The sequence below is a fragment of the Ylistrum balloti genome, unplaced genomic scaffold, assembly GCF_031769215.1.
Source record: "Ylistrum balloti isolate Yb309-2 unplaced genomic scaffold, AGI_CSIRO_Ybal_v1 Utg370196, whole genome shotgun sequence".
NCBI lineage: Eukaryota > Metazoa > Mollusca > Bivalvia > Pectinida > Pectinidae > Ylistrum > Ylistrum balloti.
Genome location: NW_026782173.1, coordinates 2,029,583 through 2,166,955, shown reverse-complemented (window position 1 = coordinate 2,166,955; position 137,373 = coordinate 2,029,583). Strand labels below are relative to the sequence as shown.

Genomic DNA, 137,373 nt, shown 5'->3' with positions numbered 1-137,373 from the left:
TAGAAGGTGACTGTAATGGAATAACCGTTTAGTCCTAGTACTTACTGCGCTAGTGTGCGAGTGTTTTGCGTAATATTGATTGTTCATGTTTATTATGTTTAGCTAGGCAACTTCATATTAAATAAAATTTATTTTCTTAGAAAATTTAAGTTCTAGGTCCTAAATTCTATGGTGATGTCGCTCTTGCATTTACGCCTAATATCAAAGCAGTATCCCATGAAATATCAGCCGTCACAAAAATTAAATAAATATATGAATAAATTTCCTATCAAATAGAGCCAATGAGAGATTTCATTGTCCGTCCAGCCATCATTTGTTGATATATACAAATATGTCGGATCTAGACTTAAGTGAGTCCAAAGTACCTAGATATTAGGTAGACAGGTAATAAATTAAATATTTAACTTAATATACAGTCCCATATGTAGACCGCAATGCTTGTTTAAACCATATGATGAAATAGGTCAGAGGTGCTAATTGAAATGAAACTCTGCTTCGTTGTTATGTCATTTGAAAGGTCAAACTGATAGTAGGTACAAACCCGAAAGCACATTTTATTGTTCAATGTAAATTGACTGCTAATTCAAGGTAAATTATGACCTTTTTAGCTGAAACTAGAGCTCTCCATTTGCTTTTTTAAAAGCAGGCTTTTGTCATGTTATTTTCCATACTTTAGAAATTACAGAACACCGGGAAGGTTATTATTTTTTTCAAAGATACGAAAATATAAGTAGACAAAACTTAAGTGTTGTAAAACGCCTTCATCAAAGTCAAGTCATCCTAGAGTAGTTCAGAAATATAACTCATAGTCTTCAAATTATCCGTCATGATGTTAATGATACCCAATCATATACATGCCTATCTAAAATATAGGTGTGCGTTTGTCAACAATGTTAGGTATAACAAATGGTGTTTTCGTCATCATTCTGTTTACTATTTTGAACAGATAACCATTGTCGTAATCATTGCATTTTCACAATAAATATGTTTAGAAGTTTTGGGATTTCAAAATTGTTTGTTATCATATTGTTGCAAATGAAAATTCCACAAACATTGTCGAAGAAATCATGACACATTTCCTGCTATTATGTAAGAGAAACTCCCAGTAAAACTGTGTGTAAGGTGTTATTCAATGTGTTATACCTGTAAATAAGGTATATGTAGAAAAAATTCCGTATCTCCCAAACTTGTTATCAATAAAATTGCAAAGCAGCAGCAGTATCATTACAGTGTTATCAAATTTCTTACAAAAGTTGCCTACCTTTGATTAGCGTCGGAACCGATTTTAATTATAGTATAAGGATACACCTATAACAGACAATATACTATTTAGTTGTAACAGTTTCACTGCGAACACTTGTCAATGCGTGTCGTTCGGGGCGATGCGAGTAACATGGTCAACACTGATACTAACGGAGTCTCGTCCCATTCTTCGTCGTGTTAATGTATATATTACGCCGTGCTTAAGGCCTCATTTTGTTTCACCATTTCCTTAGGGTTTAACGAACGCCTCTTGTTCTTTTACCTTCACTTCATATTGTTTCTGAATTCCTGCTGTCATCTTTTTTTTATTTTTGATATCTCTCGAATTCTCGTCGTGTACTTGTTTTGTTTTTATGTCTCGCACTTTCCTTTTGTTATGTAATATTCATACTTACCTCTCTGTTCTTAGTTTTCAAGAATCACGAGCTCATGTTGTCTCTGTGTTGAAACCTTAAGCCCAAAATCTATTTCTTTTATATATCTTATCATACATACATTGTTATCAACAGCTGTTTATCTTGCACAAGCTGAATACAACATTTACTATTGTATTCAATATACGAAGTACTTTCCTGAAATGAACATTCATTCATTCATTCATTTTTTATTTGTAATAATTACAGTTCCGGAAATTAGTTTATGATATCTAAACTAAGTCAGACATTAGTTATTAACACATATACATTGCTTAGTGAACCAAAAGGTTATGTGTAACGTACTTCGACGTACCACCAAGGAAATACCCGAGCTTATGAACTCACAATGACAAATAAAAGCTTCTCCAGTACATAACGTTATCAATCGTCGGCACGTTGCATCCAGACATATAGTAGATTGATACCATTAATCAGGTCAAAAGGATTAAAAATCAAATCAAAATGAAGTAAATAACAAGGCCATAACATAAAATAAGTAAGTAAGCAATTCAATGTAATGTTGTGATCATATTAGTATTCGAAAAACACAGTGCCGAAGAAAAAACATTAACGGGAACACGAATGCATGCTCGATATGAGGTGTAGTGATGAAATTAGTAGACAAATACCGTCTGGATCCGACGACCACCCTTATGCTGTACATCTGAGGGAAACCACATACCACAGCGGTTATACCAATTACATTGTTAATGTGTAGAGTTTACTTGAGTTATTTTCCTTTCAGTAATTAATTACTGCAGTAATATAAAAATGGCAGTAGGCCTCTTGCGTCATAACTGGTAGTTTAACAAGATATTAACCTTGGATTATGTCAGAGACTTTAACTCTCTATCTTTAACCTCGTTTTAGGTACCCTTTATCACAGTAGAATAAGAAAGATTTTCTATCATACGTGCACCTGTTTGATGTCGGTATCAAAGGTACACCAGAAGTTACTGTAGGAAGCTGCCTTCGACGTTTCAAAATGTACCTGATTACGCATGCCGAATCTACGTAGGTAAACAGTATAGGATATTCAATAATCAATCATCTACACATGAAAAACGCAAGCAAAGGAATGAGATTCATTGAAGTCATATATCATTTACTAATATTAGTTTTATCATTTTGTATTTAAATTGTTTTTGTCAAGCTTTTGCCAATGAAATATTTATATTTATCAATTTGATAAAAGCTGCTGTGAGGATATAGGGAATCTTATATCACTACTATCGATGATATAATTTTCGTATTGACCAACTTTCTAGTCAATGCATTAAGATTAATCAAGTTTCCTGCTCGAACACAAAGGAAAGCAATGGTGAATAAATTAGTTTTCCATCAAATCTTTCCCGTGTAAATTTCTGGTTTTCCCTTACTTGGTATATCAAGATAGTACGCGATTCTTTCTAGCTTGGGATGGAATGCAATGTAAAGCAACCTAAAATAGCGTCGTCTTGTTGTCAAGCGTAACGTCAAACTATCTGAAGTCAAAGCACTTGCTTATATTTAACGTGTTTGAACAATTTACTTTTATTGATGGATTTTTTTCATTCATATTTTGAATGAAATAAAAAGAAAATTTATTGGTATCCCGTTAAATACTTGACATTTCTCTGATATGACAAAACATATTTACATCTTTCACTAGTGCTCTTCTCTCTTGAACAATATCATTATTCTGTAACATGAGTGAAATACATACAAGTAATAACAAAAAAAGATTGAATGATCATCAGAATTGGAAATCAAGGACATGACAGACTCGGATCAGGTGTGTTCTATATTCAATGTTTAAACCAATACGAATATACGAGGGATGATTGATAAGTTGGAGCCTCATATTTAAGGGTTTCACTTCTGGAGGAAATATTGCATTATTTTTCATCAGTATCTATACTTTTTTCCAGCGATGTTTAAGGACCTCAAGATAACTTTTAAAGCGGTCCTTGTCTTGACTGTCATCGTCTGACCGAAAGTGGGTACTCGAAAGGGTCTTTTTCAATTTTGGAAATGGATGAAAGTCTGCTGGATCGAGATCAGGTGAATTAGACATACGTTCAATCAATTAAAAGCCATAATTGTTTATGACATCCATGGCAATGACAGACTTGGGAGCAGGGACATTGTCCTGGTGGAACAACACATCTTTACTGGGTTTTCTGTGGCGCTTGAGTTTACTATTTACATTAAACTGCCTAAAATTTGATGCATAATACGTGCCATTGATTGTTTGTCCTTTTTGCAGATAATCTACCATCAGAATATCATCAGCATTCAAAGAAAAGCGAGACCATAGTCTTTCCAGCTGGAACAGTCTTTGTCTTCTTTGGCGGGGATGGACCAGGGTGATTCCATTGTTCAGACTGTTGTTTAGCCCCTGGGGTAAAATTATGGAACTACGTTTCATCCATAGCTACAAATCTCTGCAAAAATGTTAGCAGGATCTTCCTCAAAAAGGTTCAGATTTTCACACGACAAAGTCCGCATAGTGCGTTTCTAATCTATTGTCAGAAGTCTTCGTACCCAACGGACTGAGATCTTTCGCATTGAAAGATCTTCCGTTAGAAAGAAATGTACTCTTTCCTGTGAAATTCCAACTTCACAGGTCATATTATCTCTATATAACTCTCGTGTACACCACACTATACCTGGACTTTATTGGTCATTTCTGAGGCTGCAACCGTGTGAGGCCTTCTAGGATTGCGTCATCCCCAAGGCTCTCTCTTTCACGCTTAAATTCCACCATCTTCCTTGTCACTGTAGCTACTATATCAGTATAAATATTAGGTGCTAGATATTTCTTATGCAAATATTGAATCACTGCTTTTTCATTGTCCATTTTTACTTCTTCGACATAAACTGACCAAATGACACCAGTCTTCGGCTACACATCCTTAAATAAACAATGAAAGGTGAACTGAAAAATGACATCCCTGCATAACCTCTTCTTTACAGGGCTTACAACTTATCGATCAGTCTTCGTGCATATTGTAATTGTCATCGCAAATCTACCCATTTTGACGTCGCAATACAACAACAATAGACGTTTTCGACATGGAATATTGAACTGATAATGTTTTAATAACAATTTTTGTGCTCACCGCACCTCTCTCTCACATTTTTGTCAATCAAAACCTCTTAGGAAGCAACACATTTCCTTGAATGATAACTTTTCGATCTTCTTATTTTTTGATAGTATTTGATATAGGTACTCAAAATTCTTTCTTTTGTTTTACTTTTTCAACATACTGCAGCATAATTAAATCCAGGAGAAACATACCTCATCTGCTTTGCGAAGCTGACAGGTGTCTTTAATTATTCGTAACAATATTGTTTGAAGTGAATTCAGATTGCGATAAAGACGCCTATTTTTCATAATAATACATTTTGGACGTTCATGTTAATGAAAACAAACATGCAGACAGAAGAATATAAAACATGTACAAAATGCACAAAAATAGAGACAAGCATATAGTTTTCTGAACTGAACTCAGTGCGAAAGGTTAGTAAGCACGTAACCTATCGGCGCAGACTGATTGATGGAGGAAGAAATAGAGCATGGCATGAGTACAGCGATTTTCGTGGAACATCTCGCTCTTCCAAAGAATTAGACTTCACTGACGCGATGGGCATTCTAAGGAATCAACAAAAGAGAATGTAATTACATTTGGCATAACGGTTACGTATCGTATCACCTCAACAGGTCGCTCTGGATGTGTGGTATACCATCAAACGATTCGTTTTATCTATCTCATGAATATTACAAATGTGAAATATTTGTAGCCGAGTAAAATTAGAAACACACATTTCCATAAAACATGTCAAGCGTAGACTCTGATGAGGTGGGTTTATTCCGAACATACTCAGTTTTAGTACATATAAGTAAGGAGTACTCTAACGAAATCTATATCAAATATATCATTATAAGAATGAATAACCCTTACGCTATTTCCAGACAAATAGTAAATGTGTCTATCATTCAAGTGTATGACGTCTCTAATGATGTCATAGCTATGTTGTTGATATCGAACAGGTTATAAAAACAAAACTCCATCAATACTTTCTCCTCATTGCGGCTGTGTTCACGCCACAGGTGAACGGATGATATATATCGATATCACCAGAGTAGCGCGTTGCTGCACGAGAAGAAAACAATTTCTATAAATACAATGAGTGTATATGACGCTGGACGGACAGAGCAATTATCGGGAAACAGTTTCTTGTCAGTAACATGAGTATAGTCTATCGTAGTACTTAGCGCACAATGCTGTCAATAACAACACATTTTGTTCTTGGTGTAAAACAACGTAAACAGTTCCGCATTAAAGGGGTTCAATGCAGTTACAGGGTACTTTATGTGTTAATGTAATTAATGCATTGACAGTTGTTATAAATTGATTATTCAAATTTCGTTTTATAGTATAGTTCTGCAATTAAATTCTGTAAGGTATTTGCATGTAGTTTAGACAACAGGAACCATACGTTTTGGTTGATGTTTTGCCTTCACATATTAATCTGCTCATCAGCATGAACATGAATTATTATTAAGGCAACGAATGGAAGAAATCTTAGTTTCGACTTCAAGGTGATCCCTGTGTTAATGACAATAGTTGATAATTGACAGATGTTCAGGCAAGTCAAGTGTTATTTAATATAAAATGTATGATTATGATTGGATTATTAATCTTGTGACAGCTCATGCTATTTTAGGACGCTGTCCACGGATGACTGCATCAGTCATGGATGCTTTTTAAGTGATCTCAAAACGAAGTATCGTAAGCCGCACACAGCAATATGACATCAACGCATATTCTATTGAACATCTATTACCATTTTTATAGATTTTTATGAGTCGTGATTAGGGGACTGGGCCAATAACCTTCTTAGCAATGTGAAGTCTGAACACAAAATTCTAATGTGACGTGTTTTGACAGCCAATGATAACGATAAGAATGTGTTTTAAAAACCGACCATGAAGGAGACAAACTAAAGATGAAGGTCATTAATCCAATCGCCGCTAATGATTATGTAACTGAGACAACAAGAACCATTCTTCGTCATATCTGTATGATATGCCAGATGGATTTTGATATATACCACACTTCAAATAAACCAAATAAAGTTAATGATGCTCAGTGGTTTTAAATAGCATTATAATTATTTAAGAAATAAACACTGGTTTAGATTATCTAAACCTTTCACCAGCATTTTAGGCTATCATTTACTACACTTGATAAAGAACAAACCATTCCAATACGAATCTTGAGACAAATATAAATCAGGCTTCAACTCAATAATGGAACGACAAAAGACCGCTCTTCGATATCAATCGGGAGGTGATCCAGACGGTAGGAAATACCACGCCTCAAACCAACACAAAGGAAGGTAATGTTACAAATCTGGAACTTTACAATGTAGTTAATGACATATATTTGTTGGATTACATAATGTTGCACGATATCTCACTTTCTATATATATAGTACAGATAATTCTAGGAAAACCATTAGCATATCAAACATCATTACAAAGTCAAAATTAAATGGTTCTATTCAAATCTACTATCATATTTGGTTAGTATATCTAATCTTTTTTGTTTTTATTTTGTTTGGTTTTTTGGGGTTTTCTTTCAGTCACGCACGAATTCCATGAAAGTTTTGCATTTTCTCAGTTTTATAACCCTGGCCACATTGCATGTCTTCAGGATCAGTTTTTAGGGAGGACTACACCAGTAAGTTGTGATTACAAAGTTTTTGAAAAATATGAGGATATTACTTTTTTATATTATCACAACGATAAAACAATGATTATGATAATTATGACTTTTAATATTTCTATTTTTTTTTAAATTTTTGTCTTTTCTTTCTTTCTCTTTTTTTGTTAAACTTTTGTAAATTCAGAACATATATATAACTCGTTGTGATGACACTAGCATCACTGACGAAAACCCAGAATTATGAAATATCTATACGATGCAGCTTAATTGAACTAATTATGTTTGTGCTACTAGCCCTCTGTGTCTTTTGCACAATCCAATGAGTCCACCTGACGCATCACATGATCATCGTTTAAACACTAATTTAAGTTGTACACCCCCTGTCCATCACATGGTCACAGTTTAAACACTTCTTTGAGTTGTACAACCCCCTGTTGATTCACACGATCGTCGTTTAACATTACTTTCAGTTGCACAACCACCTGCCGCATCCGATGGTCATCGTTTAAATACTACCTTGAGTTGTACATCACCATAGCGCATAACATGGTAATCGTTTAAACACTTCCTTGAGTTGTACAACCCCGTGGCGCATAACATAGTAATCATTTAAACACTACCTTGAGTTGTACAACCCCGTGGCGCATAACATGGTAATCGTTAAACACTTCCTTGAGTTGTACAACCCCATGGCGCACCACATCAACATCGTTTAAACACAAATGACAAGATAATTTTACAATGACCAATACATTTCGTAAGGTAACAATGATCCTATTGCCTTTGCAATGAACAAATGAATGGTAGTCGTTTATTTTACCACCACGTTGTGGTATGTCTTCCTACTGTTCCTGACAAACATAACGCTTTTTTTTCAATAACACCATATTGCAATGCATTTCCTACTCTCTCCAGTGTACTTGTCTTCATAACACTTACACCAGATTTTGTTTCCTCTTAATTTGATATATCTTCATAAAAGATTCTCTGTTGCCACTGTTGAAAGGATTGAAATGATGTGAGCGTGACCATGACTCTTACTTCTGTGAAATACATTTATATGCAACGGCCTTGGAAATATATATTGCTATATTCCAGTCAGATGTAAAATCAGAGGAGCTACTGACAAAAACCGGTAAAATGCATCTTCTGATAGATAGCTTTACAGCAGCTTTGTCAAGGCCAAGAATAACGCATCGTAATTGTTATAAATGGAAAATCAGTAAACTGTAGATTAATATTTCACAATTGTAGGGTTTAACTGAACATTGATACATTAATCAAGAACCATACCACGTAGTTCTCCTTTTCATAATATTTGACTTTGAAATATCCTATTTGGATAAAGCTGTCATTGACAATATTTTAAAGCCAAATTATTCTAAGATTTTTTGCTTTTTGTGTGCTGAGTATTCTTTCAAACGTACTCTCAGTTTCATGAGGCATTGCTATATCTGAGGTGAAAGATACGGCATTAATGACCTATATTTGATGTGGGAGTTTATTGATGACCTATATTTGAAGTGGGAGATACGGCATTGATGACCTATATTTGATGTGGGAGTTAATTGATGACCTATATTTGAAATGGGAGATACGGCATTGATGAGCTATATTTAATATGGGAGTTAACTGATGACCTATATTTAATGTGGAAGATGAGGCATTGATGACCTATATTTGATGTGGAAGGTAATTGATGACCTAAATTTAATGTGGAGATGAGGCATTGATGACCTATATTTGATGTGGAAGATAAGGCATTGATGACCTATATTTGATTTGGGAGATATGAAAGCTAAGCTGATGAAAAATATCGTTATGTAACTCTTTATAATGGATTGTACAAAACACAAGTGATTTACATTTTTCAATTCAAATTTAGTATCTGAAAGAGTACTCGAAATCATGCTGCATTATACTGAAGTTCGTCGTTCAGAGATTCGTCAAGGAATGCTTCATAGCAGGAATCTTAAGTGTGGAAATCTAAAAGATAAGTTAGAAAGAACAAAATCAGTCGGAAACGATTTGGTCTGTACTTTAAACATTGTTTACAGTATTATTATATTAAGGGATAGTAGAGTTATTTGGAAACCAAAAAAGTTGTAGTCCAATATTCAAATTTGGACATATGAACAGATCCCTAGCAATGTACCGAAAAGATAAATCAAATAAGTATATTTACAACTATCAAAGCTTCTCCATTACACACGTGTAGGCGTTCGTCACCACTTAGATACAATAAAAAAGAGTGTCATAGTCCTTTTATACTGCGCAGTGAAACAAAGTTACTACCATACCAAAGCCGGAATTATGTGAAATGTTTTGTCGCTTGATGAAGATCTGGTATAACAGATAGCAATTCTTTCGGTGTATGATGGAAAGGAAAGACTGAGAATAGCTTGTAATGATGTTCGATGAGAAATTTCTGCTTAATGGCAACTTAAAGCCCTCTCAAAATACAGTCTTGACAATAGCTGTTAATGTAATGGGCTTATTCCCTTTATCAGCAAGGCCTATTTTCCCTGGCAGACATATTTCACACCTTGCAAAACGTAAAATGCCCGCATGACAGTTAAAGCATATCCATCCATCGAATAATGCATTCAAATCATTCGAAGAAATACAAAACAATCCGTGTAGAATATTTTAAAGTACAAATGATAGCTGATATGAAAATGATACGACGGTCATTTAAAAGATTCTGTCGCTACACTGCCCACATCCAAACAGCCAATAAAGTGCTGCATTGTCATACCGTACAAACATAGTGAAGAACTTGCAAGATTTTAACACAACACAGTAATAATTAAGCATTTTACGCGTTATCGCATGATATGCACTCCTGACTACTGACATAATCCAAAATGCGAAAATAAAGATTAAGTCTAAATTTGAAATGCATGCCTATGACAATATTAACTACTTGCAAAGTTGTCCTGTGCACAAAAAGTGATGTCACTTCTGTCATCTGTCTCTTTCAGAACTGTTTTGAACTGCTTTGAACAGATGGGTCACTAAGTTCAAGAATGGCAAAGTAAATATAAAAAGTAACACGGCCAGACAGGCCAGTGTTTTAGCATTAACATCAGAATTTGCTGTTCTCAAAGCAATAGTTAAAAGGGGATGGTAAAAACTTTGTTTTACAACAATGGCGAAACAAGTTTTTTCCAATTATACTAATCACTCTTGTTGACCCGGATGGAAGCGCATGAGGGGTCTTACTGTGGGAGGAAACCGGAGTACCCGGGTAAAAACCCACATTGTCAGACAGGTGACCCCATATCTTTTTCACACACATTCCGGGAATCGAACCGTGGACGGCTAGGTGAAAGGCGAGTGCGTTACCTCCGCACTACCTGACCACCAAGGATGGTCCTTAGACTGTTTCCGAGATAGCATTTCAGAGGACAGCACACACCTTATACAAACCAGGTGTTTGAAACTGAAAGAAGAGCCGTCCTTGTTGGCATTTGAACACAGGTTACTATAGCAACCGAAACCAATCGACGAAAAGCCTTGCCACAGGCCACTCGAGACACCTCATTAAACATTTTATTGTTCCAAAGCGGAAATGGTTTTTCATATCACTTGCGGTACACAACAATAATTATTGAAAAGTATCAATTAACATCCGGGTGGTTTGGATCTGAATTTCACTGTATAGCTAGCAATTTATTCCAACATTAATGGAATTGCTTGGCTATATAATAGCGTAATTTGATCCTCATCTTTGTAGTTCTGGGTATATTTTTTAGGATATCTCTGATTGGATAACATTAAGTACAGTTGATTACTGTACTCTTTCTGGAAATTGTAATTGTCATATTTTTTGTCGTCATTTGTTATTTTTAATATATGGCATATTTCTTAATTTCTATCAGAGTCTGGTTTTGTGCATTCAGAATAAGTATAACCCAGGTTACAAACAGAGCACATCCTTTGTTCGGTGCAGCGCTAAATGTTCATTATGTCATATTAGATTTTCCATACGAAACTAACCATAAAAATCATTAAGCATTGTACATTATTAAATACAGTACTTGGAGAAACTATCAGTTTACATAAACAACACCATATTGTTCCTGTTATCAGTTATCAAGATCCATACATAGGATTTTAAGCATAGATAATTTAAACTAAGTTTTCTTCTCTATTTTTTCCAAGGAAATGTGAGAATTGTGTGGGTCTTGGCTTTGTGAAATACATCACTACTGTATAAATGCTATAACATGGTACGATATTTTATTTTATCTCATTCATCACTTAGTGATTCAACACTTCAAGGCAGTTAAGCTCGCATAATATCGGATTATGTGACATAATCTGACACTTTGTCGTCATTGATGTACCTCCAATTAAAACGATAATTAGACGCCATTTGATCAGAAGCGACGTCACTGTATGATAATCTTACGTCTACAAATCAACGAAATCGGAATTTCGTGTTGCCCTCGTAAATATGAATTAATCTAGAAAACTACATGGATGTGCTCACGTGCTGTGTGGTATCAATGTTCCGTAATCTGAAGGTAAAGTTATCCCTAAAATGATCATCTGATTGGTTAATCCTAATGGCGAATCTTGTATCTAATTAATACACACTGTGTTTATATGTACACTTGTAATTTTGTTGATATTATAACGATAATTCTCTGCCGGAATCCAGATCTCTTGAGTGTTTGAAAAGAAACACAATTTTATAAGATTTTGATATACGATTCATCACGCACAGATGCATTTTACAAGTATTTTACCGAATACTACAGCTGTACACGGCGCTCTATCTTTCACATAAAAATACAATCTCAGCGAACAAGTCACTATCATTTGATAAGGAAATGTCAGTATTTATGCTCGGATTACAAAGAAATGGCTTATTGACAGGAAAGCTCATTTTGTCATTTCCTAGGTTTGATACAATAACAAGAATAATAACATCAATATCGATTTTATAGGCAGTAGATAAGAAAGAGGTCAAGTTTCGGAGGAATAAGAAAGAGGTTTAGAGTCGACACGTGAATAACCCGTTTCCTGTTGTAAAATTTAATCTGTTTTCTTCGCTCTTTGATTTACGTATACAGTGATTTCAAATTATTATTTGTACGCAATTTATTGATATCTTATGTTAGTTTTCCGATAAACAGTCATTGTAGTGCAACTTCATGCGTCATAGGTGAACTTTGGTAATATATGTGAAATATATTAAACTTGTTAGTCAAATATTGTTAGCTGAGAAAAAAGGATGATGTATGTTCCATAATTCCTTTGATCGGAAAATGCAGTAATGCAACTGCGTTTGCATGTGTTTTTAAATGTCTACTGATGTCTGTTAAAATAAGTGATCCTTGTTTTCCTGAAAACTGTTAGTAGCTATGAACAGTGGCATGGTATTGGCTTTTTATTCTATGTCTTTACTGTCCCTCTCGCGATCAGAATGGACATGCTGAAGGTCACAACCGCTATGTGACAATAAGTCACACATTTAGCGATAAATTGATATATCTACACAGACAAGAGGTGGTTATGCGTATGTTAGTTAATGTAGTATACATAGGATATTATCACCTCTTTATGCAAACCTGGGATTAAATGCGTCATACTGAGTCCTGAAAAGACGGAATACCTTTTTTTCTTTATATCTGGTGAAGGTTAATTATACAACTGCATCATACGGAAGGTTCGTCTATTCGGGACTTACCAATGATATTAGGTGTCAACTCTGTTGTAATCTTGGAAATAACTTAGAATAGAAAACACGGGCCGAAATCAATGTACACATCAGATGCCTAAATAAGTAACCGGTGTTTATAGTGAATGTGGGTTGTTTCACTAGGATTCTGTCGATCATTTTTACTTTAATCCTTCAATACATTCGAACAAACAATTTCTTCGGCACGTTTTCAAATCCCCGAAAACCACATTTAATCCAGCAATGTTCCTTTTTCACATAATTCACATCAACTTTTTTTTTCGATCGCAGAACGTTGCTTTCAGTTCAGAAAAAAAGAATTTCCGGGAGCATGTTAAGCTGAATGAAATCATCGATAAATCTGATTTGAAATCGCCTTTTTTTCTGGTAACCTTTGTCAAGAATAAGACATTGCAGTTTTTTCAGATTTAATATGGGATTCATCCATCCATCCTTTCTTCCTTCTCTCCATCCAACCATCCATCCGCATTGTGACACGACCTAATTTGTGATATACAAGGAGATGCCAATCATGTCATGGTTTCAAATGTATGTTACTTATAATTTGTGAATTGTGGTTCAGAGATGGTGTTTTAAAATTAATATTAGGCATATAAACGTTTCCAGTATACTATAAGATTATATCGCACACACAAAATTAATGTAGTCTTACAATTGTGGGATCACACAACGCTACCATGTGTCCGATGTGTGCACGATATCTACACGACGCAAGAGTATTCACGATGTGCACACAATCAGAAAACTGGACGAAATAGCTATCGCACAGCTGTTTGCACTTTGTGCAGTTTTTTCTCACAAATGTGTCATTCAATCGTGGTTTATATAAATTCAGAAATGGCTTATAGATAGGTGTGAGATAGGTTTTTTTTATTTTCTAACTATACAAGAATACAACTAAGTGTATTTCCTAATTAATCCATTAGTAGATCGGTTGGACACTTGTAGATATATCAGATACAGATTGAATTGCTATATACGTTCGTGATTTAAAGAGTTTCGTTTACAAAGTGCCACACGTGACAAGTCTTTGTGTATAGAACCTTATTATATATGCAAATATTAAATGGACGTCTCTTTTTGTCTCGTCAAAGGAAATGTTATTTTCCTTGCTGTTGTATTACTGTCATTTCTCAACAATTTTGCAAACAAAAAAATACATACTCTAAAATCGCAAGTGTTGTGTATGTTACACGTGAGACCTAGCCAGTACGGATGCGCACCTGACACGTACATATGTATGCCTATATACAGGTAATTTTTGTTGACCGAGGCACACCACCCGCCACTCTTTATGAAGTGTCTAACTATATGATAGAAAGATTAATAAACTGTCGAATTTAAAATGACTTTATAATACTCAAATCAGTTTTAATAAGCCTGTGAACGCTATATTATTATAACCACACGATTTTTGCGTTTGATTTTCAACCCGTAATATAAGCCAACAATTGTTACCAAATTACATCAAATGTGCGATCATAACACATAGCTGTGCGCTAGATATTGGATATGGTATAGTGCGTGTATGCGCACGATGCATGCACGATGTGCGTACGAAGATTTGGGTGCGTTGTGCGTTACCACAACGTGTATATAATCAAAATTCTGAACGGCGCGTAGATTCAAGTATTTCGTCAAGCAGACATCCTAACCTGTAAGTAGAAAATTTATCCGTACAGCAACTGAAATATGGTAACTGAGTATGAAACAGAAATTGGAAACTTACAAACAACGTCATATCGAATAAAACAGTTTGTCTTAGGAATATATATGTATATATCATCAACTGTACCCAACATATTTTGTTATAGCAAATATCATATTGTTATTGAATAAAGCGTTATTTAATCAGAAGCTGATTGGTGGGAGTAATTATAAAATAAGGTATCAATTCATTGTTTGACTGCAATGTATCTATCTGTAAAGTTGTATCAAAAGGTGCAATCCACTTTTGCGTCTTTTGTAAAATCTTCATATCCACCCCAACAGCTATGGAGTGTCATGAACTGCTGTATTAGAATGCCCCAGTTGATATATTTGAATTGTGTATGGTTCCTGACTTTGTAACATTTGCGGAACATCCGCTATGGCTAATGTCAGTTTTCTATGGCAGTTGTCTGTCTGGCATGGCACGCACAGCCTGTTATAATTGTTATGTAATTAGTTAAAGTACCTAATCTCCAGATGTGAGAAGTTTACAACATCCTTCATGTTATACTCTGTCGACTTTTTACTGTAACGAGTACACAAAGATATCATAAATTAAAACATTAATTAGTTTTACTTAATTTACTAAATTTGCTATTAATCATCTATTGCATTCTCTAAACAGTATACTATTTGATACAATTACATGACGAAAGTGTAAATAAAATTAGCTGTCAAATTTCCAAATAATAAAAAGATCTTTGTTTTCATTCAATTGACGGTTTTGACAATGGGATAGCTATTTACCTTGACAACCATTTGACGGAATGGAAAGGTGGCGCAGTGTTGACGAACTCACCTTTCTCCTGGCAGGCCAGGGTTCGATTCTTCGAACGAACGTAGAAAGGTAGGGAACACCAGCCCGACCACGTAGATTTTCCCCGGTTCCCCGGTTTCCTCCCCCAGCTAGACCATTTGCACTCTTACATCCGAGCCAACAATAGCAATTGATACAAGTTGAAATAACTAGTTTCGCAGTAGTTGTAAAATAGATGATAAATACAGCTGATATGGTAGTGTTGACTTTTGAATCCAAGACTAATAATCAATTGTTTTTTTTATAACATATTGGTAAATTATAAGTTTGATGGATTAAGTGGTGGAGAAAGATAAAATCGACTAATTGGAATATACATACTTTATCGCATTACATACTTAACAGTAAATCGTTTGTTTACTAACATGCTTCTTAACATATAGAACCTATTGAAAAGGGACTATAATTTTGATGACGATTTCATCGTTAAAATTCGCTACGAATTCTAGCAAGTGTTTTATATCAACTTAATTACATTTTTGTATTTAATAGTTATGCTGCATATCTAGGTATCGGAATTAACAGATAAAGATTTGTTTAAACATAATTCAGATTCGGTGAGACATGACGAACCTGCATGCCTTTTTGAGAATAGCGACACGGTTCTGAATACACATATGCACTTGACGTTCCTCTGAAATCGTCAGCCATTTAATCAAGATTTAAACACTACTTTCGATTTTGATATATCTCAGTCTCGAGTCATAGAAAGAAGAAACAGCTGAAAAATGCAGTTGAATTCATAATTTTGCTTTACTCTAACTTATTCTAAATTTGTTTTGAAAGGTGATATTCTCTTGTGTGTCTTTTGTACAATCTTCAGAAAACAAGAGCGTTATCGTTTCAGGAGGATTATAAGACAATGTCTGTCTTACTGTATTAGCTTATCTTATTATTCACTGACATGTCACTAATTACGTCGAGACACGTGCGCGCCGCAGAATATATGATAGTTTTCCAAAAATATCTCGTCCCTATCTAGAGAGTTATCAGGCAATAGCTCTTCAACAGTGTCCGTATGTAGAGAGTCTGGTCTGCGTCACTGTTCATTAGATTATCAGAGTGATGATAATGAAGCTGTCCTTTAAATGGTTATATAACGTGCGTGATAACCTGTATCATGTAAAGACTACACAATTATATATAGTCAACGTTTATATTAATACAAAGTTGTCTTTTATGTACTATAATATGTTTTGTGCTCTCTGGAGTGGTAATTTATTTGACCATGCTATACATAGGTCAGTGTAGTAAATATTAAGCTGACATATAACAAAACATTAAGGATAAGTAGTGAATAACATTGTATGGTCAGACATCAAATTTGACGATAAAGGTTTAGAGGGAAGTGAGATAATATATATAGACTTGTGAGTAAGTAAATGTTTCCAGAAAGATATCATACACATATTTGAATTATATTGAAATTTAGATTACCAGAAATATTGGCAAAATAAGGAACCATATGTGAAGTGAACGAATTGAATTGAATTTTACACAAGCTATAACCTTCAGCAACCGACGTAAACGTACATTATGATTTCGCTATGTTTAGAACAAATATTTGATATTAAGCCCGTTGAAAGGTATCGATATCCTGAAATGAACAGTTTGTAAAAACAATTCCTTTTTTACCTAGATTTGAATGTAAAGATGTAAATAAGGTTCTATATTACTTGATGTTAAAAGAAAACCGTTTCTCTAACATGGAATAAAAGCTTGGAAAGGTCGTTTTGCCAAACTTTGTTTTTTCCATTCCTAATGAAAGGTCTATAATGCTTGCAAGGTCTATGTGCATTAACACGACCTGTAAGATAGTCAGATGTCTGCTTGTTTAAAGGAAAATGGATTTTTTAATGGCGTTGTAAGACCGATACAAATCACAGTACTCTTTACCCGTAAACATGTCCAAGATGTACATAGATTTGGATAGCTGGAACATGATATGATAGCAAGGTGAAGCATCCTTGAAATTTTGCAGTGCGATATGTTATTGTAAGATAGCAAATGCAGCTAGGAACACCAAGCATTACATCGTGACATTTGCTGAATCTTTAAAATACTTACATATATCATTAATATTATCAAATAAAAAGTGTCAAGCTAGATTTAGCGTCGGTAATCTCCCTTATTACAAATATGGATCATATCTCCAAAGAGTCCTTTAGTATAAACTGTCAACATTTTGTTCTATAGTACAATATAAAAAGCAGAGATCAACGTGAACAAGGTCTGGAAACTCATTACATCACATGCTTCGTATCTCTATCAACTTCTCAACTACTGTAAAGCATCTAATTAATATAATTGAGTGACCGCATGTCAGAGCGTCACCGTTATATGAATATTATTAAGAAAACTATTGCTTCACATGAAAATAGAAAAATACACACCATTTATGTGGATGTGACAGGATCTGGTGACATGTATTCCTGAATATTGTAAAAATATTGTAAAAGTACTGTACTAAACACATGTACCGAGTCCTTAACTGTATCGGAGAGATTTTTGTCTCGCTTGGAAAGAAATTGAGTGAAATATTCCATGCGCCCCATGCAAATGCATACGTCTTAGTAACAAATGTATAGATTCTGTAAGTTACATTGTTCAGTCTTAAGTGATTCCCCTAGACAGATACTTTAGAAACGTTTGCCATGCATCGTCATGTTTCTTAGAGACTTTCTGTGTCAACTTAAAACAACAAGGAAATCAATTAATGGTATTTTCAACAGCGGGCAATCCTCTCGTGGGAATGACATTTACGGACATGTCCTAAGAACAATGACATCTTGCGAGTAAAATCCGTGTCTCCGGAAGTTTCTATGCTGAGATGGAAATGCTTGTTTCTCAGTCATAAAGCTTTCCTTTCAAAGACTTGAGAGAAATGCTCAAATCAGAAATTCGATATTGTTTTCTATAACATGTGCATAAATACACTTATTGTAATTGGATTTTAAATCTTAAATCCGGAACCTTTTCAATAGCGTTGTGGTGTTGCTTAGGCAACGAAATAAAAAAAATAAACATGGGCATCGATTAAATCTTTAGAATGATTAAGTCATGTCTTGATTATTATATCAATTAGAAATTTCAAAAGGGGAAAAAACTGTTGTTTGTTGTTTGCAAACGAAATTAATTAGATTGTCAATAAACATTTTTGCGAAGCGAAGTCGCAAAAGATGACTGATATACATTCGTTTGAAGTTCTGCCAGAAGAGGATACGTTAATATTTAAGTGCATGTTGTATTGTATGTGGAAGGCGTTACTTGCACGAGCCCCCTTTGATAATAGGTAGATAAAAAATTGTTTCAATTACGTTTAGTAGACAAACATTTTATTTGAATGACAATATTTGGACGATTTTTCCGAAATAAATGATAGTTCTTTAATATCGAGTTAAACAGTGTGAAATACTGCTTGCAGTTAGATACAACAATTTTGTAGGAAACATCCCCGAAACCATTCTTCTTATAAAAGCCAAATGCTTTTCTGTTCTTGTAGTAAAAAACATGCGGTAGTGATATTCACATGATAACATGCAACAAAGAACACTGAGCTATGACATAAATGTAAAATTGGCGTACAATAGTCTTTATTGTATTAAAGGAATGTACAAACGAGATTATGAGACAATTACTACACAGACATCTTTCTCAACATCTTACAGAATCCACTGATAAGTATCACAGTATAAACATGTTTGAACGGTTATTGGCCTTGCGCAAAAAGGTTGACATTTCAGCAAATTGACATAAACGTAGTATGACTTCAAGCAAAGCTGGCAATAAGACTACTGGGTATGATCAGGGATATTAATATTCACAGATGGCTCTATAGAAAAGGTAACCTGGGTTAATTGTCATTGATTGATCAGGAATGTGAATGTTCGACGTACTTTGATGTTTAGGGTGTGAAGCTAAACCATTGGACCATATCAGTTTCACCAGACGAAATAGACAGCTCAGGGACACTCATACGTCTTTACTGGTTTTCTTGATGCCATTAAAACTTCGCAGTTTAACTCGAGATCAGACCATTTCTTGGAAGTAAAACACAAACGTACTGACTAATTTTGCCTTGATAAAATGATTCCTATACATTGGCGCGGTGTCTGAGTTTATACATCAATGTCAGCCATACAAATAAGTCTCCATTCCCAGCCTCCTATATTACATCACAGATATTACAAATGTCAACTCCGTCTGCTTATACGCTATTTCAACCAATAATTACATACGAATTTCAGCGTCTTTAGTGTATAGTTGCCGGAAACGGTCAACAACAATCATCGTAATCTTCGGAATGAGAAGACATGAATAGAAATAAGAAACGACTTTGATACATCTGAGTTCATTTCTAAATCCAAAGAGCAGGACACACAAACATATCTCATGCATATGTATCAGCATTTCTTCATCACTCACTGCATTCTTCAAGAATAAAGTAATAACTTAAGGACTTGATTAGATAATATTTTTGTTTTTCAATAGATAGACAGATGAAGTAAAAAGTGCTTTCATCAGTTGATGTCAAAAACGAAAACAAGATCCTAAGATAGGCTTTTAAGAAAAAAGAAACAAGAAAATACCAACATGTCGATATAATCATAATCCAAACTCAAATTCTCAAATTCGAAGACTCCTAAAAAAGTACAAAGAGACCAGGAGTTCCGGAAGAGTAAGCGTCTTTTGCTTTCTCGCCGACACCCGAAATGCAAATGTTGATCAAGCCAAGTATGTGATGTTACGTTCTCGAATGAGAAGAGGTAACTTTTCCCACAACGAAACCAGCAGGGACAGTGTACCTTCAAGAGGTAAGATAACGTGATTTCCTATTGTGACTTTCTCGCCTCTTTCACAACGCTGCTTCTTCAACCTCAGATATTAACATGTAGCAACTAGTTTACTGTCGTCATGCTTTTTATTGAGTAACGTTCTATTGCTTCGTTCGGTATCAATTTGCTAAATATAATTGCAGCAGCGATACCTTAGTAAACATCTGTTTCATTGTCTGGTAAATGACATTTTGTCTAACTATATATTACTGAGTATCTAAGAAAGCCAGATATTCGTTTTTTTCAATTAAAGCGGATATTCAGTGATATTTGGTGGCGTCACATTTCAGTAACTCTGGTATCAGATGACTGCTAGCTGTATATGGGTTTACTAGATTATCAATTAACAATTTTGCGATTTATTTGTCTGGGATGCTAAAATTAATGTATCCAGAAATTACATACTCCACATGCATTGATGGAAAATAGTGTATCATAGTAATTATACAATCGTCATCAAATTATTCTACTGACGTCATAACTTTATAGATTTCCTATCAAAATGTCTACCGTTAACAAGGCGTGATATCAATGACGAACAGTATAGCTGAAAGTCTGCTTTTTATAAAGAAGTGTTTTTCAAAGCGTTGACAGTCGCTTTTTGCTCATTAAAACGATACGTTGATGTATTGAAATAATATAAAGAGGTTGGGTATATTAAATTTAATATTTTTAATCATTTATCGAAATAAAGCAATGTAATAACTTTCCGTCCTGTCTATAATCTAGTAGGAAAAGAGAGATTAGCCGGGATTAATGTATCTACTTTCAAACTCATTAACCACTAGGCAAATCGTAGCGCCCTGAAGTGTTTACACATTTTTAATTACCACTTTAACGACAACACCGATGGTATTTTTGGCTTTAAATCATAGATACGTATCACCTAAACTGTTGACGACGCTATTTCAGGCGACAATTCAAACAAACTGGAAGTAAAAGCTTGTGAACATCACGAAAATAGGACAAAAGCAATGACACATCAATGCTGCGAGAGCCAAGATGGCGGATATAACAAGGCGTGTACAGGATTCGAATAATATTTAAAACAGTTTCGCGGTATCATAACACGATAATACGAATGAGTGATTCATTAATATAAAAAATGATCTTAAACATCAAATTCATGAGTTATTTGTACAATGATGTTAAATGTTTGTATTTGCTACATCATACAATAAAGATTTTTTTTAAAAATCATGTCTTGCAGATCGTGCTTCTATATAAGTGGATGTTTTATGTTATTTTATGTTTCTGGATCGTGACTTAATTAATGATGCAGTGTTTTATTTCATTATACAATCACTGAATGGATTACTTTGTTCCCATCTATCTGTTATTCAATTAGCATAACTTGTTGCAGCCATTTGCATTAAATATATAATGATAAATGAATCATTGTGTCAGTATACAAGACATTACAGATAGCGACCGCACAAAATGAAATACTGTCTTAAGAACACATTCTTGAATAGTAAACGCAACATTCACTTAGCTATTTGTTATTTCAATTAAGTACGTTCACAATTAAGCCTGGACAATGGCCTATTTAATGGGAATGATATAATACAATACGTATTCTCTGTGATCTTATTTGTGTGCTAATGGCGCCTCTGTCAATGAAATAGGTCATTACTGCACAAATTGTATTTTGTGTTATATATACTGAAATGCTCCTACACATCTTAATTAGTAAAGATATAGCTGTGCGCTGACTTTTTATCGCACAAACGTTTCATATATGCATTTTACATGCCAAAACGCAGGCAAGTGAACGTGTAATTGAGAAAGAAATTGTGGCAGACATAATACACACACATAAAAAAATACGCTTTTGTTTATGTGTACTATATCTTTATTCAACCTCATGCTACATATTTCCATCTCCAGTTAACACTTTTCTGAATAATACTGATTAGCAGGCACTTTTCAATATTTACCCAAAATCAAATAAGGCATGTCATTAGACTTTTTCGCAGCACCTTTGTCTATCATATGATATATACTGACTTTAAATGCCAGGGACACAATCATATTTTGTGGAAGCGATGATAACGTGAGTTACTGGTAAAGTTGTACTAGAAATAAATCTAATATAAGTTTAATATTTTCACTGCATATCTGAAGGGATTTGAAAAAATCATAATGTTACATTGTATAACGTGTTTAAATCCTGGTGTAATGTTATAAAGATTTCTTGTTCGTACAAATGCTTACACAGGAGATTACAATGATACCCTCAAATGTATATCAGTGTTAAACCACAACCTATTGGCTCACAGGTGTTTCTCCTATATATTAACGCTCATGACATATGCTTGAACTCTTACCTCATACCATTACTGTCTACTCCGTAGCAAACGAGGAAGCAGAGTGTATAAGGGTTCACTAATGTATGTCATCTTGAATGTAAACCATCTCGTTAAGAATATTAGACATAATTGTCTCTTGCTGAAATCGATGTGTTGTCGGATGTTTATTTAAAAGTATTTTCAACCACGAGGAAATTAAATACATCAGACATACAAGTATATGTTGTATCATGTATTTTGAGTTGATAATTGTAGATCTAAGATAACAAAGAAATAACTAATACCTAATTAGTGCTTTGGGGCAACGCTTGAAAGGGACTTAGGAGGTCGTTAAACCTATAGCTAGCCAGGCGCACAGTACTGTGTTACCTGCAACTTCCGACTCAGTGATCTACTGGGACCTATCGACATCACTACACTAATTATGATCGTTATAATTCGTATAGGCGTACATTAAGACGCTTACTTTGGTAATATATGCTGTCAGAATAGCCCTTATGTCAGATACACATCCCAGAGATAAATATCATGGACAGATGAACTAGTGTATCGAGATTAAACCGACATGATATTGTCTGCGTTTTGTCACATTCTAAACTCATTAAAAAGCCACGACGTGGTTTCATGCTCCATATATTTCAAGGATGTCTATGGGATGCTGTTGATACATCTACCTGTGTAGTAACATGTATAAGTATCTAAAACATGCGGTGTGTGGTTTTCCACCTGATTAGGACTATCGATACAGTTCGTGGACCTGTGTGTGGTGTAGGGCTGGATACCTACCGCTATTGAGATAAACGCTCTGTATTGATGGAGATTTATATATATGTATATATAGCGGATTCTCGCTACAGATGGGTGAGTTTCTTTCCTAATTAACAGAGATAGTCGGTACCTCCTCCCCGCGTGATTCCGTTCAGGCCGGTACGTCGACACTCGTTAGGTTGATCGATGGATAGACGGAACGCTCACGTGAAGAGAGACTCCGCCTTACATTTGGCCGTTGTTACGAATCTATACCATTACATATATGTTGGTTTTTATCTTCGAAACATTACGGCAGTGATAACAAATCGGAACAAAAATGTTATACTATAAAAAACATGAAATGTAAGAAAACATGGGAAGTTTGGAAATCACTACTAGCACTACTATAACAAGTACTACCTCAGTGAACATTTCGTTGGAATTTCGTGAAAATATAAGCAACATGCATCAGCCTGCAGTATTACATCGTTATGAGGTCAATTCGTCTGTTGATTCTCTTAACTTACCTAATGTGTCCAGTGCTATGGAATCAGGAAATATCACCAACGTCACCGAGACCGAATTTTCCATGGGTTTGTCAGAAGAGTCCCTAATTGTCCTGATGGTGCTGTATTCTATAACTACCATTCTGTCCATCGGGGGTAATTCTCTTGTGGTTTTAGTCTTCGTAAAGGGCCGAAGGTCCAGAACGGATCTTAGATTATTCTTAATCAACCTAGCGGCTGCGGACCTAGTTATGGCCGTATTTTGCATGCCTTTCACGTTCGCAGATACCATTTTAGGACATTGGGTTTTTACTAAACCTATGTGTCCTATTGTCTTGTTCATGCAATTGTTTTCTGTAGCGGCCAGTGTGTTCACCAATATGGCGATCGGAGTTGATCGTTTTATGGCCGTAAGTTTTCCCTTAAAATCTAGAATTACTTATAGACGGGCAAAATATGTGATTGTGATAATATGGCTGTCGTCGATACTTTTGTCTACCGTCATGTTGGCGGTCGGGAGGGGTATTGACGATGGGTCCGGCAATGTAAAGTGTATGGAACTTTGGCCGATACCTGAACAACGGAAAACATTCACCATCTGTGTTCTCCTGTTTACCTACATAATGCCACTTTCTATCCTTTTAATTACTTATTCAATAGTTGGAATTTTACTCTGGAAAAGAACAACACCTGGGAATAAACATGCTCATCGTGACATGCATCAGCTCCGAACTAAAATAAAGGTAAGTAAATAAAATGTAAATAAAAGTTACGTTTTAATAAAGGCGAACAACGTGAAAAATAATACCTTTATTGTTGACCCCAACCCCCCCTCATTTTCCACCCCCCTTCCAACCCCCACCTCGGTGTTGCAGATAACTGTATTTCGGACGAAAATTATTTTGTATTGCGTTTTTTGTTTGTTTTTATTTTTTGTGTTTGTTTGTTTTTGATTTTCTGGCAGAAGAGTGTGGAACAAATTCTTTTTTGTTACTTCTCGCATGAAATCACAGTCCAAGGTCATCATTATGCTACAAAGTTCGCGAGAGTTATCAGCCAACAATGTTAAGTTGTGTGTGATGTAAGGTTGTTACATACCTACAGCATGTAGACAAACTCTCACCACTTTAACGTTACATTTAGCTCTGTGGTGATCAAAGAAGTTTTATAGACTTCTCAACCTTATTGTGTACATTGAGCTAAGTAAAGATACGTTCAGAGAAATTCCTCATATTCTACTAGGTTAATTTACACAAAAACAAAAGTTTCAGAATCATTTTCATCATTCAACAACCATTGTCTGTGTATGATACAAGTCTTTGGAAGCATAGGTAAATATATAAATATAAACTTTATTTATTTTACAACAATTGCGAAACAAGTTATGTCAACTTATACTAATCACTCTTGTTGGCCCGGATGTAAGCGCGCGAGGGGTCTTATTGTGGGAGGAAACCGGAGTACCCGGGGAAAACCCACGTGGTCGGGCAGGTGACCCCTTACCTTTTCACGTCCGTTCCGGGAATCGAACCCCGGTCGACGAGTGCGTTAACACTGCGCCACCCGGAAGCATAGGTTGTTTTAGTTACCGCTTTTTCCTTGTAAAACATGGGCTGAAACTAACTTTTATTCACAATTACCTCTAATTGTTCGGGACATCGATGAATGGTCGAAAAGCCGGCCATGTTGATCCTTAACTAGTTCATTGATAAGACACTTGGTTGACACTTTAAGATTGTCAATGAATCATTAAAAATGTCACATTTTCTAGACAGAATTGTTCCTATAACCAATTATATACTTAGTTAAAGATACTTCCCTTTGTGATTCGATCTATAACAACGATGTTACTGTCATTTTATACAAAGTTGATGTCGATCATGAGTAAATCAATCAATTTATCGGAGAAACAAACTCAAATGTGAGAGACAAAATTATTTTCGTCCTTTCTGTATCGAAATTTTCTCAATACAGATACAGATTTCCAAATTCTCCACCCAGCCATTTCGGAATATCTAGTTCCTGACCATTGTTCGGTGTACTTGCTGTCGTATTACAGGGTAACAGATTACGGATATATTATTTATTCGTTATTCCTAGACCAACCTTTGATGATTCGTGATACAAGCATTGACTTACCACTAGTTCGCTATATTTGCACTAATACATTTGACACTTTCTTGTTCAATAATCATGCTTAAGTCTTTTGTAATAACTTCCTAATTCGTATAATTATGATCGTATTTCGGAAGTCGTTAAAGAACGTTTCATGTCCGACATCAACTAACAACCGTTTACAAATGAGGCCAAGAAAGTAGGACAAATATGCATCCTGACATTTCCTGTTTACAACACCAGAACGTCGGGAAAGATACAAAGGAGGAAGATGTGCTATTAAAACTGTTAATTCCTCTGAACGGTACTTACGATTGGAGTTATATCTAGATTCAACAGAATTGGAAATAAATATATGCAGGACCACACGTCTAAAACGATACTCCAATGTAATAGAAATCATTTAGTATGCGTCTTTATGACAGTGCTTTCAATGATATGCATAAAGGATGAATGTCGAATTACATTAGCAATGGGTCAAAGAATAACATTTCAGATTATATTTTAACATATTTTGATCTATGTATCAATATCAGTATAAATGACACGTTCATGAGAATATTTAGAGATATCGTCACTTATGGATAGATTCGTTGCCGGAAAACTAGCTGTCGTTTTCTGATTTCGAGACAATACAATTTACCAGTAGTGTTACTGAATAAAAGATTGTACAATGCCACACAAGTGAATAACACCACTTAATGAAATTTATATTCAGATATAAGTAGAGCCAAGCAATTAATCTAACTACATTATACAGCTGATTCGTCCTTCTAGGACTCGTCAGTGATGCTAATGACCTAAATTTTGAAGCCTAAGAAACACTTAGGGAAAATCCAAAGTGATTCAAGAAAAGTCAAAATTTCGACGGGGAGGTGCAGCAGCCCATTAATTCAATAAATATCGTAATTTTCATATATTGGATAATTTTAGAACAACGTAACCTGCAGGCCACGTTTTGATTCATTCGAACAGTGGCACGGTTCAAAATAGACACATGGACTTGATATTGTTATACAATGATCTGATGTTTTAAAATCTAAAAAAATATTAAATAATCAAGATTTTGACATTTCGTTGGATTATCCTTAATTGTATCTCAGGCTTCAGGCCTCAGGTGCCTCATGAGCTTCAATATTCAGGCCCATAGCATCACTGACGAGACCTTGATGGTCTAAACAATTGTAAGATGTAGTTTAATTCATTATTTAGCTCTAATCCTAATTTGTATTAAATGGTGTTATTAACCTGTGTGTCTATTGTACAACCTTTGTAACTTTGCCAGGTGTTTTATTTCATTTATTTCACTACCTCTCCAAAACCTCTATGTCAATATGACAAAGCTACAATAGATGTAATTGAAATTGTTGCACAACTCTTTACAAACTACCTCTTGTCTAATTATGAGAGAAAACAATGGAAGCAATTTGATTTCAATACTTGTTTTATTATAATAGTTATGCTTACAACTAGTTGTAAATGACATATGTTTCACCAAACTCGTAAACGTACGAAGATAATTATATGGGTAATTCGGATATCGTAGTTGATACAATTCACAGTTAATTTCATAGATATGCAGATCATTTGTGCGGTAACGTTTCCCTTGGTTCCAATTTGGCTTGAATCACTTATCAAATGCTCTTGCTGTTGTCATGTGTTGTTACAAGCGACCATGAATATGGAAATCATCAGAGTTCTAAATGTTATATACTGACTAGAGAATCCGTCCATAAAAGGTAATACGTGATGATTTCCTACAACTTGGAGATGTCTGTAAGACTTCAGTGACCTGTCGGTGAGACTAGTTGGTAATACAGACGCCATTACTTCATTCTTTTATGATTATACTATGTAATACATGGGCGATATGTCTGGAATTCTCTAGATTTATTTAGATTGCACCTAATCTGATGACCAGTGATTCGGTCCACATGTTAGGTGGAACATTATGGTATCTTAAGTCTTTCGTTCTCTAGCTTATTCTTCCAGGTATATGGAATGTTTGGACAATTATGGTAGTATTTTGTTAATTGTTATTTCATATATATATTTTAAGGAAGAATCTTCTTTCTCAATAAAAAAGAAGATTTCATTATTCATTACGTGTCTCTGTTTCATGTCTATTACAGTGATATTTCTTTATATCTAGCTTATAGAGATATAATAAATCTCATCCAGTATTGATTCTAAACATAAACAGATTCAAACACGAATATTCTTCTTAACAACACACGTGATCAGCATCATATAATCTAACTACGGAAAACACATCGTTCTTCGCGGGCTGTACAGTGGTAATGTAGTGCTATCTTGGAATAAGAGCAGTCAATTGTGCACAAATGACCAACAAATTATAAAGCCGATTATTATGGCCTGATCAGATACCGAGTCCACTGAGGCGTGCTTCGCATAGTATTGGCAATACAGAACGAGTTAACTTTATTTACTGACATGTTATAATATAATAAGAGAAACCGTAATACGATATCTTGTATCCGACATACCTAATGATTTCACAGAAACATATTTACAACACTTGTAAATTAGTTGGCGATACCTCATTAATTTGTCTGTCCGTATATAGATTGTACATGTCACTTGAGGGAGATGGAGGTTGTTTATAGATTGATAAGTCTCGTGGGCTTTTAACTATATATGTTATGTGTGCTGTACTCTACCGAGGCATCCAGCATCAGTATTCATGATGTCAAATAGTTGTAACATAGAAACCGCCCGCCTTCAATATACATTTACATCTTCAACATTGAAAATTGAATCAGATTTACATATCAGCGATATTTTGTATGATAAGTATAATAAATACTCGTTTTGTCAAACGATCAGCTTTCCTCAAGTTTGTTTTCAAACATTCATTTAAAATGCATGGTTGCCTTATGCATTTGTTCGCGTCATAGCTTTGCCATGTAACTTGCAATGAGCTGCTATTTAAATTTCACTCACGGAATCTATTTCCCTATAGGATTGTTGTTGAGTGATAACATTTGTTTTGTTACGACATTTTCACAAGAATACATATTACATCTACCACAGAAATCATTTCCCTAGTGTACGAACTCGGGTCAACTCGCACACGCCACTTAACATGAGATGTCCGTTAATATCCCTTACACATGTAAACATATCGCTGGATTCAAGCTGTATACACAAACATGTTTACCTATCGATGGAAGTGTCCTCGCTGATCTACAACGACACAAATCCCCCTGGATGTATATGCGATGAGCGTGTCGGATTGATGCCTTTCCTAATCTGAATACGCTGAGGGATATGATGTCAGGCTCTTTTGAGCTCTCCACCGTCAGGATATTTACTGTAAAAAGAACAAAAAATGTACAAGAAAATTGGAATGTAACGTAATTTATCGGTAACAACGCCGTAGTCTTTGATATACACCGAGGTAATTGTTCCAATCGTATGTTGAAATGATATCTGCATGAAATCTATGACGTGCAACAAGCCTGGTCCTCATCCTGCTGTATTTGAACAAACACTGATATCAATTCTGAATTAATTCAACAGCATACCAAAATCTCAAACCACACGCAATGTTTTCCATGGCAATTGTAGGTGTCAAATATGTAACAATACTCGAAATACTCAATGATTTCACAAAAGACACACAAGAGAATAACACCTTTCATTGCAAAAATTGCTAAACTGCACCATAGAGCTATTTCGTCCCCTAGACAGGCCAGTGGTGTTAAGGGTCAAGATTTTGAAAAGGAAGAGACTCAGGTAATCAAAAGATTCAAATAAAAAAATGCAAATCACTTTAAAATACGGTTTGATAACGGTTAAACAATGCAGCAGCGAGTATAGCGTAACTGATGACAAAAAATATTAATAACAACAAAAAAAATCGAGCGAAAGCGCCATTACAGATTTAGGATATCTGACTGAAGATCTTATGGTCGAAGGTCAACAAAACATAAAACTTATCTCTAAGGAGCGCTTTAGTAAATACCTGGTTTCTTGCGCTGCACATCAGCAGGAAAGAGATCAACCGCACATCAATCATATATACCATGGAGCCCTTCAGCATATAGATAATGTATTATAAGCGATAATCACTACAGCGATATTTTACCAGCAGGCGGTCAATGGCTATGTCTTAGTTACAGTACCAGACTGAAAAACTGACATTTCTAACAAACGGTACAAGTCGTTACTACAGTGTCAGGTCTGGAAATGCCTAATCAGCAGATACTTAGTGAATTTAGTACTGTATTACGAAAGAGAAGATCATTCCAAGAGAGACAATTAAGTTATGATATAATTAGACCACAGTTTAGTGAATAAACCTTAATATGAGCATTAACTAGAAATGTTGATGTTAGCAACTAGCAGTGCGATAAATCTATCTCAGTTACAATATTACATCATGTAGTAACAAGGAAAATTTGTATGTGAAACTTAAAGTGAATAAATATTGGATGCAGTGGTAGGCTTTTTTTACCTATTGTTAGCAGGCAGTTAGGTATAATCGATGGATATTTTCACTAACAGGCATGTCGGTGAACACACCTTAGTTGCAGTGACAGAGTTTGATAGATAATTTCATCAACATGCAGTTCGGTAGATCCACCTTAGTTACAGTGTGACTGAGGAAGATAATGGCCTCAGCAATCAGCTGAATCATTCCTAGACGAAGAACTAAACTAGACAGGGCCTACATGGTATATGGAATGTTGTTAATAACATAGTCAATAAAGTCAAACACATCGTGAAGCACGTTGTATGGCTATAATAGTATGATCTGGGCTTTCTTAAATTGTATAACATAACTTTTAATGTCATATTATATGTGATATCTATTACTGTATTATCTGTCTATTATTTTTAGTGGGAGTAAGTTGTGGGGGTACACTTAAGAGTTTACACCGACGACCCCGCACCTGTAACCCCGTCTAACCATTACGTACACATTTTTTGTACCACTGGGAAACGCATGCGATAAGGATTTATTAGATATCCAGATATGAAATATTTACCATCTTCTGTACTTAAAGTTTGACGTCAGCGCGCTTTGACTACATTATTCCCGCGTGTAAACGGGTTTAATTAAAATCTGATCATTTTATACACAAACAAATCTAGCATTAGTATAGACCCTGTACCTGTATGCCTAATAACGGAAATCTGTTTCAAACAGTATATATTTTAACTTCGGTCAGTCAGACGTAATGTATCTGGCTAGGATTTATTAAAGGATTTGTGCTAGACTATTTGCCTGTGTTTTAATCACATAGATCCTGTAATTTTTTAGCTAAAGTGAAAAATGTTGGTATGCAAATGTGTGTGTCGGTATTCTGGTTGTAACATTAATAAGGAATAGTCAGTAATGCATTCGTGATTTTGCAATTGGTTATTAAATGTTTGTATGATATGTATAGAATAAAATGTTTTCTGTAGTGCTTACATCATGACATACTCAATGTAGAATAAGTAAATTAAGAGGCATAAATGTTACCCATCGAACCTATTGTTAGAGAACATAAACATGACTGATGTTTATGCTTCAGAAGACGAAGAATGTTCTTCAGACTGAAATGCTAGTGTAACTGAATCAAAATTGTATGGCAGCTGATGATTTCACAAACAAATAGCAGTCAGCTCTGTAAAGGATATTTCAAGCAGGAGAAATAGATAAAAACACGACCGTCGTAAATTTACTGGCAACACCACTACTAGCTATTTGATATTCCAGTTATAGCACGTATAATACCATTATCTTTAAACATACAAATGTAGAGGTATCCACGTGTTAAATGCAAAAGGTTGAAAACCTTCAATTTAACTAATTGCAACCGATTACATCGGTTTGTCCTCAAACACTGTTTATTCCCTAACTTGTTTGTGATATTTCTTCCGATCACTTTAGATTTTCGACAGTTGCCTCCTCCGCTTCTGAATTCAAGCCCTTATAATTACTGACGAGGCTTAGAAGTACGAAACAGCTGTATTATGCAGTTTAATTCCTTATTTGGCTCTATTGTGTCTAATTCTAATTTGTATTAAATGGTGCTATTCACTTATGTGTCTATTGTACAACCTTTGTACCTTTGCCAGGTGTTTTATTTTCATCAATTACACTACCTCTCCAAAACGTCTTTGTCAGTAAGACAGAGCTGCAATAAATGTAGATGAAGTTGTTGCACAACTCCTTACAAACTACCTCTTGTCCAATAATGAGAGAAAACAATTGAAGCAATTTGATTTCAATACTTGTTTTATTATAATAGTTATGCTTACAACTAGTTGTAAATGACAGATGTTTCACCAGACTCGTAAACGTACAGAGATAATTTTCTGAGTAATTCGGATATCGTAGTTGATACAATTCACAGTTAATTTTATAGATATGCAGATCATTTGTCCGGTAACATAATTTGCTATGTCATGTAAATGTAGAATGTTCTTACCATAAGACAATCTATCGTTCTAGGTTATGCAAATGGGCCCAAGTATTTGCGAAATTTCAATATTGATTTCTAACAGTATAATTCTGGTACAATAGATTTGAGATTTTATGCTTGTTTTGAAGTAATTCAGTTATATATGACTACACATCTACATATCATACATATCTTAAATCGTGTGTATTTGCAGAATTGTAAATGTAAATACTGATATGCATGTCACTTCATTGATAGTTTTCAGTTACATCACACTTTACTTGTTCTGACAAGTGACAATTAAGCGTTGTTATATCTTATTAAAGACGTTTACAGACGTTCTAGTAATATTTCTCAATTAAACATCAAAAATTAATATCGATACATGTTTACAGACGTTCTAGTATATTACTCAATGATATATCGGAACTTAATATCGATACATGTTTACAGACGTTCTAGTATATTACTCAATGATATATCAAATCTTGATATCGATACATGTTTATAGGTTCTAGTATATTACTCAATGATATATCGACATATGATAAAGATACATGTTTATAGATGTTCTAGTATATTACTCAATGATATATCGACATATGATAAAGATACATGTTTATAGATGTTCTAGTATATTACTCAATGATATATCAACACATGATAAAGGCGAATACTTGCATCGTTCTTCGTAGTCAAATTTCAAAAAGCGATAGCAGAGAATGAACGAAATAAATATATACCTTCCATTGAAAACGATAAAGAAGAGTAAGACTCGGAAGAGAAAATCCCACAGTTCACCCGATATATGTATTTTTTGTGCTACATGTCTATAGTTTTGTTTTGTTTTGTTTTGTTTTTTTTAGACATAATAATATGTTTTTACGATCTTGAAGACAAATGATGACGATAAGAGGCTGATGTTTTGGTCAGTTCTATCTCTTTCTAGCAGACTTCCACATTTTCCGTTTCAGCGGACCTACCTGGTTTAATAACTTGTCCTGGTTTAACAGCTCATTGGGATTTGTTAATGATTGTACTGCTCGAAGATTTTGCTTATTGACTGAAACTTTCTCAGAACAAACAATAACTCTGTTATATTTGGTCCTATAAAACCCTTATACATCACTGTTTATTACTCCTTAATTAGACATTTAACTGCGAGGAAGATAGTATCCTATATAACGATCACGAGACAGCTAAATAACGACTTATTTTCTTGTTTAATAGAGTATCCTTAATTGTCTTTAAAGCTGGTATGATGTAATTCCACGTGTATTACTCGATCTTAAAGCGGTTACATGATTTTACAATCATGTTTTCAATATAAATAAACAGCATTAAAAACGGATTGTCTGAATAGATTTCCCAGCAGATGCTTTATACTGCGCATATTTTGTAATTGATATCGCGATGTGAAATCCCAAATTAACACTTGTAATAAATTCTGTTGTATCAAATTTCAAATTTTCGATTTTAATTGTTTCACAGCACATTTACTAGCGGGTTATTAAAATATTTATGCTACAAAATATGATCGCATTTACCCATAAGCAAATTACGTAGCAGTTGCAGGTATCTTTTCTATCATTATTATTTTATTTTTAAAATGTATTATAGGTCATAACAATATGTTTGTAAATTGCCATGAATTTCTAATTGTAGCAGTGGTCCATTGTATTTATTGTCTAACAAGTACATAAAGGCTACACTATGTGAAGGTTGGTAAACTATGTGTTTATCAATGAATTAAATGAGATAGCTGAGAAAGACCAGCTGTTTATGTTTTCACTAAGAGAACACTATTGGTGTAATTGTTACACTTTCTATCTTGTCTAATGTTGGCACCGATAACAATCTCGACACTCTTCTCAATAACAAATTACTTGTTTCCAGTCCAGTTACGCAGTTCAACCTGTTTCAGGTCAATGTAACCTGTTAAGCTCTTCGTAATAGACGTGGGTTAGTGCCAGTTAACACAGACTATTTTAAGGATGAACAACACACCACTTAATGTCATTATCACTCTCACCATCGCTTCTCTGATCCTTACCCATGTGAATCACCGTGAAAAACATAAAAAAAAATCACTGTAGCATGGAGTGTGTGTGATAAGACTCCAGCGGAATCATGGCCTAGTCTTTAACACATCTCTTATCAGCTGAGATAAATTCATCGTATCTCTGTGGTTAAAGCATATATGTCCTAATCCTGGTATTATGATATATATCATACCTGTAAGTAATATAAGTATTTGAACCTTTGGGTGGGCGGGGTCGCATTCGGACGTTAAGTTAGTATCCACACCTCTGATAAGGTATACGCTGCCCTCACGATCCAACCATAAACGTCTTAGGTGCTAAGTTCAACCTAACATTACAGCTGTAGATGGGCAGGAAGAAAAACACCCGGTGTTCGCTAAAATTAAATGGACAAACAATTACATCTTGTCTCTGTAACTTATCACATCTGGTAATAAATCTCGAGTTGTGAAGCTTTATGTATTACGTTTTATGAGTTCTTGAAATTACGAAGCAAGATTTCCAATACCACTTAACACTATCATAACTACCTAGATGTTTTATTTTCGACTCAAGTACTAAATATCAATCCCATTTTCCGCATTACATGTTGTACCATGGTGTACCTTTTTTGAACTAAGGATCTGACTGGATTTTGGGATTGAAATTAGACATAATATTTGGCAAGGGTAAACTATTTATACAGAAACTCATTCAAACATTTCGGCGACTATATGCTTCACCAAAAAAATTCAGGAAGCATAAAAAAATTATTAAAGCACATTATATACTACACAAGACCTACATCGTTTTCAATTATACAAACTTGCAAAAACAAAAACGCAAATGTGTTCATTCTTTATTCAAAGGATATCTGCCTGGGATCACGGACTGTGTTAATACAGTGTATTTACATGTGATTCCTATGAAATTTAATTTAGTAATACTAGATGTTTTGCTTTGTATTCGCTGATATCTATATGTAATGTAAATCTCATTTATAAGCTTATCAGTAATACTTAGCACCATTCACTTAAACACCGAAAGCAAACGTCGAAATGCCGTAATGTTTTAATAGATCAAGTATATTCTAAGGAATATGAAATGAAGAATAATGCCTTTCTATTTCCTGTCTTCTGTCATTGAGAAAGTGAAAGACTTATGTTGACCCTATATCGATAGCGTCTTTTCCCCACAAGGGATTTATAATATAAGTGCAGGTCTTGAAGGATTATCCTTATATGATAGAGATTTTCTAATTAGTAACGGACTTTTCTATAACGTAGACGCGCGGCACATTATTGCTGATCATATTATTGGATGTTAATCGATTTCTGTATTGTATTGATTAAACAATGTTGTTGTGTTGTGTGCCATGCTCTCGTTGTTAGGAAACGTGCCATTTCTTACTTAGATGAAGCAGAAGACGCTTACTCTTCTGGAATTCATTACCTTATTCTCCATTTTTTTCAGGAATGTTCGTGTAAATCTCTCCATTACTCACATCTTGCCCTAGTTTGTTATTCTGATAATTATTCTGCCCACAAGTCAGTATTCCTTTGATAATTTTAACACATAAACCACTTATTCTTTTGAATTGCTAGTTAAACTTTATTTATTTACAAATATCTGCTTGACTCGGATTGACGTATAGGTGCCATCGTCTATAGAAGATTTGGGTGGTAACTGCGGAGAATTTTTGGTGCACCTACCTGTGATGTTTATTTTGCCGTATACATAACATCGTGTAAATAACATTTATTCATTTATTCAAATTGCTCCGACATCAAATTCTCTGTTGTTGTTGTTATACAAATTAACATTTTTTTTTTGTTTTTTGTTTTTTGTTTTTTTTTTTTTTTTTTTGTAAACGACAGTTTTATTTATTGATTTGTTGCTGTTAACTGCAATGACATTTAGATATAATGAATTGTAATGTTTAGATTTACGTATTATCTGCTGTAAAATCCATGTGCATTTATGTTCTATTTTCTCAAAATGACATGCCGTTGGGTGCTGTAAACACTACTGTAAGATTTCAATACTCAACGTGCGACCCGCAGTTGCCAATCGAAATTTTAAGAATATTATAAAATATTCAAATATCTGTATAAATGACGTGTCGTGCCAATCACCATTCATACTGGCATTTCAATTATCTCCCATATTGATATATGGCGGTCACGTGGTTTTATTATATAATGAATTGAGTGCACGGTTATTGTAAATGATTTATACATAAGATTAAAGATAAATATTTACATTATTTAGATAGCAACTTCACTGGATTCCGAAACTATAGTGCGTATAAATGTCTCTGTGGATTCAATATTATATGGCTTGTAAACGCACAACACTGCGTTTACGAGAGATGCTGGGCAATTAATTTCATGGAGAAAAAATCCGTTCTTCATAATTATTTTATTGGAAAATATTCTATTTCGATAGGAAGTTGGACATGTTTCATTCTCACTGCTTGATGTTCTAAATTGCGGAATTCTTCTTTGCACTTGTTGTGGAGTATTCATGCAAAGCTTTCTTTCGTTCATAAATTGCCCTAATTTTTTTTTAAATTGTTGCATTTTCTTTTTCTTTTTTGTACTAATGTTCATGATTACAAATATTGCTGTAAAAACTTGAATTAAATTTCCATAACATCTCTGCAATTTGTTTTCTGTTCGATAGTTGTAGCTAAATTTTAGTTTGAACATAGTGTCATCCAGAAAGGTTGTTATAATGTCAGAATGTTCCTTAACCTATCTAGCTTTATACAAATGAGGCTAAATGTGATTTTCATTTTTTAGTCATGGTTGATACAAACGAGAGCCTGGCTGGAGAAAACGTATTACAATGCAGAGTACGATGTTTATTGCAAGTTATTGCATTTTTGCAATGCTTCATACATAGTAACGATAACAAGTTTGGTACAAGAGTTGATGCGAAATCACAAATACCATAAAGATATCTTATGTTATTAAGAAATCCTTCCTGACTTTTTCTGACATCACGTATTTCAAAATCATGTTTTGATATCTTTTATTTATTTATAATCGTTTTGTTTTCAATCGCATCAATGAACAACAAGAAAGTACAACTACTGTTCACATCAACAAATGAAACTTGCAATACGTTATTTAGCTAATTATAGCATACATCTTTAACAGGTTATCTGTGGCATCCGTTGTACAAATTTAGCCAGTCTTGAAACATATTTTACGGTGTGTACTTTACGTGTACTCAGAGTATCGTCTGTTATCTCTTCTTAGAGAACAACGATCACAGAGGTTACCTTTCAGATATTACCGTTGAACAGTACACAGAATGTCTAGGTGAAGTTCTACGATGTATGTTACGTTAAAGAATATAAACGGCTGGACTATGCCGGATATTTTGGAGAGATTAAGATAAAATGTACTTAGTGTTACGTCACCATTTTGAACTTGTATAGCTCCTAACCTGTGGTAAACGTCCAAAGTATGTATACATATTTATACATATTCATATTTTACTTTAACTCTTGATCAGCACATAATTTAAGTGTATCAGTTTAATTTCTATTGTAGTGACGGATAATTTCATCCTAAATATGATTCCGTGGTCATTTTATGGAAAAACAACTGTTTAAAATTGAAATGTACCTTTTGAAATGAATCAACTTTTTCTCCCATCATAATGTGCTGGAGCAGCAATGAAAACGGTTATACACTTGGTAAGCATATCACTCGTTTGCAAACTGGAAAATTTAATTGCTCTGTTTGGCAGCCAAGTAGCGTCATGTTAACCATTGCTTCAGTGCGACCCATATTGAATAGTTACATACCGCACTACATCAGTGCCAAAAGATCCCTCAGTATCATAACGTAATCTAGCCTTGTACCACTTTGCTCACCCATGTAGTTTAGATTGCTTAAATCTGCATGTAAGTTGTAAGATCATTAAGTAAGAATTATTTCATTCTCTGAAGTGTTTTCGTATAAAATAAACAATAAAGAAATACATGTCAGCAACATCCTACTTCAAACTGCATTTTTTGTCTGGTTCTCCTCGTAATTTTGCCTTTTTTTCGTATACATACTCCATTAAAAAACATGTGTTATTTCTTGTTGCCTCCTAACCATGGAGCTGAAATACCACATAAAGCCTTAATAAGAGTTACAAATCAATGAAGTTCTAAACGACGTGACTTGCTTCCTCGCATAGGCATTCCAATAAAAGTATAATACACGTTCAGTTATAGAGATTGATCTATTTCTATGATACATCAGCTAGTCAACATATTATGTATACATGATAAACAGTAACTGTGGCATAGGCATCGTGACAAGTTATCATACTGCTCTGGGTTTTAAATTATATGCATTTCTTTCATGAAAACACTAAGTAAATGCATTACCTTGCATGAATGAAAAGTTGCCATGTTGTGTGGCTCAATTCGTATGTTCCGCCAAAATTATGATAGAGTTTAAAGTAAATACACGGTCAGTATCATAAGATAATTTATATTTGATTGGCCACTGACAAGGAAGACAAAAGAAGCGAGCATTTGACTTCTGACTTTCTGTCCCGGGCCAACATAAAGCTTATATCTTATGAAACAAACAGACAGAAGAAAGCAATGCAACAAATCCAATCGGTTATTTCACCATCTTTATACATCTTGAACGTATCATTAAATTTAATTCAGAGGGTAAATCACACATATATGATAGGTGTATTCCGACAAAGGCATCGCCACGTTCAGCGTATTATTATACGTCATACTGCTGTAACATAGCAATATAGATCTTTATTAGCTAGACACTACATCTTTAAGTTTAAGCTCCTTTTTATGTATCCACAGATATGTAAGACCGCCCATTGAGATGTACACTTCCAAGCTACAAATGATATAATTATCTCTAAAGACATAATCGTTCTAATTTATACCTATGGATTTACAACCTTGAAATAGGTGCCGATGTCATGGTTATCATCATGGATCATTTTATAAGGAGCATATTGTGTACCGACGAATACAGATATACTGTATAGATATGTATTGCTCCAGTGAGACATCGTGTAGCTGTTCAAGAATAAATATTATTTTCTTGCGTAAATGTTATGAAACCCACGCTGCGTCGAAGTGGCATGTGCAAGATTATACGATCATTTCAGACCATTAAGAGATTATAATTGATTGTGGTAAAGAAATAATACTAGACATAACTTGTGAAATGAAATTCTTTATCGCTCTAATTTTGCAGTAAGTTGTATGTATGTTGTATGCCACTATTCGAAACTTTGTTTCTCATATGAATCTCTTGCAATAAATTTCGCTTCTATTTCAATCATTTTAAGCGTTTCATGACATATCTTTATTTTATATAGACTCGTGGTTTAGTTAAATCTCCATCAATGAATTGCCTTATAGACAAGACGTTGGGTGTATATTTTGTAACAAACCACCTCAAATATGGCCTAACAGGATAAGATATATGAGTTGAGGTAGCATTGGTTTGACTGACTATTGGACGATTGTATCAGGGAATTCTTGAATGCCGTGTCTACCAACAATCTGACAATCACGCATCAGTGGTGAACAGTTCTGAGAAGTATCATTCATTTCGGAGATTCAAAATACTTCTAAATTGGATCCACCACTTAACTAATTGGATGCACAATAGATTATTTTATCGAAAATAAACAATACATAATTGAATGAAATGTACAGAAGAGAATTTCAAGAGTATAAAAGCTTTTTAAAAATAACATTTATCACATTGATTGACGCTTACATAAAAGACTGGGGGAGGTATTACTAGCAAAGTGCATCCCCTTTGCTATGGAAAAGGGCAATCCCCTCCATAAAGTTCAAATTTGAGTAGTGTGTGTAATTGGTACTTGATTAGCTATGTCTTGCCTAAACATTAGTTAGGTTTTTTTTTTTAAAAAACACTATTACATAGAATCGGAATATAGCAAACATGCGAATGTCTTTAACAGACATGTCCATTTGAAGTGTTCGATCATGTGCAAGTGGTTTCTGTAACAGAATAATACTACTCTCAGCTTTTGTACGCGAAGATAAAATTGGATTTGAAAAAAACACCACACTACTGTAAATGTTTACGTAATTGCATCATTGCAGGGCATGCTACTCACATTTTCAATTAATGTACCTGGATTGACATTGATTCAAAGCATTAGACAACATGCTATCAATAATATCAAAGAAAAAAGGATACAACAATAATTTCTCAAGAAATATTTTGAGTTTTCAAAATGACGGTTTGGTTAAATGCAAAATGAATTAAAAAATATTTATTGTCTAAAGAATGGCCTAAATAATAACAGTTCCTCCACATGGTTGTTGCCTTGTAATGTATGTAAACATTTAATTGATTATTAATAACATTGCTAATGAAATGATAAAAACCACTATCGATATGTTGGTCAAACGGTGTTATCTCCCAAATGGCCATGTGTACGGTTTTTTACAATGCTATTTTCTGTTCTCTTACTAGAAATACTATGGAAGTTGAGACTTACTGTAATTGAGCTTACGGGTCAACTTCATAATAACCGCTCTGGGATATCTTCTACTCTAATAGACCATTAACCCATATAAAACGGCAATTAATGAAAGCGGATCAGTCGAGCATTTACTAACCAACACATCGCATTGTCCGTCTTTTGTGCTCTTTTATCTATGTCAAAAATACAAGAACGAATTGCATTTAATATTCTGGCAATTGTCAGTGCAAAGTCTCTGGAGTGACCATGGCTATTGAAATTCCAATCATATGATCTGCAATACATGATTCTTAATAAATATTCATGTTTCACTCTCCGGTTCTACGCGAAGGTTTGTCGATTTGCAAGTTTACAGGGAAACGAATATTGACAGCCTTCGCCTAGAACCAACCTCGCAAACTGTTTCAACATTAAAAACATTGTACCCATGCAGTTGTCTTGATAGGAGTAGTTTTATGATGAAATTATATTTGAAAAGAACATGGACATAGATGTTAAGAATAATCAAAGGCACGAGCATACTTGAAAAGATGTCACAATCTCTTTTTAAAGCTAACAGGACCTTGAATGACTGACCGAGTCAATACTGCAATTGTCAATTGCAAAAGGGAATTCTAATAAGCAATACTGATACACAGTAACATTTCCAACAGATAGCTAACAGATGAATCTGGTTCATTAATGACACTTACGTAAATCAAATTGACAGTGCAGTAAAGTGAGAACTAACAAATTATGCAGCCTGATGTAACCTTAGCTAATCTGTTCATCCTGTATCATGAAAGAAGATTTATAATTCCAATTGTCAAAGATACAAAGATAGTTTGAACCAGGGTCGATCACCGTCATAAAATGTCGTGATTGGGGCAGATGTATTTTTCTTTTTGTGGTATGGATGATTTCTTACTATGACACGCGACTCATCGTTGTGTTGATTAATGGCGTTGTTACCAACACAAAAATACTGACTTCCCAGGGTTCCTGATGTTTTTTAGCTCATTATATATAATGCTTGCTCTATAACAGCAATGGGTACAATTTCTTGTTTACCTTGAGATAATTTATGCGAGATATTCTCACCATATCACATCAAGAACTGTAGACCTATGGAATGTGAATTCTGTAGAACTCAGTTTCTGATCAGTCGTTAACACCAAAAGAACATCTCATTGAAAAGAAAGTTTGATTTTTTCCATATTGTGTAACTGTACACTTAGTCTACCATATTCTGATCCAAATGAGATAAACGGCATCATTCCCTTCAAATGACCTTTCTTACGTAAACGGTGATTGACGTGTATGGCCGTGAACAATAGCATTGTTGACGAAATTTTCATTATATTCGGAGAAAATCAGCTAAATGAAACCAAATTTGACTGTATTAATATGTTTGTTTTCGTTTTCATATAATAAATATCAGAAAAATACCAACATGGCAACATAATGGTTAATTAATCGAGCAACTGAATAGCACAGCATAGACGTCTTAAATTTCGCTTTTAGGTAAATATTGATGATTCTTTTTAATTAATAAAAAATTGTGGACAATGTCCAACGAGTATACAGAAAAACACACCGAAATAGGATACAAAGAACATAGCTGATTATTTCTACGTCAACCGCTCCATCGATCTTCTCTTGCATCGCCATAACAGGTTAATTTTCATCTCAGCTTTTCCATGTTATTTTCAATTGTTATTTATATATCACGCCCCTCCTTCAGTAAGCTACAGCGTTTCAACGTCGGATATATTATTCCAAAATCACGATTTTCGTGATTGACGTTGACAGATGACAGATAAAACTACAAAACAAAACTTTCAAATATGCAGGTGTATGAAGACCATGTGGACGTTTATGTCTCAATATTGCAAATGTGAAGTAACTTGCTTTGACATGACTTGGCATTTAACTTGTCGTCGATGAAAGAGAAATCTAACCTTGTCTTATTTCCTTGTATTTTGTTCAAGGTAATTCATGCAACACTTTGTGTGACTTTAACCTTTGCTAATACTTTACCGTCCTTTATCCACGTTTCCCCGGATTTGAGTTTGAGCTCTAATTTTCTTAGAGGATGCCATAATGTTATGCACATAGCATAATGCACTGTTTAAAAATGTATGACGTAAGGTCTGTAATACTTAGTATAAGACTGTGATAAAAAGATACTTTTTGCAGTTTAACACATGGCGAATGATTGTACGTGTCTATAGATGGTGTTATATCGTATTTGCAGTTTTTTGCAGTTTGCTCTTAATAACAGTCGATTAAAATTCTAAGAATGTCCATAATTGTGTTCATAACGAGATCATAATTAGATTATTAATATGTTTTCATTTATGATCAACTTAAATGAGATTTTACGTAACGTATAGAGCACTATTAATAGATCAAAGGTGGTTTGATCTCTAACCATACGAGACATCCTTTGTAGATTGTTCTAGCTACATGTTTTCCTGTTTTGATAAACTCTTGTAAAATACACCACTGAAAAAACTAAAAGGCTGTATCTTCTCCGACATTCACAAATTCGTTTCTTGTTTTATTTGCTGTTGCTATCAGTACACAACAAGGGATAGATAGGGCTCATTGCGAATATGTCAGGCTTTTTATTTTCCGAACAAGACAGATACACATAACCCAGGAGATCGATATGGCCGGAGGAAAACGGTCTTTCCCTTTAAGGGAATTTTGTTTACTCGGAGAGAGCACATATGGCAGAGGCAAGACTAATATACCTCTACTTTATCTATTCTATATACAGGAAACTGGCAAAAGCGATTTTATCCCCACTTTCAAATCGAGATTGATGACAGCCCGCGTTTAGGTCTGGGAATCAAAACACACTTGCTGGAATTAAACATCTGCTTTTCCGACGATCAAATAAGGCGACAGGTGGACCCATTTGTATATTTAGGAACATCTGCGGTGGTGGGCACATTTCGGGACCGAGAATACGACAAATACACAGATAACACGAAAGGGAGGATTTTGTACACAATTATCTTTCCATTTCATTTCAGTTATTCTTCACGTTTGGTTCGGTTTTCCACAGAATTATACTGAGTGAGCCTGTAATAAATACATGGTGTAATCTGTAATACAGCTTTTTCGTCGGATAATGGAGATGGTCTTTGCAAACCAAAGCTGTCGATATTGTTCAAGCCGATATTGTAACCTAAAATATCCCACTTCTGTGTCACAAGGCAAGCGAAAATCTTATATGCAATCAATATTTTATATGGTCCTACGGAAAGTATCCGTTTAACAATGTACTATCTGGTTGAGTTCATAGAATATGCCTCCGAAAGATTTCAAATCCTGATAAACGAAACAAATCTGTAGACGTTATTTTACTACTGCTTCTTCCCTTGTTTTCCAAATACACTTCTTAATTCTGAACTCTGTCCCAAATATCTTAACATCACATCGTGTTTTCTAACCAAACCACGTTTACTTGAAATCCGTAGCCTTCTTGTTGACTTTGCCTTTCTAACCTAACAACGGTCACCTTGCCTTTCTTGCCTAACAACGGTCACCACGCTTTTCTTCCCTAACAACGATCACCTCGCCTTCCTTACCTAACAACGATCACCTCGCCTTCCTTACCTAACAACGGTCACCTCGCCTTCCTTACCTAACAATGGTCACCTCGTCTTCCTTACCTAACAATGGTCACCTCGCCTTCCTTACCTAACAATGGTCACCTCGCCTTCCTTACCTAACAATGGTCACCTCGCCTTCCTTACCTAACAATGGTCACCTCGTCTTCCTTACCTAACAACGGTCACTTCGCGTTCCTTCCTTAACAACGACCACTTCACCTTCCTTACCTGACCATTTCCAAATTCCAGCCAATCGACGTTGATCTCGCCGTTCAAAACAAATTACGATCACCTCATCTTGACAAACAAACACTTACCAGTACATCTCGGTGAATAAGATAACGTAACCTGCATTACTAGCATAACAATAGTCAAAGTTCATCGTGCTTTTTCAAACTAGCCATTGGACCCTACGCCTCGGTGAAGATAGCATAGCCTGCATATCTAGAATAGCAATGTTTAATGGTCGTATCGCCTACTACGTTTTGGAATTCAAGACCAGTTATGCGCACCATGACCTTTGCCATGTACTAAAAGAACCAAGAACCAAGACTCCACTTTCATGAAGTACCAGTAAAAATGCTGTTTAATCACGTGTAACTAGTTAATTGTTATCCACACCATTACACAATAGGTTGTAAAAGCAAGTACTGAACACGCGTCATCAGTTGCTTTGTTAATTGCATGTGACTTTCATGTCACCAGTTACACTGTCTGTCTATACATATCGGAGAAGCTACATTCAGACGGTGCTGCAGTCATAATCTGAATAGTGCTTCGGTAATGATGTGTGCCAAGACAAAACAATAAATTTACAGTGCTGAAACACAAAGTCAAGCCAATTAGAGTCAGAACGCTGCTCTGCATTGTTTGTGTGGAGACTTATGCTATACATACATCATACAAGTTTTACGTCTTTCACATAAGTACGATATCAAGTATCTTGTGTTGTGAGACCCCCCCACCCCCCACCCCCCTCTCCTCCCCCCAGGATTTCATTGTTATCGAAGTACATACGAACCGAGTTTTATTTGATATTGCTAAAACATGTAGTAATCTAAGTTTATCTTATTGTACATTGGTTGTATTCGTTTTAACGTGGAATATTTGTACACGTCCGTCAAGCCTAATACCATTGAGTCCTGTTGTATTCGACACGTCTGTAACAGCAACACTTCGGTGCAAGACTTCCGTTGATAAACAATACTTCTTTCGTAACCACATGTCATATCGTGCCGTCTTCGTCTTTCGTGTTGCATTTTAAGATATTGACAAGCAGTTGAAAGAATTCATAAACTTCAAATGTTGCATAATTCATGTTTATAAAATTAACATATTATGCACAAAAAAATATGGATAAAAATCAAATAGTCGTACGAAAGAGATAATCATGCACACCATTTTTCTTCCTCATAATTTCTTAAATTCAACTCTCAAAAATAATTCCTCAAAACAATTTTATGCATCAAATAATGTGTGGATATGGGTGGAAATGTGATTGTTATTGTGATTGTTATGACAGTTACATTGCACTTACATCATACTGCTTTCTATCAGATCCAAGTCATCACTTGTCTGTACACGAGGAATAGAAACAATTAATTCTATTGTTGGTCATTTCATCAGGTCAAAGTGATTTTTGTTCTCGGCAACAGTCTCTGCGGTTCTCATGCACTCTTGCTATTTTTGTTTATCTTTGCGGTGTTCGCATCGTGGAAATATTAACAAAGCGAATATTTACTGTACAAAAGTAATCACTACCAGACTAGGCAATCTATACGGGAAAAATCACTGCTCTCAACAAGAGGTGAGTGCATGATGTACGTTAGGACTGTAGTACATGTAGCCTTGGTATTCCTGTTCATTTCTGACATTATATCTAAATGGCAATAAAGATGTTGAAATGATTGTACGTTTCCTATCCTCACTGTTGGGTCAAAGAAGAGTATAGAGAAGTAAAGAAATAAATATTTTGATTCTATAGATTATAATAATGTTGACCTGACATCTATATATATATAAATCTCCTATGCTATTTCGCATGATTATCTTCCCTTGAATACGCTGAGGGCTGACGTGACAAATGACCGGAAGGTCTTTATTCCTGTGATTAACAGTCGTTGGCTAAACATTTGATAAATGTCGTGTTACATCACACTTGAATAGGTAAATGGAATAACCTTGGCCTATACTGACCCCTGTCAGTAAAGACTCGCCACAGGTGCAGGGATATGCGTAAACATTTGCTTAATTTACTGAGGACACGATACGACGGAATGGCTGTAAATTGCATGGTGTTCAACTAGGCGTGTTTATCGAGGAACATTTCCGACGTACGCCTGATAAGTCGTGCATCTATCACAGAATGTGTACGGATGCTGCACGCGCAGAATTTTTTAGTAGATGGCGACCACGAATTGACCTATCAGACTCTCGATAACATCACGTATTGACTACAGGTTCATTCAGGTTCATTGTTCGGTCGCATGCCAAGGTCAGCGATACGTTTGAAAACCATGTACATGTAGAATTAAAAGGAAGGCAAGCTTGTATATCATAAACAGGAAAGGACAACAATGTTATCTTAGTAACCCTTTCCACGCAGTTGTTTTTAATTGCGAGTAACATAACCACTGGTGCATGATTCCGCAATGTGTCACGTGAAGGGTATCATGATGATACTATTCCGGGTATCATTTGTATATACTAAAACTGTTCATAGTTATTATTCAAGTAGAGAAATCGACGTTAACGTCTCGCATAAAACATTGGTCGGTTTCTCTTTCAACACCGTTATACTGGTGGGAATCTGACTTTGCTCTCGTTCCAAGACCAGCGTTTATACTAGTGGCGATGTGATTGGTTCCACAGGTAGATAAACAGATGCTTCCGCATGCTGATTGATGACCTATGGAATGGCATCACAACTGCTCCTCAAGTGACCATTCAATTGGGATCTGGTTTTGGTTTGACCGATGTGTTAAGTGAGAGGTAAACACACTGGTTCTATATCCGTATACATTGAACCCATCAATGTTTATTCGTGTTCTGGAAACGTAATTAGGAATTGTTATGTGGCCGAATGGTCTGAATGGATATCATGTGTGTAGCTACTTACCTACTTTACGGGAACATTTTCGTTTTGAAGAGTATCACGATAGCCTGACCTTCAGTAGCTATCACCAGTCATACAAACACGTCGTAAACCTTGACTTCTATTGGGGGTCGGGTGTTGCATTTTTTCCCCAAGTGATTGTGTTTGCAAATATCAAACTATCAAATGCATTATCAAGAAGTACCATTTTAACATCTTTTAGTTACCCAGCTTTTTCAACTGGCAGTTTTTCATTCATTTCTTACTGAATTGTAAATCTGAATTACCACGTCGAAAAAATTCATACCCGCAAAATTCTGCCTCTAGGTTTCATGATCAGAACAGCCAAGCACACTCTTGTAACTAAACGTTACATACTGATTTATTTGAACCGATCTATCAGTTTATCCGCCTTTATAAGGGAGTAAATCAAACGGAATCTAACCAACCGATGTCAACCGCCCCTTCACTGTCGATATCACCCTAGATTACACCCCATCTGTTGACCATAATAGATAGTGACGTGTTGTGAATATTGTGTTGTAAAAATACTAAATAAGGACCATCAATGTTTGTTCACAGCGTATAGTGTAAAACATGTGTTAGAGAGCTAGATGTGGAATATATCTGGTTTGTTTGTATCGTTTTCCTTGAAAAACTATCAGGATGCCATGTCAATGCCGGTTTCCTATATATATATATGTATATATTTGTATGTTTTATGTATGTTTTTAGTTTCTTTGTTTGGCTCAATTATCATTTAGTACTAATGATAACAATTCCCAAAACAAATTACAACGAAATGAACAGAATATGGTTGTATTTTTTAGTAAAGTACATTAAACATTATTTTCAAATAGCGATTATTTTACCAGTTCAAAATTGTTTCCATCAAAATGCCATTGTTGTACATGTAACGATGTTAAAAGTGGTGTTGTAAATCCAATAGGTTAAATAGCATATAGCACATTTACGTTTTCAGAGGTGAACGGAAAGTAGTGTAAGTAACCTGATTGTGTTTGGCTGGAATTCGGCGGTTATTCCACCCTCGACTGTCAACATATCGGTGTTTGCCACTTGATGAATCATCTGTGTAGGATCAGTGTGTGTATGTATTTTATGTGGCTTTGAAATAATGTCTATTAAGTAAAACAGACTTCTGCGATGAAATTTACCACTATGTCATTACTTCAAAATCTATGAAGCGTTAATACCGAATCAGATATCAAGTTGTCTTACTCTTTGCGTCTTTAATGTCCGCTTTCTCTTCATCCATGAAAGTGTCCCCATTCTCTACGTCCTGGGGAGTGTCCCCTTACCCTACATCCTCGGAAGTGTCCCCATTCTCTACGTCCTGGGAAGTGTCCCCTTACCCTACATACTTGTAAGTGTTCCCATTCTCTACGTCCTGGGAAGTGTCCCCTTACCCTACATACTTGTAAGTGTTCCCATTCTCTACGTCCTGGGAAGTGTCCCCTTACCCTACATCCTCGGAAGCGTCCCCATTCTCTACGTCCTGGGAAGTGTCCCCTTACCCTACATCCTCGGAAGCGTCCCCATTCTCTACGTCCTGGGAAGTGTCCCCTTATCCTGCATCCTCGGAAGCGTCCCCATTCTCTACGTCCTGGGAAGTGTCCCCTTACCCTACATACTTGTAAGCGTCCCCATTCTCTACGTTCTGGGAAGTGTCCCCTTACCCTACATCCTCGAAAGTGTCCCCATTCTCTACGTCCTGGGAAGTGTCCCCTTACCCTACATACTTGTAAGTGTTCCCATTCTCTACGTCCTGGGAAATGTCCCCTTACCCTACATCCTCGGAAGCGTCCCCATTCTCTACGTCCTGGGAAGTGTCCCCTTACCCTACATCCTCGGAAGCGTTACCATTCTCTACGTTCTGGGCAGTGTCCCCTTACCCTACATCCTCGAAAGTGTCCCCATTCTCTACGTCCTGGGAAGTGTCCCCTTACCCTACATACTTGTAAGTGTTCCCATTCTCTACGTCCTGGGAAGTGTCCCCTTACCCTACATCCTCGGAAGTGTCCCCATTCTCTACGTCTTGGGAAGTGTCCCCTTACCCTACATACTTGTAAGTGTCCCCATTCTCTACGTCCTGGGAAGTGTCCCCTTACCCTACATCCTCGGAAGTGTCCCCATTCTCTACGTCCTGGGAAATGTTCCCTTACCCTACATCCTCGGAAGCGTCCCCATTCTCTACGTCCTGGGAAGTGTTCCCTTATCCTACATCATCGGAAGCGTCCTCATTTTCTACGTCCTGGGAGGTGTCCATTTTTCTTTCATCCTTAGAAGCGTCCCATTCTGTACGTCCTAGGAAGTGTCCTCTTACACTAAATCCTCGGAAGCGTCCCCATTCTGTACGTCCTGGGTAGAGTCCTCTTATCCTAAATCCTCGGAAGTGTCCCCATTTTAAAAGTGCTGAGAGGTGTCCATTTCCCTTACATCCTGGGACGTGTCCAGCGGCCTTGTGTGTACCGTTTACATTAGTTCTGATAAGCAATTCTCATCACCAATCAAATGTATCTTTGTAACGGAATTCAGATCTGTCTGGGTGTGGAATAAAAACTCGTAAATCATTGTTTACTTTACCATAGCATTAATCTATCTCGTGAATCACTTCACATTCTATGACCAAGTATTGACTTGTTTTTGATGGGGGTTGGTGGGAGGGGGTTGAAACATGCTAAAATAGAAATACTTAACTGAATCCTCATTCCATGTTATAAAATTGCTGATTATACAAAAGTTGTGTATCCCTTAACCAATAATTTAATTAGGGATTTTTTTATATGCATGGCTTAAACGAGATTTACATATCGTAAGGTATTTCTTTTATATACAAGTGTTGAATCTTGTATCAAAGACAAACATGATGAAAGAGTAGCAACAGCGTAATCATTGGTATTCCTAATGCCGTATAACCAAACAAATGGTTCGTTTAGTCGGAAACATATACTACTTCGATTAATACGTTTCGGTCTTGATAAATTTCAACATGAAACACCTTCAAAACTTTTTACTCTTCTTGGCAAGAAGAACATTTCGTTTGTGATAAAAGGGAACCAGCATATGCAACATATATTGTTTTTTGTGTGTAATTTACATTTGTTGTACGAATAAAAATGTCAATATGTGTTTTATCAACTAATGTATAATGGTAATTTTAACAGAATACCACACACATTTATGCACTTGTCTAAAATTCTGATGATGTGGCTTACAATATCCTTATTCATTTTCCTCCCTGATATTGATAGTTTATCATTACCAGGCTATAATCCTGTCTAGAGAAATCTTCATTAAGTATTAAGATTTGATGTAAGGTACAGTCTGTCTAGAAATCATGGAAAGCATTGTTAGCAATAACATTTTGAACCTTATCACGTTTTGACTGACTTTTGTACAATAACCATCACCTGATGACCGGTTTTATTAGAAAGTTGTATGATATTCCTGGATTTATCATCAATGACATACTCCTCTGGAACACCTGGTCTTATATTTCCTGTATGTTTCATGGGTTTCCGTATAAATGTTGTTTTTGTTCATATCTTTCTGTAGTGTTAATGAAGTCGAGTTAGGATTATGTGTATTTGTTGATTTTGTTTATAACACTAATTCAGCATTTTTAACAACCTTTTAATTGGCTGTATATTATTTTGGTTACCTCCTTTCCTACTCAGTATTAAAACAGAATTCCAATATGGTCAGTATATAACTTAAATAGTATCTTGATATTTCCCGATATTTCATCAAAGATTGTACAAAAGACACACATTTGGCGCCATTTGGCAATTTATTTTCCTCTTTTTTTCTCTCTCCACGACGCGTGTCTGATGTAAATGATCTGCACTTCAGATAAAACCGAAGTGTCGTAATATTATGAAATGTGTTTTGTGTAAATAACTGAGTATAATCTTGCACACAACAAAAACTACATTGATTTTCGTTTAATTCAATATCTCTAATCTGTTTAGTAAACAAAAGTATGATTTGAACAGAATGGCATTTCATATCTGCAACATGTTCTAATCTTCTAACACAACTGTCTCAAAATGCAGTTATTTGTCGGAAAAATCATATTAAAATGCATATCTAATAATCTTGAGACAAGTCGGGGACTCCAGTTGATGTAGATGTCGCAATCTTTACATGAAAAAATAAAAAAAACATGTACGTTGTCATACACTTTAAACAAAAACACTCCTAACTTCTTTTTATATGTGATTGAGGACTACACAGTTATTAGAGAGGGGAGGGGATTCGTGAATACAGACACGCATCTCTCAGTTATTTTCTTTAATAACGACTCGAAAAGCATATTAGTGCGTGATATCGTTAAACGTGTATACCATTGACGCCATCAGGTGGCGCAGTCGATGTACATCAATAACGGGAAACACAGTTATCACAAATTGTCTGTGAACTCTACCGCCAACAATACTTGTAATTCCGGTGTATTTTGTCAGGTACACCTATACTGAAGTAACCAACCTATCATTTCTTTTCGTTAAAAATATACCCTTTATCTCGCCTGTAAATATTTCATTTAACGCATCGATGCAGAACAACACCAAAAAGTGTGTCTATATACACGCAAGAGAATTGAAAGTGCCAATAATGAAATGGTACAAAGCAACGGTACAGAGAGTGAGATAACTTGTATGACAACTGCAGAAATGTTCCAGTGAGTGCCGACAGCGATAATAGTGAAGACATTATAAAGCAGTCCAGATGGTAGTAACAATTTCAGAGAGCAAAGAATATATTTTTTAAAAGTTACAACAGCATGATGAAGAGCTTTGTTTTGACTTTGTTTATCAACTTTGTTACAAGGTTAGAAAAGATAAAATAAACGATGGCGCTGAACTGCTATGATTGGCAGCAGTGCAGTCCATAGCGTATTGTTTGCTGCATCTTATTGGCACTATTAAAATGAAGATATTGTTTATGTTGTAAACATGTTCTTTCAACATGGTTGACATTGTTGTTACCATAGCTGCCATGTTATTCGTCATGAAATAAAATGACTTTACTGGATATATGTCTTTATTTGTTATTATTAATAAATGATATACCAAAAAACATAGTTCAAGTCGTGACTCAATTATCGGGATGGAAATTATAAGTATACTATATGAACTTCCATGAGACTGCGAACCACGTTATTGAAGCGGATGAAAGCGTGCTGTAATGGCGACTTATTATGGGTATCGCCAACTTCGCCAACATTCCCATGTGAAAAGTGTAATGTCGTTTACAACATCCTTGTCTTACGAAGTTTGGGAAACACATAAGCAGGTGATTATTTGCAAGAAATCCCTTGGGAATTTCTAAAAACATCTATCTTCTGTTTACACGTTCTGTAGATCTGGGTTAATCAAGATACATGTTTATTGCGATTTGAGAGTGAGACCCAGGAGTATCCCAGCAGTCCACTGTTACCCTAAATTCCAACTATTCGATATAAACTAACAATTAACACAACACAAGTAGTCCTGGTAAGTATGTAAGTAACGTTATAAACCTGAATAGGTGTAGGGTTTTTAATTGTATCATTTTAACAAGTTTTATCAATTTTTATGCATACTTTCTACCAAACACTCTAAAAGTAAATTGCAGAATTGAATGGAGGTCAGACTAAACTTTGAGCGAGCTTTACAGAAACGTTATCAGTAAGTGTGTCCACGTGTTTCTAGTCCAGCAGATGTCGGCAATGCGATCCTCCTGTACTACATATATATTGATGTATATATCCGAGTACCTCCCTTTATTCAGTTCTTTTGTTCTTGTTCTTTTGTTTCTTCTTTTTTTGTTTCTTTTTTTTTTGTTTTTGTTTTTTTTTTTTCTTTTTTTCTCTTCTTTGTTATCGGTTGTTTTAGTTTTTTTCCCAATCTTAAAATGAATATTTGTGTTTTGGTTTGCTAAATGCTGTATGCACGTGTGGAATAGATAGATAATTTAGTACGAGGACTGGCCTACTGAGGAGGAATCTGTGTCAGCTGTACTTATCCAATACTAACACCTGGCTTGCAGCAATTTAGTATATATCGTTATGGATGCAGCTGCAACCGCCATTACGATAAACCGAGTCGTGGCATCTGTTATCGAAGTGTGTGTTAAAGTATATATAAGTGTGTCAATATCTATATTGCATTTGGTGTATAATAATGTGATTCTAGAGATAAAGAGCAATTAAATGGATTAAGTATAAAATATTAAAATATACAATTGTAGGGAAAGTTCCAAATATTGTCATGTCGGTAGTGTCGATCTGCGGAAGTATAGATGGTCGACAGATTCATAGGGACTCGGCTTCTAAGTTTCTTGTTGAATAAGCCTGCAACATTGTTGGACTCCATTATCCAGTAGGTTGTTGTAGCGATGCCGTGTTATTCCAGTAGATGTATCCGTTAAACAATGCCCTGTTTGTACATTTGACGTGTTGGTGGCTGATGGGGAATATGTGATAGATGTTACCATCGTCCTATACACAAAATGTACGTAAAATACATACAGCTTGGGTATTCTCACCATTACTGTTTTCTTTATGTTTAACTGTCGAAATAAGCTAAAAATTGAGGAAAATAAACAAAATGAAAGTTTATGAAAATATATATAAATAGGTAAATACTTTGGAGAACAACACGGGTAAACAGGTGGAAGAACAACACAGGTAAACAGGTGGGAGAATAACACGGGTAAACAGGTGGAAGAATAACACAGGTAAACTGGTGGGAGAACAACACAGGTAAACAGGTGGGAGAACAACACAGGTAAACAGGTGAGAGAACAACATAGGCAAACAGGTGAGAGAACAACATAGGCAAACAGGTGAGAGAACAACACAGGTAAAACATAAACAGACTACTCTCACAACATTACTGACTTCGTATTTTCTCAAAATGTGGGTGAAAGGAGAACATACCGTTAAATATGATCGTATTGTGAGTTGTGATTTATGACACCCGAATAAGCACAAATACTTGTAATTATCCAAATGATTGATATGGCATTAAAATGTACAGTTAACAGAACATTTTCTTTCAAATTATGTATATCAGAAAATAAAAATGAAATAAAAAATATTAGAGAATAAGACATAATCATTTAAAAAGTACAACATGTCTTCTGACAGCGATTTGCACCAGGCATCCGAAACCTGTTTCAAAATACATATGTGGCATGCAACGTTGCATGCTTCGAAACGGATGTCATGCATTTCAATGAAACTGTATTCTATTTTCAGAGCGGCTACATTGTGTGACTGTCTTTGATACAAGGAAATATATGTGACGTGTCAATAGGCTAAACCTCTTGACAATAACCAGACGGCGTTGCCATTCCCCTGATAAATTCTTTATAACTATCTCGATCTGAATGAAACTGACTTTGTTGGTTACAGACAATTAGGAATGTACGATTGAAGCGGATAATTCTTGGCATATATAACATATGATATGTTTGAATGACAAAAACACTTGATTACAATGCCATTATTTTCATTATAAGATATAATTTAATGTTTGCCTAGTATTTACATTATTGTATGGAATACTACCTTTGAAATATTAATATTATTGAGTGTTATATGTATCCGTGTGTTACACGTGATCAGGTCGTTTTCAATCATTTATCATTGTCATCCCAATCGAACACACAGGTATTCTAATATATGTCTGAACAAGACACAGTAAGATCCTCTTTATGTACATTTTCTTCAATGCAAGGCATTTACCTTGTGTTTATAAAACACTCTATATTTATTTCTGACTCATGCCGTTCAGCTGTCAGCCTTAATATCTGTCATAATTTTAAACATATCAGACAGTTTCGTACTTATAAAATAAAGACAGTAACGGCAAAGAAACCCATTTGTTACTCGATTTCAATTGTAATATTATAAATCATATCACTGTTCAAATCTGTAACATTATAGACAACAGTCAGGGCATACCGACATGCCTACTAATGTTTTATTCAAACTAAACATCGGTAAAGGATGGACAAAAATACATTTTGAAGTATTGAAAGCTTGCTCGATTGTAAAAAACCTTTGCTGTCGTTACGCTTAAATGTTCCACGCATGTTTGTATGTAGTTCCGACCCAAACACCATGTATTCTAAAGGACTAGTGAAAAGTTCTTGGATTTATGGTTAGTGCTCTATTGTTTTGTTTTGTTCGGAGAGACATTAATTAAGAACATGTCACGTATGAACTAGAAGGATATCTCAGAATAACCATTTAAACGATACATGCTTTGAAGTGACGTTTTCAGCAAATGAACACGATTCGGGACCGACCATGCACAGGACGTCAGCAGTAGACGTCACGTCGGGAAAATACATATATGCGGAAGTCGTATTTGTGTAATCGGTTCCAGTCTCTAAATTTCCAACATTCCGGGACGGATCAGTTCCATAACCACTGAAACAACATCCTGCTATCCAATCAGTTTATCTGCAACGTCAGATTTGCGCGCTTAATATGGTACCATCCTCGATACACTAGGGGCTACGACCATTTTCGCTCTCTGCACCCCTGGAACATGTTATAGCAAATTTGAAGGCACAAGTGACGCACAACTTCAAAGTTGGGCGAGGTTCGTTTGATGTACGTTTCAGGAACAAACTAGTCTATTCATCTTGCCCACAAGGTGTTGACATGCAACCTTCAATTTTGCAATGTTCCAGGGGTGCAGAGAGCGGACGTGATCGTAACCCATGAAGTACCGAGGATGAACATGGCACAGAGATATCACAAACATGAACTGGTCTAAAGCGCTATTCACATATTTTACCTTGATACCAGAGGCGGTTGTGTTTAGGTGTACTGTAAAAATGGAAAATGTGAGGGTTACGTTTGTGTTAATTAGCGTCGTCAGTTCAGCGGAAGGCGCATTGGGGTCTGGCAAGATATTACGTCGGAGGAACCCTTTGCTTTTAGTGGAAGGCATTTGTCTGGCATGATATTACGTCGAGGTAACACTTTGCTTATAGTGGATGGCACTTGACCAGTGTGTTCTACGGTGACGAAATTATATCCAATCGCGTTATTCTGTTCATCCGTATTAACAGGCGCAGCAGGACAACGCGCGATCTCATACTGCACGTGTTGTTGGGGCATATCTGCAGTAGCAGATCAGATTTATCTCTGATCGATGATGTTTGGGATGAAATGGACAGACGTCTGCGTCTGGAGCCAAACTCTCCTGCGACGTTAGACGCATTACGTCGTACATTGTCAGGCACATGGCAGGACATTCCCCAAGCATGTCTGGTAATCTGATCAGTTCCATGTGTCGTAGATGTGTGGCATCCATCAAAACAAATGTTGGACATACAGAATATTGAACTTATGAAACTGGATTTGCATCCTTTCCATTCCGTGACTATAAATTTCAATTTCTATTGACCGAATATATGATTCGCTGTGTCATTATGAAGATAATGCATTGAAGATTCGGTCCAAAACGTAACATATTATCTTGCGTATGAATAAATCAAACAATCAGAATGCGTGGTTTCATTTTCAATAGAATAAATATAAATGATTTATGACCTAACTACTATGTTTAATCTTTCGTGTGACCATATCCCTAAACTGTAAACCTTGCAGTAGGATTCACATCGTTAGTGCAAACAACTACATGTATCATGCGTTTGTCGTAAATCATCCTGGGACAAAATCGGAGAATTTGTTGAAAAAAGAAAATAAAAAAGTTAAGAAACCCTATCCTTTTCTCCTCTGATCGAGACATCGATTATCGAGCTCCGCGATGAACGGCGAATATGTGTTTTCCTGCTTGCCTACTACTATGCGATGCACATTTTGATTTTTCTGATCCTATTAACCCCGCAGATTTAACGCAGAAATATTCCTAGAAACAATGCAGTGTTAACGTATAGAGATCCCCGGTAACCCCACCGTGTCCTTTAACGAATTAAGATCCCCGGTAACTCTGCATTGCTCTTTAACGTATAGAGATCTCCAATAACCGCACAGAATTCTTTACCGTATAAAGTTCCACGGTATACTGCAGTGTTCTTTAACGTAGAGAAATCTCCAATAACACTGGAGTGTTCTTCAACGTATAATGGTACTCGGTATACCTAAGGTGTTCTTTAACGTATGAAGATCCCCGATAAACCCACCGTGTTCTATACCGTATAAAGATCCCTGATAAACCCACCGTGTTCTTTACCGTATAAAGATCCCTGATAAACCCACCGTGTTCCTTAACGTATAAAGATCCCTGATAAACCCACAGTGTCCCATAACGTATAAAGATCCCCGATAAACACATCGTGTATTTAACGTATAAAGATCCCTGATAAACCCACCGTGTTCTTTACCGTATAAAGATCCCTGATAAACCCACCGTGTTCTTTACCGTATAAAGATCCCTGATAAACCCACCGTGATTTTTTAACGTATAAAGACCCCTGCTGAGCCCAACGTGTTCTTTAACGTATAAAGATCCCCGGTGACCCTGCAATGTTCTTTAATGTATAGAGATCGCCGATAAGCCTGCTGGGTTCTTTAACGCATCCCCTGTAATCCTGCAGAGGTAACGTAAAGATGTCCCTTGTAATTCTGCAGAGGTAACGTAAAGATATCCCTTGTAATCCTGTAAAGTTAACGTTAAGAAATTCCCTGCAACCCCGAAGAGTTAACATAAAACGACCCAAGGTACCCCTGTAGAGTAACCTTAATGAGATCTCTGGTACCCCTGGTGAGTTGATATAAAGAGGTCCCTGATAACTTCGCAGACTTAACGGTAAGAGATCCCTGGTGATCCTGCAGAGTTTTTACGAAATCCCTTGTAACCTGTCAGAGGTCACTGATAATCAATTTTGAAAAAGTCGCTGAAGATATTAAAGACACTTTCTGAACGTCTACTGCGGGCAAGAACAAAGAATGCGTGTTTTGCTACGAAAACATTGACGTCGAGAAAGTTTGTATTAAAATATCACATTTCTAAGTAAACCACGGAGAGTAAATCACCAAATACTTTAAGTAACGATATATACGTATTCTACTCGAGACTCTTGAACCCGAGGTTTGTACTTTCTGTCTATAATGTAATTCACACTTTGTTTTTATAGCCAGATCACGAACTCTGAAAATACTAAGATTCATACAGTTTTTTCTCATCATAGGGCGTTTAACAATTACAAATTTGTCCGAGGTAATAAGCTTAATGTTTTCTCTTGGAGAAATACTTGTTTTTATAACCGTAATTAGGCGGAGATTTGTTCCAGTTTCATATAAAATGCGGTACTAGGTACACTAAAACTGCAGAAAAACTCTACCGTTTTATAGGTACCACAGGTGGATGTATACATAACGCTCAAGTTTATACCCTTATCACTACATCAGTGTAACACACGGTCTAATTAAACACACATCTTAGATATGGTGGACGTTACCCTCCCTGTAATAACAACCCTCGTTAAAACGTCACAGAAGATCACGAGCTTCCAGATGGGATAACTTTATAATGGATTTTGAGTGAGAATTTGGGTTTTTGGTACAACTTTGTATTTTCTTTCTGTTGTTCGTTAAAATGGCTTCCAATCTTCTGTCAAATAAAGTACTCAGATCTAGCTAAACCCTTACACTTTTTTCTGAAAGAAACATTAAGATGTCAATTATCATTAATACCCAGATTATCGAATTAAATGTGAAAGAGTATGGAAAACCACAAAACAGTTACGACGACATAATATGATTTATTTCGAAAAGAAATTGCTGGACTGGTGTCGAAATAGATAGTGTACTTGGTGTTCACAAGACACCATACCATCTCATGCTTTCGAAACGACCAGTTGCATGAAGATCGTGGTTACAATAAATATTGTCCATGTCAAGCCTCATGCTTAAACCAAATCTGGTTCTGTCTCATCGGATTGTTGATCAACGCTATATTTTTTGGCTAGTAAATCTCAGGTCTTAGTCCCAATAGAAACTGATAATAATTGAATTCTATAATGAAAGTATAACCATCAGACCGGGGTGAAAGCATGCTAAACCGCTTCATATGTTAGAAATGGCGTGCAAAACTATCATGTTTATGAAGGCAATGGAGTTTAATTTCCCAAATTTGAATGTAGTTCACTAACGATATGAGACTATCTGATAATGAGTTTTGGTGTAAGGAAGGCAATAGGATCTGAACATGCGAGGCTGATCCTATTGAATTTCCGTTAGCGACTTGTTAAATCCAATCCTGAGCCCAGTACATTTGATAAGAATGTATATTGATCTTTCATCGTGTTGTTTTTATACCCTACAGTATTCAAAAGGACAAGGCCTTGTTAATCCAATTTCATTGTAAGAAAAAGCAGGCATGTAACCGTTATAGACAGATTCAGTGAGGCAACTGTGTAAATTATGTAAAACAGTAATAAAATGAACAGTGATAGAACTGGATTTTATATTTTAGACGGTATGAAAGGTATCTAAATATAGAATTCCCCCTTGATTTAAAAAAAATGTTCATGTACAAACATATTTTAGTTGTTGTCAGCATTCTAAGTATTGTTACGTAAGATAAATACATCTTAAACTTTTCAATTACAAATACATTTACCAGAAAGCTTAGTTCCTTATGTAACGAATCGTTGTCGAGGAATCGATTTTTATTAGTCAGAAATAAATATATTATATCTTAGATATCCTGCTGTTATGTTTAATTAGTGGTTTAAAATGACATGTGTAAATATGTAAGTGTTTTTTCTCAAGAAATGAAAGAGAGACTAGGATTTAAACAAGCGTTTACTTGATGACGGCCGAGAGTCTCACCAAAGAGTAAATCGAAATTAGATTTGTGTATATTCTTGGATTCACAATAACATTTAGCAGTGTGGAGACATTGCTAACTGGCATATGCGCAATAGAAATGGAGCGATTAATACGGTTTATCGTTAAGACAATCGTCAACACACAAGAATGAACTTAACCAATTTACAATGGCGATAGAAGCTTCCTATACAATTGTTTCAACATTTGTGGACAAAAGACGGCATAGACACATGTTAGCATTACAACATCATCAACAACAAAATGGAACCAGAACCACACAGGTTTAAAATAGCTATTACAAAATCTCGTAACACAGCATTCGACATGCTCAAAGCTATTCGTACCGTTGGTGTATTTTAAAGATTAATGCCCGAAATATATTGTCACGTGATACATGTATTGAATTTCGTTTTATTCCATGGATCACTGTGACAAGGTTTAAACGTAAATTAATCCATTTTGGTCAAATGATTTACACTAATACATTACAGTGTTTATACAATGTATCTCTAGAGTAAGAAGTTAAAACGTTAGCATTGTAAACAGCAACTCTAATTCCCCAACTCCGGAGTGGTTGGTCATATCAAACCCAATGGTGTAATAGTGGACATTATGAATATTATTCGATGTGAAAGGCTCCATGCAATTTACCTGTAACTTGATGCAAGGCATGGACCCTTCAAGGTTAATGATAATTAACTGATAGCATGTGTGGCCTGATTTAAAATGAGCAGATCTGGAACAGGAAGTGAGAGACGAATGCACCACATGTTTAATTACCCAATCGGATATACGGTCCTGCTATTTATAGTTATTATTGGTCTACGTTTAGATATATGATCGTTACATTTTTGAACGGTAGCATTTTTCTTTCCTTTTTTAAAGAAATTAATTATTTTCCCAGGTTGTTATACAAAGTCATAATTAAAACACTAGGTGATCCATATGCAAGTGACGGCCAGAATGGCAGTAATAACACAGGTATAATTAATGGCATTTAACTGGTGTCTGTTGTAGAACAATCCGGTCCGTTATTGGACAGCTGGTCATTTGTGTTTTCATGCGATACTTCACTACACTGTTGTTTAATGTCTGATTGACTGTAACTCAAATTTCTATTTGAAATATATATATATATATATATATATATGTTTCATGTTTTTCTTTTTATCTTGTAAAATTATTTACCACAATAGATGTAGCCAATTGTCATATAAATCATATATTTGGACTCAATGAAACAACCAAATTAAACATATTCTGTTAGGGGAGATAACCCTTGCATAGTTTTGATGATAATCTTTAAATTGAATGATAAAATCTGCTTCAGATTTGCAGAATATGAATTCATAAAGATAAAGATATCAGAACAGATTTTTCCCATGTTTTTATATCTAGATAAGAATTCGCAATTGTTGTCGTCTGCTGTAAAATGGCGAGCAATTATTTCTTAACCTTCCACTACTACAAAATGAAAATCTCGAACAAGAGCGTCCAGTCAGCGGTTCTGATAGAGAAGTCCAGTCAGCGGTTCTGATAGAGAAGTCCAGTCAGCGGTTCTGATAGAGAAGTCCAGTCAGCGGTTTTGATAGAGAACTGATTCATAAGTTCTTCATGTCATCGAAACATACTGGGAAAGGTCATAACATACCCCGTGACAATTTGAAAATGGCTGCCGCCCACTTCGAACCGAAGCGGGAGACGACTGTAGAATTCAATATAGACATTAACCCTCCGCGTAGCTCTCAAAGAACTCTCATTTTTTCATAAAACATCTTGACAAAATCAAATTGTTACAATCTAATTATGTTGTTCTGTTTTTTTCAAATATGTCGTATAATCGTATTTTCCTGAGTAATACTGTTCGATCATTCTCTAATCTAAATTGTCAGACTATATTTATAGTGACTGTAGGCTGGTATTTGGTCAAAATATTGAAAACACACCGTCTTAACTAAATAATAAACATAGAATCTTGCTTTGGGTCGATTTCATAGGGAGACAACGGATGTGCATAAAGATCCTTGTCGAATGAAAGGCCACCTGTGAACAATGTTTGTCAATGAGTCTTAACCAAAGGCCCCGAACATCCCTAAAGACATATATATATACATTTGAATATCCGTGTAGGAATAACGATGTATTGTTATGTACACATAATTGATAACGAAAAAAAAATATATTCCTAAAAAAGAAAGAAATCAGTCTACCTTTTCATTACACTTGAGTACGTATTCGGCGCCAGTTCCGCATTTTATCACACAGCACGCGGTTATCCGAACGGAAACTATGATGGAAATTAATCAGACGTTCGCGTTTTACAGCTTTTCTGTTTTCGACTTAATAGGCTATCAGTCTTTGTTTCAACTCTTACCGTTTAATGAAATATTCTTTCTTGTTGAAATGGAGAATCGAGTGATTAAAAACTATGGTGATTCATCTAAATATCCGGGTTGGATTCCAAAATCTTGCAGTCATTTGGAAGTCAATCATGTACGACAACTGGTTATCTAACATTCATCTGATTTTGAATGTTCTCATAAGAAGAAGTTTATAGGAATACTTTGATAAATGAGCCATTTTTATCTTTAAAGCTGTGAAGCATGGAAGTAATTCATTTCACCGAACGATGTCATTTTGACGGTAGTAGAAGTCACTAGAAAACCATTAAACCTGGGCGTGAAAGGCGTAGTGGAGAGAATTAGAGTGATATGTTTACTTTGTGGGAGTTACTGGTAATAATCATACAGAAATGTTACGGAAGGTTTGGTCCGCCTGACTAACACTGCACGTGCAGAAAATACATTAAAACTGAAACTTGAATATGTATTCATTTATTTATCGATTTTTTTATATTCACATGACTGAAAATAAAATTTCGTTTACTTTAACATAAATGTAAGTCCTTTTTCAATAACAAATTCCGGCTTATTGTTTCCTGTGAAATTCTAATGTTTCCGTAGCTCTTAATGTCAGAAGGTCTATCGCGCATCCATTTCCATGGTCTTGGCACGGGGATCATCCTTTGTATTTACACTGGGCCAGGAATAGGTGTGACACAAGAGATGGCAAACAAAACAAAAAGGTTTCCATCTCGAGAGGCGAGAGATCGTGGGCGATAGGCGACAAAGTACAAGGAGATAGACATTAGTTGTCTCTTATTGCAGTTTAAACGATCTGATTGGTCAGTACGGAGTGTGGCGTTCATTGTCGATAATGGATTAGAATTGGATGGCACAATTATGCACTTATTGTTTTCTTATCTGCCTGGCATGGCCAATATTGAATTATTTAGTGATGTGAAATATGTCAGCGACATACATGTAATTTTAAGCTGAAGTGTTGGCACCATGCTGTGATGAGACACCATTTGAACACATATTAGTCCTTCTGTATTTTCCATACAATTGATACAGAGTTGACGTCTTGCGACAGAACAGCATAGGAATGTTTCTCGTTAAATACATCCCGATAGGTGATCAGATATGTTTGGGTAACGGTGTATACTTTCTATGGTATAGGGTACTCGTATTATGTCGCATTCATGTTTGTAATTAATTATCGTTAAACTTGATTATTCTTTCACTATTAACAAACCGTGGTGTTTATTACGTCTGCCAATTTTCGCGCGTGCATAACTCGTCGATATCTTACACCTACCGGTCCATGTACATTTATTGACCCTACCGCCTATAAATGTGATTAATGATATCGATATGGCGTAGCTCTGAGGTAATGACAAGGTAGATGTGGAGAAAATAGCTATCGTTCCATACCAGCTGTAATCTTCATAGCATGTTTCATTTCCTGCTAATTAACCTTGTAATAAATCCCCCATTAATTAAGTAATTTCAGTAACGGTAGTAATGTGGGTTTCCAATAACATCCGGTCCGACCCGCATTTAACGCTCTAGGCCTACAGAGAAAACCTATCGTATCTCGTTGAAGACACAAAGTCTGATGATAGGACGTATTCAGCTGCAAATAATGTGTTGTATTTGAAAGGTCTAAATGGTCAACATTACCAGACTATTCAATAGGCACAATTTATATATCACATTGCTTAAACTGATCTAAATTGAAGTAGAATTGCTGTTATATGGAATAGTGTTGTTACTTGATAGATACGTCATGCTTCCGATTCGGTAACGTTGGGCATATACACCACCAACTCGTCTGCCAGGCTATAACAATAGTCTTGTAATAGAAATACAGTCAGTTGTATTTATCGTTCATAGCAAATCCAATTCAATGATATTTTGACTCCAATTATAGTTCTGTTTAGAAATATTGAACACAGGCGTTTAACAGTCGTATCGACATTTTTAGTAGACGAAACAATGTCTAAAGCTGTGTCAGTCGTAAAATAGACATCAGCAATGGGAAAAAGTCTGGATGAGTTTTAAAAAACGTTCATTTGGGGTTTTAGACTTAAAGAAGACAGTTTCGTACGACGGTCGTTTAATTAATTTTTTGTGATATACACATAATGAAAGCACTTGTATTGAAAAACGACGACTGATGAAGGGACGAACCAATTCACTCACTAACCACATCCTGGACTGTACATGACTTATTGGTGCACCCGTCGTGCTTGTGTTATTGTCATACGCTATTGGTTAAACAAATAGATTAAATAATATGCACGTATAAATCAAATGGAACATATAAATGATCTCTAAGACTTGATTCTCGTTATGGTATTGAAAAGAGTTTAAACATGTTCGTTGATTTGTTAGAATGATTAGTTTTAATCTAAAGAAATACATGTTCTCAATTGCATCTTGTATTATTCAATTTTCCAATTCAGCCTGAAACGACACAAAAAGTTCTACAGATGAATAATATTTACTGATTTAAAACTATTTTAAACGTGGGGGAAGTAACTGTAGTCACTAACCCACTTTTCATGATGGTATAAGGTGACGATTTTATGGTTTTTCTGCTTACTATCTCTCTTAACGCTATACCAACTTCACTTTCGGCCTAATTAATACAGAGCGTCCATCTAAATGAGAAAGGATTTGGGTTCTATCACCATGCCGTGGCATACCCAAAAATGCCATGAAAATGGTACGTCATGCTGCCTGCTTGTCGCTTTGCATTACATTAGATGAACTGGCAATGGTTGCCCGTTGCCAGCATACAAGGACCGGGCGGGGTAACATGGCCATTTCCATCATATCTGTAATTACATTATAAAAACATATGTTAGCGGCTTCACCATCGGTGGACATTCAAAGAACCCGGGTGTTGCAACGATAAAACCCCAATAAAACAAGCATATCATCAAACGTTTAAAACAGTGTATAAAGTTTGTGGATATGGTTTGAAAACTTCACACCACTCAAACTGAATCACAAAATCGCCATGAGTTAGTATGTCTGTGCCCTAAGATATCGAATAAAACTAGTTCCGGTTTTTGACCCATGTTATCACCAATGAAGCCTTTATTGACGAAACATCTGCACGGCACATTTATATATGTAAAATCAGTATCCATCATATACTGTATTCATTACTAAATTTTATTGGAAGCTTTGGTCCCATGTGTGTTTCGTATGTTCCTGGTTGGGATACCTACTTCCTCCACAATTTGATCTAAGAATAGCTAACAATTATATAACAAGAAAACGTCCCACACAAATGAGCAAAAACTAACATTGTGTTCGTGTTCGGAAGGTTTTACAGGTGATATCGTATTATTGTCTTACAAAAGTGAATAACGTCATGTAGTGTCAACATAATGTACAAAACAAGGTTAGTGTAGAAATGTACAAGCGTGATGTCAAACATCAAACAACTGTTAATGACTAAATCATTTTGGCGCCATCATAATGTTATCTTTATAACATGTAATATGCTTTCAACGTCAGACAAAATAGACCCTCCTGGAACTATTAACTATTAACCGTGGCACGACTTCTGCGTAATCAAAATCGTAATTAACACGATAACAACCGTTTTATTTTAAATGTAATGAATGTTTTAGGGCTCGCCAACTGTGTATCTAAATAAAGTTTGTGCCATGATATTTGATTCTAAAGCATTATCTTGTTCCCACCAGTATTCATGTATATTTGATGCAGATAACACGTTTTATATCGGTGTTTGACCTCCAACTAGCCTATTGATATAAACATTTATGTATGTGTGTCATCCGATACATTGTATATGGAAATTATGCAAAATCAATAGAATTAAACTGTGTACTAGTGGAGCTTGCATGCAACGCGTATGTAAATCCAAGAGAAATGTTTTTGAACGGAGATTACCGACATTGTTTACTACAAAATTGTTCAATAAACGATTACTCGAAATTTATTAAGATAATTGTATCACAAATTGTCCCACTATTCCGGTAAAGCGTATCCGGTAATTTTTCAATAAATTTTGCAATTTAATATTGTGATGCATCGTATATTTCTTATAATGTATTTTTTTTTTTAATAAATGTATAAGTAAGATGTTACGAGTGAAAATATTTTTAAAAATTACATGCTAAATGCATTGCTATTGCTTCAGTGCAATTCCATGTCAAGCCTTCATCTTTTGCACTGGGTGCTCGGAAATGTCAACAGAGTATATATCGATTCAATTTTGTTTTTAAAGTGCTTGTGCATAATTATAATTGCGCCGTTTGATATTGTCAGATTCGTCCTACAGAGATAAACACAGACAATAAACCTGTGACAGATGTGTTCGTACAAAAACAAAACAAAAGCAAACTAGAACACAGGCAGTGTCTCGGGGGATTGCTTCAGTAAGCAAAGTACGTTGTTTATCTTTAATATACAGCTCCGCCTTTTCTTTATTGTTTTAGTAAAAAAAACCCATCCAACACGAACTTAAAGCGCGCTTAGGCAAAACATAACATGTGAGAAATCTACTAAGTTTAAATATAGTTTTATGTGGTTGTTAATGGCAGTAGAGACATATATAACACATGCATGTATGTTTCTCGTACCTGATACCTAATAGGACCTTTCAATACGCGGAAAACTTTCGCCTGTTTTACTCCTTTCACAAATAGCGAAAATAAGACATTGGACTAGCGTTTGGTGTTACATGTATATATGTAAAATGTGTAATCAAATGTTTAGGGCGAATTCATACTTGGCGAAAATGGACAGTTTTATTCGTGGATGAGAATAACCCTAGGTAAAAGTACCCCCGTATACGGTGCATTGTATGTAAAACATATAAATATGTCTATTGTTTGTTTTAAGATATAGAATTGAACATTTGTTGCCCTTCCTGACATTTTTTAATCATTTTTTTTAAATGGTACATGTAATGTTGCTCACTACAATTTCTGGTTGACTCATGGCTACACGTAAGTCAGTGCTCTATTAGGTGATTATTGTAACTTTGATAAGTGCATGTATTTATTACACTGTATCCTATGATACATAACTAAATATGTCCTATTTGGTGTTTCCACAGGTGGTGAAAATGTTGGTCATTGTTGTGGTGATGTTTGGCATATGTTGGTTGCCTATCCACGCCTTCACGCTGTTTATAGACTCTCATCCAGAACTCCTAGCAACAAATGAGGATATCCAGTTCTTTATGGGAATTTATCTCACCGCCCATTGGCTTGCTATGTCAAATAGCTTCGCTAACCCGATCATTTATGGTTTTACAAACGCCAGCTTCAGGGTATGTGTTTAAAAATGTGTATTTAATATATGTCATAACATACGTGAAATCCTGACGATCTCATATGATAATAAGAATATATTAAACCCACATCCTTATAGAAATAATCTATCACCAACTAACACACATCCTTATAGAAATAATCTATCACCAACTAACACACATCCTTATAGAAATAATCTACCGCTAACTGGCACACATCCTTATAGAAATAATCTACCACCAACTAACACACATCCTTATAGAAATAATCTACCACCAACTAACACACATCCTTATAGAAATAATCTACCACCAACTGACACACATCCTTATAGAAATAATCGACCGCTAACTGACACATTTCATCACAGAAATAATCTACCGCTAACTGACACACATCATCACAGAAATAATCTACCGCCAACTGACACACATCATCACAGAAATAATCTATCACCAACTAACACACATCCTTATAGAAATAATCTACCGCTAACTGGCACACATTCTTATAGAAATAATCTACCACCAACTAACACACATCCTTATAGAAATAATCTACCGCTAACTGACACATTTCATCACAGAAATAATCTACCGCTAACAGACACACATCATCACAAAAATAATCTACCGCCAACTGACACACATCATCACAGAAATAATCTACCGCCAGCTGACACATTTCATCACTGAAATAATCTACCGCCAACTGACATACATTCTTATAGAAATAATCTACCGCTAACTGACACATTTCATCACAGAAATAATCTACCGCTAACAGACACACATCATCACAGAAATAATCTACCGCCAACTGACACACATCATCACAGAAATAATCTACCGCCAGCTGACACATTTCATCACAGAAATAATCTACCGCCAACTGACATACATTCTTATAGAAATAATCTACCGCTAACTGACACATTTCATCACAGAAATAATCTACCGCTAACAGACACACATCATCACAGAAATAATCTACCGCCAACTGACACACATCATCACAGAAATAATCTACCGCCAGCTGACACCTTTCATCACAGAAATAATCTACCGCCAACTGACATACATTCTTATAGAAATAATCTACCACCAACTAACACACATCCTTATAGAAATAATCTACCGCCAACTGACACACATCATCACAGAAATAATCTACCGCCAACTGACACATTTCATCACAGAAATAATCTACCGCTAACTGACATACATTCTAATAGAAATAATCTACCGCCAACTGACACATTTCATCACAGAAATAATCTACCGCTAACTGACATACATTCTAATAGAAATAATCTACCGCCAACTGACACACATTCTTATAGAAATAAGTTTCCGCCAAATGAAACACATCCACATAGAAATAATCAACCAAAACCTGAGACGCATTATCACAAAAAATAATCTACCACGGTTTTTCATATGGACACACAACAAATTGCGACACACAACACATATTGCAACACACAACACACATCCTTACAGATCTGTTTACAGATTACACAGCATTTACTTAAAATTGGATATACATCACGCATTGTAATTTGTCTTCAAATTAAGGCCTGTTTGTTGGCGCTATAGTTATTGTATCCATTTTTTGACATTATTAACAGCATGCCAATGTTAATTTTATAATATTTATCATTTTTTGTTATAGGCCGACATGGCAGTTCTCCTCAACAAGTGGTTTCCTTGTTGTTTCTGCTTCAAACATATGATGACAAGGACATATAGTCTCTCAAACTATGACAGCATTATCTACAGGAAACATACAGTGATCAGAGGCGGAAGTATGAAAAACAGTACGGGCTCAACAGACTCTTTTAAACGCTCAAGACCCGTACAGTACGTTGGGGATCAACGTAAAGAGTTTCAAGGGTTCAGAAGAACTAGATCAGAAATGCACGTGAAAAGAATAACAGTGAATGGTGTACAGAATGGACACGTCTACTCGTTCAAAACTCCGTCAACCTAATCCAACGGAAGTTCACAGAAGTAATGATTGAAATATGGTGATATATATTCTGTAACAGCGAACAGTAGATATTCAAACTTGAATGATTTTATTAAGTCTATAGCGCCCATTCCACCTGAATTTATTTTTTCCGCATGTGATATATCTTTTTTATGATTAACACTATTTCATATGTAAAAAAAAATCGAACAATCAATTTTTTTTCTTCGTCTTCTATTTTCTTTGTAGTCTGAGTAAAATAGAAGGCAACCCCAGTTTCTTCACAGAATCTGACGTAAATCTAATTTGATAGACCATGATATCGTTAGTTTATAGCCTTTAAAACAAGTCCGAGTTTTAGATCGGATATACCTAGTTTCTTTGTAGACAAAGCAAAACTCCTACTCAACGGATGTAGACGTGTTTATAAATTTGACTAAAATGTTTACCCAGACGCCTGACATGGAACGTATCAAAAACATGTAATGGAAAAAACGTTATCCTTAAAAAAACTGCTTTTGTTCCTCGTCTTTTTCTTCATTTTGGCCACTCTTCATAAAAATAGGCATTCCCACTTTGTTTCTACGATCCTATAGGATAGACTGACATAAAGTGTATTCAGCACCATCAAACTCAGATGTTTCGAAGTAATGGAAGATGTAACATTAAGTTTGTACTGTATTTTACAATGGGAAAGGTTAAGAAGCTTTTCTTAACGCTCAGAAATTCATAAATAACCAAGTGAGCTTCTCTTGCACTAGTCCATGGTGAGAAGAATTGTGCAATATATATTGTAAGATTTCATAATGATATATAGACCTCTAAGTCTCCTCGGCTAGGTGTTGTTAGGAGACTAATTAGCCACGATTTCGGTGAATTCTTGTTTTAGAGCCCGTTTCTTTAATGGAAGCAGTCATCATTAGGTCATTTACTTTCCTACATCAAAGACGTTATGAACCATAAATATCACAGATACTATCAACAAAATGAAATATGTAACACACAAACAGAGTAGTAAAACGTCTCCTTTTAGATCCTACACGTCCATCACCTGTATGTGTGTACTTTGTAGTACAGGGCCTTGACCAGTGTTCGTAAAATGTGCATTGTATTGTAAATATGTTTTGTCTGTTGCTATTTTATTGAGCATGTCCCTTACCTTGCGTGTTTTAGATATACCGTTTGTCTATTACCCTGTGTGTTTTAGATATATCGTCTGTCTATTACCCTGTGTGTTTTAGATATATCGTCTGTCTATTACCTTGTGTATTTTAGATATACCGTCTGTCTATTACCCTGTGTGTTTTAGATATACCGTCTGTCTATTATCATGTGTGTATTTAGATATACCGTCTGTCTATTACCCTGTGTGTTTTAGATCGTCCGTCTGTCCATTACCTTGTGTGTATTTAGATATACCGTCTGTCTATTACCTTGTGTGTATTTAGATCGTCCGTCTGTCCATTACCTTGTGTGTATTTAGATATATCGTCTGTCAATTACCTTGTGTATTTTAGATATACCGTCTATCTATTACCTCGTGTGTATTTAGATCGTCCGTCTGTCCATTACCTTGTGTGTATTTAGATATATCGTCTGTCAATTACCTTGTGTATTTTAGATATATCGCTTGTCCATTACCTTGTGTGTTTTAGATATACCGTTTGTCTATTACCTTGTGTGTTTTAGATATATCGTCTGTATATTACCTTGTGTGTTTTAGATATACCGTCTGTCTATTACCCTGTGTGTTTTAGATATACCGTTTGTCTATTACCTTGTGTGTTTTAGATATACCGTCTGTCTATTACCCTGTGTGTTTTAGATATACCGTTTGTCTATTACCTTGTGTGTTTTAGATATACCGTTTGTCTATTACCTTGTGTGTATTTAGATATATCGTCTGTCTATTACCCTGTGTGTTTTAGATATATCGTCTGTCCATTACCTCGTGTGTTTTAGATATACCGTTTGTCTATTACCTTGTGTGTTTTAGATATACCGTCTGCATTACAAAATTGTCTCAATCGTGTATTCGAGTGAAGAACTGGCCTGCCAAAGTGATAGCGGGGTTCTGTTTCTGAATCGGGCCTGTAATGATCACCTGTTCGTAAATAGGTACCTAAATTGATCATTCCGCCAAGATTGGCGATGTTAATTCCCACACTTTGTTTATGTACCATGCTTAACAAAAAGGAAAACAGGGTAATTATAGCAATATTAGACAGAACATCAAGGTAATTGTTTGAATAAACATTACAAAACGTAATTGTGAATATATAAATATATAGCTTAGTAAGATCATTAAAAAGTCATTGCAAAATCTAGAAATATAGTTATATGTTAATAAAAAGGTTAACATCATTACACCATCTCTAAACAAATTGAATGCACAATTATTCTCCACCAACGACAGTGACAATGAAGTGTTAATTACAGCGTAGTCCCACTGTACAATCTGTGGTATGTTGCCTACAGTTAACATCGTCAGTATTGTGGTGATAGTTATAAAATAATTAATTCAGTATATCATCCTTTTACACTTCTTACCTTATCACTGTAACTGATAGCAGATACATAAATGAATATTTAAAGGCAATCTAGGTGGTCCAGGATTCAATATATTGAATTGTGTGAAGGTGTATTACAAGACGACGTCAAGTAGGCTTAAGGTTTATATAAAATTAGGATTCGTCCGTGTAATACTTTTGCGCATGTATCATCTGTGTAATATACCCTACAGCATTTTACATTGACTGAGCAAGTCAGAAATTGATTGTGACGTCATGGACACTGACGTTACGTCATGAATTGAAATTGGCACAGAAAAATGGCTGCCTCGTTTGATTTGGTCCTTTAAGCTATTTTTCTGAATTATATGTATCTTAAAAATCTTTTCATTTCATATGGGATTTTATTAACTCGTCTCGAATTTTTTACTAAGGCTCTCACAGTTTCAACTTCAAAGACTTGTTTTTATGAAATATATTAAATAGAAACTCCTTTGAGAACATGTATATATTATGAGCGTGTGACATTGCAGCGATCATCGATGTGATGAAGTTAACTAATTCAGTACATGAATATCCTGATATTTCTAATGAGTTGATGTCCTGGCAACAGGAGACCTTTATTGAGGGGGTCTGTCCCTCCGTCAGCAGTCAGAGCCATCACGGAATGGAATCAGCTTGTACACTGTAGTAGTTGAATACCATCCAGGAGAGAAATAGATCCTACGTGTGGTGGAAACTTCGACAGCACAGAGGACGCAGCATTACCGTCTTAAAACCTAGACAGAAATAAAGCAAAATTAATTCCTTTGGTAAGAGAGCAATGTGATACTGCCATGGAGCATTAAGTGATGTTATCACAATGACATTACGTCATCGTTTCTTTAATTGTAGTATCAAGTAGGACACAGGCAGGCTTTCAATTTGATCGATCCAAATGTAAGATTTTCAAGTGGGCATTTTTCTATGGCATTGCAATCACGACAATAAGCCAAGCCAAATATCACCAACATTTGTGGAAGTATTTTATTTTCACAATGCTAACTGTAGTTTGATTTCTGTACCTATATACATCTATTATACAGTAGAGATCGGTATCAGCTGAGCACTGAAGAATGCTTTGCTTTTAAAATCATTTTGATTCCCAGAAGTAATGGAATCTCTTGATAGATAATTGTCAGAGGTTTGATAAACCTTGTATAAAGTGCCAATATCATTTATACATATAATATACCTACACAGAACAATGAGCTAATTTAACATATATACCTACACAGAACAATGAGCTAGTTTAGCTTATATACCTGCACAAGACAATGAGCTAATTTAACACATATATATACAAATAATGTACCTACACAAGACAATGAGCTAATTTAACATATCTATATATATCATACCTACACAACACAATGAGCTAATTTAACATACACATCTACACAAGACAATTAGCCAATTTAACATACATACCTACACAAGACAATGAGCTAATTTAAAACATATATATATACATATAATATACCTACACAAGACAATGAATTAGTTCAGAGAGGTCATTGATATTGTGTTTAATTATATACATATATATACCTACACAATAGGTCAATAGTATTTCCACTTTCTCACATGCTAACGATTTCTTAATTCACGTTACAATTTTTATCACGAGTTTAATTCTGGACGAGTGTTTTATTGGCATTTGAACTTGTGACCAATCAGACTTTCTAAATATAGGTTTAATATGTGTACAGGACTTACTTAGGGCATTTCTTTACACTCCGTGACACGAACTATAATGTTTTGGTAATGGTGTCGCTGATATGTTGTGATATTAATTAATTATAAGTGGTTAGAATCAATCAACAATGTATGGCTGTGTTCAAATGAAGATATGTGTGTATTTGATGTCTTGAAAGTGAACTTTTATTAATATGTACAAATTGCTATTAAATTATCTTATTGAACATTGAAAGTTTTTTGTCTTTGTATTTTAATTGTGTTATGAATGGGTATAATGCATGTATGATAGATGATATCACATCTACCTCGTTATCTTTTCGTTTGATTGCGCCAATATTTATTCGCGAATTTAGTTACGTGTTAGTGGTGATAATAATGACATACATTTAAACTATGTTTTTTTCGGGTAAAAGAGACAAAATGCCACGCCATGATCCTACCAAATACTCAATATTTGCCACAAACGGTAGGAACAAGTTTACATACATATCCCAGTATTCTAAACTGTCGGATGAAGCTCGAGGTCGGAATTGTGACGGAATTGACTTTGCGTTACATTAAAGGACTGACTTTCCAGATCATGGCGTGTTACTGGTACATGCACGACCTTCATATGTTTTACCATGACAACCATCAAGTGAAATCCTTCGGGACAAAGAATGCTTCACGTTGTGATTGAAGAAAAATCCAATTACGACAAGGACTATTTCAACAGGATAACATACACCAGAAAACGAACTAGCATCTTAAATCCCATTCATACGACGCGATTTGCATACCTCGGTATATTTTACACATATGTAAATTTACTTACATGTACAATTTTTGTCGTATGAACTGACTTGCTCATATGCAAATTCTGCACAGTTGAGTAAATTTGCACCTGGTCAGGATTAGGCAGACATGTTGTCGCAAATTATTTGCTCCCGTGTGTAAATTTTGTCGTATGAACACGCAGCAAATTTACTTATGTAAGTATTTTGTCATGTGTATTGCATCAGTCTCTATTTTAAGAGTTGTTATGGTTGTGTGTGCTTTGGCGGGAACAAATATAAATCTGTAAAAATGACGCCTTTCTAACGGAAAACGAATTTGCAATGGCCATTCGTGCTCTTCTAAAACAATAGTTGAAAGTAGACTGAATTTCTGTAAGGGTAGATCTGTTGATGTATGGCTTCAAAAGCCAAGTCTTCAAAGGATACGCTGGGTCGCCAAGAAGAACTACTGGCATTGTACTTTCCCAAAATGGCTTTCGCCACTCTGGAAACAAGGAGCCATTATCTCCTTTGAGATAAATTTCCGAATTTGCATCATGGACCCTTCCTGGCCAACCTGTATTTATGTCTCTAAAGATATAGCTGTGGTCCCAAACACCCTGCAAAATCAAGGAGTAAAACTCTTTCCAGTTCAAGTAGTCTTCATGGGAATACTTAGGAGCTTTGCTTGCCAATGCCAAAGCATTTTCCAATTTTTCACAAAATTTTGAGAATGTTTCCTTTTTCAATCTTCGTCCTTAAAGTCATTAAGTTTCTTTGATTCGCGAACATCCAATAGCTAGTCCTACGCCCAAATAGCAAGGGAATATCTTTTTCTGTGAAAATTCACCAGTCTGAATCGGTCCATCTCCTTGTTTCAAATGACAATTTGGGGATTTACTGACGGTACATAAATCTCTTATGAACGCAGAGCAAATTAACTTTTACTTATGTGTGTAAATTTACTAATGTGTAAATTTGCATATATAATCAAATTTTCGTCGTATGAATGGGGTTTATGAGGAGGCAAGATATCAAAAACCCCTTCAAATATGGAAATAAAACTAATATACTCAGACAAAATTTTCTGTACCCGTCCGGACATCTCCGTGATCATATTTGGTGCCCACCGTGACGCCTCTCGTCAGTACATAAGACACCCGTCATGACGCCTCCGTGATCATATTTGATATCTATGATGACGCTCTCGTCACCACATATGACACTTACCCTGACTTCTCCGTGATCATATTGAGTATCAATAGTTATGTCCATCACCACCACATATAGCATCTGTCCTGACATTTCCGTAATAATATTTGGTTCCCGTCGTGATATCTCTCGTCACCATATCTGACACCTCTCCTGGCATCTCCGTGATCATATTTGATGCCTATCGTGATATCTCTCGTCACCACATATGACACCTGTCCGGACATCTCCATGATCATATTTTGTACCTGCTCTGAGTCCTCTCGACACCACATATGACACCTGCCCTAGCATCTTCATAATCATATTCGGTGCCCGTCGTGACGCCTCTCGTCACCACATATGACACCTGTCCGGACATCTCCATGATCATATTTTGTACCTGCTCTGAGTCCTCTCGTCACCACATATGACACCTGCCCTGACGTCTCCGTGATCATATTTGGTGCCCGTCGTGACGCCTCTCGTCACCACATATGACACCTGCCCTGACGTCTCCGTGATCATATTTGGTGCCCGTCGTGATGTCTCTCGTCACCATATATGACTCCTGCCCTAGCATCTTCGTAATCATATTTGGTGCCCGTCGTGACGCCTCTCGTCACCACATATGGCACCTGCCCTAGCATCTTCGTAATCATATTTGGTGCCCGTCGTGACGCCTCTCGTCACCACATATGACACCTGCCCTGACGTCTCCGTGATCATATTTGGTGCCCGTCGTGATGTCTCTCGTCACCACATATGACACCTGCCCTAGCATCTTCGTAATCATATTTGGTGCCCGTCGTGACGCCTCTCGTCACCACATATGACACCTGCCCTAGCATCTTCGTAATCATATTTGGTGCCCGTCGTGACGCCTCTCGTCACCACATATGGCACCTGCCCTAGCATCTTCGTAATCATATTTGGTGCCCGTCGTGACGCCTCTCGTCACCACATATGACACCTGCCCTGACGTCTCCGTGATCATATTTGGTGCCCGTCGTGACGCCTCTCGTCACCACATATGACACCTGCCCTGACGTCTCCGTGATCATATTTGGTGCCCGTCGTGACGCCTCTCGTCACCACATATGACACCTGCCCTGACGTCTCCGTAATCATATTTGGTGTCTGTTGTCACGCCTCTCGTCACCAGACACATGTTGGTCCCCCTCCTGGTGTCTGTTGTCACGCCTCTCGTCACCAGACACATGTTGGTCCCCCTCCTGGTGTCTGTTGTCACGCCTCTCGTCACCAGACACATGTTGGTCCCCCTCCTGGTGTCTGTTGTCACGCCTCTCGTCACCAGACACATGTTGGTCCCCCTCCTGGTGTCTGTTATCACGCCTCTCGTCACCAGACACATGTTGGTCCCCCTCCTGGTGTCTGTTGTCACGCCTCTCGTCACCAGACACATGTTGGTCCCCCTCCTGGTGTCTGTTGTCACGCCTCTCGTCACCAGACACATGTTGGTCCCCCTCCTGGTGTCTGTTATCACGCCATTTAGAGTTCGGTCTAATCTTTCTTCACCATATTTGAAACGTGTTTGCTATGAAAGGTAAAACATATCAGCTATGCTTTGAGACATTTTCCGCCAACATATTTAGTGTGTGATCTGAGGTTAAACAATTCATCGATCATCATGTTAGTCCAATTCATTCTTTACTGCAGGATTTTGTTTTAACTTGCACCAAGCAATAAGTATATTGTTATGATATAGCAATCCTTGTATATAGAGCACTTTAAAAAAAAGAAATTCCTAAATTCATCGAGTGGCGAGTGAAATGATTTTCATATTTCACCGGAAGCAGTAGGTGGCGCCTAGAAAACAAAATAATTACAAGACTAAATAATTTAACGTGTGTTTTTATTTACTTCTTGCAAATGTATGTATTACGTCACATTACATCTAGATACCTTACAGATCTCGCGCTGAAACCATGTAAAATATAGGGATGTAATGAAACATTTCGCATTTACAACCAGTATAAGTTATGGAACAGCATACAGAATATATATTGATACAGTACTATGTACATGTAGGTATATACACATATTGTGATTGGTAAGCTTCATCACGAGACCATTAAACGTAGGTATAAATGATGATCAATGTATTTCAGGTACAAAGTCCTGGCACTACATTGAAGATTAAGCCATATTCTAATATCGCCTACACTGACACATGAAGCTACACGGTCACTTACGCAGAATAATAGTTATCTCAAATAGCATATGAGTCATTTTTCCAGCTTTGCAAATGTCGCTTTCCAGATATAGGTATTATTACATTGTTATAGAATTAAACACGTGCAAAATATTGCAGATTTGGAGAAAAAAGGAATGGATATATAAAGATGAACATATTCTTAATCTTCAGAGCCCACCTCTAAGGAGGCAAACCCTTCCACACTAAGTTAGACGTGTAACATGATGTCGTTTCAGCTAATGGATTTTGTTACGTTTCTGTACTTTAACTAAATGGGTATTAAACCTAAACATGTAACAAAAATAAAAGATTTTCTTAATTACATAAGCTTTGGGAATGAATGCATTCTACCATCTATCTAACTTAATGGCACGGGTTTTATTCCTTTTCCATTACCACAGGGTTATTGATAGTATAACCTGGACAAGCAAGATTCGGCATCAAATATCGTCATACCCAAACACAAAAACATGGGAAAATGGCGTTTTCTAAGACGAAATTTCTGTAGAAATTGACTTTCGTCACCAGTGTAAATGTATAAAACGCCTATTTCTGACTATAATGGTTATTTTGCCTGCTTGTTCTAAATGTGCACACAACTCTCCTTACTTTGCAGAATACAACACTTAATATATCTCAACAGGTGTAAACTAATACGCTAGAATACGTCAGAAAACAATTCCTACATTGACGATAGATCCTGATTTAGGTCTCTAAAACATCGTTAGTTTTAACGTAAACTTAGAAATGCTGACTCGATATACATTGTATGCTCGTATACATACATTTGTATGCGGTTGTTTACATTTACATGATCACATTACAGCTTTATCTAACACTCTTAACAGCATTTCATGTGTGTACGTGATGAAAGGCGTGAAGACGCTGCACGCTATTTTACATTTATTTGTTTCTTACATCAGTTTATTATAGAGAACAATTATTAAAATATCTAATGCAGCGACGGTTAGCACTGCCTAAACGATGTGAAACAGGAACATTGCTGCAGCAGAATTTGGTTACTTATTTTGCGTATCCACAATAGCATTTTCTATTACGAAGACAAATTGTAAGTGAACATACGGGCCACTTGTTCTTTTATATAAAAAGACGGTAACTTAAAACATATACAATCAATAGAACAAAGTAGAATATACATTTATCACAAAACCACATGGCTGTCATAAATTTTATATATTGATATAGATTGAATTAAATCCGCTTTCACATTTTTATAAGATCACGTGACTTCCGGAAGTACATGTGGGCGATGTCTGAAATGTAAGAGTACGCTTCATAAACAAGAAAATATCCATTTATAAACCTTGTCGGTCATTCTCAGATTCTGGTTAGTTTTGGAAATTGCACAAGATTCAATCATGAAATCATTTACTAGATGGATTCCAGTTATTGGATATTTAAAGATGAAAATGTATCACTGTATGTTCAAAACACAAAATAACATATCAAAAAGACGTTGAAATATTTTCCAGAGTAAATATCTATATGCAAAACTTTGTTCCGTCTGCAAACCAGTTGCGGGTCATCATGAAGTGAGTAGATCAAACTGTCATTAAGTTGACTGTGATCTTAACACTGCCTGAATGATTACATAATCCGTAAGCAGTTCGGCATAGAAAGCTCGTTTCTCATGTAAAGTCACACCGTCATTTTGGGAAAGTCGATCGATAGAAATTAATAATTCATTGATATTTAATGTTGCAATTTTTTGGTGGAATAATTCATTGCCACGTCAAAATTGATCAAATGAAATATCTTATTCTACGGAGGAGACGGGATGATGAATAATCTGACAAAACACATAAATATTTATTTAGGGTTTCAACTCATATCGTTCAATCCTGGCAAATTAAGCTGGAATTTAAGACGTTTTGACTTTGTACGACCTCCACACAGCAGTTACTAACTACCAATGAATAGCTTTGTTTCGATCTAACCCGAGGCAACGCAGACCAACATCGGTTGCCCTTCATCTAAAACCGTTCCAGTTATCGCTTCATTCCAAGCTCCAAATATCGATTATATTTATGATCAAAAGAAGAAGATAAAGTCTTTCTGCTGCTTTTCGCGTCCGCCCTCGTAATACTGTACAACATTTCGTTTATCGGAGCTGTAAGGAGCCTTAATAATGGTCCCTAAGTACTTCATTTTGCAATTATATAAATTAATAGGCGCAGTATCCTCTTATCGTCCGATAAAGATTGACTAAATGTACGTTTCTGTGTTAAACATATACAGCGATGTTTCCACAACAAATCATCAGCAATCTTTTAACAGCCCAACAAAAAGTTTAGCGCTGTGAAAACATTTGTGCGTATGCGTTTTAAACTGGCAAACATCTGTTTCCAACATGTCGAAATCATCAACGGATGCTGTATGGAATGATTCCTCTCGTTTTCAACTGTTTTTCTTTAAAAAGATTCTAGACGTAGTGAACTAGTAGATATTTTGAGAACGGGGCGGCCACATATCGCTCAGATGAAACTAGGTTAGCCCCTGTGGCAGTCAATGCAGATTAACAAAGGTACAAATATCAATCAGACATTATGCGTCATTGCGTTGTAGGAGAGGGAAGAAAATACCTAATTATTGTTATAAATCATCACATATTTCAAAGATTTATTTGTATCTGTGAATAGCTTTTCCTTTGATCGGCTAATTTACACATCACGTTATAGAGTTTTAATCTAATTTTTTTTTTCGTGCAAATTGTAACATTGCTCATTCTGTTGACAATGCACCTGAAGATGAAGAGGTCAATACCTTGTGGAGTAATCAGTACTCGTATATCTAATCGATTTCTATTGTCAATTCAGCGGGTCGATCACTGACGCAACAAGATATTTTATTCTGCAAGTGGAGCAAGTTGGAAGGTTAGGTTGCACAGATCAATTACTTTGGTTACTGTGCGTCTCTCTTTTCCCCAGAAATAAACAGCACATCCGGTATCTTACAATTCAAACCAATTGTGCAATGCGATAACAAAAATGCTTGTAAAACAAGAAGAATAATTAAGAAAAAAAATCTATAAAATCGTAAGGACGTAATGGTGAAGTGAACAAAGACACCTGAAATAATTGTCTAAATGTATAATTTGTGACTCACTCCCTATAATCTCTACGCTGTGTTAAGATATGTATATATATAAAACTGATTTCATGATACTGGCTGACACACCAACTCTGATTTACGAGACGGAGAACAGAGGTTGTCATAACCAGCGACTATTCAGGACAAGAAGTAATAGGTTGCCATCATAAACAGTCGCGTGACATCCCCCGGATAGGTCGGTATTGGTAACTTTATTAACAACATCATAGGAGAAACATTGTCCTTCACCGTGACCTTTACACATTGAAGAGTGTTCAAAACATTCTCCATTGATGTCCATGGCCAACACCAACAACTATATATATATATATATATGTTTGTTCTCGAACAACAGAACAATGTTCCTGTTATCTTAACAACGAGAACTATACTCCCAAACCACTTCCAATGCAAGAACAGTGATGGTAGTGCAATGGAGAAGTAAAATAGAGAACAAGTTTGCGTGCTATTCATATCAAGGGGACGGAGAATCGCATATTTAGGCTTGTTTGTTTAAATCAGTTAAAATCGGAATAGATAATAATATGAGTAGAATTAACTATAAGCACTGAACTGCCTTATGGCATTAATGGTAAGTATAACTGCCATAAGAGGCCAGTACCGTGTTTACATATTAGAACGTAACACTACATGACATTAAATGCCGAAATACATTAAATTGAAATAGCAAGCCACGATAACATGTCCATGTCAATACATCAAATTAACATGTATATACCATGCTATCTATATATAACAGAGACTGCAGGAATTGACCTTTATCACTAGTATGTCGAGTTCTTACAGCTTTGCGGCAGGTTTTCAGATTCGCGATAAAGCGAATTGTCCTTTAGCTCGATCGGTAGAGGGACGGATTAATAAACCAGAGGTCGCGGGTTCGATACCCGGTGGTGGCACACTACCCCTTTCCTGTTGCAATTGACAGTACCAGAAGAAGACTGCAGGAATCGAGCAGAGCTACTGGTATGTCGAGATATTATAACTAACCGTACCTACGGAAGCCCGCAGGAATTGTACAAAACTATTAGAGAAGAAAATTAACTTACATATATCATGTTAGCTAAGGATGATCACGTGGATCGATCTAACTTTCTGGTATAATAATACTACTATACATCAGAACTGTTTTATTCCTACTAGAGAAAAAAGAAAGCAAAGCCTACGATATATATAAATGAAACTTATTATTCACTCTTTGTATTCCATGTATGTAAATGTAATCAGATTAATTAAAAACACAAAAATGAAATGACCAGAGTTACCTCTAGCAGCCTATAGATGTGTAGAATTATATTTCATCGAATTCAACAAAGCTCTAAATTAATGCAAAGACAAACAAACAAGCAAAAATACCGGTATTTCAACGAAAATATCATTAAAAATAAACATTAATCAGCCAAGGGCTAATGATAAACCAAACCGAATCCGAGACCCATGGAAAAGAACAAGCAGCATAAAATAGATGTTACATTTTTAACTTGCTTCAAACTTCGTGTAATGGCATCTTAGTGATGTGAATGTTAAAGTAGTGTTTGTTTATAAATTATTTAATATGAGGTGGTGTAAAGTACATTTATCTTTAAAAAAAAATACAGAAACACTTATATAACACTGCAGACACCTTAATATATTGCTAGGTAAGTGTAGTTGTTACACGATAAACCAGGAAGTGACTACGTCGCCTGTAACATGTTCCCCGTCGGTTACATCAAGTCTATGTACTGTTATATAGTACGTTAGAAGAACTAGAACAAAGATAGAGACAACCAGCTTGTCTTGTAGAGAAAACACTCATTCTAAATGCGGAAATATCTCGCCAAAGCATCTCACGACCAAGGTGAAAACACGATCCAACCATGTTGTATATAACAATATCGGTGACGGCACTCAGAGGGGTGTATCTAATGGGATGTTTGTAAACCAATTCCTACAGAGTAGCATATTGAAAAAAAAGTAACATTTGAAATATTAAAGTTGTTTCATACAAAATAGGAATATTTCATTCGTATGTCATAATAGTTGCTACTAGTAAGCAGTAAGTTGGCTGCAATCTCAGTACAGTAGTTCAGTATACAGCAGTTACATAGTTACTTACTGTGGGATTTTGTACCTAGTGGTGTTATTAGGGTTTCATAGCCAAACATAAAATCACTTCAAAGACACGAGATATATGTGGTTTATCACGTTTGCCAGACAGTAACATGCTTCCTGTCGAGATCTAAACCTCTCGTTCTCCACAGTAAGCAAACAGTAGTTAAACATTTATTCTATTAGATACATATATTTAACTCAAGAACGCCAGCAGATAAACAAAACTGAAACTCTACCTCCTATCGATAAAACGATGTGAAAATATAAACAAAACGAGATCAATTCAGCTATACGATTCAGAATCCGTAAAAATGATGATAATCAGGTTATTTGGAGAAAGCTCTTTGATGTAAAAACTTTCTGTTTTCATACGAGACTTGCCGTGGGGCTTATATAAACAGGTCACAGAGACCTTGACCAGTACTTCGATTTTATGTTATTGAGAAATACATTCAACATGTCCATCTTACGTTTCCTTTCATCTGAAAATAAAGGACAAGACAGGCTCTTCTACAACTATCACTACCTCGATGTTTTCCTACATCGAGATCAACAGCTTTCCACTTCAGTTGATATATACGATTTTGATTTCCCTATTGTAAATTATCATTTCTAAGTAGTAAAAACTTCCGCAAATGACGGTGTTTACATCAGGTAATCTATTCAATATATAAGGGCGTTATTTAGCTTTATCTACACATATTTTATATGAAAAATTCAAAAGGAATTGGACACAAGTAATGACAACCGAAATGAATTATTGACAATATACATGATGTTAAAAATACTTTTAAGTAGATAGAAAAATATTAACAGGATTGATCCTAATATCTTGTCAAATAAATCAGCTGTAAACAGATTTTAGAGAGATGTAGTTTGTAGAAGCAAAGAAGGTAAAGGGAAATTTTGTGGTCGTCATAATGATCTCAATGACAAATATTCAATCTCATTACACAACGAAAAAATGTGTAGATACTCGTTATATGTGTCGATACTCGTTATATGTGTCGATACTCGTTATATGTGTAGATACTCGTTATATGTGTCGATACTCGTTATATGTGTCGATACTCAGTACATGTGTCTATACTCGTTATATGTGTCGATACTCAGTATATGTGTCTATACTCGTTATATGTGTCGATACTCGTTATATGAGTCGATACTTGTTATATGTGTCGATACTCGTTATATGTGTCCATACTCGTTATATGTGTCGGTACTCGTTATATATGTCGGTACTCGTTATATGTGTCCATACTCGTTATATGTGTCGATACTCAGTATATGTGTCGATACTCGTTATATGTGTCGATACTCAGTATATGTGTCTATACTCAGTATATGTGTCGATACTCGTTATATATGTCGATACTCGTTATATGTGTCGATACTCAGTATATGTGTCGATACTCGTTATATGAGTCGATACTTGTTATATGTGTCGATACTCGTTATATGTGTCGATATTCGTGATATGTGTCGGTACTCGTTATATGTGTCGATACTCGTTATATGTGGTGATACTCAGTATATGTGTCGATACTCGTTATATGTCGGTACTCGTTATATGTGTCGGTACTCGTTAATACGACTGGTGAATTCGTTGCCGTTTTATAACGATATCTTGTTGGCAGAGTTCAGTTTCACTTTTCTCTGAACAGTCAATATTGAATTGAAGCAAATTATCCACGAGTTGCCAATATATGCATTTATTTGAAATGTGTTGAGGTCTTTAGATAAAGATACTCAATGATATTGTCTAAGTCTGGAGTAAGTTTCATTTATTATCAGATTTCTTGTCGGAGATCATGGTCCGTAGAGACGACCGTGTACTTTATGTGCATTATTTGTGCGAATCGCTGTTGTCGCTTCGACATAGAGTTTGACGTTTGGTTTGCAACTGGGATTTATGGTATACTTAATCCTGGTGTGATAGACTTGAAACCACAGAATGATCTCGTTTTGATTACTCTAGAGAAATTCTTTACTACAAAGAACAATTGTTAAGTTTTTAACAGCGTGCGAATTATATCGACGCTATAAATACACGAGAACGTGTATTTCAAAGACAAACATTTACAGGTACTCTACAATGATCTCTTTCAACCAAACGTTTAAAAATCGTGACGCAGAATTTAATATCTCCTCTGCACATGATTATATTAAACATGAAAATAGATAGCCTAGCGTGTTTGGTTACATCAGGCTGGAGCTGTGATATGTCTTTACGGGATATGAATAGACAGAACGGAAATTTATATCGTTGTCAATGCTTATATTTTAAATAAATGAGATTGATTTCCCGATTGTGTGGTGGAGAAGGTTGTGAGAGAGAGTGTGAGAAAGAGAGAGAGAGAGAGAGGGGGGGGGGGGGGGTGGAGTGTGTGTGTGTGTGTGTGTGTGTGTGTGTGTGTGTGTGTGTGAGGGTGTGAGGGTGTGGGTGTAGGTGTGTGTGGGTGTAGGTGTGTGTGTGTGTGTGTGTGTGTGTGTGTGTGTGTGTGTGTGTGTGTGTGTGTGTGTGTGTGTGTGTGTGTGTGTGTGTGTGTGTGTGTGTGTGTGTGTGTGTGTGTGTGTGTGTGTGTGTGTGTGTGTGTGTGTGTGTGTGTGTGTGTGTGTGTGTGTGTGTGAGGGTATGTGTGTGAAGTTGTGTTCCAGTGGAAAGGTGCATGTGTTTGTGTTAAATTTTCCTACTAATATATATAATATACTATAAGTTGATGTCATTGCTGTAGTAAGGGAAATAACTCTTATCTAACAAGAGTATTTGTCGCATAGTTCGGGTCAGGCGTAGTTGCCTCCCTTTAGAATAGTTTTTTTGGATTTCAAAACAAATTTGTATGCGCATATATGGTATGATACAAATTAAATTTGAAAATACTACTATACCGATAGCAGTTCAAACTGACGATATCAAGATCAGTCGCTATATCGTAACTTTTCGTGTATACTTAACAAAATCTCTCCGTGTAAAACTTACTTGCAAGACGTAGACATGACCTATGTATTATCGAGTCACATTATATCTACGTTGCTTCCTTATAAATATTTATTTCATAATGCGATATTTTGTTCTATATGTACACAGATAAACTATGTCAGCTACTACCATGCAGGAACGTTCTATTGCGCGGTACTGGTATATTGTCAGTTTACATGTAACCTAAAATTCCAAAAAGATGTTTATTATAGGCATTGAACTGTTACTATTGACTGTATCTTGTAACTGTCAATATAGGACAATCATAGGAGAAGACTCATAATATTTAATGGAAGAGCACTATAGTATCACATAAGCACACCGGAAAGTTAATCAGCTAGTGTCTGATTAGGATCCTCGAACCATACGTCGGCAACACCTTGTCTGAAGCTGGAAAATTATTGTTGCAAAAACTTTGTGTTGAATTTTTCCCGTGAGTATGTTATAAAATACAACCGCATGCATGTTACACAATGCTCGCCCCGCGGTGCTGGTAGTCGAATATGTGTTGTTACAGTGCACGAGGTCTAACACGTGGTCAAATACCAACATTTCAGGTCAGTATTTGTTTACTATATCCTGGATGGGCTGTATATTGTACTTCAGGTCAGTGCCCGAGTTCTGCAGTCCCTTTCTATGATATACTTCATAAACAGCATTTAACTGAACATGTCTAGGTATAATCCAGGTACGGTGTTACATTGACTGTCTCTAGAGGAATAGAAATATTCACCTATCAGGTTCTGAGGTTTCAGTACAACCATTTGAATGCAGAGGCCATTTTTTGTAATCTCTATACTTTAACTGAAATTTTCAACAATAAACACTTCGACCTCTCACTGCCAACCTGAATACCTTGACAGCACGTAATCAACTGGCAAAACATTTTACCGCTCCTGTACGTATCAAAAACAGCATGCCTGAGACATTCTGGTGACTGTCTATACAAATTTGCTCGCTATGTTAATACCAGAAGAAAAAATCCACATTTTTGTCAAAGGCTATATCGACAAAGTACGTATAGGTAAGGTGACGAGAGTGTGAGCTGTACAAACACGGTATTAGTGTCGGTGTTGTCGTGGACGTCAGTCTCTGACCCATAAACGTCGCTAATGTTTTATGAACCGTCGTTAACATATTTTCTTATTACAATCATTATACTCAGTACAGAGGAAGTATTTTGGACATGTCAGTTACTCTTGACTAACGAGATTTACAGATGTGTTAACTCAACAACAAACGAAAGTGAGCCTATATAAGTGGAAAGCACAAGGGAATTGATAACAGGAGGGGACATTTGACGAGATCAGTAAATGATATTGAAAGCATTCCAGGAGTTCATGACCACAAAGTGCTTACCTATGGAATATAGCTCGTACACCAGTGAATTAATTTTCAACAACTTATCAATATGCCAGCAAGATTATATTCACGGAAGCTTAAGTTTGAAATGAAGTCGTGGTGTTGTACAATATATATATCTATATATATGTGTGTGGTTTAGCATGTTTGTACAATATATATATAGTTACATACAATTTGCCGATTTTCACTTTCCATGAAATACTCCGATTCACACGTACATTCATCAATTGCACTGCTGTATATAAACATTGACCAGAATAATAAACTTGCGTTAACCTGCTGTGGTATGACCCTGAACAAATCTCTTCGTTGAAACTGATTATTATCGATGCACTAGTCCGTATTTTCACTCTTTGATCCTGAAAACACCAGATTTGTTCGCTTATGTTCCATTCATTCTACTGAAGATGAAATAAACTGAACGTGCACTTCATAAACCGATATTTTCTTTATTAACTAATTTACAGTCACACGCTTGATCACCCTCATACCACTTAGGTAGTGTGTGGATTGTGTTCTTATTGCAAGTTCTAGATAGAACCACTATTTAAATCTTTAAATTGCAAAATTGATTTGAGGGAAAATTGCTATGTTTGTGAAATTGGATGTGACATAAAACAAGTACTTTCACAATCTAAAATTTGATCTAAACTACAGGGTTTTTATCTGCATTATGTATGCTAGTCAGTGAAGATGTTTTTAGTTGACGCAAAATTATCCGATTAATCAACAGTTTACAAACATATTCATTTGATCTGTTTACTCCTCATCCACGTGGTCACATAAATGTGCCTAGAGATTGATTGTAGAGTGTATTCAGAATGTAGACATTAAAAATCGCTCTCATATAAGGTCACATCACTTACAAGGATTTACCGAGGTTTACATGACGGACGTTGTCGATGAAGCAGGAGACTAACCATTTGGAACACCTCGCAGTATCTTCCATGTACATTCGAGGGGTCTCCGAGCGAATCTTTTGTTCATATGTAACCTCTATTTTTCTGCTAATTTGAACAAAAGATTTGTTAATATGATAGTATGTCAGTAAGATTTTTTTGTTTTTGTTTTTGTTTTATCAGCTGGTGGTATAAACACAGATTATACTGGTATTCGCTTAGATGATTTTGAACATAAAAAGTCGAAAACAAAGTCGAACTTTTAAAATAAAAATGCAGGTTGGTTGTTATCCATATAAACATGAAAACATTTAATAGAATCACCTCTCATCAGAAACATTCACAGTAAACAGACAAGTTTGGTGAAGCCTATCTATGACAACAGAATAAAAATAAATGTGGAATACGATAAAGAGTTTGAACCATTGAGACGAAATATGTTTTTATAGACTGGCCATTATACCGTTTCTGTGTGAGCAGCTTTCTGTTCTACTTAGGCTACATTCATTGTTTGAGTTGTATATGTAGTGTTTGGGTCACATAGTCTCAACCGGTATGGAATCATACTCTAACTTTCACTTACACACTCAGATAGATATCGCTTTTTTTGGAACTACATCAGAAAACATTGAAATTGATCAGGGCACAGAGTGTTCACACATTGAACATTCCTAGTAGGAAAATTGTAAAAAGTAGGAAAATTGCTACCACCCCTAGAAATGTTTTAAGTGCGAAAGCATAACAAACTTCACAGTATCACGGAAAGTTTTAATGTGAAAACGCACACAACCATCAACATCGCAAGCAATTTGATGTAGGGACATGTTTACAAGATTTATGGTTACTTTACGAAAATGTACAATGGAATTAAACCGTGTTTTATAGCAGAATACTGTAAATAACACGCTAAGAAACTACAGAATGAATAAATACACGACAAAAATAAAAAATAACGAATATTTTTTTGTTAAATACATGGATGTTATCGAAAGTCGCCATATGTCCTTTATCTGACCGACGGCATGATACATGTAAGACAGAAATGATATATCTAAGACAGAAACGATACATGTAAGACAGAAACGATACATGTAAGACAGAAACGACACATGTAAGACAGAAACGATACATGTAAGACAGAAACGACACATGTAAGACAGAAACGATACATGTAAGACAGAAACGATACATGTAAGACAGAAATGACATATGTAAGACAGAAACGATACATGTAAGACAGAAATGACATATGTAAGACAGAAACGATACATGTAAGACAGAAACGATACGTGTAAGACAGAAATGATATATGTAAGACAGAAACGATACATGTAAGACAGAATCGATACGTGTAAGACAGAAATGATATATGTAAGACAGAAACGATACATGTAAGACAGAAACGACATATGTAAGACAGAAATGATACATGTAAGACAGAAAACATACATGTAAGACAGAAACGATACATGTAAGACAGAAAGGATACATGTAAACGATACATGTAAGACAGAAATGACATATGTAAGACAGAAACGATTCGTGTAACAACGAAATCATACATGTAACACAGAAAAATAGTTACTTGTTTTAATTTTAACAGCATGCACCTTGGATACTTCATTAAAGCATAGATATTGTTGGACAACGATAACATGGCTCTTTTTTCTACTAGAAACACAATATGATAAACAAAGTGAATATAGCAAAATGTTTAGTGTCAGGAATGAAGTAAATTGGAAAAGATCGACATTCAGGAAGATAAGAACCCACCTGGGAAGTATTCCAGTTATGCATATTCAAAGTAACCGATATCAGTGTCAAGTACAATGATAGGTGAGAGTTCAGGTGTGTTCGTAAATTGTTGAGGAGTTCAGGGATAGAACATGGCTGTGATTTTATTCACCTTTCATTAAGTGGCTACGGTGCAAGTTTTTGTTATTTCTCCTCGTTTCATCAATCTTGATTTTAATTGACGACAGTGGACATGTCGGTGTTCTCTTTACCAACATGTCAATAGAATCATAATCCAAACTCAAATTCAAGAAAACTAGGGTAAAATATTAATAAACGAAAGATCTACAAGGAGATTACAGTGACCTACCCATGTCATAATGACAGTGAAAAAATGTCTACCAGATGGAAAAGTCAAGATTATGGTAGCTGCGAACAAAACAAGTGTTAACTTAAAGAATAAAAACACAACATTGCAACAGAAATTAAAGAAGATACTGTTATGAGTTATGCATGTACAGGTACTTAATACTTATAGTTTTCGCGGAGAGAGTATAAATCAAAAATAAATAAATGATGGTGATATATTGATAATTCATGAAGGTCAAACATCCCAAGAGTTAGAAAACCGACTGATGTGATTTCTCCCTGAAAATCAGTGTTTATCGTTCTTCAATTTGAGGTATGTATTGTTTTACAAAACATATTATATTATTGCTCAGAGGCGTTTTACCTTTGTTTTGGTTTACAAAGATTGATAAATATTTGTAATTTGCTGTTTTATATTGTTACTTAGTACATAGGTATATCGATCAGACATTATGCTGACGTTGATATTGAGCAGGTCATAATTACTTATCAGTGGGTTCAATTGACCTCTACTCGAAAATGACAACAAAGGGTATAATTGTTACTACAATCTAAGCCACGTGAATAGTCTACATGTTCCCTTAAATATGCATGATGTCCACAGCTTTCAAACTCACATAACACTTTCTACCGTGATGTTTATGTTATTTGGATTACGACCAAGTCGAAATGAGGACTGTTTGCGAAATTTGATGTACATGGCTTTTAAGTGTCTCTTAAAGTTACCATTCATAAATCCATAGACAATAGGGTTCAGCAGGGAATTGGAGTAACCAATTAGATGAACGATTGCCAAGGTCTCCCGAAATTCCCTGTTCATATCATGATACAGATGGCACACTTGTGCCGCAAAAAACGGAAGCCAGCAAACTCCGAATATGATTACCAAAGCTATGAGCATTTTAACAATACGTTTTTTCTGGGAATTGCTCCTCGCAAGGTACTGTGGCCTCGCACTTGTGTCACCTATTGGCTTCTGTATCCACAGACGGAAAGCTATCATACCATAAGCACACATCATGATAATCATGGGTATTACGTAATTCAAAAACAGAATTACATAGGTGTGCACTACGTCATAGATAGGTTTCTTGTACTTCTCGGCACACACGACCACATTCTTTATCTGCGGGATTTTCTTCAGTTGCATAAGAATTCTCAGTTCTGTCCTCTGTATCCACCAGCATGGCAGGGATATTAGAAGGGTGATTATCCATATGAAAACCAATAGAACGCCGGCCCGTGTAGCAGTTCGAACGTGACGAGACTTCAAAGGGTAACTTATCGCATAATAGCTGAAATGAAAGAGAGAAAAAAAATCTCACTACAAGAATCTATTTGATTCGATTGTATTCTAGTTTCTTTTCGTCATTTATTACTAGAGTTTGTGACACACTGATGGCGTCGATGGTGGCCGGCATTAGATGTAATTCATTTTCGATTTGTACCCCCTCCCTTTTAAAAAAAATAGCTCATTAGCATCACTGATGAGTCCTATATGGACAAAACAAGAATTCATTATCTGGCTAAATGGTTTCTTTTCAAAATGTGTGTTGTAGGGTGCTATTTACTTGTGCATCTTTCGCACGTTCTTGATATTATTAGAAACTTCACGTCAGCATGCACAGAGCTATTGGATTTACTGCGCCAATGTCAATAAAACGAATACACAAAATCACAGTTAATTTGATGATGGAAGTCTGTTTAAACAGCTATCGAATACAACACGATTTCATGCTCGCACAACTTGATATGCTTTATAATTTTTTTGTATGTGGCTTTCATTAGAAACCTATTTTGCTTCGGTTGTCCGATTTTGGAAAATGTCATATGAATTATATTGCCGAGGTTATGACCACATCCCTCCCGTACTCTCCCAATGATTTCATTTAAAAGATGTCATGAACTGACAGTTAAAAACGTCAACAGAATCTTAATTCAACCCCAAATTCTGGTGAAATTGGGGCAAACTATGAACAAAAGTAAGATTTCATGGATACTCCTGCAAAGCACAGGGTGAGGAAGATCAAGACATCCGGAAAGGTAAGCATCTTGATCTTTTATGATACCTACTATGTTAATCTTAGTCACCCGAAGTAAAAAAAAAATGAGAACAATTTAATCAATAGAGGAATCGTGAGACTTCAACGAACTTCAAACACGTCCAACTCCATAACGTGTAAGGAAATATATTTCCTAATGATATCATTATAACGACCATAACGATTCCAATATCTTACAACAGAAGGAAGCTGTCTGTTATATTTTAGAGTGTATTAGAGATATTTTACTTTTCTTTGATCACACGAAGATTACAGATTATTACCATAAAGTCATTGTTTTGAAAATTCTACCTCTGAATGGAGAGAATAAAGGTATGTACATATCCTTTGTATTAGAAACTATATAACCGTCATCTGTAAAATTGATATAGATTTAAGATCACTATTCAAACCAGATCAGCAAACCACCATCTTAGCCGGTCATTGAAAATTTAGAAAGTCAGTTTTAACAAATGAGTCTTTTTTAAAAAGAGGAATATGGAATGGTGTTTCCGAAGAAACGTTTTTCACATGAAGCTCACTTGGAATATTTAAAGATTTTTCGGACGTCTATCATTTTAACACACTGTGACTGAATGTCAAAAAAAAAAAAAAAAAAAAACTTTAAAAATTTTATTTAAACTTAAGTTTGAATGCTTTCAAAAAAATATCAAGTACATGTACAGCCTGAAGGTGCCCCTTTCCCATAACCTCATGTTTATAAATCCACCAGGTGTGTCTACTACCTGCAATATCGAGGATTGTACATGTACAGAAAAACCGCTAATGAATAGCATCTTTGTAATTATAAAACATGAGCTGTAGAAGTTATTAAACTATTCTTTGTGAAAATAATCCTAATTTGGTACTGATCCGATTTTAAGTCTCCCTGTTTCAATTCCATAAAAATACATTAAAAAACAGAACCACCTTGCCTCTACACATGAAACCATATAGCTGAACAATTCAACATTTCAACCCGAGGTGTGAATGATGTAGGGTGTATGATTACACACAAAAGTGCATGCGTTCAGATAAAACAGAAGTGAAAAGTACTCATATACATATGGCTTTATACTTTGTTGTGAGACTTGTATGTGGATATATCGATTAAGATTAAACGTGTATCAAGATTAGGACTTCAATAAAACATATATTACATGAATTTCTTACGTGTGTGTTTTCTTATCTCAAGGGAATATATTGGTGTTAAAATGCTGATTATTTTATCATAGGTTCTGTTAATACTACTAATACTAATAGCACTTTAGAAACGGGACCATACTTTGGTAAAATGAGTGTGTTGCCGACGTTATTGTTAGATATTCTATGTTGTAATTATGCTCATTTTAAATTCAAATGGAGCAATGCAATCTGAGGGTAATTTCACATTCCTGTCATGGTGAAACTAATGTTTCTTTAAGTGCAATTAAAGCTGTCATGCTTTAATGTATATATTATCATAGAAGAGAGTTATTCTAGTGACACCTGTCTAGGACATTAATGACAAAATGCTAAACTTTGTTTATGTCAGAACAACGCTGATGAAACTTCCATTAATTAATAAAAATAACTTTTGTTTACCTTGTTGTATAGCATAACCTTGACCTTTTCATGTACTGTCTAATGTATTCTAGGTGTAAATGTGTGTTGAAGAAAAAAGAAGGTAAAAGAATAGGATTATGATATACAACATGTTTCTATTGTCAGATATACCGGGTTATGATGAGTGGAATTCCATCATTGGCTTTGGATACGTTCCAGACATAATGTTTTATCCTAACCATAGAACAGAGAGCACCACTGTTTAATCCTGTAGAGAGCTAAATCAACATCATTAGGAATAACATATACAATACAGATATATCTTACCAGGTGGTACAACCTCATGCTATTGTAACTAAAGGTTTAAGTGTAAATAATTATGATATTGATATAAAGTATTACTTCTGGAATGTATTTAATTCCCGAAAGATAAGAATTATTTCTATAAGAATGTATTTCTGAATTTAATAAAGTGTTGATATTTGCATTGTTAAAACCCTCGTGAACTACATGTGTTTAAAATGACAGCTTACATAGGGAAATCAATTTACATCAACACAAGAGTACACAAGTATTAACATACCAAGAAATATTATACCGTAGCAACAGACATAAAAAGATAGCTCCATTATAAAAAACAACAGGACGAAATTTACATTAATACAACGACTCCTTGTAATAATCGAAAGGATAAGATTTCATATAATACGACATACATGTCTGATACGTAACACTACGTGATATATTAAACAAAGAAGAGTAGACACACAGCAGTTAGAACAGGTTTATAGACGATGTAATACTTACAGAAAGCATTACCACATAATTCACAACAAAGTGGCAACATTGTGTGACCGTGTATGCAGTTTATGTGGCGATGTGTATGGTTTTGTGGCTAGCTTATTATTTGTGTGGACAGTATGAAGTGTGTATGTCCGGACATACCGTCATTTTGACCGGGTATAAAGTTTGTTAGATCTTAACTGTTGCCGAGTTGTATACCTAAGACATTGCGGCGGTAAGGAACACCATGACTGATACAGTAGCAAAATAATTGTTTAATAACGGAACATCGGAACAAAACTGTTAAAATGGAATCTTCATGTGTATTCGGTTTCCGATGCAAGATGTCTGTTATTTATACATTAGATTATAGTGTCATCATTCATTTGATAAGACTTTAGTGTTTGGGGGAATCCACGATGATTTTCAGAGCCTCTTTTTATGGTGGTTTGATTTGATTTTATTTTTTTTATGCGAAACTTCATTTTCATATTTCCAAATATGTAGTTGAAGTTGATATGTTCAAAAGTGAATAGAAAAGAGGCAAATTACACCAAATTTGATACATAAATGATATCATAGTCATTACAAACCAGCCAACAGATGACATGCAGAAGCAACGACTACTGTAAAACAGTTATAGCGATGGAAAATTGATACGTTGATGTATTGATGTACACGAATTTACCAGCATAATGCCCCACACACATACACGCACACATATACACACACCCACACACACCCATCCACACACACACACACACACACACACACACACACACACACACACACACACATCCACACATCCACACACACACACACACACACACACATCCACACATCCACACACACATCAACACATCCACACCCACACACACCCATCCACACCCACACACACACACACCCTCACACACACACATCCATACATCCACACACACACACACACACACACACACATGAATATTGATATGATTCGTTCGGGAATATGACTTTTAGCAATGCATTTCATAACAAGTAAAAGGTGCTTGCGTTCTCGTAAATACATTACAAAGATTGACCCAGCAACCCTCAAAATTCTATACCGGCCACGCCGGTGGCCCATCATGTAATTTGATGCAAATTGGAGTGTTTACGTGCGAAAGTACAGCTACATTGAAATTTGATTTTATCTAGATAAGTACGATATCATGCTGTAGTTGTGTCTTTAAAAAGATAATGACAAAGTGACGTGGTGGACATCGCTACCAGGAAATCTTTAGTCAACATAGAGATTCCAGAACCGCCATTTCACTAATTACATCGCAGGTTAATCTAGCACATTAAAAGGCATTGTATACATGGGAAAAGCCAATGCACATTCCTTCTTTTGAAAAATGGAATTTTGAAAAATATACATTTTTTAGAAAGCTTAAACACATTACGATAATGCATTTGTCAATTTACGTTATGAAGAAAGAGACAAATTTTGTAACTTGTCCCTGTCAATTTATACCAAATCTGTCTTCTACACTTACCGTTCTATCGCCACAGCGGTCAGAGTAAAGATACTAGCTTGAACATTGACTGTCTGGAGGTAGGCGGACAATTTGCACATGACCTCGCCTAGTGTCCAGTCGTCATGGATGTAGTATCCTAGCTGTATAGGCATATTCCAGCCGGCTATCAGTGTGTCACTGATAGTTAACGACACCAGAAACACATTTGTGATCGTCCTCATTGACTTGTTGGCAAGGATGACGATAATAACCAGAAGATTACCGATGATAGCCCCGGTCATAATGACACTATAGATGATGATGAGGAAAGTCTTGAGTTCATCCGGCAACGATTCCGGTACAAGAAAGAGTGGGTTTCCCCCAGAACTGGAATTAAACTGGTTTTCATACCAATCCCGGAACGAGCCATTCATATCCGACAAGCTGCCTTGCATTGTAAAATTGTCCATAGTTAAGTATAACAGTAAGAAGAATATTGAATTCAGTTTCAAAGCAGCATTGAAACAGGATGTTCTTCAGATGAAATGATGTGTGCTGGATCGCATCTATACAGGTGTTGTGATATAGTTTACAGCAAGACTTACCAGATGTCAAACATAAATCGATGTGTTTATATATGAAATATTCGACCTCTTTGGTTAATGTAGCCGGCGTTAAATATCCAAAAACCATAAAAGAGACTCACTACGCGTGTTTAAAAGAAAAGAAAACGTACCGGACCAAGCAGATAAAAAGTTATGCTCCATGCGATTTCAATCTCATCACATGTATTGTTTATAGTTGCCTTCCGGTTTAAACAGAACAAGCCTAGGTGATGGTGTGGAGACTAAACACCCGCTCTGTAAGGCGCACTGTTACAAGTGCTGGTCACAAGGTGCGTATCTAAGAGGAATATACCAGTTAACGGCACCTGTTGCTGCCGAATAATATTGGAAGATCTAGCTTTCATTGTTTATGGAATCTATTAAGACAAATTATAATCCCAGATTAAATATTATCAGTATACACGTATTCGAGTAGAAAAGTTAATGAAATCATCCTTATCTGTTCTGCTGATGGATTCTTACGATGATAGACGATATATTCGTGTGTGTTAATTTCTTAAATGACATTAAACCGCACGTGTTTTATCACGCAGTCCATGATCCCTCTCAATATTATATGAGCCGTCATTTCCCATATCCGACACCATATCAAAGTCTAGGTCATAAAAACGGACAACAACGGATGTGGGTTACAGATACAATCATATTTAATGGGCAATTCATATACTATTTTGAATAAAAGCATATAATGAACATTCTTGAAAATAAAAAGATTTGCTTAACATGTTTTAACATCTATTAAGATTTTCATTGCATGATTCATTATTGAAACAGAACGCCATTTCATGTTTTATAAAATGCATGTTGCTACTATAATTTCTTAAGGAATGATAAATGATTCTGTGTTCAACAGTCGCTGGATGCAGCATTGGATATTTCCAATGAATGTTCCATCGCCTAGTATCTATGACTCTCTGTTCCTCCGTGACCATAACCTGCATATAATTAAATTCAAAAAGGCATATGTAAATTATCATAAAGGTCTTAATTGAAAGATATCTAAAATGAAAATTATCGATGCAGACTTTAAATTTGAAATATTTGCTATTATCTGATTGTTGAGCATTTATATCATAACAAAAAATCGATTTCGTCTTATTTGTACGAACTTCTGAAAGGTCTGTTTGAAAGTAGTTTCAGATCAGACAATTATACTTAATATAAGTATGTACAGCATAAGTACGTACCTCCAGGTCCAAATTGACTGGCGTAGCAAGGTTTATGACAATATGGCTTCCCTTCATGCTGAATAAGAAAATATCGGATTTAGTAAACAATCATAACATAACAAATGTTAATATGACTGGTTTCAACAATTTATCACATAATTATTTAATTAGAGCTGTGTGCTCTGAAATAATTCTAAGCTATTATAACCATAGATTTTCAATGTATGATGATTTCCACTGCTAACAAATTCACTAGCAACATGCCATGTTATACAATATGAATCACGTATTATACATCTGTTATATTCTTGATGTTATCATACTTATTGACCACCATCGGCATGACACCAGGACTAAGTTTAAGATGTGGACTTCTTACCTCTGCGTGACTCCCTGCCGATAGTGTCTTTCTGCATTTTTCACATTTCAGACACGGCCTATGCCAATCTTTCCCAAGTGACGTCACCTTCTCGGCTTAAAAAGAGAATGCATACATAACAGATTATAAAAGTTTTTTTTTTAAGATCAGTAAATTAAAACTATGGCATGGACTTCAAATGGGTAATTGTATGTAATGCACTGCATGACAACGAACCATACAATATCTCCATTAGTGTTAGTGACATCCCACGTCTCACCTCCAACCCTTCGAATAAACGTTACATATATGTTGTCTAGCGGTGTTTATTTATTTATGTTTGCAACAAGTATATGTTTTCTAGCACGTCCGTTAAAATTGTTTCGTTTTGTTTTCATATAATGACTATATAAATATCAAAACCGACATAGATAACTTTCCGCCTAGCTGTATGATAAGCGTGCTGATTTAAATTCCAATATTGTGAGTATAATATTTCTGGATAGCAATAATCCTGCATCCTTAAATTTTAACGACTTTCGTGAAAGAAATCCATTGACAGACAAACTTGTAACATAGTGTTTCAAAGGATACAGGTTTATGAACATTGTATTACAGTCGTCATAGTGTTCTCATTTAGAAATATACTGTTTTTGTGCGTTATTAAGCTGGAGGTATTTTATGTTCGTTCGTTTGCCTGTTGTTCCGTTGTCGTATACCTTGTTCGCATTTGAGAATTGACATTACTTATTTGGATTAACCCAGATTTACAGCGAATGTTGTCTATGAAGCGGAAGACTTCACATCATCCTGGTCCTATTCTCCTTGTACTTGCTCAGGAGTCTCCGTGTTAATCTTTCTTTTGTTCATAACTTTACCCTAGTTTAGCTGAATTGGAGTTTGAATTATGATTATGTTTACATTCTCCTTCTTGTTTCTTATCGTATCTTAGAGGGGAGATATCGAAACATTAAAAAAAGAATAACGGGACATTAATTTATACACTAATACATTTTAAAGGTTTTATCTACCGAATGCTGAGAATAGAATATAACCTGATTAAATTATGCAATTGTTTTCAAAGTCCAATGAACACTGCTTCCTTCACATCATCTAAGGTAATATCCCTGAACCTGAACGAGAAGCAAAAGTGCAGTTGATGTTGTAATAGTATATTTATCTCTTACAACATTCTTCTGTGATAAAGTGATAAAGCAAAACGTAGTTATTCAGGTCCTAAATGACGAATATGTAGTGTTTTTATATAGTAACAAAACTCATTTATAAAAAAGATACCAAAGTACGTATATCTGTCGGTAATATCATATAGTCAAGGCAGATATTAAGAGATATACCAAGGTTCACCGCACACCTAGGCCTGTTCCACGGCTGTGTTGTCGTGTTGTTGCACTAACTGGTGATGACTGTGATACAAACGCTCAGAGGAACACTTTACTCCGTTTTATTGTGCAATTGTTCCACCATGCAAGCTGTAAGTAACCTTTCCCACTTATTTACACCAGTTGGAATAATGTAGCTTATTGTAAGAAATATGATGACAACAACTGTTAATATTTTAGGAGACTGAATTTTACGCAACTGTCTTTAGAATTGGTAAAAATTGAAAGATAAGCATTTCTTAGAGATGAGACATCGGTTTGATTAAGCGTCTAAACAAACCAACACCCACACCTTCTGATAAGACTGTACTTAGATATGATTTATAAGCCTGTATGTTTACACAGACCAGGGTTACTTCTTTATATGTCTCTTCAACACCGGCTAGACTTGAAGGATCTTAATACTACAGCCCGGTAAAGTCCTAATCTACTTCACATCGGCCGCGTTCCGGGTTAGGGGACATTTAAAATGAAAAATATAAATCCTATTTCTCTGTACGTGGAAGTGGTGTAGCGTGTAATGGTATTGATACCGCACCTGACATTCACATTAAGACACCTCTATAGTCAGAACTTAATCCCATGCTGTTGCTTAAGAGTTTACTCATTGAAGAACATATATATATATATATATATGTAAGGACAGCATTAAAATGAACTCTACATCAAATAAAACACAATTAATATGATAATTATTCAGGATGACTATAAAGTAGGAGCGAATCACGTTAAATGTTGTACATTTCTATATTACCTATCAAATGATCGTCTATACGTTAAAAGATATTGTATATATCGGTAAAGGATCAGAATATGTTAATAACATACTGAGCCCAACTCTTAGTATCTGCTGTCACAGAGGCATGGAAATAGAATCCAAATATACAGGGTAGTCACATGATGAATAAATATTCCAAATAACGTCCATTGAAATACAGATGTAGTTTGAAATATATAAAACAGACAGATGAAACATTCCTTCAGTAATGCTTAATTTTTCAACACCTGTATGTATTTTCTAAGAAAAATAAGTATGTCTTATTATTTGTGTTCCTGTTATCAGTCTAAATATGACGTATACATAATCCACCTGTAACTGTTTATATGGTGTCTAAGGGATACCTAGTTTCCATGGAGATACAGTATAAACAATAACAATGACAACCAACAGCTTTTCCTGACAACTCTAACAAAAGTAATTTCATTTGCCAGAGCGTAACAGAGTGAAGTTATGTGAACTTCGGTTATCGTTGTAGGAATATACAAGCATTAATTATAGCTACAAAGGTAATTAATCAATTGATGATAGAATGGAGGAAACGATCAGATACAATTATCTTTATAACCAAATGCAATTATGCACATAATTGTCTCTGAAGTTATTAGTTAAACCAGTCATTCAGCTTTTTTTTAGTTTGATTTTACACCGAGCAACCAGACTATGCTAATCGCGCTATATATTTCAGAGAAAACGCCCAAGGCATGCTGCATTGTTGTGTATATTCGTCAGGACCAAAACACATATGGTTTTGTTTGTATCAACACTCTAAATAATATTCAATGGAACAACCTCTGACTCAGAGATATTGACCTTCAGTGTATATCACAACAGACAGCCTTAATCAAAGTGTTTACATGTACGTTTTTAAGTGTCACTGCTGTTTACATACAAATGTTACCTTGTCATTCCATTGATACAGTTCTGTGCGTTTTCAGAATCTCATTTGGTAGGTGGACCAACCATCTGGGGTGCTTCTTTACATAACATTTACTCGCTCGTCTGACACAACGTATATTTCTGGATTAGGTGTTCATTGTGCACTGACTCTTCTCAACATTGGAGTTCTACAATCGCTACCAGCACAATGTGGAGCTACAGGTTTTTTTTCTAGTCATCTTTTGATTAAGGAGACCTGACACATTTAACACAGAACGTTCGATTCCATTCACACATCCCATCCCACGGAATAACTTTAAGATCACGTAGTGATGTCCCATGTCTGTTACTGAATTCGACGTCGAGCATAATTCACACTTTCACCATCTAATGGCATGGCCTATGTTGGGGCTTAACGTCAGCAGTTAGAGATGTTAAATTTGCAGTCAAGAAACAATAATTTATTTTAGAGTAGATCTGCTGATCGTCTTCAACGTCATCAATTACTGACACGATTAAATCACTTATCAAAAAGTATCAACAACAGACATAACTCAACAACTACAGACATAACTCAACAACTGCAGACATAACTCAACAACTACAGACACAACTCAACAACTACAGACATAACTCAACAACTACAGACATAACTCAACAACTACAGATATAACTCAACAACTACAGACATAACTCAACAACTACAGATACAACTCAACAACTACAGACATAACTCAACAACTACAGACATAATTCAACAACTACAGATACAACTCAACAACTACAGATATAACTCAACAACTACAGACATAACTCAACAACTACAGACATAACTCAACAACTACAGATACAACTCAACAACTACAGACATAACTCAACAACTACAGATATAACTCAACAACTGCAGATACAACTCAACAACTACAGATATAACTCAACAACTACAGACATAACTCAACAACTACAGATACAACTCAACAACTACAGACATAACTCAACAACTACAGATACAACTCAACAACTACAGACATAACTCAACAACTACAGATACAACTCAACAACTACAGATATAACTCAACAACTACAGATATAACAACTACAGACATAACTCAACAACTACAGACATAACTCAACAACTACAGATACAACTCAACAACTACAGACATAACTCAACAACTACAGATATAACTCAACAACTGCAGATACAACTCAACAACTACAGATATAACTCAACAACTACAGACATAACTCAACAACTACAGATACAACTCAACAACTACAGACATAACTCAACAACTACAGACATAACTCAACAACTACAGATACAACTCAACAACTACAGACATAACTCAACAACTACAGATACAACTCAACAACTACAGATATAACTCAACAACTACAGATATAACAACTACAGATATAACTCAACAACTACAGACATAACTCAACAACTACAGACATAACTCAACAACTACAGACATAACAACTACAGATATAACTCAACAACTACAGACATAACTCAACAACTACAGATACAACTCAACAACTACAGACATAACTCAACAACTACAGATACAACTCAACAACTACAGATATAACTCAACAACTACAGACATAACTCAACAACTACAGACATAACTCAACAACTACAGACATAACTCAACAACTACAGACATAACTCAACAACTACAGACATAACTCAACAACTACAGATACAACTCAACAACTACATACATAACTCAACAACTACAGACATAACAACTACAGATATAACTCAACAACTACAGACATAACTCAACAACTACAGATACAACTCAACAACTACAGACATAACTCAACAACTACAGACATAACTCAACAACTACAGATACAACTCAACAACTACAGACATAACTCAACAACTACAGATACAACTCAACAACTACAGATATAACTCAACAACTACAGACATAACTCAACAACTACAGACATAACTCAACAACTACAGATACAACTCAACAACTACAGACATAACTCAACAACTACAGATATAACTCAACAACTGCAGATACAACTCAACAACTACAGATATAACTCAACAACTACAGACATAACTCAACAACTACAGATACAACTCAACAACTACAGACATAACTCAACAACTACAGATACAACTCAACAACTACAGACATAACTCAACAACTACAGATACAACTCAACAACTACAGATATAACTCAACAACTACAGACATAACTCAACAACTACAGACATAACTCAACAACTACAGACATAACTCAACAACTACAGACATAACTCAACAACTACAGACATAACTCAACAACTACAGATACAACTCAACAACTACATACATAACTCAACAACTACAGACATAACAACTACAGATATAACTCAACAACTACAGACATAACTCAACAACTACAGATACAACTCAACAACTACAGACATAACTCAACAACTACAGACATAACTCAACAACTACAGATACAACTCAACAACTACAGACACAACTCAACAACTACAGATACAACTCAACAACTACAGATATAACTCAACAACTACAGACATAACTCAACAACTACAGACATAACTCAACAACTACAGATACAACTCAACAACTACAGATATAACTCAACAACTACAGACATAACTCAACAACTACAGATATAACTCAACAACTACAGACATAACAACTACAGACATAACAACTACAGATACAACTCAACAACTACAAATATAACTCAACAACTACAGACATAACAACTACATACATAACTCAACAACTACAGACATAACTCAACAACTACAGATACAACTCAACAACTACAGACATAACTCAACAACTACAGATACAACTCAACAACTACATACATAACTCAACAACTACAGACATAACAACTACAGATATAACTCAACAACTACAGACATAACTCAACAACTACAGATACAACTCAACAACTACAGACATAACTCAACAACTACAGACATAACTCAACAACTACAGATACAACTCAACAACTACAGACACAACTCAACAACTACAGATACAACTCAACAACTACAGATATAACTCAACAACTACAGACATAACTCAACAACTACAGACATAACTCAACAACTACAGATACAACTCAACAACTACAGATATAACTCAACAACTACAGACATAACTCAACAACTACAGATATAACTCAACAACTACAGACATAACAACTACAGACATAACAACTACAGATACAACTCAACAACTACAAATATAACTCAACAACTACAGACATAACAACTACATACATAACTCAACAACTACAGACATAACTCAACAACTACAGATATAACTCACTATACGTAGTATTATGCAGTTTTCTTGTTCGCCATCTCCTACTTCATCTGAATCCTAGACAAAAACAGCTTTTGGTTTTCTTTCGTCTATCGAAGTCTTGAAATGCTCATTAACACTACAAATGAGTACATGTATTCCCACAATGTATACTGAAATCACGCATTGCACACTTAAGTCACACTTGTCTGAGGTCGGATGTCTTCGAGACACCAGAACATGGAAGTGATCGTGTGGACAATATCCATTTAAACAATCTGTCAAAACATACCGATTACTTATTCAAAATTTCTGACATCATTGATCCATTAGAGCACTAATAACAACGTTATGATACGTCAGTGAGCCGTGACACGCAAGATGTCAGTTAATGATAAGTTCCAACCAGAGCATGACTTTATGGTATCTTGTATATACCAAGCGTTAGCAAATAGTGGTATAAATGAAGGATGACGGATAAGACTAAACCACGGAATATTTCAAGTCCATTACTAAACTAAATAAGTTTTGATTCCAATATTGATATAACATTTACCAGGTTTTCTGCTGTATATTAAGGAAAATTGCACGTATAGATATATGTATGAACTTATCTTTTCAAATGATATACAGTGGACTGCTCATTTTTTTCGAAAAAAGTTTCGTATGCATTTTTTTATTTCCTAGACTGGAACTGTCCATTTGTCTTGAGAATATTTACATACACTGGCTATTTGCCAATATCCGTCTTTAGTGTTATTTGCTGATAAAATATTTACATAATAAATCAGACGACATAATCTTAGCCATGTAGTGAAAAGTTCAACGCCCATACATTCACTAGATATCGATTTGGCCGTGAGTTACAGCCATACATATATCTGTAATATAACGTCATATCTAGTGTTGAACGGACTTCATGTCCACAGTAATGGACGCGTACTTACCGAAGTAAACCTCCTTAGTACAGTTTGGACATTTAGGCATGGTGGCTGGAAATCGGTAATCAATTACCGGATACAAATTCGGATGGTGTGAGCTGTTACTACTGTTATCAACTCGTACCTGTTTGACGACCACACAACATACGTATGTGACAATATCAATTTTTGCACACGGCACTCAAAATTTCCCATCCTTTAAATAAAGGCGTTTCCCCACTATATTCTATCGTATAACAATTGCAAGACCTACTCGTGATGTAATTAGGTATGTATTTATAGGGAGCGAGCTGGACAAGAACCGTTTCACTCCAAATTAGATTAAATAAATAAAATGAGAGTATCCAGAGGGTGATTGAAGCGATCCGGAACCGACATTCCTTTGTTATCACATGACAACAGTGATTGAACTACGTTGTTGTCATTAGATAAGTACATTTTCCGTATACATGTATATATATATACCTGTACTGAGTCTCGATATCATCCTGTCCTATACCGCCGACGCACTTAACCCCTGATTCATCCAACGGGAAATAATGTACTTGACATATTACGTTACAAAGCCGTCCTTTTATTGTTATCTCACACTTGTTTTATGTTTTAATACACAAAACATTTCGTTAGAAATACATTAAAGAAGAATTTTACACAGATGACCTTGAGCCTACTATCTTTGACATTTTGAAGGAAAAGGCGTCTTTCTCCATATAACAGTAAAAAAATTCTGCTTATCATGTCATATTCACAAAAAATTACCAATGCAAGCGTACTGGTTTACCTTTTAATAAATTGATGTTTGTATGCCCAAACTTCATATACATGTATCATGAGTACTGTTCAAATGAATAAAGAACGTAAGCATTGATAGGTGAAACTGACCATTTCTTTGAATCAATGAGCTTGGGTATACAGACACTGCGTATTTCCTGATTACATATAATGTTGGAGATATCGTCTTCTTATTGGTACGGCTAAAACACGCATTTATATTTGTATACAAAACAAACATATATGACACCTGATCATACTTATTTGATTTATTCGGGTAATTTAATTCCGGTTGTAACAATAAATAGTTTTAACAAAGCTAAATACAGGTTAATGTATCGAGGTGAGGCCACTGTCTGTTGAGTGTACTTCATCTGTTAGCTACTACCACAGTTTTACACTACAATACTGTTGACAAACTGTATATGTTGGGACACTGTTTACAACCGCTATATTTTATGTACACTTTGAGCCTACTTCTAGGTCACCAGTACTTGTTACAGTCACACATTCCAATGACACAGATACTTTAGACTAAGATCAAAATTAAACTACATAAATTTGATATAAAAACATCCGAAGTGGGGATATTGCTTTCATTGAAAGGCGATAATGTATCCTCCAGTACTGATTTCCAGATAACGTATATCACAGAAACTTACCGCTGTCAGGTAAATACATTTCTAATATACATATGTATAAATTTTATCAGGAAGTTAAGATGCGTGCATTAGTAACCACAAAAACCAACTTTATGACTTGTATCATGTATACATTACTATTGTAACATTGATAATGTAACATTGTACAGAGTGTACATGTTATCTATTGATACATTGGATATACACGTTAACAACAAGTGTGATACCACTTAATACCGATTGAAGATTAAAGTCAACCTTATGAAGAAAATGTAATTTCGCCGTGATATAAATGGTAGTAGAAATCACACTATAATAGTAGTGATAAGCAGAGTTAGTCCTACTTCCGATGTAAGCTTTTCAACAAGGTAGTCTTCATTGGACATACTCGTTCCATTTCCAATTAACTCTGTTGAACACTTTTTAAGTCACAAGCCTGACAGACTATACTACTTATATCGATAGATAATGTTTAAAATTCAAACACAGGGCTGATGATAGGGTGATATCTGAAACTTTGTATCTAAAACTTGCTTTTTCTGATCATCTCAGTGCGCGTGTTGGTTGACCCCGCAGTGGTTTGAACCCTGATCTTTGTCACTCTGTTCTTACAAAAGAGTTGCAGCACCTCTCGCTGGAAATTCTTGTTTAGGAAAGTATATATAATAGGATTCACACAACAGTTGCTGTAACCTATGAGTTTAAGAACCGCCATCTTGATTCTAAATGTGGCATCTTTAGTTTCTGCGAATTCAGCATAAAGAGAAAAGGTGAAAAAGGGTAACCATAAAATGGTAAATGCTAGAAAAACTACAATCATTACTTTTATTATTTTTTCTTTCGGTAAAACGACTCTCTGATGATGCAATGGGTTTTCCAGAATATCTCCAATAGGTGGGTGTATCCAGAGACGATGTGCTATTCTACCATACGTGTAGGCCATTATAGCGACCGGAAGTATGTATAGAAACCCGTAAGTGAAGGCCGTGTACAGCTTACTTCCGTAGTCGTTGGGGTAGAATTCCACACATAAGTAACCAAAACCGTCCAGGATCAGAAAGGATTTAAACTTGCGTACTTTTACCCTTGTATCAAGACACTGGAACACCAAATGTGGAGAAAGTGCACAAAGGGAGATAACCCACACAACAGCCAAATAAATATAAGCTGCCTTCTTCGTGTGCAGTTTTCCTGCAATCTTGTGGCTACATATTACAATGTACCTGAAACAAGATGATACTTTGAATTAGAACATAGTGTTGTGTGTATTGTGAAAACTAAACATAACCACAGACTACAGAAAAATCGTATAATGTATATAAAAATGTCATTTTACTTACATTATACTGTTTAGAAGCAGATTTATTTTCCAACAATGCTCACCGTTTATTCATCCAAAGATTATAACTTTAAATATGGCTGCACTGATTACGAACATTCAAATTAATATGATTAGTCTTAGCAGTATGTGTACTCATTCAACACGCAATCAACACAGTTACGTAATTTATCTTGAGTTTTAAATTATATCCACGAGTGCATTTCTTTGATTGCTTTCAATATTGGAATCGAATTATTAAGTCATGATTAAAAAAAAATGACCAATCAAGGGCGTCTAAAGAGTAGCTACCCCATAAAGCAGCTTTAAGATAAAACTGAACTCAGTAGAATACAAATTATGGAAATGAAGAAACATTTGTCTCGAAAAAGAAAGTTGTATACAGTTTATGTGAGGTTTTTATGCAGCTTGATGAAACTTATGGGAACGTTTTACGGTTTTTATAGTGATATCACTGAAAAATATTATGTTTCTTTGAGCGATATAAAGCTTGACGTGTTTGATGCTGGTTAGTTTGCCTGTTGTTTTCGTTTTTTATACCTTATCCTCGTTTGAGAACGTGACATTACTTATTCGGATTGATCAAAGTTTACATGACAGGTGTCGTCGATGAAGCATAAGACGCTTACTCTTTTGGAACACCTGGTCTTATTATCTTATCCGTGTAATTTTTCAGGAGTCTCCCGGTAAATAATGATAACCCTTTATATCAAATGGTAAAAAAACATCCTCCTTGATGGCAAATAGTTACAGAATATAACGTTCTACTCTTATGTAAGTGTATTGTTGGTGTCTAGTAAAAAGGCTACCGACAATAGTAATACTTAAACAATCTACCTTTTGTCTTTTTCGTTTTCTTGCTATATTTTTTTATTTTTTCTAATTTTGTTTTTCTATTTTTGTTAATTTTGTTGTTGTTTTTTTTATAGATATATAGATATTTCTTGATAATGCAGCACAATTATAACTCTGATTTGTGGACATTTTTCTCTCCTTCATATTTCTCTGTTAGTTAAAATTTTTAAAAGAAGGAATATTTTCATGAATGTTTTAACATGCGATTAGGTTTGATAAGTTTAACGCCTATCAGTGTACTAGTTTAAGTCTTTTAAACGTTTAGAAATTACCTGTCAATGGCGATGACGAGAAGTGTGAGAATACTAGACACTATTGTAATCCCTTGGATGTATGTGGTGAACTTGCACAGGAACTCTCCAGTCTTGCCACCCGTTAACCACTCGTTCATGACGATGAAGTGGAGATGAAAGGGCATGTTAAGGCTGGCTATCATCAGATCACTGACCGCTAAAGACAGGATAAACACGTCAGTCACTGAACGGGTCTTTTTAAGGCAGCCGATTATGATAATAACCGGCACATTCCCCAGCAAAGCTAGTAATATAATAAGCAGGTACAGGACGAGGAATGTGATGATGACAGGTTTTGGTAACGGTTCCGGTAACAGGCTGTCTTCCGGTATTACAAACGAAGAGAAGTTAAAAAATGGAAAAGTTGTATTTCCGCCGTGTGTGCTGTTCATGGAAAGTGCTGATAGAGTCATGCTTCGTGATGTTCCAGGCTTCGCTTGACCGTATAGGGTAATATAGATCCTTTCCAAAGTGACGTAAAAGCCTTCTTTACAAATAAATATGAAACTGTTTTTTCCCAAAGCTAAAGTCCCCTATATAGGACTGGCAGTCCACACACCTAGACACATCAGTGACGATTTGATACAGAAACCGCCGTTATTCCACTGTACATTACAGACTTAATTAGTTATCTGTTTTGAACAACACGTCTAAATCAGATTAATGTTCCAGAAATAGGTGATTTATTACTACTAATACCTTGTGTGGTTATGGCGATAGTGTAACGTTCCTATCTTTACACGGAAAACGAATTTTTCATAACTTTCATCAACATTATTCGGAAACGACTTTGTCGCTACGATACATTTCTTTTAATTGAACGTGAAGGAAATGTTGCAGAAGAATAAGTATACCAATTCATGAGAGTTATTGACGAGGGAAACCTAATCACACCTGCTGGTAGTGAGGTGGCCATCTGTCCACTACAGTTGAGATGGATTTCATATATCTATAAAGATTAATAACACTTCATTCGACGACAACAACACACAGCTAACGTACGTCATTATCTGGATATAAGGCCACTCCAACTGGTGAATTATAGTGTAAGGAGATATTGGCACGAGCACTCAAACATCGCGTAGGGATTATATCGTACACACTGACCCTGGCCTAGCAATAAATAACACGAGCAATAAATAACAATAAAATGATGTGTGGTTCTCCAAGTCGTTGTGACATCGGTCAGTTACTATGTAATTCCGTTCACCAATTAATCACGAAAACCTGTTTTGATAAAATAATGAACAACTTCACTTTTAATCTATGATATAACAAAATAACGCTCTAGTACACGTGCTAACCAATCCTAACTAGGATTTTGTTAACTTTCATTTAAGGACCACTCCCTCTTTCTTGGACAAGGCTGTTAAGTTTTGTTTATAGGAAAGCATATATATCGATTTATTGTTGATGTTTCTATGTCTTTTTAGAAGTATACCAGTTTCCTCAACATCTAACATGAACATGTCAAGTAAGAACTTCAATATCAACTTGACAGACGTCGATAGATAGGGAGAAAATGCCTGTTCATAGACCAAAAATAATGGGTTTTTCTTTTCGTCATCATTATCTCACTGAGATCGTTTATATGTCGTTTTGCTATGTTATATCAACTAACAATTTTATAAGATATATATTTTTTATTTAGTACCTCGTTTCCCATTTATATCATGTTGCATTTCACATATTGACCTTGACCTACGTTCATGGAGATGAAGCAGAAGACGCTTAACATTCCGAACACATGGTTTGACTTCCTGTTCCTTTTATATCAAGGGGATCTGTTTTGGTATTGTCTCGTTGTTACTTTGTACACATGTACTTTTATTGATACCATACTAAATGCCAATATTCATTATTGATATTGCGAGAAGAATGATTACGTATAGGACTGACGGAAGAAGGTACTAACACTATAAAGATGATCATAGGTTTCTCATTTGAAGTTAAGGAGTGATGCTTACTGATATATCGAATATTATCATGTGTATTTACATGCGAGGGCTGATTGATAAATTGTATGCATAGTATTGAAGTTCAGCAGGGATTTCGTTTTTCAGCTCTACTATTCCCTGACTACTAAAGACTTTGTACCCAGAGACTAGTGTCATTTGTTTATGTCGAAGAGGTAGCACTCTAAAATAAACAAGGCAAGTGCAAAATGGACAACATTTTGAAAAGACTAATATTTGGTAGCAACACTAGTGAATGATGCATGCCACTTCATATGCTACAGTAATAGGTAGATGGGTGAATTAAGGCGTGTCAGGCAGAGCCTTGGGGATGACGCCTGTCCTGGAAGGCTTGTCATAGATATATAGCAAGTGCAGTTGGGATTCCACTGGAAAGAGCACATTCCGTTCTGACGGAAGATCTTGCAATGGGGAAGATCTCCGCCGATGGGTACCAAGACTTTTGACAGTTGATCAGAAGTACACCAGACAGACTTTGTCACGCGCTAAACTTAACCTTTCAGAAGCAGATCTTACTAACTTTCTGCGGAGGTTTGGGACGTTTTTGGTTTGGATGAAACGTGGAACCATAATTTTACCAACGATCCAAAAAATGGAAACACACAAGAAAGCGGAGACTGTTCCATCAGCTGGAAATGTTATGGCCTCAGGTTTCTAGAATGCTGATGATGTTCTGATAGTAGATCATCATTTGCAAACGGGACAAACAATTAATGGCATATTCTGTGCATCACTTCTTAGGCAGTTAAGAAGAGAAATATTAAACTCAAGGGTCATGGAAAACTCAGTAAAAGTGTGTTGTTCCACCAGGACAGTGCCCCTGTTCACAAGTCTGCCATTGCCATCGCTGGCATTAACAATTGTGGCTTGGAATCGATTGAGCTTCAGACTTATTCGCCTGATCTCGCTCTATCAAACTTTCATCTATTTCCAAATTTGAAAAAGGCCATTTCCGGTTCCCACTATTGGTCAGATGATGACGTGATAAGTGCAGTGGGAGACTTTCGGAACGGTTAAGAAAATGTCTTATTTAAAAGTGACATTGGGGCCCTTAAACATTGCTGGCAAAAATGTATTGATACTGAATGGGATTATGTTGAAAAATAATGCAATATGTCCGCCAAAAATCAAACCCTTAAATATAGGGCTCACAACTTCTCAATAAGCCCTCGTATGTTAACCTAAAATATGAACATGCATCGTTGGCGTGTGCATAATCATTCATAATTGATCTTAAAACATGTATGACTAATAAAATACACATGAATAAACACATCTTATTTTATTGTACATTGATGTGAATCAATCATCTTTCATGTATATAAAATTGATAACAGTTCAAGTGTATTAATCTTCATGCAATATGTCATATCAATGTACTTAATTGATCACCCCAACGTTAATGCGTTGGTTTACATTAACTGGGTAGCATTGCTTTGTCCTATGTAATCACCGTAATGTATCATTATGATATATACCACACAAAACAGAAACGTAAGCTGTTGATTCAATCTACTGTAAACGCGATGGGGCAATTGTTCAAAAGTTACAACATCTTTGTGGGCGTAATTGAAATCAATAGGTAAATTGATATCGCAGAACAGCAATAATGCATGAATTGATTAGTATAGAGTTGACTTAAACAGAAACTTCACATATTTGGTTTGAGATACAGAGGGGTTCTATATTGATAAATAATTCAGTCAGAGTTTGTGTTAAAAAATTCTAAATATGGTCAGGAAAGATATATTACAAGGCCTAAATCCTATCTTAAATTTGGAATCACAGTACATTAGAAACATTTAGTATTAACACAGTATTTTTATTTACAATGTCAAGGTCAGAAATAGAACTACTTAGCAAAATGTACACGTAACATATACTGGTGAGAAATCCGGCGTAGTAGCTATAAGACAGGAAATATCCACAGGCACACAAACGAGCATCATCCATGTACAATTTTACATTTCACGAAGAAATAATTTTTTTCTCAATGATATCATGATGGCAACCGCAAAATTTCCTCATAATTTCCGTCAACCTGCACTTGATTGATATAAAACATTTTTGTTATTTTTAATTACCATCTTACATATAATATGTAATTGTAATTGTAAATGTAATTAATGTAATATATGTGTCTTGATAAAGTGACAGATTGCCTCGAAAAGTTGACAATTAATTGTCCGTACTGTCGTTATTACTTCATTGATCAAATATATTAGTGCGTACTGTCATCATCTTGTAATTGTAATATATAAATGAGTTAATTGTATTACTTATCGTGAAAGATGTATCAAATATTTCCAAAAGAAAGATAATGGGAATGATAAACTTGATCTATAGAACTTGAAGGGGATGCTAAAACATTGTGAGCCTCGAATAGAAAGTGCAAGCTGATATCTGCATGTACGCCGCTTTATTTTGCAATATAGTCCCTTTAAAAGCTTACACAAGTGTTCAATCTAGTTCGCCAGTCACTGATACCAGAAAGGTAGAACTTAACAAATTGGTCCCCTAACCAGCCCTTCAATGCTGCACCCAGCTCATTATTAACCTGAAAAATCTCAGGCCACCGAAATGTTTGTGTTTTTTATGACAAAGAGGCGGTAGTTGCTTGGTGGCATGTCGGAACAAAACAGTAAACAAGGAAGAAATTTCATAACCACACTCGTACACTTTTCCCATCGCAATAAGGGTCCTGGTGAAACAGGATCCCTTAACGGTTTTTTTTTCTCCTTGATTTGAAATTCTTGGACTTTCGGGGTGTGGTGTGTTTCCAATACAGTCATTCCTGTTAACTCTCTTGATCATAATCATAAACTTGTTATATCACAGCAAGGCTACTCAATGATGGTGACCCTTCAATGCTTCATGTCATCTAAGGATCCATCCTCCACATACCTTGGAATATGTAGTTTGTTACATAGATGAAGCTTGCCGTGTATGGATTCATATGTATTACAGGTACCAATGGTTCACCAGCAGTGTCTACCTTCGTCCGTCGCAAAAGTAGTCTCCGATAATGGACCGCTGTTTCATTGAATGTGTGTATAAAAATTAGAGAAATAAAGAAATAAAATTCAACTTTTGATAAAGACTGTAAATGTGAAAAAAAAAATAAATAAAGTAAATGTATTGGTTGTGATATTGTTGCTTTTATTTTTATGAAACATACACTAACTTACAAAATCCAACAACGAACCCATTAACGACACACCACATCCTTTCCCTCATATACTTACACATTTACAGACAGACATCCAATGTTATAGAATGTCTATTTCAATGTTAATCATCACTCCATGGCTAAGAATAGGACCATTTCCTTCTGACAATAAACATGTTTCAGCTTTTAGGTTTGTTAGGTCAAAGCAAGGATTATCTCCCTTCCCCCACGAAAACGAAATGAGTTTTCGTTGATAAACTTATCAGAACAGGTAAAGACGATTTGTATCTAGAGTTTCATCATATTTTAGATGGTAAACTTGTGAATTCATACTTTTTAAATTCACATGACTAGTCAATGTTTTACAAAGCTATTCATAGAACTAAACACAGACGAAATTTGACACGACAAACCAATTTCTGGTTTTGTTTCTCCTACATCTTAAGCGTTTTCATGCAATTTGTATAAACACTGAGCTAAATTTTCCTTATACCAGCGTGTTTTAAAAAGGCAGATATTTTCTTACATGTACTAGCACCCTTAAGAAGCAGAAATTCATTACACATTTTTACACCCAGCATGGATTGGTTTGTCTTTCCCATAGCCTGTGATATGCCTCGGATCAAATCCCTCACCCAACCCTTTATATATATACATTTGTTACAAAAACTCATCATTATGAAGACGTGAAAAGATACATTTTAAATTACATTATGAAGACGTGCATGCATGTCATTTAAATCACATCAAGAAGTCGCGCAAGCATGCCATTTAAATAACATTATGACGACGTGCAAACATGTCATTTAAATTGCATTATGAAGACGTACAAATATGCCATTAAATTACATTATGAAGACGTACAAACATGCCATTTAAGTTACATTATAAAGACGTGCAAACATGCCATTTAAATTACATTATGATGACGTGCAAACATGCCATTTATTTTACATTATGAAGACGTGTAAACATGTCATTTCAATTATAAATGCTGTGTAACCGATGTTTACGTTGTATTTCGTTAATGTTGCTCTAATCCTGCGTCACCGCTATTTGACCCCTTGTTGTTGTGGTAGTGTCCAGTCCTCTAGATATTGTTTGGTACGAAACCAATAATAGGTTCCTGTAACCCGAGTCTCAAAACGCATGTCACGTCGTCGACCTGTCAGACGTTAGACTTGGATTAAGTATTTCCGGACATAACGCCATGCAAAACCCCGGCTCCGGTTTCGATACTAGAATCGCCAAAGAAGTGAAACAAGCTTCCGCAATTTTGCTGTATTACTTCCGGTCGAAAACGTCTTCTAATCTTTCTTCCGCCGACATTGGCATAATTATAAATCTCCTAACAGTAATAACAGGACTGCGACGATTTGTTGAGAAACTTGATCGCACACACATCATGGAAATAGTTATTCAAGGTATTAACTTAACACGTAACTGCACCAATATATTTCCGTGTGAAACAGTTCTATTAGAATTCCCTGATTTATAGAACCCAAATGTTTTATCGACCCTGGCGTTGGTATTGCACGTTCCTTTGATATGATAGAATTAGCATTAACAAGCACGTATCGGGCCACTAATGACTTCTCTCGCTAAGGCACTGATCTCTTCATCTCCATGTTGTTTATGTTGCTAAGGACTGATATAGTTACTAGGCTGTTGTAATCAGTCAGGTCAATACAATGATTCTGCTTCCTACTTTTTATTATAACTTTAAACTCTTCATTAAGTATTCAAATGTGAAATATTATTTCCTTTGAACATTTTTCATTTTCCTCCGTCGTCTCTTTCACGACATGGGCCTTTAACATCACTGATGAGTCCAAGAAGGACGAACCACATGTATGATGCAGGTTAATTCGTTACTTGTTACTGTTGTATCTAAGTCTAAATTTGTGTTAAAAACTGCTAATCATTTGTGTGTCTTTTGCACAATGCTGATACGGACGTAATACGTCATCCTGTTGAAATAAATTGTCCTGGTACAAAAGTGACAAGTTAAGCGATGGAGTTCTCTTGAAAACATGAAAGAATCTGAAACAAATTCAAATCCGAATAGATTAATTTCTTGAAAATTCACAGTAGAATGAAGTCCATCTCAGTATCTTTATCAACTTGTTTAAGATGATATTAAAATGGATACAAATATTCATGTTACAACATTAGGAGGTTTAAGTACCTGGTCTCCTTAAACGAAGAAAAATTCCGTAACACTTGGGAGATATTCTGATAAAAATTGAACGAAACTGTTCAGGAACCATGCCGCAATGAAAATATTTAGCGGATGGTAGCATTAGTGTATTCTAAAGATTAGGCCACATAAACTGCTGGGGAGTGACAACATGTACAGTGGTAATGTGTATATAATCTATCGTTTATTTCCCTAGACAGTCTGGTACGATTCCATTTCAATAAAATATTTAGTAAAAAATTCTAGGTTTTTATTGCATGTCACAAAGACGGAAACTATGAATGTCATGTATGTTTGACTGTAATGTATTGAAGTGAAAGACATACTTTCTCCATCAGTTTACCATGACGTCTTATGATTAAACTGATAGGCAGACGATTCCCATTTATATATCATTGTAGATATATCATTGTGTAGTATGGTAAAATGGCCAGTAGACTAGCGATTGTGTTGTGTGGGTAAAGCGAAGAGCAGACTTTTCCACTCTCAAGCAATATGAATTTACCAAGGTGTAGCGCGGTAAAAGTGAAGGACAAACTTTTTTTCTCTCTCCATCAACATGGATTTGCCATGATGTGGCGAGTGCAAAGCAAGAAGAAGCAGTCTTACTCCTCTCCACCTTTCAATTTTTTCTATCTTGAAGTGTTAAAATGGCGAATAAATTCACCTTGGTGTAATGTGATAAGAGTGATGGACAGAATTTTCCTCCTGCCCCTCCCTCCCCCCCCCCCCTCTCTCTCTCTCTCTCTCTCTCTCTCTCTCTCTCTCTCTCTCTCTCTCTCTCTCTCTCTCTCTCTCTCTCTCTCTCTCTCTCTCTCTCTCTCTCTCTCTCCTAGTGTGGTGTTGTTAAAGCGATGGGCAAACGTGTCTTTCGCTTTATCATCATAGGTTTTTTCACGATTTTTTAAAAAAATATCCAGACATAAATGCATTATAAGGCTGCCAAGGTTGGGACCCTGGGCTCAGCTTCTATATACAAAACATGTCCTCACACAGGAGGGCTCTTTCAACACATACCATACATTCTAACATTGTATTTTTCTTACTGAACCGATCAAAATTACATTATAGATTAACAATTGTGTGGTTGAGTTAAAATGATGGGCAGACATTTTTCATTTGTAACATTAAAGATATACCGTTGTGTAGTGTGGTTAAAGTGACGGACAGAAGCTCCTCCTGTCTATGATAAATTTGTTATTATGTGAAATTCAATGAAAGAAAAAAAAATATGAATGAAAAAAAACACCCTGTAACCGATATAAATAATTCACACCAAACAGATGAAAGCAATCATTTAAACAACTAACTTAAAAAACTGAATCAGTGACAAATTGTGATTTGCCATCAATGACGTTGTGACGACGATCATAGTAAAACATCTGCTTTACTATTGACATAGCAATTGTTTACATCGAGATTATAAATAGGGGTCTATTAACTGGTCACCACTCGTTATCTGTACAGGCCTCTGTTGCCTCTTAATCAGATATGTTCCAATCCGACAAAAACGATTGTATAATGAAATATTTCCGCACAGTTTTATGTCACTAATATATACATGTAGTGTTAATAACAATATTTTGAACTCTTTTCGTTGTGCCCTTATCAAGAAATATTTTTGGAACAATCATTTACCAGAAATGGTGAATGTCCGGTTATCCACTTACGAAACAGAAATTACACACAATCCATACATACTCGGTTATTACTTATAGTGTATCCAGACCTCTATAGATAAAATAAGTATAAAGTATACATACAGAGTTACATATAAACTCATATTAAGCTCTTGAAAAAAACAACTACAGTTACATCAATCTCAACAGAATGTGTACGCACTATACGTAATGACTGGGTAATTACAAAGGTAACGTTTTGTAGTAACTCTATCAACAGTTTGACGTTGTTTAAAAGTATTACAGACATTGGCGATTCAGAAAATAGACGATTGGAGAAGCAGAGAGAGGCAGACACACATTATTTTAAAATATATAAAGGAACGCAACTTTTGAGAATGTTATCTCCCTGTATCTACGGTGCGTTCGAATGCCACAATTAATTCGATATTGAAAAAAGCTGTTCAGTTTGATACATTACGACTTCCGTGATTAATGTCGACTGCTGAATGACCAGTTCAAAAAGGAAAGACGAGCGAAGCAGATTCCTGAAGAAAATCTGCATCTGTTGTTTTCTTAAACTACTCTGTTAATCCCTCATTCCCCATCTTCTTCTGGGCGATACATGTACGTGGGTCGGATAAAGTTTAGTGATGTTTATTATAAGAATTGCTGTCATTACATACTTTTAAAATCATCTCCCTTTTAAATTAGTGTTTTCCACTCTTTGCACTATTAAGTCCATGTTTTTCCAGTAATTGTAAACTGCAAGGGATTAATAATAGCTATATAATACAGGCTATGTAATAGAGTATATTTCGTAAATTGATTAACTAATAAAAACGCTTCGCTATATTAAGTTTCATGGTAATTCATTATAACAGAACAAATCAGTGTTCGACTTGGCCGACTTATCTTTGCTTTCATACGTGCTGTGCAGCTAAGACGATCAAAACATCTCCTATTCCAACAATTCTAGCCCTACCTATATTAAGTGGTTTTAAGTATCAAGACATGTAATGATCATCTTTGATCTACACTAATGAACTTGAAATCAAAGACTCGATAGCCTGATTTTACATCAGCCGCTTACCTCGGTCTCGGATCAATATTATTAGGAGAATCCACTTACAATTATAATTGTGACAGGAAGAGCCGCTGTAATGTACGCCAATTCTAACTTGTAACCTCTCTTTTTATTAATTCAATAGCCAAGTTTTTTCTTCCAATATCACGATTTCTTGGATAAATGTAGACAGCTGATGGGGAAACGGACATTTATTAATGATATCAGTGGTAAATCTTTCTTTTGTTTGTGCGATGTGCAGTTTCAGTGCTCGGAAATATCAATGAGTTTCCTGTTCTCGCAAACCCGTTACTAACTTGAAAAACGTAATATTACTGGGATGAGATCTCGAGTTACAGTGTATAAGACCAGTGTTGCTTATAAAGTAGAAAATACAACGGTTAAAATGTTTTTAAAAAGGGCATGTTTTACCGGAAGTAGGACATGATTTAGTATGAAATAAATTTAATTCAAATTTAATTAAGATTTAATCTTAGGTGTTCAGTAGGAATTTTACTTGTTGACTACATCTTCTGGTTATGACGTAAATCGGATAATAGCGTCAATTATTTAATCATTTTTCGTTGCTTGAGCATAATTCCAGCAGTCTACAGATTTTAAATTCGTGAATTCTAACTTGGTGAACTAATGTCATCGAGTTTTAGGCTCCTTATACATATAGTTCTCTCATCCCAACCCCTCACTTAATCATGAATAATATCCTCGGATATTGAACTCTGAAAGGAAGTAATAAGATTTAATCTTTTAACTTGAAACCATGCATCTTAAGGCTTTAATTTAAGCTTTTTCTCAAAAATATTCACTTTAGTTGCTATGAAGTATATTAAGTTCAGCAAATTAAATGAAAAATCTGCGTTATCGAAGTATTATTTTATCACTTTTAATTGAAAGAGAAAATTTGTCTCGAAAAAAAACAAAGAATGTTTGTTATTCAGAATAAAATATGAAAATTATACATGAAAATAAATTTACATTTTAATCTCTTTCTGAATTTTTTTTTTTTATTATTTATTTATTTATTTTGGTCAACGAACTTTCATACATCCTCAGACATCTGGTTTCATACTTCTTGTACAATTCTATTTATTTGTTATTTAGATATATCTTACATAACTCTTACAACTGTTTGTTGAAATGTAGTAATGGAAACTACACAGAAAGATGACAAGATATTTGTATCGTTGTAAGGACCAAGACCCCTCCATTGATTTATGTATTGGCTGGAACCCAGTTCATTTAGACATGTTCTATGACATATCATGAAACATATTTGTTTAACTGAGTTTTAATGTGTTACAAATGAATCTCTTTCATCTTAATTATGATCATGCAATACGTACTTCTTCGGGAAAAAACATTCGTTGGAATAATAGTATATAAAATAACGACAACCTAATTTCTAGTTGTAGTATACTCACAAATCTATTTGTCTGTGCAAAATTCACTGTATATCGCTTTGAAATAGATGTACACTGCTAGTTCGTGTACATTAATCCATCATCGACAAGACCCGGAGTGTCATCACACAACCAGTTAAGATTGATATATACAATTAGTATCCGATTTTTCTACCAGCGGGTAATTCGTCACATTTCAAAATCATCTTGACAAATTATTCATAATGGATTGGAATCCATCGAAATCTGTCTTCTTAGTATTCATGTTTCAGACGTTTTGACATGTGTTCCGGACTAATGTTGCATATCTGGTCAGGCTTGGATCGTTATTTTGATAACGAAGTCAAGGTCAAGGATATAATGTCTGACGCCAAGGCTATTCGAGGTCATCAAAGGTCAAATGATAAATCAAGCACAGTGACGGAGACTTGCAGTCGTGATTATATGTGATTAATTCAACCCTTAATGTGTGTCATAAAACAAAGAAGTGGTGTTGAGCGAGATAAACAATCGAGGCAGATTTCTTTACACCTTACACATAGAATCGATTTTACGAAGCAACATAACAACACTTCGACACGACACATTTTGTATTTTTCCTGTTCGCTCGATGTATTTGGTTAATATACATTTTTAAGTGAAAAATCTTAGTTTCACCGCAATGTGTTCTCTGGTATGTTTTACTATCCTGACATGAACAGACACTTAAACAGTATTTTTTTTTCATTTTTCCTAGTAACGAACAAATTAAACAAAATCATGAGTAAAATTATGATGGGAGGTAAGTCGGCAAAGACGACAATACGACGGCTAATCTACTGTGGATTGTTGCTAGGACAATGGTGCATATCTCCTGTCAGTCCCAGAAACCTTTAATTACACATCGTTAAACCAATCAGGGCAATTCTTACTTCGATAAACTTGGCGGACGGTTTTAACGCCTTCCTCTATCGATAGTCATTAGCAAGCATTGCAGCCGACACAACGAATAGACGAAATCTGATCGCAATCAGTAGATTCTAGAAATGGCTAAATCTCTGGTGACATATGTTATGCATTAACAGTCGCGTGTATACTAAGATTTGAACCAACATCTTGAGATCAGAGCTAATCAAACTTTCCAAATGCATCGTAACTTTTGTCACTTCCACCCAACTCTGAAAGTCGTTTATTATCAGACACTGGTCAGGATATACAATGGCATAAACATTCTAGGAAAAGCGGTCGACTTTGTTAAGGTCGCCATAACAGCTTATCTTCATCCATGCTGTGATAAAACCATATATCATCTAAACCTATAATGACTCTAGGTAATGTTGTTCTATACCAACTTATAAACCGATAACAACAAGAAATTATATTCCTCAGATAATTGATGGTTAAAGTAGCGCTTGTCAATTATTCTGTAACGAGAGTTACCGCAAGACTACCTGACATATATCTTAGACATGAACCGATTTTCGTTTCTTTGAATAGCTTAATTGTTCTGCTTGTGATATTGTAACGATAACGTTAAGCATTTAACTTGTTCAGGAGAAAATCGAAAGGCTAGACATGTAGTCTACAGTCAAGTTTTATTGATGCTCAGTCAATGCCCTGTAACACTAATTAAAAGTCACTATGATATTTCTATATGGCGTCCACAAACTTCATCTAGGTATAAAGTACATGTGATAAATACCTTTCTTCCCGTCTGTTACAGTAGACAATTAAGCCATCGACACTGGCTCCTGTCGAGGGCAAATATTCCTATAGTATGAAAATCTATGTCCTTTTAATATAAAGTGCAAGTTGAAAATAATCAAGATTGCTTCCGTGCTTTGTATACCGCTTAGTTCATAGGAAAATAATCGCGATAGGAGCTTAAAATGTGTCCATTTCAAAGATTTCTTTTCTAGAAATAACACACACAATAATAAATTGTACTAAACGTTTATATATTAGACATCATAAAGAATCCATCAAATATCTATCAACAGACATCCCTTTCTTGAATTTGAATTTTGATTGAACATATGTTCTTGGATAAGTGAAATTCCAATAATCGTTCGGTTCCGCTGGCGTAGTATTTATTTTCATAACATACATTGTAAGCTACAAACAAACTCTTGATCTAAATGCGTCGTCTTTTAGCGCCATTCTATCTGTTATGTAATGTTTTTGCAAAAACCATTTTGGTATTCAGCATTATCTGTTTTACGAACTGAATACGCAGATGTTCCAATGCCAAATAAATATATATTCGTGTTTTGAACGAGTATCCTTTGCACTAATCATATGGACATAATGATAACAATTGTATAATGTAAAGGGTTATTATTAAGGAGGTTCTGGAAGAATGCCATCGGATGTACCTCAACATAGCAATACAAGAGACAGTGATTTGAATGAGTTAATAGTTAAAATGTTGCAGAGCAAATGAATAAGAATCTGAGATATTTTCAAATCTATAAAACTACTGTACAAATCCACAATAAAACAAAAGAAAAGCCTTTTACCCTTAAACACTGCACCGTAGACACTTCTATTATGATTTTCCGAGCATAAAAGGGAAGAGCTACGAACTTTTTTGCCACCTATGATTAAAAGTCAAAATCCTGGTCATGTTCCAGGACAACAAATTACACGAACAGCCTAATAACAATCCTATTCAAATTACTTCTCATAGCTCTCCTTTCAAAACTGAAAAAGATTCATAATTTCGCCGACTTTATCCAACTGGTAGAAACATCTCTAAGATATGATGAATATACGAGAACCACAAACGAGGACCCACTACAGCCCATTTTAACTAGGCACTTGTTTCATTTGTTACAATATCTCAAGGTCTGTTGCAGACTTTGAAAGTCATCAAGTGGGAAATCGGAACATCATGCCAAAAACTCGAGACATCTAGTAGAAATGTTTGTTCTGATTTAAATAATGGGGAATTTATTCTAAACGATATTGTGCCTCTTTTTACAATAACAACCATAGACAAGCCATTTGTTATCATTCGAAGCCGCCCAGAGCTATATAGATCGTGGCTTAAGGACACAGATTTCCATATCAACGACATCATGAATTCACTTGAAATTTTGATTTCAACAACAACATATTTTACTTTCCGATGTTCCATCTATCAGTAACACTTTGTCACAACCATAAATAGTCCAGTGACTCTAATTTTGGACATCTTTTGTTTTCATTAAAAATCAGATATAACCATTTGCGCGCACAGTACAAGCTTACTCGATGGTGTTATCGACAATATTGGAGATAATCAAGAAAAGTTCACAGAAGGTTTTTACTACGCATATCTCTTTTAAAATCTCTATCACGATAATTATGCCATGACTTAGGCTGTTTGTTGTCATAAAGCAAAACCATATGACTGACTGATACAATTCCATTGCAGATGATAAAGAAAGCATATTTTTTCAAGCAGCAACAGCAAGCTTTTTGGATATGGCCAGGTTTTTAACAGGTTCGCGATCGAATCTGTTGAGCGTAGCTATTCGACTTCCATAGCGTAGTACATTGTACAGATAACAATCGCCAATATGCGTCATAGTTTCACTATCTCGTGCACTTTTATTTGCTTTATTGCTGATATGCTTCATAATGGTCGTTCATCTAATGAAGATGACAGTATGCTAATCGAAACATCGCAAGTATTTTTTCTAACTGGCTATGATCGAAATGTCACAAGTAATTTTTTTTACTGGTTGTGATTTTATTCTATATGTTATTACTAACCTGAACAAAATGTTTATTAAAAATCAGGTAGTACCCCGACAGTGTTTTAGTAAAGTCACCAGCTGTGCCCCGAAGGTGATTTAGTTGGTATAAATAAAGAGTGGCGCAACACCATTAAACGATGAAACAAGCAACGCCATTGTGGTGAGCAGTTGGTAACTGGTAAGGCCAGGAGGTGACTACAACAATATCAGTATACAGCATCGCAGGAACCCCGGTAGTAAATAAAAGGAAATAATTAGGACGCACAGCTCTTCAGTGATGAGAAAAATTACGTAATTCACCAGTAGCGCATTGGCACTAAGTAAAAGAATGTACACTACCATTAGTAATTTGTTGTTGAGTAAGATATCAATGTAAAGGGTAGAAAGTAAGAAGTATGGAAGAGTAAGGGGATAGCCACTGGAAGTGTTATATCTAGCGGTTAAGGCAAATCAACCTTAATTCCGGGTTAATGATATACCCTACAGTGCCATGTGGTGAGTTCGGGGTTAATTGTTAAATTTCTCCTTTTTGGTTTCCCGGGCTCGAACTTTAGCATTAAACAGTGGATGTTTATTAAGTTAAAAAGCTAGCGAAACATGCACAATCACACTTACAAGTTGTAATTAGAATGCGTTTTTAAATTATGTTTATGTCGGAAATATCCCCTTTTCTAGTAATTGTTGTGAGTAAAATTCAGTTTGTTCAAGTGTAATTACGATATACCGTCTCTGACTTCTCCTGAATGCATATCTATCAATGCTGCTGCGAGATTGGAAAACACGTTATGTGTTCTAATTAATATAAATAACAAAACAAGTATTTCGGCTGAGTGACAAACGTGTTTGATATATGACTGTATAAAAGACAAGCATGTCATTAGCGTATTTCGCTTCTGTTTATAGTATGATACAAAAGAGCCAACTAATGGATTAAACTGAATAATACCGCTGTTTCGTCCTTCTAATAAAATTAGGAAATAAAATAAATGACTTGAATTTGAACTGTTCCTCTTTAAAACGGAACATGCAGTTAACGACAAACCCAGAGGACAATAAAAACAACTCAACAGTATCTCTCACCTTTTATGTCTGCTCGATTTTATAATTTTGATTTATACTTTTGGTCGCAAGTCGATGGCTCCGCAAGCCTGACGCTTAGAATAGATTAAGCTTCTTACTTATGGTAGGAAAAAACTGCATTTAAGCGTTCTGCCGGTATTAAAACCGTGTTTAGACTTGCAACAGACACTCCTATACTTGCTTCCAATAAGGCTTATGCGTAGCAGGCATATGAAACAATGTAGTTTACATTTGACACATTTTCACATTAAGACGAACAGATAAATAGTATTTTTTTTATCGGACGACTCGAAAATCGTAACAACTGAACATTTCCACCCAAATTAGTACTTTTTCTTTGTTGAAATCCGTAACGCTTTTTTAATCAAATAATTCCCATCTTTTTAAATTCCAAATGTCTCTGTAGAATTAATGTTTATTAATGTGTTAATGTGTATGTCATCTCCAGTTCATTCCGTACACGCCTTTTAAATTTTGTTTTCCCATCTGACTCACACCTTATTTTACAACGGAAGAGAATCTTTAAATAGAGCGTTGCATTCGTTGTCTTTACTAAGACAATGGAAAATCTGGAAATTGTATTAATGGGAAATTGCATTCCGAGTGTTAAATGGAACATAAACGTTTCGCATTTTGATACGACTTTGATTCGAACAACAGCAAAAATGCAAAGTATTTTAAAAATATAATATCTACTTTGACACATGAATGTTACACGGAAACTTTGTCAGATAATAATACGCTGGATTGTAATTTCCGCATCAGTGACTTCATCACACCAATCGTTCTCGCTTCTGCGAGTAACAAGTTACAATATATCGAACAAACGAAGAAATCTCTTCTTTTGCTGCCGTAAGTGATGTCATCAATATGTCGTACACCTTATGATTTACAAATTACACTTCCTTCGTTTCGATCTGAAACACAAATTCACAAACGTATGGACATGTTCAGCATGGCGATTTTTCATTACATTAATGTGACTACTAGTTTCTTTGTCCCTTCTTTGTTTCTGCTGGGAAACGTGTTATTAATTGGATAGGTAAGTCGTGTTAATTCGCCCTCATCCATTGTCCTTTTTCTTCAGTCAAACCAAAAAGAAAAGAAAAAGAGAGAAGTTTCCTTTGTCAGCAAATAGTAGTTCAAAGATTTTAGAAAAGTAAATGACACTTTTAAATACAAATATGATTAGATACACTAGAGCCAAATCGATTGGATAACACAAGGGCTAGAACGTGAAGACTATTTAAATAGTATATGGAGGATGAAACCATGTGTTCCTAAAGGGATAGCATCTTCAGATTATCGATGACATCCAGAAACGGCTTTTGAATTCGCCTTTTTTCAGTCATGATAACATATGGTTTATGCTCGGTGTTTCATTCTGTTGGAGATTTATAAGTTACATGTAAATCATATTTATATGGTGATAAGGCAAATCACGGTAAAATATTCTATAAAAGTCATTGCCATTATATTTTTATCGTTGATGATGGTCCGAATAGAAAGGGGTCAGACAGTGGAAATACAAGGCAAGCGCAAAACTTTGAAAATAGAATGCTATTGAGAATAGATTTACTGTCTCCTACTCAAATTCACATTTACAAAAAAAACGCAATAATGAACAGGCTATAACAGAATAAAACCTGAAATTGAATTGTCTGTCTATAAAAACAAATACAAGATTATCCTATAAACCACACAACGACTCAATTCCTTTGTGAAACTCCTCACTGGTGATTCCGAGTGATGCTTTTCCAGACGATGGTTCTGACAGGTCCATCCCTTCAATAACGTGATCAGAGCGTGCTTACAGGTCAACTTGCAAAATATGCCATGACAACATTCTAATTTTAGTCTGCTCTTTACTACAAACCAGTTATCTATGCTCGTTAGTGATATCCTAACAATGCTGTATTACACGACTGCATGTCATTGTACATGTATCTGTGGCAACGAGAATTTGATAGACATGTATCATACTCACTCCTACCCACACGTATAATAGTTTTATTACAAAACTATGCATGACTTTAAATAAAAATGAATGTTTTAAAGAGCTAATTGCTCTCTTCCTTGTTTACAGCTCCCGGTTGGTTTGTAGATAGTTTAACATAATAGCAAATTGACATGAATTAGCATTACGTATACATCAAACGACAAGACCATCATTCGGTCTGTATCGTGCACGTGCGTGTTGTCAGCTTGGTGATGTACTAACAAATTGCCATATGTCAGGTTATTGTGATATAAAAGCCATAGGGTTTACACCTGAGACTACAATGCATTACATGTAACTTTACATAACCATGCAATCAACTTATAAAACTGATATTATTAAAGGAATTTGAATTATTCTTAAAATGTGTTGCCTCGGATTAGACATTAAAAATTGTTTGCTTTAAACGTCTTTTTCATTATATAGGGACGTAATGAGTAAAAATTACGTAAGATTATGCCCAAATTTATCATTAATGTATGGTATAAAGGAAGCAGAAATATACTGATATTAGCAAGGATACTAAATCAAACAAGTCAAGTTTTTTCAAACTTCCGGTAAGACACGTTACAGTTGAAGTAAACTATGTCTATTACATGAATTATGGTATTATTTCCTTTTAATTAACCTATATCAACACACATGTTACTTTCAATAGAATAATCATGAAATTGTGTACGTACATGCACATTTACACAAAAACTTTGAAGCTGCCAAGGTTCGCAAGGCGTGCTCAAAAACGTTCATGCTTAGACACTACAGTTAAACTATCACCGAATGTCAAACGGGATACACAAGAACTATCAGGAATGTGTTGTAGACTTTAAAACTTCATTAGATTGGTATTTGCATCAACTTTAAGAAGTGTCATCCATTGAAAAATTAAAATTTCACGGAGTATTGCATGAACAAACTTTAAAACTATCAAGGTTGATCACACGTAAAGCATGCTAACATTTTAAGGAAATGACAGACGTACAGTGCACATACGTTTATGCTTTCATGAAATGTTCATTTAGTTCATATTTCACCTTCAAACTTTACAAATCTCACAGTATGACATATACAAAACACCTTAAATCATCCTTAGAATTTCGTATGTTCAGATACTAATAATTTCAAGGTGTGTCATATACATATATATAAAGAACAATTCTATGAACAAGATATCATATTGATATATATAAACTACAATTCTATTGGCACACCTTGGATTCATACAATTAAACCCCGACAGCATACCATACGCACGTGCGGTAAATCCTTACACTTTTTATTATTTTACGGATGAGAATGTACAATCTATACGATATTCTATAAACTTTCAAAGCAAAAACTGCATTGTCGGCTAGGCTATTTTACATTGCAATCTTCATAAATCTATTCCTCGTGCTTGCTTTCGTATTGTTCTTAGATGTCTGCCTTGACGTTTTCTTTTATTTCTTTTATCCTGTCTGTGAACAACCATTTTACGAGGGGATGTATATTTGATGCAACGTCAGTTTTGGGATGTGTACCAGTCTTTGGTATTGATGAAGATCACATGTAGCTGTCTGGCCCATCAATAGAATATGCTGGATTGTGTCGATTCTAATACCTCTTGTCTGGTCCCGGGATCGTCTTTTATTGAACAAGAGTGTTGTAATAACATTGGATGTGTTTACGATTTAGGATATCTCTTATAATAAATGCGTCACTATGCATAAACGAATGTGCCCAAACCCCAAATTTCCAAACCATCATCCCCCATCGTATATAAAAGTACACTGACTACTAGCATATTGTGTTATCTTTCAGTAACTCTAAAGCTAGACAGCTGACTGAACATAGATATTGCAAATATAGTATTGTAAACAAACAAAAATCGGTCGTTCTGCCATTGTGTCTTCTACAATATGTCTCATTGATACCTGTACTACCAGCTATTGCCTTTTTCATTTGCCGATGGAAAGGGGGAAATTATCAATGGGTGCATCTGGATATCAGACTATTTCACTGACTAATCAATACGTACATTGTTATGTTTTAAATAAAAGAAAACGTGATATTGCTTCAAAGATGTCATCACTATACACATAACCCGCTTCTAATTGTCTCAACATAAAAATCTACTTAACCGTTTAAATACAGACTTTACTCTTAACTGAAGATTAAACAGACATGTACCTGATAAATAACTCAATATGCATTTTTACTCATGTCTTTCTTTCAAACATGATTTTAAAGATGTCTGATAACTAAACCTTACACTAGGAAATTCGACACCATTGTTCAGTGGAATAGTCGGTACAAATCATGAGTTGATTTTTATCAGATTAACGCGACGCTCTTCATGTAAATCGTTTGATTTTCTCCTTTTCTGCTGTCTTGTCATCCAATTTATATTTGTATTAAAGTTTTGTTGATATTTGTGATTTTCTTGTTGATTGTAATCGCCATTTTCGAAAACATTCTGATTTTCCATTCCTTTCTAATAGTGACTTCATTTCGACATTTCGAATATTAATGTGAATTATGATTGTTATAGTTCAAAGCATTCCATATATATAGGATCTTAAATAATTTTTTATCTCTTGTGAGAATTTATTAAACGAATTTTAGAAATTTGAATCAGGCTTGTAAAAATTCATCTGTTTATAGTATCCATTTGAAATTATACCGGCAAGATTAAAATACTTTTTATAACATAACTCAGAAAAGATGCAGATTTTTTATTCGAAGTGAGGAGGACGAAATTAAATAGAAGGAGTCATTTTGTTTGCTATTTCAATTCATGATATAACGTCAATATCCATATCGTGAAATCGATTTAAGACTGGCTTAGCCAATGAAAAACGGTCCATGGTGACTAGTGACATATGCAAAACAGTGGCCCTTTATATCAGAGGCTAAATCGCAATTCATGTTATGTGATTATTCGTTTTCCTTCCATATTTTCAATCAAAAGCAAAACGTTGTCATGATATAAATCTCAGGACTACAGTTCCTATTAATGTCTAGTGTTAGTAATGATCTTCAAACGATATGCGGATTGAAATCAAATTTTCTAATCACTCACAACTTTTTTATTTTCTTGTACAATTTGCACTCTTTGCGTGCGTTAGGTTGCATGAATTTCCGTGCAGATGAATATCCTATAATTTTCAGATTCGATTCATTAAATCAGGCGTATTACATAATGTGACCATCACCAACCGCTATTTTTGATATTTTCGTTTGGATTTTTGAATTGATGTAATTTAAAGAAATTTTCAAATTGTCATGATGTTGAATTGAGAAGTGTCAATGTTCCTCTGTCGTATGTGCACTTGCAGGTTATATCTATAATTTCCATTTGCGCTACAATCCAATATGCAAAATATACCAAAATAAAAGAACTTTCATAAGGCTATGGAAGCTGAAAACAAATGTGCGCGTAGTGGGTTGGACTACCTTTGAGGGGAATCTCCCAACTGTCACTTGTCTTTCTCATAGCTGAGAAATAATGCTCGACAAATAGTATTTCTAAAATGCAACAAACAAAAAAGTATTAGGAGATAAGGAAACAGTTTTTGTGTGTTAATTGCACAAGAACAACGAAATATCGTCACTTCTGGACTTCAGAGAAATATAATGTTTCATGGATTTAGCTTTCACTTCGCATGGTAGTTGAAACACATACATCAGATTCGGTTTCAGTCAGGTGGTGCACCACTGCACTGTGACATTGAACAGTAAGAATGATATCGGTGATCGGAGTTTATATTTAACGTTTTTATTGTGTATATATCTTATCTGTAATTGTTCCCAACGAGAAAATACAAAAACAAATATATTAAATTTTCTCATGGTTTTGTGTTGTTTTGGCCATTACCTTGTGATCACTGAATGAAGTCATTTCTGTACTGATTTTCCCCTTGAAGAGAATTGTTTCGGTGCGAAAAATGCATAGTAGAACATTTTTTATCTAAAATTAAATCGCATATCCAGGAACTAATTCGTGAAAATATTAATATATGAGATGAAAGTCATCTAGGATGCATGTAAAAAAAATGGTATTAAATTCATATGAAAGACTGACTGGATAAAATACTTTCCTGTGTGATTTCGCGTTGTAAATTACACGTATAACCGTGAATTCTTTGTCTGAAAATGATGATTAATTGCATAATACTTGCTGCTTGCTTCAATTAACAAGGCACTAATGGAAAAATGAAAAATAGCATGTGATGGATTCCGTGGTTTTTTCCCAAAAAGCATTGCGTATTGCGAATAATACATTTGATAATCACAGATCGGTATGTGATCCTTCGATAGATATTTCAGAATCAATCATAACACAATACACATTACAAATAGCAATACAAAACTAGCACAAATTCTTCATAACAAGAAAAGCAAATTTATCAAATAAGTTACTGTGTCCATGTTAAAGATGTGAAGAATTTGTTTTTAAGAAATCTTACAATAACAAGATTGGCGATCTAAACCCATCGGATGCTTCCCATCAAGTGTTAGATTGTTGAAATTTTATTACCCTGTCTTTTAAATATCTCGTACCTTTACGGACGACTTTTGGAATGATGGTATGATACACTTTAACTTTAAGGTATTGATCTTTTAAAACACATCGCTGTTAAGACTAATATCAACACCGTGGGATATCTCTGTCAAAGGACGCCTGCCAGCACACAAAACACTGTTATTAATGTGTACTCTGAGCAATTCCAATCGAGAGAGGTCAAATCACCGAGCACCTCATTGTACACAGACATGATTAGTATTTAGGAGGCTCTTAGCATATTATTGTGCCCAAACGTAATTTTCTTTCCTCGTAATGACAGGGGAAGACGACTGAAAGGGTTTGCAGTGAGTTGTCAATCGGATTTCTAGTTGTTTGTCATTCCCTGTCTTCTTGCCTTATAGCAATACACAGAGTCATTATTGTGTTGAGCCGATTGGTCACCTCTTCAAGTTGTCCGCTTCTCCTTCATTTTGCTTTAATCTGACAAAGATTGTATTACATGCCTTAAATATGGCGAAATGTACAATATGGAATTTATATTATTTTCTCTCAATAAATCTGATAAACACGCAATCGAAAACATAACGATGTAGACACAATTCTTGATAGAAAACGCAAAATAAATTCAGTCGCATCACTGCACCACATCACAATACATGATCAGCTTTGATATTCAGATAATTCTTGTTAACTTTCGCATTTCATTTTGTTTTGCGAACCTAGTCAATAACTACTGGCAACTGTTTGCATTGTTATAAAATTCCTACTTTATGCATATAGTATAAATTTGTTTCTACAATAGTTGCTGATCCTTTAACACATTTCATAAAGCAAATACAAAATTGTGAGACACTGAGTGGCAAATCAGTTTTTATTGCTTATTATATCTATATATTATTATATTACATATGATTTATCGAGCAGTCTAAATATGCTATCACCCATGAACATAACAGGACTACTGTCAGTATCTTAAGTTATATATCTTCTTCTATAACAGAATAATATCGAGAATAATTTCTCCACCAGTGAATATTTTTTTCCTGACCATGTTCAATCAGTTTTGTCAAGAGATGCAAAATCTTAAGTAATCTGTTATCTTCACCTTGATTCTTCATAACGTAATAGCAGATTTAAAAAGAAAGTCAAAAACGTTTTATGAACACTTTTCCGAATTCGTGGACAATATTGCTATTATCAAAAAGTAAAAAAGGTGGAATAGACGGGTAATCTATAAATACAGAAAGTTTCGATGTGTTACGAGGCGGTAAGATAGCAAATTAAAAAAAATTAAGGAGTCACATAGTAGCACAAATAGATGATGTGGAATACATTAGAGTACAATGTTTTCGACGATTGCACCTTTGTGATCCATTTGATCCTTATAAATCAGTATGTTGATCATTCAACAGCTAATAATGCATTCGTAATTTTCTAAACATAACCCGCGCTCAGCGTGAAAGACTTTTAAGTGTAACCAAACACGACATTGAGAGATTGTTATAAATCGGATGATTAGATGGTTTAGGCTGCAGTGGGTCAATGTAAGAACAACAGACCTTATATTATTTTGATCAGCTGGACATCTACACTCAAGATATGTACATGTCAGTTATATTTTGCATTAATTGACATTTAAAATTTTACTATATTCGTTTGTGATAATTAATTCTCTCAATTTGAATTGTAGATCGTTAATAAGCAAGAAGGGAACGGATAGATTATCTATTTTATCTACAATCAAAGACCTATGTACATGACTCTCTTTTCCCAGACAGTTTAAAGGGAAATCATGTCAAATGAAACAAATTAAGAACTCGGAGACCTGTTCCCGTTTGACAGTAAAATAAGATTAACATACAGGCAATTTAATCGTGCCATGTCTAAACTATGTCTCCAGGACAATTTTGCTGGAAATGACTTTCCACAGAACTAATTGACTATTTTAAGCATTTTATGTTGACTTAGATTCCAGATACATGCCCAATCTTGCCTAACTCTGTTTACAGGAAGCCACTCATCATGTTATTGTCTGGTGGAATCTAAGATGGCCTAAGTTATATGTTATTCCGAGTTGAAAGATTTCTTAAAGCCCCAGGGACCTCAATTAAAAATACAACTACCGGTATGTTTTAACTGATTTTTTCAGACATTTATTGATAAATCACTGGAATTGAACAAGAGTTATAACGCCAGAGACGTGTTTTTTTCCTCACCTGCATAGTTCAAGTGGCACAGAAACCTTTGTATATCAAATATTACATTGACTTTAACTTGACAATCAATAAGAAATCACTTTAGCAACACATACATTGCGGTACGAATATACCCTGGATTAAATATTGATCCAGATTTTGATATACGTAGTAGCATGTCCTCTCCAAAATTGCAGCAGAATGAAAAATTAAAATCGGAAAAGTGGAGAAATTCAAAAGCCATCCCTGCAAACCTTTTCAGTTGTAAATGATCCTTTGTCTACGACTCGCAAACTTACTCTATGTGTAACAGCCAGTAATGACAGTGATGACGATGTGTGTGTGACAATTGTTTTATAGATAGTTTTAACCAGGACTAAGTCGACAGTTTCTCTGAAATAACGCGCGCTCGCTTAAACCCATCAGGATTCCACACACTTCCTTCCAATATTTGACAACGTTATAATTATTATGATAGCATGTCATGTTTCTGTTAAGATTTCTTCTCATATTGTTTAATGCCCTTAGATTCTAATTAGTATGCCTGGTGCAGTCGTTGTCGTTAACCTTGTTCTCATTTGGAAACATGACATGGCTTACTTGGATTGACAAAAATTTACATATGAATCAGTAGACGCTTACACTTCTGGACCAACTGATTTTTCTTATTCTTTTTCCAGAGTCACCGTGTAAATTTATCTTTTGTTCATATTGTCCACTAGTTTTGTTGACCTTTGGGTTATGATTATGGTAATGTGTTTGTATTTTCTAGTTGTTTTTTTTTTTTTTTTTTTTTGTATATCAGATTAAATATGATTTCATGATGTTTGATTGGCTCAAAATGTTCTTATGGTAAACATATGATTGATTTATATCTATGCAAGCAACGAGTGCAAGATACCTTTATCGAAGAAATAATTAAGTAAGAAGCGTTTGTTTTACATAGCTTGATTCTTAAAAGTTTTCTTCCGTTAATGTTTTGAATCATGAATGTTCTAATGTTATGTCCAGCTATGTCGGTGTCTTCTTCGACAAGTATGCCTTTATATCTTAACTTTCTATTATGTCGTTCTTTTCTTTTTTTCCAACAAGACATTTATTCATATTTGTATTGGAAGACTACCAAGGTTGGGTCTTTTACGTCAGCCTTTTTATACACAGGGGGGCTCTCACACACCGCTTCATACATTCATCCTTAAAACAATTCAATATATGTACTTTGTCATCTATAATCACTGTTGATAAATGCAATAAATACAGATACTCTATACCGACCTGGCCATCAATTGTCACACAACTACTAACACCTAATGTATAGAATACATACTCACTGATGATATTTTCTCTTAACATGGATATAGATTAACACATACACAGTGGCCTCCACTTGTCCACACAACCACAGATACACACACCCAAAATATGCACGTATCACACATTATATATTAATAAGGTGCATATGCTCGTCATTTATGGAAAAACATACAATATTAGCTTGTATTATCATTCTGTGGTTTTATCATATGTTCAGTCTGGTACCTGCATCTTACACACACACTCTCAAATCATGAACACATACAGAATCTCAAACTCACACCCACACAAATACATCACACTGAATGTCACATGACCTCTTAGAATTCTTACTCACTACTGAGCGAGTGGAGAGAGGAGGAAGTCCAGCCACGACAAAACGTTTAGTGTTGGTAAATGCTGTGGTAAATATAAACATGATGAAAAGGTTCTATAGTCTCTCCCCAAATGGTTCATGTCTTAGAGCATTAACAAATGTGCTTCCGACAAACTGTCAGGGTTTCTCCTTATATGAGGGATAGAAAATATCGTCTTTATAGTTTATGCTCACTCAACGCCACAACAGGAAAATCTTATTAGTAACGAGTAGGGGTTTAACTGTCACTTTTTTGCTTTTACATCCAATTCACGGGCTACTACAATTTTTCAACAACAATTTGGAAAGTAAGATCCA

At 35.4% G+C, this 137,373-nt stretch overlaps 4 protein-coding genes across 4 annotated transcripts; 1 reads left to right on the top strand and 3 right to left on the bottom strand.

Annotated features, from left to right (window-relative positions):
* The first annotated feature begins 23,906 nt into the window (after positions 1-23,906).
* On the top strand, positions 23,907-71,963 carry LOC132551337 (prolactin-releasing peptide receptor-like). The gene is made up of 3 exons (XM_060215472.1): positions 23,907-24,782; positions 68,076-68,291; positions 69,949-71,963. Exons 1-3 carry the CDS (start codon positions 23,907-23,909, stop codon positions 70,264-70,266), a joined length of 1,410 nt encoding a protein of 469 aa, XP_060071455.1. The 3' UTR covers positions 70,267-71,963.
* A 19,879-nt stretch (positions 71,964-91,842) lies between these two features.
* On the bottom strand, positions 91,843-97,544 carry LOC132551399 (QRFP-like peptide receptor). Its single transcript, XM_060215539.1, has 2 exons — positions 97,114-97,544; positions 91,843-92,524 (listed from the first exon to the last, which is right to left on the bottom strand). Exons 1-2 carry the CDS (start codon positions 97,542-97,544, stop codon positions 91,843-91,845), a joined length of 1,113 nt encoding a protein of 370 aa, XP_060071522.1.
* A 786-nt stretch (positions 97,545-98,330) lies between these two features.
* LOC132551356 (cysteine-rich protein 1-like) lies at positions 98,331-106,682 on the bottom strand. The gene is made up of 4 exons (XM_060215496.1): positions 106,546-106,682; positions 99,249-99,343; positions 98,888-98,945; positions 98,331-98,635 (listed from the first exon to the last, which is right to left on the bottom strand). Exons 1-4 carry the CDS (start codon positions 106,583-106,585, stop codon positions 98,598-98,600), a joined length of 231 nt encoding a protein of 76 aa, XP_060071479.1. The 5' UTR covers positions 106,586-106,682; the 3' UTR covers positions 98,331-98,597.
* A 1,792-nt stretch (positions 106,683-108,474) lies between these two features.
* Positions 108,475-110,752, bottom strand: LOC132551398 (QRFP-like peptide receptor). Its single transcript, XM_060215538.1, has 2 exons — positions 110,418-110,752; positions 108,475-109,174 (listed from the first exon to the last, which is right to left on the bottom strand). The coding sequence occupies exons 1-2, from the start codon at positions 110,579-110,581 to the stop codon at positions 108,475-108,477; spliced, it is 864 nt and encodes a 287-aa protein (XP_060071521.1). The 5' UTR covers positions 110,582-110,752.
* Between the last annotated feature and the right edge of the window lie 26,621 nt (positions 110,753-137,373).

Excerpts from the sequence above, each read along its gene's own strand:
- LOC132551337 (XM_060215472.1), top strand. The coding sequence starts at position 23,907 with ATGGGAAGTTTGGAAATCACTACTAGCACTACTATAACAAGTACTACC. Across the intron at positions 24,783-68,075 it reads AGCTCCGAACTAAAATAAAG|GTGGTGAAAATGTTGGTCAT; the intron begins GTAAGTAAATAA and ends GTGTTTCCACAG. Across the intron at positions 68,292-69,948 it reads TTACAAACGCCAGCTTCAGG|GCCGACATGGCAGTTCTCCT; the intron begins GTATGTGTTTAA and ends TTTTTGTTATAG.
- LOC132551399 (XM_060215539.1), bottom strand. The coding sequence starts at position 97,544 with ATGGACAATTTTACAATGCAAGGCAGCTTGTCGGATATGAATGGCTCG. Across the intron at positions 92,525-97,113 it reads ACCGCTGTGGCGATAGAACG|CTATTATGCGATAAGTTACC; the intron begins GTAAGTGTAGAA and ends CTTTCATTTCAG.
- LOC132551356 (XM_060215496.1), bottom strand. The coding sequence starts at position 106,585 with ATGCCTAAATGTCCAAACTGTACTAAGGAGGTTTACTTCG. Across the intron at positions 99,344-106,545 it reads TACTAAGGAGGTTTACTTCG|CCGAGAAGGTGACGTCACTT; the intron begins GTAAGTACGCGT and ends TCTCTTTTTAAG. Across the intron at positions 98,946-99,248 it reads CGGCAGGGAGTCACGCAGAG|CATGAAGGGAAGCCATATTG; the intron begins GTAAGAAGTCCA and ends TTTCTTATTCAG.
- LOC132551398 (XM_060215538.1), bottom strand. The coding sequence starts at position 110,581 with ATGATAGCCAGCCTTAACATGCCCTTTCATCTCCACTTCATCGTCATG. Across the intron at positions 109,175-110,417 it reads CTCGTCATCGCCATTGACAG|GTACATTGTAATATGTAGCC; the intron begins GTAATTTCTAAA and ends ATCTTGTTTCAG.